At 37.7% G+C, this 119802-nt stretch overlaps 6 protein-coding genes and 3 non-coding genes across 12 annotated transcripts; 5 read left to right on the forward strand and 4 right to left on the reverse strand.

Moving 5' to 3' along the window:
• Positions 1-7123: 7123 nt before the first annotated feature.
• Positions 7124-21297, forward strand: LOC100888129 (ADP-ribosylation factor). The gene is made up of 4 exons (XM_003730257.3): positions 7124-7663; positions 10466-10642; positions 16643-16779; positions 20134-21297. Exons 1-3 carry the CDS (start codon positions 7573-7575, stop codon positions 16774-16776), a joined length of 402 nt encoding a protein of 133 aa, XP_003730305.2. The 5' UTR covers positions 7124-7572; the 3' UTR covers positions 16777-16779; positions 20134-21297.
• A 3952-nt stretch (positions 21298-25249) lies between these two features.
• LOC577633 (ADP-ribosylation factor 1-like 2) lies at positions 25250-55624 on the forward strand. Its single transcript, XM_777849.5, has 4 exons — positions 25250-26391; positions 44509-44685; positions 51445-51582; positions 54586-55624. Exons 1-4 carry the CDS (start codon positions 26283-26285, stop codon positions 54801-54803), a joined length of 642 nt encoding a protein of 213 aa, XP_782942.1. The 5' UTR covers positions 25250-26282; the 3' UTR covers positions 54804-55624.
• Positions 43315-43386, reverse strand: TRNAD-GUC. The gene has a single exon. It is a non-coding gene; the product is annotated as a tRNA-Asp (tRNA).
• TRNAD-GUC lies at positions 44089-44160 on the forward strand. The gene has a single exon. It is a non-coding gene; the product is annotated as a tRNA-Asp (tRNA).
• Positions 55625-61147: 5523 nt separating the features above from the next.
• On the reverse strand, positions 61148-74788 carry LOC577190 (ribosomal oxygenase 1). Of its 2 annotated transcripts, none has more exons than XM_030998415.1 (14): positions 74640-74788; positions 72405-72669; positions 71693-71823; positions 70801-70943; positions 69995-70094; positions 69691-69804; positions 69073-69179; positions 68376-68518; positions 67841-67935; positions 67163-67351; positions 66277-66418; positions 65125-65342; positions 64522-64623; positions 61148-61273 (listed from the first exon to the last, which is right to left on the reverse strand). In XM_030998415.1, exons 1-14 carry the CDS (start codon positions 74682-74684, stop codon positions 61151-61153), a joined length of 1917 nt encoding a protein of 638 aa, XP_030854275.1. In that variant the 5' UTR covers positions 74685-74788; the 3' UTR covers positions 61148-61150. The 2 variants fall into 2 exon arrangements, with proteins under 2 accessions (XP_030854275.1, XP_030854274.1); XM_030998414.1 differs by having other exon boundaries at positions 71693-71826.
• Positions 74789-75102: 314 nt separating this feature from the next.
• Positions 75103-94031, forward strand: LOC764164 (quinone oxidoreductase-like). 3 transcript variants are annotated; one of them, XM_030998412.1, is made up of 9 exons: positions 75103-75233; positions 85522-85690; positions 86924-87076; positions 87333-87505; positions 88628-88679; positions 89842-89991; positions 90570-90671; positions 91249-91344; positions 92085-94031. In XM_030998412.1, exons 2-9 carry the CDS (start codon positions 85571-85573, stop codon positions 92244-92246), a joined length of 1008 nt encoding a protein of 335 aa, XP_030854272.1. In that variant the 5' UTR covers positions 75103-75233; positions 85522-85570; the 3' UTR covers positions 92247-94031. The 3 variants fall into 3 exon arrangements, with proteins under 3 accessions (XP_030854272.1, XP_030854273.1, XP_011681651.2); XM_030998413.1 differs by lacking the exon at positions 75103-75233 and adding an exon at positions 76285-76306; XM_011683349.2 differs by lacking the exon at positions 75103-75233 and adding an exon at positions 83557-84649.
• LOC105446447 (cell wall protein DAN4-like) lies at positions 93364-97839 on the reverse strand. Its single transcript, XM_011683331.2, has 4 exons — positions 97686-97839; positions 96315-96455; positions 95426-95602; positions 93364-95075 (listed from the first exon to the last, which is right to left on the reverse strand). Exons 3-4 carry the CDS (start codon positions 95463-95465, stop codon positions 94429-94431), a joined length of 687 nt encoding a protein of 228 aa, XP_011681633.2. The 5' UTR covers positions 95466-95602; positions 96315-96455; positions 97686-97839; the 3' UTR covers positions 93364-94428.
• A 2934-nt stretch (positions 97840-100773) lies between these two features.
• On the reverse strand, positions 100774-100845 carry TRNAD-GUC. Its single transcript has one exon. It is a non-coding gene; the product is annotated as a tRNA-Asp (tRNA).
• Positions 100846-104724: 3879 nt separating this feature from the next.
• LOC105441473 lies at positions 104725-110364 on the forward strand. Its single transcript, XM_030999167.1, has 3 exons — positions 104725-107290; positions 107322-109313; positions 110318-110364. The coding sequence occupies exons 1-3, from the start codon at positions 104725-104727 to the stop codon at positions 110362-110364; spliced, it is 4605 nt and encodes a 1534-aa protein (XP_030855027.1).
• Positions 110365-119802: the final 9438 nt, after the last annotated feature.

Here is a 119802-nt window from a genome sequence, read left to right on the forward strand (position 1 = left end):
TTTCAAGACCAACCCCCCCCCCCCCCCCCGCTTATTCAGCGGCTGGCTGAGTCGTTGCGATTTTTTAGGGACTCCGAAAAGAACAAAAAAGTGTCCGCTTACCCCTTCTACGGCTGATGTGGCCCGCCCAATTCCATTTCCTTCTTTTCATCCACACCATACTTTAATTTTGCGAGATATATTTCCTTAGTGACCAATTAAAAAAAAAACGTTGTTTTTCAGACTGGGGAAAGACTAAACAATTACAATTTTACTTGATCGTATAATTATGTTTCGTAGTTTCCCCCAATCTTCTATCAATTAACGTTATGTCTACATAACATATATTCAATAATTAATTTTGTTTATGGTGTCTATTTCGAGGTAATTTAGGGGTGATCTTTGTTGTTAACAGTCAAGACAAAGACTGGTTTTCTGAGACAAGAAGAGAGCTACTAGGTGCACTTCGAGCTCCAGAGATGTCAAGGAAAATCCCTGTCATCATTCTCGCCAACAAGCAAGATTTACCAGGTATATATCCCATATGTTACAATTTAGTTTTTCAATACACCAAAACCACATAAGAATTTCTCAAGAATCAGCGTAATGGTTTGAACAGTTGAAGTTATAGCTTTGAAAGATGTAGATTGTGTTCATTAATCACATAATTAAAAAAAATCTTTCACATTCTAATCTTGTCATGCTTGAATTCTACCGTTGAAAGAGGGTTCTAGGACAATTACCCCCTGGGCATTCACCCCCGGCCAATTACCAATTGTCCCAGGAGGCGCGATAGCTCAGTTGGTAGAGCAGTGGTCTCGTATCCGGCGATCCGGGTTTGACACCAAGGCGGTGCACTAGTGCCCTTTGGTAAGGCATTAATCCTCATTACCAGGTCTTTCGGAGAGGACCTAAAGCCACCGGTCCCCTGGTTGCTTACTAACAAGAATTTATTTCCTTAGCAGTCAGGTAAAATAACCACCACTTCTACTTGGTTGTTCTTGGGGGGGGGGGGGGTCGTCCTATAGGAGGTTATTTTTAAGGGTGGTCGTAATTGTCCAAGGGGGGGGGGGGTTGTCCTTGGTTGTTCGGGGGGGGGGGGGGTAAATGTCCACGGGGTGTAATTGTCCTCGGAGGGTAATTGTCCTATGGGTGATTTTCTGGGGGGGGGGGGTGATTGTCCTTGAAGTGATTGTCCTGGGGGGGGGGGGGGAATTCCGGGGGAAATTTTCCGGGGGGGTTAAAGTCCATGGGGATAGTTTTCTGGGGGTAATTTTCCGGGGGTGATTGTCCAGGGGGTAATTGTCCTGATATCTTGAAAAAGATACATTACATGTATATAGAGTATTTTTTTTTTTATAGAATTACCTTGAGAGTTTATTAAACTAACTACATTTCAATTTCAAATGTTAATACTTTGTTACCACTGATGGATAAGGGGTAGTCCAGCCTCTCGCGAGATGAGTGAAGACACCGCGCTGTATGTGATATCGATACGTGTAAAAACTGAATAAAAATTAAAAAAACGGACAGAAGCTGGACTAATTTATGGGCGCACAAGCACCCCTTACCTCATGTTAAACCTCATTGGCTTGATTCATTAAAGGTATTACAAAGTTTTGGTATGGGCTCATGAATTTGATTCAAATGAATATATTGCAAAGATATGGGATCTTACAATATTCAGTGATCAGCGGTAAAAATCGTGTCTCGTGTGAGTAAACTCTTTATGTTGTATAGCTCCCTCTCAAGGTCAAGATCTTAATTTTGTTCTAAAATTATGTTCTTGACTAAAGAATCAATATCCATCCAATTTTCAAAATTTCCCAAAACTTTGTATTACCTTTAAGAACGCAGTCATAAACTTAAAGGTGATGCAAAGTTTGGGGAATTTTTGAAAATTAATGGATAGTAATTCTTTAAAATGTTGATATATTTGGATGCCCCTGTGGGTGTATTATAAGCACTGGGGAATTTAGCCCCTAAAACACTTTTGCTTTCGAGCAAATAGAATAATCAAAATGTACCGGTGCTCCCTGGTAAATTTCAAATATTTCAAATAGCGCCTAAGGCCATTTCATGGTAGCTGCAACCATGAAAGTTCTAATTTCCGAACGGGAATAGCAAATCGGTCGATTGTATAGTCGACAAAACATCGTTTTAGAGCTAAAGTAATACCAGTCTTGAGAGGGAGCTATACAACACAAAGATTTTATTATTTACAAATTCATCACTTTAGACTCGATTTCAACCGCGACAACGATCATTGAATATTGTAAAAATCGCATTTGCTTCCAATATGTTCATTTGAACCAAATGTATGACCCCATACCAAAACTTCGTATTACACTCTAAAAACTGAAATGTTAAATGTCAATTTTAAAAGGGCCGAGGAGAGACCACTCTTTTAAAATGTCAGATTGTTTCTTTTAACCTGCTAGATTCAACCTTTATAGTGTTGGATCCTGCATGTTCGAAGTGTTAATCTACCATTTTGAAAGAGTGGTCACTCCTCGGCCCTTTTAAAAGGTGATTTAACATTTCAGTTTTTAGAGTGTACCTTTAACCTTTTCCAAATTTAGACCAAAGGAACTCGGAAGTGTGATAGCCTTTCCCCTTCTCTCTTGTTCCTCTTCTTTCTTTGTCTTTCTTTCTTTTCTCTCTCTCTCTTTCTTTCTTTCTCTCTTTCAAGTTTCCCCCCTTTTCTGCTTGTCATGAATGTTGTCAGAGTTGTGCCCTCTTTTGTATATTCCTAGTTCATCCAGTGACTTCAATTCACATGAGAACTATAATTTTTTAACGCTTTATATTCATACCATCGATATTCCTTCTCATTATTCTTATTTTCATGATTAGGTGCTCTCAGCGTCTCTGAATTAACCGACAAGCTACAACTCGAAAGTCTAATCCTGAACCCTTGGCATATCCAAGGCACATGTGCTACCACCGGAGAGGGTTTGTCCGAGGGTTTTTGGCATCTTGCGAGGATGATTCGAGAATTCAGAATTGGGAATGGAGATGAGCTATAATTATGTTGACTATACTGGCACGTGTAACAGATCCTATTATTTTAAAGAAGCAATATTAAAGGTAATACAAAGTTTTGGGAAATTTTGAAAATTGGGTGGATACTGAATCTTTACAATTTTAATATATTTGGATGCCCCTGTGGATGTATTATAAGCACTAAAAAAATTAACCCCTAAAACACTTCTGTTTTAGAGAAAAATTGAATATACAAATTACCGGTGCTCCCGGTAAATTTTGATAAATTTCAAATAGCGCCTACGGCCGTAAAATAGTAGCTGCAAACATGAAAATCTCAGAATATGTCGTTGTGATATATAATTTCCAAACGGGAATAGCTAATCGGGCGATTTTAGTCAAGAAACATGTTTTATAGCTAAAGTGATATTTTGACCTTGAGAGGGAGCTATACATCCTAAAGAGTTTATTATTTATAATTTCATAACTTTAGACTCGATTTCAACCGGTACAACGATCAATGAATATTGTAGGAACGCATGTGCTTCCAATATGTTAATTTGAACCAAATTCATGACCCCATACCAAAACTTTGTAATACCTTTAATTACTACAAAAGGAGAATAGACCCTTCATTGGAAGTTGAATTGAGTGGAAGTAGCCAAAACTGATTGAAAATCAATGATGAAAAGTGTTTTTTTACATCACATAGCTATAATATACCATAACACTAGCGGTTCTGGAGGAGTGGGTACCTTGGGGACCCAACCCAATCTTCAAGAACCGCGCCTGTCGAGATCGAAGGGCTGTTCACATCCAAAAGATATGCTGTCAAATCAACGCGTGTTAACTGGCTATCCAAAGAGGTAGAATTCTAACTTCTTGGTTTATCTAGAACTAGACCAAGCCATGTTTATGACGTCACGGTGGAGGAAGTGACATGTCTAAAGGTGAAATCTCGTGACTGTAGTATTGTAATATACAGTATAAACAAGTGGTGAAGAAAGCGGATACAAAAGTAACGTAAATTTCCACTTTAATAGGATCCAATGCTGAGGTAATCTCAAACCTTGAGGGTCATTGACACGGGTGAATTTGTAATTTCTTTTTTTTATAAAGAAAAAATATTGGCGAAAGTGTATAGGTCTCAACATGCTTATGAAAGACATCACCATCAGCACATAACGGCATTGCTTTGGCACTGTTATGCTCTCTGAATTCTATAGGTCGTCAGGGCAGACTGTTATCACTGGTGTGAACGTTGATTATGAGATGTGCAAGTTTAGGAAGTTTCGAGAATAAATTGAAAGGAAAACAAATGAAATTGAATGAAATAAACGTTAAAATGGATGAGAAAACATACAGTTTAAATTGAAATTCAAAATATGACTGCCAAGATCGATATGGTAGGCCTACAAGTGCATTCTCTAAGTTTAGCTTTTTTGTTGTTGAGTTATGATGCTGGAGTTCGATAAGCAGGTATCATTTCTTCTCATACATTTTTCTTCAATATTTGACCAAGAAATATGTGGAGAAAAGTATTATAGACTTACACGTAGAAAAATGTAGAAATTTCTGAAAGTAAGCATCTTTTATTCTGATAAAAAATAAACGCGAATTAGTTGTGGCCACCAATGGAGATGGCGCTATTGCTCGTTTTTCAACAACCCCCGCCAACGCCCCCTCCCAACTTGATACATAAAAAGGACAAGCAAAATAATATCTAAGTGTAGCTCTAACCTATTAAGAGATTAATACCACGTTTTTGGTTGAATTTTATAGGACGTTCCAACTTAGTTGTTATTCTGATTGTTTTCATATGTCAAGTTCGGTTTTGCCCGGCGGGGGGGGGGGGGGGGGGGGGTGCGTGCGACCGTGTCCCGTGCCTCAGATCCTCCAATGTGTATTGCACGACTCACAGTCACACCAATATGCATTACATCTATATAATTAATTATATATGACATGAAATATTTTTTTAGGTCGGACAGAGATTGTCTCGTATCGATGCCCGTGACATGTTGACAGATAAGAGTATCTTTCGAATGTGATTTGTCAGATTTCAAAACCAAGTTGACGGATCAGTGGGTGAAAATGAGACCATTGTGGTCGACACGAGTTTACATGATGATACTGCAAGATACTTGTCATTACATTCATTTTGTGTGTGGTATGAATACATCTAAATTAATCAACTTGTAGAAGGATATGTCTGTACAAATCTCAACCACACACTTTCTATTTAACAAAAAACACAAGAAGCAACCCTTGTTATGTTTACTGTGTAAATTATATCGTGTATAAGTATTTTTTATAAAAATGTAAGGTGAATTAAATGTTACTTTGAATAAAACTGAAGTGAATTTGTTTCAACGTATCATAATTGAAAGGTTATTATCAACCCTAAACTCCTGTTGACAAGGTTGAACCAAAGGCTAGTCTTCTATCCTTCTTTTGTATTATTTGCTCTGTGTTCACATTAACTCAATGAAACATTTTAGATGCAATTTATAATTACCAAAAAATAGGGATTGGGAGAGGTGATTGCGTTCATAAGAAAGAAATATCTAATTAGAGACGTGAACTTACTGTGCTTTAGAAAGAGTCAAAGAGTGGAAATGGTAAGAGCTAGAGGAAAAAAAGGGAAGAGATGGGCATGAACGGGGGGTGGGGAGTGATAACTACTCCAGCGCAAGCACGTAGCCACGGGGGGGGGGGGGGGGGGGCAAGAGGGGGGGGGGGGGGGGGGGGGGGGCAAAATTTCCAAGATCGGTTGAACTTTTTTAGACCCTCCCCAGGACGTCGATCAATTGCATGTATGTGCCCCCCCCCCCCCCCAAAAAAAAAAAAAAAACATCAAACTCTGGCTACGGCCCTGCTCCAGCGGACAAACTACTCTCCAGTTTGGACAATTCACGCCGAACGAAGTTTGATTTGATTTATTTATTCTCCGAATTCACAATAAAAAACATGATATATAATATACAGAAAATTTACAATGTAATATAAATAAACATTTAACCAAACATAATATACAATGTAAAAAAAGAAAAGAAGAAGGCAATAATGAAATCGGAAGGACCAGGCCCGTTGCCAAATGTTGGGGGGGGGCACATACATGTAATTGATCGACCTCCCCGGGGAAGGGTCTAAAAAAGTTCAACTGATCTTGGATTTTTTTTTTGTTCCCCCCCCCCCCCCCGTGGCTACGTGCCTGGGAAGGACACCCAGTTCAGTCAAGCCATAGCGACAAGACTGTTCTTCCATGGGGTCCAAGATGATTTATATATATATATTATGTAGTGAGGAACATGTGACTAAAAAAGGAAGAAAAACAAAATATCCTAAATCCAATTAACAGCTTACATGAGATCAATTTGCCTTTTTGAAAATACTTTAAGAGTACATGGGAGTTTTAGATTTACGGGGAGATTCTATGTGATTAAAACAGTTAAATTAATTTAGTAGAGTAATTAACACCTACTTTATCAAATAGGATACGGGGTTCGAATCCCAGTCGCAGCACTAACGTCCTTTGCCACACTCGACTAGGGTGGAGTCAACTAAAGCCGGGTGATGATATTGTGGAGCGCCAGCCGTCAGGAGTGTCATGTCAGACAGGACTGAAAGTTACCCCTTGGACAATAACCCCCCGAAAAAAAATTAAAACATATTATCGGGGTGAACTTCCTGTCTTAAAGGGTGGTTGTCCTGGTTGTCTGGGAAGAGGGGGTAATTGTTCTAGTGGGTATTTTCCGGGGGTAGATGTCTTTGGGGTGGTTTTCCAGGGTAATCTCCGGGGGTGACTGTCCGGGTGGTAGGTCGGTGACGGTCAGACAGGCATGAGGGCTATACAAGTAACACCTTAATATGCTTACTATTAATATTAATCGTTTTCATTACATGAAAGAGATATTTTAAAACTCCAAAAGTATATATACCCTCGTGTTCAGTTTGCTCAACGCGAATATGTATTAGGGAAAGACAAACTAAACTTCCCATGACGTATGGCACTTATCGAGGTTATAAACCAATCAGTAACTGCAATGCACAAATAACGCGGAAACGAACTGAAGGCGACACGCGTGGACAAATATGATAACCATTATACTCGCGCAGAGTTGTGATATATTTGGAACTTCAGTGCGAGTATAAAGAGAGAGAGAGAGAGAGAGAGAGAGAGAGAGAGAGAGAGAGAGAGAGAGAGAGAGAGAGAGAGAGGCAGAGAGAGGGAGCGGAAGAAGATTGGAGAAAATTCTGTAATGCTGTAGTCAAATGGGTATTGGGTATTTGATCTAGTAAACGTATTGCCGAGCTCGGAACAACAACTCAAACCAATGGTAGAGGTATAGACATAACTGTTGTTGATTAGCAGAATGGTGCCACCGAATAGAACTTGATAGATTGAAGCTGTAATGTGAACCAAGCGTTACTGGGATCATAAACAAAGTTGCCCACCAGCTTCAGGACGTTGTCTGCTGCTACGCCGAGGGTACCGAGAAACACCGTATGAATCGCCAAGCTTTCCCGACGATATATAATATACTAGTTGGTGCTGAGGGAGACAGTTCCTAGACCAGTGAGGGAGGGACCAGAACAGGACCAAAGATGGGTGGCGTGGTGACCAAGTTTACAAGTGCCTTTGGCGATTGGTCTAAGAACCCTACACGTGTGCTCATGCTTGGTCTGGATGCAGCAGGTAAGTTCTTTTTCTGTATATACCATCACGCATGAACACCACCACACAGAAAAGAAGGGTCACGGGTCCTACATGCACATCCATCATTTCGTAATTCCTATGTTTTTATCAAATTCAATATGCCTAGAGTACATAATTTATTCAACTATTTTGATAAACACTAGTCACACACGACAGGCCTATATCATGTACATATTATAGTTCCAGTATATTTTGCCGAAGCGGTGTTAATTTTGCACGAAGCGCTATTTTAGGAGAACGTAGAGAAAACATCTGAAAGCTCTGAAAACTAACCAAAAATAAAAGAAAGCTGAGGTAAAATAAAATACCTTTAAAATCAGTACCAGGAAAAGTCACTTGGACATACATTATAAACAAATGAATGAATAACGTAGTGTCACTTAACATCAAAAAAACGCTGCCATACAAACAGAAGCTGCTTATAAGTATCGGCTTGCATGGTGATGTAGATATACAAAGGAAAATGACAATGAAAAGGACTTTTGGTAATCTTTCTTGAGCTTATAGAACTAGAACTATGAGCTCAAGAAAGATTACCAACAGTCCTTTTCAGGACTAACCACACTCTCAAGAAAGAAAGATTTAATACCGACAGTCCTTTTCAGGACTCGCCAATCCCCCCTCTTTCACATGGTGCAACCGTAAGCCTACTGTATAATATATACAATGCATAAATTATTAAATGACTCATAGGGCATTTTCATACCGAACTTACAAAATATGAAAGTGGGTAAACATTGCATGCTTGAAAAGCTTTTCATTTAGGAGTTGCTTGCTCATATTTTACTACAAAATAACATGAGGATTGTTCATAATTTTAGTATAGTCTACATATGGAAAATTGAATACATGAGAAAGATTGAGACACTATCATAAATTTGTGATTATAATACATTACCATTTAAATGTTATATTATAAATTCTAGAATGAAATAAAAATGTGAAGAAAAAAAAATCCCTTACAAAAGCCAAATTCCGACTGGATTGTATTATGCACGCACCAAACAATATAAGGTCCTTACATTACAATATCAATTATCTCTTCCGCGTTTCACGTTTCAATTGAGAGATCATGCAATACATTACAGCGAACCAAGGGTGAAGGACCCTTTTTTTTTAGAATAATAAAAAAAAGAATAACTACAGGTGACAAAACTGACGAAATGAAGCCACACAATGAAACATATTCTGCGAGCAAAAATAAAGACGTGGGGAAAAACTGCTACCCCCCCCCCCCCCTCCGTCTTCTGATAGTTTGGATCCACCCCTGTGATTGATATCGTATACAGTTCAAAGTCTTTCAATTAAAATAGTACTATACTGTGTCGCTTAATACAAATTTGGTCTGTACTGGGACGGAATGTTATGACGGAAAGAGAAGTTTTTCAACACATTTTGCACAAACCTCATCAAATATACTTTAATTAATTAGGAAGCCATTTCAATTAAACATTGTGAGGCACCTCCACATAAAGCCTGTAATTATTTGAATATACCCCTCCCCCTCTCTATATTATAAGCTTATATTCTGTTTCAATGTCGCATTTTAGAGTCGTGTGATCATACAAGTAAAAGATTAATAATTATGTTGGAAGACAAAAATAACGATTATTGAATTGAGAACCGAAACTATAGGCTATAGCCTTGGATTAGACACGTGATCACTGAGTCTTGTATCATGGTCTGATTATTCAGGCAAAGTTAAAACAGCTCCAACAGATTTAATTACGGATTACTAATGTTTATGTATTTCACCAAGGATCGGATATGAATGATTAAACCTTTTCCAATAACAGGCCTGATGATTCAGTGGTGGACCAGTGGTCTCCTTAACCAGGAGGTCCCGGGTTTGAAAACAAAATCGATGCTCGATTACCGAATTCCTTGAAAAGAATGAAAACTGTAGGCACATCTGGTTTCTTGTAGCCATCACCAGTCGCTATAAAAAAATATTGTTCCTGAATTTTTGTTGAGATCTTTAACAATTTATACCAGGAAACATACTTGATGGCAAATGCACTTATATATAAGAAATTGGAATATGATTAGTTAAATTACATTTAAAGAAACACATCACACAATTGACATCAAATTGTGTTTTCAATCTTTAAGTTCATTTTCATTATGTTTTCTTTAGGACAAAAAGATTCAATTGCGGGGTCGTGAACTACAGAAGCCATTTCCGATATCCTACTATATCATTATAGTACTCCCAAATGCTTCCTCTATAATCCTATAGGTCATGAATTTTGATGGTGTTAAAAATGATGATGATGATGATGATGAACATAATCACGATGTTGAGGTCGGTGTTAGCGTTCATATCGAAGATGATTGCAACAGGATCGAGATGAGAGGATGTAGCACCCATCACCTTATAACTGTGTTCCTGTCCGTTTCGGTAGATCCCTTTTTTTCTCGAAAAATGACTTCTTTACCCCTGTCAGTAAATTTCTCAAAAATGCGGGCTGCTTATCGGGAACTTGCGCCGAAACCTGAGGACAACCTTTAACCCCATTTTAATTATCTGATGGCGACGCCCCTTGATGACAATGATAATTATAACGACGTTGTTAATTTGATGTTGATAATGATGGTGATGTTGTTGATGATAAAATGATGATGGCGACGAATACGACGATGATGATGACGATGATACAATGATGATTATGATGACGATCACAATGATGATGATGATGATGATGACAATGATTAATATACCGATAAGGATGACGATGAGGATGGTGATAATTACAATCTTTACTCAATCTCTTCTACCAGGTAAAACCACGATCCTATACAAGCTGAAATGCAGCGAGACGGTTCAGACCATCCCCACTATCGGGTTCAACGTGGAGACCATCACACCTGTCCCTGGTCTCACTCTAACAGTATGGGACGTAGGTGGCCAGGAGAGACTAAGGGCACTCTGGAGGCATTACTATGTAGGCACGGAAGGTAATTATACTATCTTTCATTAACCTCGGGGGCGTATCCAAATGTTTTATAAGCAGGAGAGGGGCAAATATTTGCCCCTGATATATTCATACTTACCCCCATTAATCTAAGGCACCAACAGATAACATTACATTAAGTTATATCTATTTATTTTCCTCGTCATGCAACTGGCACCATTTTATATCACTTGATTGATTGGTTTTGTTCGTCAGGCAAGAGGGGGAAGGGGGTGGAGGGAGGGGGGGGGGGTCGTTAACCCAATGCATCCTATGCTTTATACGCCACGGGTCCTGTCCATCTATGAGGAGGATTTTAGCAAAATACATTGAAACAACAATGCGAGCTCTTTATGGTTTTTTTCTCAAAATGTTGTAAATAAATCTATAATGCAGATCGTAACGAGTGCTAAATATTCAAAGAATATGGTCACATGTTTGTTTTCATAATGAAAGTACATCATTTCTACGTTTTCGAACTAAAATTATTATCGCTTTGCTTTGTAATTTTTAACTTTCTCTTATAAAAGAAAGTTAAAATATCTTTAAACCGTAAAACGGTAGTAAAATATTTAGAAGTTTAGTCATGCATATAGTCCCCTTGGACGTGCATCAGTGTTTCTTATAAGGTCGCTTTTTGTGTTTACGATCCTGACACTTTGACAGTATGCTAACATTGTTTGAAGATGGTTAACATTTATCTTGGAACATTATTTTAGAAACCAATCACACAGCATTGGGCTTCCTACCACATATCAGATAACCCACTTCCTTTTCCATAGATAAACAATCGCCCCCATGAACAATGAACAGATCACTACATTATACTTTCGAGGAGTAATACATTACAAGTTACATATTACATACACACAGTCATGATGCCAAAGTGAGAAATTGCATTACTGTGGTATTCAATGGAGACGTTTGATTTCGATGTTGTGTGGTAGTTAATAATTAATACTCTCACTTCTATTACAGAAATGAGAGTTTTATTTTCCTGAGTTTCTTGGTTTCGAGTATTGGGGATTTATTATCTTTATGTTATGTGCATGATGAAAGTATCCATTGCTCATTTATCATGTTCTCTATTGATACAATCCCTTTTATACATGATCATTATCATTCGTAGTGATATATATATATATATATATATATATATATATATATATATATATAACAGTGCTTCTGAAGAATTAAAGCATGCAACTGCACTTTCAATTATTCCTCATTTCCATATTCATTCATTTATAAGACATGTGTGACAATTACCTTAAAACTGAAAAAGATCTTGATCTAAATCCAGTTTTGTTCATTTATCATATCCCTATACCTGCGAAATCTTTCTCTAAACAGATAAAAAATGGAGAATAGAAAATAATCATGATGCTATATAAGTCTTATATATAGACAAAATAATAGTTTCAGTCAAATATACCATGTACATACTCGCCAACTTTGATTAAAGTTTATTCTCATTCATGTTGTCTTCGTAAAGAAGGGACAATTTTAGGCCCCATTATAAAAGTTACTGTTTTTATTTTAATATAAATTAATTACTCAGTTGTTGTCCTCTTTTAGTGAAATTAATATAAAAACAAAATACATTAATCTATCCCTCTATCTCCATAGCATCATGGTTATTGAGACTATGCAACATAAACAGATGTGTTTTGACCGACATTATCATCTGCACGTACACCAAATAATAATTTTCAGCGCTCAATGTAGATGTATCTCAAATAAATAAGTATAATCTGACATTCAATTTCTTGCAACATCTGTCGGAATTTGTATCTACTTTGCATACTCCTTAAAGCTTATCTGCCGTAGTTTACAGGAGGGATTAGACTGCCCTGCAAGGTCACTGGACAGGTGGTTATCTCATCAACTCAGCTCTCAGTTAACATAAGAAAAAGAGGATCATGGGGGACCACTGGTCACCGATTAGGCATTGTTTGTTATATAGAGGGCGCAAGTAGCTACAAGTAGTGCAGTGGGCCTTTAAAGCAGGAGTGGAGATCAATTCACCATAAAACAGCAATAACACAGTCATGATCAATAACCCAACTCATTCTGTTCATAAGTGATGAAACAATGTTTTCTATTCAGGTTTGCACAAACTAATCATGACATGAAAACATACAATTTATAATTCTTTTGTTTCTAGCTACACGTACTTCAAAATTGTTTCTTCCAATTAAAAATAATTATTAAAAAAAAGGCTTTTCCTTCTGGTATGCCAGTTTTCTTCCTTTCTGATTAATTTGAGAAAACGTGATAGAAACAAAATAGATGAATTATAATACCAGGATATTGAATACCTGATCAACGTTTGCATCCTCATCGTTCTTCATAACTTTCCTTTACATTGCTATAATTAAGATATTACTTCACATTTCAAAAATAAATCACGTGGGTATATTATGGATGTAGATTGTTTCGCTTGTAGTTGGTTAATTGATATTTGGAAATAATAAGTACTTCACTTAATTGTTTCCTTTCTTACTAAGGCCATATAGTCTATATCGCTCGAAATTGAAACCGCAATAATTGCATGTGACAATCGACAAAAACAATCAACTCTATTCGAGTGTGTATAGTGTTGATACACAAAAATGTACCATTGTGTTACTGCACAATTAGATCTCCACTGCTTTTTCCGTGTAATAATTGACTTTGCAGGGCGGACCGGGAGTGTCAGAGGGGGGGGGGGGGGGGGGGGGGGGGGGGGGAGGGGAGGGGTAGGCTAGATTTTCCTAGGAACATGATTTCGGGAATCTCGCCAATCCTCTCCAAAATTTCCCAGTGGGTGAGTGTTCGAAGAGGACCGTACAGTTTATCCGAAAGAAGAAAAAAAATCCTTATATTTTTTTGTTCTTGAAGGAATTCCGCTGACCCAAGGATTGTAAGGGGGGATCCACCCCTAAAAAAGCTAGTGTTCAATCGTCAGTTGGTTTTTTTTTCATTGAGGGAGAGGCAGCAGTTTCGCCCCTGGATCCCCCTCAAGTATGCCTCTAACGAACGTGGGGATTGTATCTGATATAAGGTATACGCTTGAATGGGTTATAGAAGGAAAAAAAAGGAAAATAAACATCGAAAGGTCTCAATAAACTATACATTCCTTCCACACATATTCGGCCTATACAGTTCTCTGTGTCTTCAGCAACACTATTTAGTATTTACACTGTGCATGACTTGATGTAACATTGGCAAGGGCATTCAAACAGATGCCCCATGCATGCCTTGTCTATCAAGCAGTAGGTGGTTTCCTAAACCTATTTACAGTGAAACTTGGACCACTCGGAAAAAGGAAGTTCCTGGACCTATTGGGGAGGAAGTGATAAATTCCTGCCGACCCACAGATAGGAAGGACTACCTGAGAACCTATACTCATGGGTCACCATTGTCATTGTTACACTAACCAGGGTTATATAGACTCCGATTTCAATTCAATATTGGTATTACGATTTTGTAGTAGAACACTAATATAGATTATCTATAGAGCTTACGCAAATTATGATAAACATCATGAGTTATGTTTTTTTGAATTGGTAAGTAAATAATGATGAAGATACAAATAACTCCAGGTCTGCGATGTTGTCATAATGTAAAACTCGTTTAATAGCACGAAGGCAACAACTAGTATACAAATTAGACATAATATATAATATGATAATAAATCTGGATTTATAATGCGCTTAATATACGGGCCGATATACCGTCTTTATCCTATTTAGAATATTCACACCACCTTTACGTGCGGCACATGCAGCGCTTTATGAAGAAAACAAAAAACCGCAAATTAATTTTATGACTATATTACATGTACCTCAGTCTGACAATTTGTTTATATTGCTAACTTTCGTAGTAATTTTGTCGTTGAAACCAAACTTGTCTATGGAGATAAAGGTTTTGAAAACAATAACATACGATGTCATTTCCGTGGCAACCGATTCATTTATAATCCTCGCGTGTGAAGGCATACCACAGATTTCTAGCCTTGACTTGAAATGATCAAATTACGAAAGAAATAATATCAAAATTGAATACGATTTGACAAATTCAACCAGAACATATCAATTTTAGAGAGAAAGTCGGATACAGGTTCAATAGTAAATCGCAAACACCAGGATCGGTCATTCTAACTTTGCATGATATAACAACATCTTGACATATATATAGAGAGTCACAATAAATCCTAAGGACCCAGTATTAGCAAATCATTAAACATATTCTTACCAATCATAACTGAAACCACGTTTCCAAATGGCTAATGAGTATGAAATTTGCCATTGATCATGGATGCAGTACAGATGGCGTAGCGAGGGACAAGACGGGAAGAAGGATGGGGCGCCACGAATACCTTGGGATAAACGCGCGGGGGGGGGGGGGGGGGACTGATTTGGTAGGCTAGTCATACTGCCTTCTCACCACCCCTTCAATTTTGAATTTTAAATGGGAAAAGGTGCCCCAGCCCCAAACCTCTATAGTTGCAATTTTTGCGACTGAACTATATAAACTCCATAACCGTGGAGGGTGACAGCACGTACGTGCGATGAACCTATAATTCAGATATCTTATATGCTGTAATAACAATCTCTATTGTAATATATTTCTCGAGTAGTACAGACAGAGACTGTCCCTGGTACATATCGCAGTGAATGAAAATAGACGTACTGTAATCTGCCCCCATAGCCAGAACTATGTAAGATATACAGCATATACAGAATTTGTGTACCAAGAATATATGCCGAGTACCAGAACATGCGATGTATCGTTGGTACAAAGGCGAGACAAAGACGAGAAAATATAAGAATAGGTCTTTTCTTGGCATTGTCAAAATCATTTAACTCAGCTGAAATGTTCCCTTTATATATAGAAACATTACATTTGAAACATTTTTTTTCTCCAACTTTATAATACTGTTAAAACGACTGCATTGTATATTTTGTGTTTTTATGCAGATATTATATTAAAAACATAGAGTTTTATTATCCCATGATAATGCCCTGTGTAATTAAAACCTTTGCCCGTGCAGTATACTTTTGTACTACTCTAATCTTTTACTCTAGGTGTTGATATCAGTTAGAGAAAATGACATGTTATAAAGCAGTTCCTATTATGAATGCTTTCACTTTCTATATGGTTGCACTTTCAAAAATCTGAGTCAACTATACTTGGAAAAAAATGAAGCAATCTGTAATTTTTTGTTTAATGGCCTTTGAGTTGTATTGTTTGTCTGCTTGTTTGTTTGTTGATTTACCATTAAATCGTCGTCTTTATTTACAAATTTCTAATTTCCCGTACTCTGGGTTCTGGATCCGCAAACATTGCTTGCTTCCCTTCAAAGATCTGTACTCTTTTTAAACAGAATTGGTTTATAACGATTATTGACATAATAATCCCCTTTAAACTATGATGTAATAACATGACACTTCAAAGTAATATTTTTCAGTGCTCTTTGGTTATAAGTGAGTGATAAACAGAAATGTCATCAATTATTTATTCTACATCAATTGAGGAAAAATAAATCAGGTCAGTTTTTAGTTGATTAGCAGTAAAGGGGAAATATTAGATATATTTTACAAAGTGAAGGATTGAATACTTTTTATCGAGATTTGATGGATGGTGGGTTGTCATAGTAGGTACATGATACAAGTCACAATGTTACGAATCAATTTTCGCTTACATGCACCTATGATAGAACAGGTGGAGGAGGGGGGGGGGGGGGGCTGAGCAGAGGCGTTACATTATCTCCAACCCAAAATCCGGCATAACTTAAGTACACATTAAACACATAAGAAGAATATGTCTCTAATAGTCACAAACAGCAATTTAAGTTTCCACAATTAATTTGTATAAATGGCAATCATGTTTTATTTTACTTTGCAGAGAACCTTAACCTAAATCCGCCACCGGAGTATTTGAACTTTCCTTTCTCATTATCATTTTGAAATATCTCATTAATTTTGTTTTGGTTGTACTTTGTGATGTTTGTTAACAGGTATCATCTTCGTGATAGACAGCGCAGATCAGATGCGATTCTTGGACGCACGGGAAGAGTTATTTAACATGCTTAATTCAGATGATATCGTGGATGGGACCCCTCTTCTCATCCTCTGCAACAAACAGATATGAGTGGTAAGATCGTACTCTAATGGTTGATTTAGTCAGTAATATGAAGGGGTATCTAAAAGGCCGGACAAGGGCAAACATGGAAGCATTTTTGACCCCCCCCCCCCCACACACACACACCACCGTTGATGATTATGGAAGGGAATCGGTTGTCAGGTTAACAATGCACACAACATATCCCCGTAAAGTAGAAACAAATGAAAGTAGTTGGTTGCAATTTGGCTGTCCGTTAATGTCACCACCTCAACCACTTGAAAATTCATGACTACGCCATGCCTGGGGGAAGGGAACCGAGTGAAAGTTGTCCAAGGGGTAATCTTCTGGAGGGATTTGATCTAGCCCCCTTTATAACAACAAGATAAATACAAGTAGCAGGAAGTAGAGTACTATTTTTCTCACTAGGAAATCTGATAAACGTTGACATTGCCTGAAATATTGAGAAGGCAAAATACAATGCAGTCTATAATAAGGCATTTATGTTTAGCATCACATGCCAACAGTATACACAATTGTTAATCGTGTCAAACAGTCGTTACGTAAATGATTAAATTTGCCGTCATATCATCTGTGCAGGTAATTTTTCTCATGAAGTACACCTTGCGAAGTTTATTTTCACTTTCCTTTTGATCTCTTTCTCTTTCTGTTCTCCCCCGTCTTAACTTTCTTTCTTGTCGCGCTACTCTTTCAGATTTTCTTTCATATTATCGTTTTACCACTTTTCTTATAAACATGTATTTAACACCCTTTCTTGCCTTTCCTTCTGTTTCTCTGTCTGAAACTCTGGGTAATATAAATTATGGAGACACCCTCTCTGCTCTACTCTATAACTCAATCACATTAAGTCTAACACTTTGTATATTACTAGTTATATTTCTTTACAAGACTGCATGGAGAAGCGTGAAGTAGATATTAATGAAGTTTTTACAACATCGCTTTCATGAGCTACTTTTGAATCAACAGACTAATAAAATATAAAACATCCAGATTCAAGTATAGCTTTAGAAGTAATTATTCACTCTCATCAATACATAACGAGCTTTCACGTCATCGAGGGATTAATTATCCTGCATGGATAATTATAATGTTCATGAGTAATTCCCTATATTTACAATGGACACATACGACGTGATACTTTTAGGGAATTTAATCACCTAAATAAAAGAAATAGAAATAGATTTCTTTCCTACCTTGTCTCGTAGAAACACCTGTTGAGTACAGATACTTGGAACATATATTATATCACAAGTAGTAGTTCAAATATTGCACAGCACCCGTAGAAAGAATATGTAAGACCATGTACAAAGTAATGACGCTTCTTCGCGAATTAAGTAAAGAAGAAGAAACTTATAATCTCTATAAAGTAATAAGGCCTCAGAACCGAGTAGAGAAACAAGCGAAGAAATAGGACAAGAATTAAGATGAAGCTGAATTAGCTTTGCTGTTGATCGATCGACTCTCTAGAATAGGTGTGCTCTATATGAACAGCTCAGGAGAAGTGATGAAAATAGGTGTGGCAAATAAAGCAAGCAAGTGTAATGTCCCTGTACAGTATAAGCTATACCAGTACATTAGGTGGTTGCACATCCCAACCCATAGGGTATGGAATGTGCTTGCCAGAGTAAGTATTTGTGGCACTCTAGTAATGCAACAGGTGTCACTAAAGAAATGAGTGACAATGGAATAAAAGGCTAGACTTCAAGCCACACAATAAAGACAAGACAATAATATTTACAAATGCAAAGTTCTCCAAAGGTCAAGTCACTACATACTTAAACCATAATGTAAGTGATAAACAGGTAAAACATTTACATTTTTTAGAAGTGAGAGATTTCATGTACAAGGAAGTCAAATCATTCTATTTGCAACATTATTTCTCGGTAAATCCCCTCGTGTGCTTGCTTGACAAGCAATTCCTATCTTAGTAAAGTTGCTATACCATCGATACTCCGTATTTAACTGCATATTTCTTTTGCAAACTAATATACATGTACTTTAAAACAATCGTGTACATTTACGAATGTATTTACTTAACTGTCGTTTCCTCGATAAAATAACCACTCAACCATTTTCATTATTGACTCACCTAGTCAAATTTAATTTATTTTGTCAGTATTCTGTTATAGCCAGAAGGTAAAATGAGAAGTAACAGCATAGTTAGAGTAGCGAGGGTCTGAGCGATTGAGGAGGCGCTGGGGAAAAGGGGAGGGGGGCCGGGGGCATACGGTTTTCAAACAGTGGATTAAACGTGAAAGAACAAGCTTATGGTAAAGGGGAAGATATTGGGGTGGTATCATCTTCTTTTCATTCTATCTCTATCTCTCTTATATTTTCCTTTCCCTCTTTTTTCGTGATTCGATATGGGGGGGGGGGGACGTGTCTCCGTACCGCTTTTTCCCCTGCGTATGTCTATTTCTAGACATCTGCGTCTGTACTCAGCTATAACTACTTGGCAGGGATATTATTTACATCAAACGACTCAACAGCACTTGAAAGTAATGTGTAGGGAGTGAATATTCACTCCCTACACATTACTTGTAAGTGCTTTTCAGTCGTTTGATGTAAATTATATGTGTAGGGAGTGAATATATTTATATTCACTCCCTACACATTACTTTTAAGTGCTGTTGAGTCGTTTGATGTAAATTATATCCCTGCCAAGTAGCGAGGGTTGTTATAACAATATGTTTTTCTGAGTTGACATGAGGAATAGTCTAAGCATGTAATGATATAGATACATGGTGTAGTAATAACTATGTTCCATTTGCATTTCCTCCTTGAGCCTACCGTCGACATACAAAGGATCCTTTCCTTTAGGATGATGCCATCAACATTTTCTGACAATCTTATCGATTTCCTCCTGTAGATAGTCATTGGCGATGACGACTCTGCACGAGTTTTCCCTTTATCAGACAGCGCTACGAATTTGGTTTCGTTATTCCAAAGGTTAAGTACTACATTACCTCTGGAATACTTTGCCCCCGGATTCACGGAGTGGCGTATCCAGAATTCGAAAAAAAATGAAGGCGGACTCCCCTGTGGACGAACGGACGGAATGTATTTGGTCTGTCAAAGGCAACCCTCCTTAATGTCAAACCTCACTGCAAGCATTATTTTGTTCTATGTCATCATGGAAACGGAGTCGGGGGGGGGGGGGGTTGGGCTACATGCAGCGCCTACAAGTGCTGGATAACGCCACTTCCTGGTAATGCACTTTTGGATTAACGAGCCCTCGGCATGTTCGGACGAACAAACCATTGTTTATTCGACTATAAGCGTATTTTACTTTCGATTCTTAAACAATATCTTTATTTAATATCATAATTATCACGATTTTTCTGCCCTTTTTTTCATGTCATTCAGAAGCAGAGCCGGTCTCGAAGATCAGTGATACCCTAGACCTGAGGAGGGTTACCAGGAACCCTTGGCACATCCAGGCCATTTCAGCCATATCCGGAGAGGGACTCCTAGAAGGAATGACCAAGATAGCCAAGATGGTCAAGAATTTTAAGAAAGAGAACATGAAGAAAGAAGCATCGTCTTCGTGATTGTGACGAGTGAAGGAAAAAGACACTGTGAATTTACTGCTCATAAATCATCACGAATACAGTACTTATCGATGGGATATGACAACAGATGGTGCAAAATTAAACGGACGTCTGACAAAATTACAGGAAATAGAAGATCTAGCATTCGACATGTTCTAACTGAAAAACTACTGACAACTCTTTGTGTGACACTAAACATCTGGAGAGTCTATCTTCCAGACATGTTTGACGAGGTGCTGACACTGTGTCAGGAATTCAGGAATATTCATGGGGAAAAAGATGATGTTACTATTTTGTTAAGTTTTGTATAAGCTTGTTTAAAAAAAAAATGATGCACTTCATTCACTGTCAGTCTTCGATGAGCTGTACATCATTTATGCTATCCCGTACGAACCAACAAGAAAACAAAATGAACAATAATTAAGATTTTTACCCAAACATCATTTTTCTGAGCTTGGTTATAAGCAGGATGAGATACAGTTTCCATTTCCTTATACGATCTTTAAACAAGGAAGAAAAACACACGTCTCAAATAATATCATCAAGAGGACTTACATCGAATGCTGAGTATCTGGCGTACGGTATATGAATGTATATTAAGAAGAAAGTTCCTCCTGGGTATAATTATATATCTCTCATCGAAATTATCATCTTGCATATTTGTTTAGACTATATGAACTGCGCAATGGACAATGTACATACCCAGGCACTTCCGCCATGCTATTCACATGATTAGTTGATGTATAGTTATTTGTAAATAGTAATAGAGTGAAAATAGAACCAAACTATATATAGGTCTGTGTAGAAGCACAATTTGAATTCTTCTTCGTCACAATTCGGCTGGCCGTGTAGATGGCAGAAGGATCTTGAGCAACGTCTTTTGGGAATTTTCTTTAAAGATCAGATGAAAAGGCGTCATAACAGGGGTGTCAACCCTGGGGTCCACTTGAGACAGTTACCCTCTGCCCCCCCCCCCCAATCCTGAATAGAACAGACCAGGCACGTAGCCACGGTGGGGGGGGGGGGGGGGGGCACGTGCCCCCTAAATTTCCAAGATCGGTTGAACTTTTTTAGACCCCTTTTTTTTTTTACCTCGATCGATTACATGTATGTGCCCCCCCCCCCCCAAACATCAAATTCTGGCTACGTGTGTCTGGAACAGACGCCCGTGAATGTTAATCGCGCAACAATCACTGTCACATGACTGTTGGATTAGCGATGATGTAAGATAATCGATGAACAATATTTCAACATATTGATATGTATTTATATAAGACTGAAATTAGACTCTAGTTCACTTATTGCACTGGCTTACCTTTCTATTTCTATTCTTATTCTGTAAAAAAGAAATGCATGAATTCAGGCATGTACATTATGAACGGGTGATATGAACCAAGGCGTGACAGGAATGTGATGCAGGATGATTTTTGCTCATTTATTCAATTCAAAAGAATCAAGGCACCTGTACGACATAAACAAAAGTTGATACTTAGCGTTTCATACGTTTATAGACTTATGACTATTTCCACTGATCAGTCCAGTGAGAAACTGGACTAAATTTAGTATGTTTTATAACGGACAGGACTGTCAGAGGCAGAGTCAAAACTGCACAGTATTAAAGTCACATTGAAAAGGGTCTTTATCGTTGTACAGGGGGTGTTTCGCGAAACTTGTCATCAGTGACAAATGACAGTTGTTGTTATAAGCTACCGAACTCCTTGCTTGTGATTAGTTATCAGCAGATTTGTCACTGATATTTGTCATTTGTCATTGTAAAAAGGCTTTGTGAAACGGATCCCAGGTATCTCGTTTATTATCATGTAAATAGTTCATTGTTTTGCTGGGTGCATTTTACAATTCAATCTTCCATTACGGCACGTAATTTACCATACTTTTGATTCCTGATCACTTTATTACGGAAACCTCACCCCAAGAAATAACTTCACTTATATTCTTGCCCATCAATTTACACAATTCCCAACCATGAGTATGTGAGAGGCATAAAGCAAGAATAATGTATACATTTTTTTTCAGCACGACATGGGCATCGCCATTTTCTATAACATGACGCACTATGTGAAGTCGTTTATCAAATTTATGGATGCTTTCTTCCCAGGTGTGTGTGGTGATGAAGCATTTTCATTCACCTGCTATTATCCTTTGTACTTCAATTGCCAGAACGCAAATTGCGTTAATAAGTTGATGCTCTTCTGGGGTGCAGGTTTCTCATTGCATAAATGAATTCGTTACAATTATTCCCCTGTTATATATTTTTCACGAGATATAATTTCTATCTTCTCAGCTATGAATTTAATCATTGAAAGTAAAGCTTTTGGTATTGATATAAAAAATTTCAACTAAAGCTTGGTGCATGATATACATGTAAAATTTCAACATCTTTGTCACATTTTCAAGAAAATGGCTGCGCCCATGCGGTGATAAAAGGCATCATAATATCATGCCATGAATATCTTCATTTACATATCTCTTGTACATTTTCGTAAGGAATATTGTACATCAAAGGGCAGGAATACATCTCATTTTCAGAATACCTACACTTGTTCTTTGGGGTGAGATTTCCTTTTAAACGCCTGTATGGCAATTATGATTTCCTTGATCTCTTACAAACGAGCTAAGCATTGCCTTTATGAGACTGAAACTCTCAAGTGAATGTCATTCTTATATATGAAATAGGCCACTTGTCATTTCATAATTCCGGTGAAAACAAAGCTCTTTTGAAGTGCATAGAGAACTTAATAGATATGTGACATGCGCTATACAAAAACTGAAGATATATTACCATTATTACACTTTAGATGTGCCGTGGTCTAGTGGACATTTCAGATAGTCCGCGGTTCGTGTCCCGTCGCGGCACTAATGCCGTTTGGCAAGACATTAATCTACATTTGCCACTCTCGATCTAGGTGTAGGAAATGGGTACTTGGTAGAAATTTATTTTTTGAATGCTTTTAAAGCATAAAGGCAGCTTGGTAATACCAATGTAATACTAGTATTTTTAAGGCTCCTTGAGCATCCCCTTGGATGGATACGTGCGGATATGAATGTAGCTTTTATCATTACTATTCCTGTCAACACTTAAAGAAGTGAAACTTTTAGTTGATACATAATCATTAAGACAGTTCGATTTGACGATGTTGATAGCACAATCTCAAGGAGCAAACGTACTTCCTTGTCTTCTCTGCGATCGTTGGGTTTCCTTAAGTTTGATTTAAGTGCATGAACACGTGGATATAAACTTTCATTAGTATTAGTTATAATTATGGAAGAAATATAAATATTAACGATGGCTTTTCTCGTATTTCACCACTTACTTCGGCTGATTGAGAATTCCAAAGAATGTAGAATGTGGAGTATTATGACTGCATTTCATTTCAACAGCCAGTTCACCCATAGTTTAAAAATTCAGCTTTTTAAAAATGATTTCATGTGATTTATATTAAAATAATACAGGGAGCATGGTATTAAGAAGTGATCGTCTATACTGTTTTCCCCGTGGTCTTTGCTTTTTTTTTTTTTTTACTGTGTATTTGTTTGGTGCAGATTACAAGGTGCCTTAATATATATATATTTTTAAAATATGTTATATGAAACTATTGAATAAATAAGCCGACGTAATACTCCATGACGTTTTCAGCCACTCTTTGTTGATACAAAAACTAGTCTCGAAGAGAGAGAGAGAGAGAGAGAGAGAGAGGGAGAGAGAGAGAGAGAGAGAGAGAGAGGGAGAGAGAGAGAGAGAGATTAAAGCATTAGAAAGAGAAGACTGAGACAAAGTTACGAGGAAGAGATATAGGGTGAGGTAGATATGCAGAGAGAGGGGGTATATAACGGGAGGGTAGAAGAAGAAAGATGGATAGAAAGGAGAAAGAAAAAGGAGTAAATAGAGAGAGAGAGAGAGAGAGAGAGAGAGAGAGGTACGAGGAAGAAATGATGGGGGGGGGGGAGATCCATGAGACAGGGAAGCATACTAATTATGGAATATTAATAATATAGCTCTAGATTCTCTTTAACCTTCTTTAGAATCTATACGACTGTTACCCCCCCCCTTTGACTCTCTTCTCTCCTACCTCCCTCCCTCCCCCTCCCCTCTCTCTCTCTCTCTCTCTCTCTCTCTCTCTCTCTCTCGCAAAGTCACTGTTATTATTGATAAGGGTTGTTTTATCCAGTAATGCATTTGCAGAGCAGACGGGAATAGCTCAATGTGGGTGGAATGTTAGATAGTTGTTTAGCGCCAACTGCGTTTATACTAGTCTCTAAAATATGCAGCACTGAGGCGTTTGTGTACAGCGAAAGAAAAAAAATAACCCAAAACTATATCGGACCAAACAAAACAAAAACAAAACAAAAACAAAAACAAATAAAATGGACTAACGACTAATCAATAGACTAGCCTGTTAGCATTAGTAGAAGCAGTGTAGCAGTATTGACGGTGGTGATAGTAGCAGTATTAGTAGTGGTAGTAGTAGTAGTAGTAGTAGTAGTAGTAGTAGTAGTAGTAGTAGTAGTAGTAGTAGTAGTGGTGGTGGTAGTAGTAGTAGTAGTAGTAGTAGTAGTAGTAGTAGTAGTAGTAGTAGTAGTAGTAGTAGTAGTAGTAGTAGTAGTAGTAGTAGTAGTAGTAGTAGTAGCTTAGCAGTACTCAGCAGTAGCGTAACAGTGTCTTGCTGCATGAGGGCAGATGGGCTTCAAGAACCCATGTTCATGGAGAAATTAAAGTCCATCCAGACAATGCTTGATCCGCCACTAATATTAGAAATATTAGAAATATTAGAATTATAAGTACACCTAGAATATGTACTTGAACATAAATCGTCGCTGTGATTGGCCAACTAACTTTCATGCGTGTTGCACACTCTCCAAAACTTTCAACCGTAGGCCTACTCTAGACTTCACAATCAGGGACAATTACAAAGTAGAGTGTGCATGCATGGACTCGCGGTGCACTGTGACGTAGATTGTTGACTGTCTCTTTTTTGTATAGAGATCGCTTCACCTAATTGCACTTCCCGATCTTCGAAGTAATGTATATACACATACTTCAATATTCCAGCCACACTGCGATATCGTTTGCAATATATCATGTTTAAAGGCCTTTTTAGATCTGTGAATCTGTAGCGGATAGAAATAGCCGATGATATTATCGTCTGCAGAGGAAAAGCTAGAGCGGGATTACTCATACCCTATTAACCCAAGCGTTAGCCAAAAACGCGACCGACCGTGATACGGGATATTACTCGTGAAGGGATTATATTATATTCCCTGTTTTCTGTGCGTCTCTCTTGAAAAGTTTGTGGCAACTGGCAAAGTGGTCACTGCAGGCAGCATCGCATAACGTGTTGTGGATTCAGAAGCCATACAGACGTCAGTTTTTTGCTCTCTTCTTTTTGGAAATTGTTATGATCTTTTTGGAAGTAAGCTAGACTCTCCTTTAAACAGAATACAGGCCTACATCTTGCTGCTGTTTCTTGACTAAGTTTATGTCCTTCATCATAGAATTATCATATTCTATTGTCTTTGATAGACGTTAAGGTAGGACATTCACTGGAAGGATTAAGCGGCATGACCCAACCGAGAGTTTGAAAATTCTCGATTCACCTTAGAGAAGAAGGGGTACGTCGGTGGAAAGATACAACCCTGGCAATAATGAACCTGTTCCGTTAGGCCCTTAACTCCAACCTGCCAACTTTTGAATCCCAGGAAAGAGGGGTAAAGCTGCACCATTAACGTTGATGTGTGGAAGGAAATAGAAAGCGAAGGGATACCACTGCCCCCCCCCCTCACATCTTGCAAGATCAAGGGGTTTCCAGCTACACCATTGGTCGATGCAGGGGTAGCGAGGTAACTAAATAAGAACATAAAACCCTCCATCGGAGTGGGTAGCTCGTCGTCGTCATCGTCTGAAACTTTCTCAAGTTCTTTTCGAAATCGACGAAGACAGCGTTCATCATGGGTCACGTGATGGGAAAATTATCGGATATTTTGAGTGTTGACTGTAGATTCCCGATGAATGGGGACAGGGAATCGAGGATATTGATGTTAGGACTAGATGCAGCAGGTAAGCATTGTCTTTCTTAGTTTAGCTAGTCAATACGATTGCAAAGACTTTCGAAAAACGAATAACAATCGCCTTACCGCACGTTGTAGAAATCCTGTTTGGGCTGTGTGATATTATATCGTTATGAGCCGCGCAAACATTCATTTTGTCGCAGCGGTTTAATTAGCTAGTCCCTACTGAAATATAATTTCCATTCATAACAATGACTATTGCCATGTAACACAAAATTTATTTCCACTCTGGGCAATTTCACAATGAGAAGTAATGGAATTACATGTATTTTTTCTATAGTTCGCAGGTATTTCAGGGCCAGGCGATATACCTGCTAGGCCGGGCCTGCTAACATATTGAAATTTAAAAAATGATAGGACATTACTTACACACAAAAATGGCGCAGACTTTAAACAAAGTAATGCCACTAACGGATTATTTATACGGAATTCGGACATTTTGTGTTTCAACTGCAAAAGATACATTGTTCCACTTCTGTAATACTACCGATGATTTTATTGACAAAGTATGATTACTCTGAAATGGAGACATTTCTAGCAGAATGTAAAGTGAGTCATATTACGGATACATGATCTTTTAAAACAGCTTTGTGTGTTCTTCAACCTGTAGAATTGCCCGCTTGTCATCATTTTACATCTCGTTAAATGAGACGATTAGAACTAAAACTTAAAACCTCTTGCCAAGCTTGAACATATTTTGTACCACAACAGGTTTTAGAACATGTTTTATAGGATGCAGGACACTTTCGTCGTGCCATAATCTAAATTTATGGCAGAAAATGAAAATCAGTGTCCTTAAAAGCCTGAAGCTAAGCTGCCATAACTACCTCAAGAAGGAGTTATCCAAATCTCTTCTTTTCCATCGCTCTATCTACTCTTGTGAAGTAACCGGTTACTTATCCTTAAGATTAGTCTGTGAAAAGAGATGTAATGGTGTTTTAATAAGCCGCTTTCGTGAAGTCCTTCAAATGCTTGTAAAAAATTGAGGTAACTTTTGTGAAGCATTCGATGAGTGGAAGCCTGATGTTTGTTGTGTTATAACGTAGGCTATTCATCATCACTTCTGATGCATGTCTAAGAATAATGGACTTACATTGTACACAGTGTGTATCCAAGGATGTACATTGACCAATGATGCTAACTGAGATTTATATGATACATATACGTAGTTACAAAGGGGCACATTGTTAATATCATTTTACTTCTAGGGATTTTTGTCTGCATATCTAATGATGGGGGGGGGGGGGGTGTTACATAATCATAACCTTGTCTGTGTGGTTTTCATTGCAGCATTATGAATAATCCTGTGTAATAAGCGGTTAATAGGATTTTGTAGGATTTCTGTTCCACCCTCTCCACTTACAACACACACACAAACCCCACACGTAGTTTGAATGAATACAGGAAATAAATTCCAAAATAAAATTATGATTTTCCAAGAAATTTGCCATTGAACATTTATGTATAAAGTAGAAATATTTGGGCACGTATTATTATTATCAACATGTTGAACATCGTCATAAAATTATGATTTAATTTACTCAAACTTCGAATAGAAAAAAAAAGGTGAGCCGAAAAGGAGGGTCTAAAAAGGTGGTCTAGCAGGTGTATACACCTGCTAGACCACTTTAGCAGGGGTACTTGTGGGTTAAATTACTTATATCTGTTTCGATTTAATATCATCCATTGCGCTGGAAATATATAATCCCGGTTATATTATTATGATGATGTTATATCATATAATATCAACCAGTTCATTTCTATAATTCCTCTCTATCGGGTGTTAAACTCTCACCTGAAGCACCCATCATGTGCTGTGGAACAGAAAACTTAATAGATCAATTATTGCAAAGGAAAATCAGAGCACACATTCAAGCTCTGCTAAATGATAGTCCTAGAAGTATACGACATTGGCATGAAGTGAGAAACTAAAAGCTTAACCAAACTTCATGTCATAAGTCTGTGTTGATAGATGTCCTAATTTACTATGGGGATGACTTATTAATGACTCATTTGCGTGTGCGTGTACAAACTCTTCAGAATAAGACCTGTCCAATAGTGATTACGTAATCAATGGATAAGGGAGGGTGTGGAGAGTAGGCCTACTGTTATAAACTTTTCAATGTACGAGGACTATACCAATACCATGTAGTAGATCCATGTCTATACCCTTGTAACCTAGTTTAGATCCTGATCACAACACCTTTATTCCTGAACACAACACCTTTATTTCCTCAATTCTTAATACATTTAATGTAATAGTTATATATTTGGCATTTTAGACCACAGGTTTGGACCAAGACGTAGAAGTGCCCTACTTAAAAAAAAAAATCAAAAAATTCAAATAACAACTTGGAAAATAGCCTGTTATCACAAAGAAAATAGACCGAACTGTATAACGAATAATCAGCGGATGATTGAAATGTTAACTGAATTAAAACGGCTGTGTTATTCTTTTTTTGCATTTATGTACTGTTTATGTTACACATTCAATTATGATTTGCAAAATCAACTACACACTTCTAAGATACTTAATGTACTTGTCCTCATAATGGTCTGCCATTTCGATCAATCACATCGCAATTGTTCACGAATTATAATCAGTATAGATGTGCGGTTTTGAAAGGAACCCAAGTACGATGAAAAGAAACATGACTTTGGTCAACTTCAATGTTTTCGCATGTTTCGTTAATTTCCTACTAAACCTACACAATACAGGAAATATGATTTCTATATATCCTAATTTCTGATACGTCATTCAGCTTCAGGATGTTGGGATTCATAAATTATTGAAAAACAATATTTTTGCCCATTTCCTACTTTCATGTGAAATAAACATCCTCATGCGTGCAAGCTAACTATTAGGGGCATATTCAGAATTGTGTAAGGGGGAGGGGCGCCAGTGCCACGATTCTGAAAGACTGATTAAAATATATACTTAAACAGGGTTGGCATACAATTTATTCCCTCATATTTCACCTCAATTCTACCGTGTGTACCTAAAGTATATCATATAATATTAAAGCTCTGAATTGTTAAAATCATTGTTTGTTGTCATCTAATTTCGATGATCATGTCCCTTCAATTATTTGTTTACGTGTACTATACGTGGGTTGAGCCCACCCCCTTCCCTCAAAAATCTACTAGTGCCCTGTACTTATTTGTAGGCCTATGTGATTTCGTATTTCCAAGGATGAATTACAATATCCGTCAAATATGCCGAGGTCATAATTTAGACCAAAAAAGTTCAACGGGGTTCATTAATGTTGTTAGATAATTATGACGGAAGTCCGATTATCACAGACTAGAACCTAGGTATCATGATCGTGAAATCGGATGAGTATGCATGGAAAGATGTTGAAAACAGCTGGTCTTGGCAAATTACGATAATTCATTCATATATGACCTAAATATGATTTATGAAAACTGTAATGCCATAGCTTTCTACTCGTATGTTGTTATTGTTGTTGTTGCTGGTTTTTTTTTTTGGGGGGGGGGGAGGCGGGAATGGATGGATTGTCAATGACCTCTGAAATTAAGCCGTTTTTCAACAAAAAAATTGGCGAAAAAAAAAATGAAATGAAAAAACAACACCGAAAAATATAATATACAACACATTATTTAATTATAATTGATCTGTTTATTTTGCCATGATCATACTAAAGAGCATAGGGCTACAGAAGCATTGTTCCGTCTGTTATCAAACATAAATGCATTTTGTATATAAATTATTCAACAAATATTTTGTTGATAGTTTAAACATATTTGTGGCTTACACCCAGTAAAAATCGATCTGTAATAGAAAAAACAAGTCAGAAAAAATCTTGGAACCAGCGGGATTTGAACCTGCCATCTACTGCTTGCCGGGCAGCGACTCTACCACCAGGCCATCACTGGTCCAAATTAGGCATCCAACTAACAAGTTACACCTGGCCTGAACTATACTCTGAACTATCTTTATTTTTTTTTTCTTAAAAACTAATGCTAATCTAAATGCCACATGGCTTTTGATATTCATAAGGCAAAGTAAAAAAGTAAATACTTCAAAGTTCAAACCCAGAGTAATCCAGAAATGGTAATTCAACGTGCATCTTGCCTGCACTCAGCGTGCTGTGGCGGCTCATTACAAGGTTTAGAAACGGAATCGCTTGAATCAAAACCTCATGCATCCACCGATGTACTTTTTAGCTGGAAGAAAGAGAACGACTTCATTTCCATCATGTTGATGTTAAAGATTAATACAATATACTTTACAAACATCTGGTGGCCATATTTACAACCTATGAAAACCTGCCCCACATAGACACGTTTCCTGCAATGTTCGCACGCACCGCTCCGGACTCCACCTTGCCCACAAGCCTATACCGATGATTCTCTTTGCAAGAACATTTCATTTTGTCCTTTCATCAAGGAATACAGCACCCTTTTTTACTTTTCAGTTTAGCCATGGTTAATGTAGTTCGCCATTTGAAAACATGAAGATTGGAAATGTTAAAGGGAAATATGAATAAATATGTGTATATGTCTTGTTCTTTCTTTTTACTGAAAACAATTGAGGCCATCCTAGTACATCGATAGCCTACGAAACAGCCAAACATTTTGGCTTGTGGGCTGCTGGTGTATAGTGAACCCTTTAAAAAAGTGAGTAGCCAAAAATTTAGTATAGATTTTCATATTAAATGTCGGTAGCATTATGATTTTTCTATTCTTAGTCCATTGTGCTACAAACTTTTGGGTGAAAACTGGTTTTGGAACTTCCGAATTGTGGACGTTCGAACTACCACTGTTATCTGATAGGTCAAATCTTTTTGCATGGTCAGTCCTTTGATGACGTTGACCCGAGTTGAATTGTGACAGGTCATTCGCATTTTAATTCAAGGGAACGTTGTTGTGAATGAATAGGGACACACAGTAAAGCTGCATTTTGAAATATTTAGCTCCAAAGAGAGAGAGAGAGAGAGAGAGAGAGAGAAAGAGAGAGAGAGAGAGAGAGACAGAGAGAGACAGAGAGAAGGGGGAGAGCGATGTCAAAATGGATAGTTATTGATAATGACAATTCAGGGCTATCAAAATAATTTGTTTTTTTGTCAAAGTGACCTATGATATTGTGCTGACCATCTGAACTTGACCGTTTTCATCTCAGAACAACGCCAGTATCCTATTTTCAAAAGGAATTTACTACCTATACAAGAAAAGAACAATGACACGGACATGACGGTTGGGTCTCTAACGGTGTAATAAAATATACTTTAAGTAATATGAAAATGTGAGAGTTTGTCGAGATTTTAGTTTCAGTCCCATAGATTGATTTTTACAAGCAGTATGATATGATTGATAACAGAAGCATGTGTACATGTCCAGCAATATCTGGAGAAGGGTATAATGTGTGAGGAAGGAAGGGATAGAGGGAAGGGGAGGAAGGGGTGGGGGAGATGGGCGGGGGGGGGGGTGTACATACATATTCGACTGAGACTTGACTGTGATAGAGATAGGAAATAACAACTTAATTTTTAAAATATAAATCCCGTCTTTCGTAGAAGTTAGGTGGCGGTTAAGAGAATAATCAGCTTTAAAGGATATTACTCGTGTGTGCAAAGGCTGGTAAACACATTCATGATATCATGGGCACTTCAATTCTGAATACAAATTAAAGTACCCCCCCCCCCTCTCTCTCTCTCTCTCTTCTAATTCGTACCTCATACACATATCCTCCTCTATTATTTTGTTGGTTCATTGTGCTGAATTTTATGTTATGAACAAGAAGACGATTTGCATGATTTTTGTGTGGTTACATTATTTTGGTTAATACTTTAAACGAATAAGAATAAGCCTATTGTCTTTTTCAATATCATCAAACCACTAAGGATAAACGTTTATGACAACGAAATTATTACGGAATATGGTATTCTTCCCATAAAGCATCCAAGCTTCCGGAACTATTTTATGAAAAGTTTGAAAACAAAAAACATCTGTTTTATCAATAGACTGATGGATGAGGTCATGACCTTTATGAAAATAGTTTTTCCTTGGTTCTATTTATTACCCTCAGGCTCATTCTAGCCTAGAATCCTCTTTTGCTAAGGCTAAACTGTTGACTTTTCTTTATTCTTTTCTCTCTATGTATACGATTTATCGTGACCTCTGGCCTCGTTAACAATACACAATATGATACGTCAAAATGATGTGGGTGGGACTATCATTAATCAAATGACTGACCACAGCGTGTGGGCTATTTATTTCATATTTTATGAGAGCATTACTCGTCTTGCAAACGTGTTGAAACAAAACCTGATTTTGTTATTACTCAATTACAATTTGTGGTTTTGAAGTTCACTGAAGCTTTGAAATAGACAATAAATTAAACTCTGGCGCAATAGAATCGCTTGGATGTAAATATAATACTGGAAAATGAGGTCACAAAAATCAGTTCATACAATTGGTAATATTCAATTGCGAAATTATGTATTTCATAACGGCAGGTTCGCACGAATTGACACACTAAACACACAATGAAGTCATATAAATCAGTTTTGACTCCTGGCAACACTCAATTTCGAAATTATATATTTCATAAAAGTAGTCATACGAAATGACACAATAAGGATCGTCATTATTTCACTTTATCACAATTCGAACAATTATACAGGTCAGGATCGAAGGACATTCATTATTTCCAAGAATATATAAACGTTTTAAGAAAGGAACAAATCACTAAACTAAAGGGAGAGCTGAAGAAAAAAATATTATTTGAAGGAAAATATTATCTCTGTATTACCTAATTCTTCGGAAAAACTCCGGACGTTGCTCCAAAATATCAATGTGTGTGGTAAAATGTTTCTACTGAACAAGCGTGGTTGAAGGAACATACCGTTTATTCTAAATTCTTAATAATGATTCAAAACACAACAATGACGTGACTCTATCAGAAAGAGACTTTTTGTCTTAAATCCAAGATCCTTTATCAGCGTAATTATTAGCTACCGGTATTTTCTTCTCAAAGGGTATAAATTGTATTTGAAAACGAATGGAATGACATTCTATGATGATTATGTGTGAGAAATATTGAATTACAACATATCAAACCACGTTGCCACATAATTCAATAAAATTTATAGCACCCACTGTGAAAAAAATATTAGTACTGACATTGCTAATATATGAATTAGGCGATTAGGCTACGGATTTCTCCTGTGTAACATTTGATGGTTTTGATACAGCTATTCCCTTATCCAAAACTTACGTCTCATTAAGCAGCAACAAAAAACCTTTACAAAAAATGAAAGAGATACACCCACAGACAATTTGCGTATATCATCATGGAACGTCATGTAAAATGAGCCCATGTAAGTCAACATCTAACTGGGATCTGATGTGGCTGTTGAGGTTTTGGAACAGGGAATGGAAGGGGGGGGGGGCATTTTTCTTCTTCTAGATTTAGCAGCAGCGGCGGCAGATTTCATAATATTTCTGCACGTTTGAATCCCCGAGGATTAAGGATGATGGTGTCATATCAGGTTTGTGGTGAGGGAGGAGACGAATGGAGGGACATTTAAGGGGGTGCATGGGCCATGGAGGGGGACACTAGGAGAAGGGCGCGTGTTTTGTCCCACAGATACACAACATCCAAAATGAGCGAGAAAATGGGAAAGGTCGTATCAACTTATCATTTTTCTAAATTTTGATCTTTTTTTTTCTTCGCTGGGAATATTCAAAATTGTCATTAAAAGATATACTAAACGAGATATAATTTATAAGTCCACTTCGTAGCTAAAAAATTAACTAATGGTTACCTGTATATTGGTAATTCAAATGGGGGACCGGGTGGGCTGCGTGCCGCGCCCCAGCCTCGCTATGGGCATGATGGCACTTTAATTGTGTCTCGTTTGGGGCCATTTCACATGAGAACTCGACGACATGTAGTACATGTACATACTTATGATATTTAAAGGTACGATTAAACTTGATACGTACTGAGCACTTGAATAGTGTATAATATTAACTCAAACTGCTTGGGGAAAGAATTTGAATGTTTTAGGCGAGTTGATAAAAAAATTAACCATTTATTGTTTTCAAAAAGAAATTTGCCACTTACACACTTTGTTGTTTTCGATGCATTTCATAAACGCGCTATTCGTTCCGGATTTCCTAATGGGTTTTGTTTTGTTTTATTTTTTGCTTTTATTAGTTATTTGTTATTGTTATGTCGATGTCCCATACACTCTATATTCATGTAGCCCCTCAAACTATGATGTGTACATCAACTGTTTGAAATCATGAACAAAATGTTCAATTTTGGAAGGGGCCGTTCCAAATACTTCGACAAGTATTTCCTTACAAAGTCTATAGAAACAGCTTTGCCAAAGGCTCAGTACACTGATTTGACATTGGATTGACGTAACCAGATTCGTGCTAGACGAGCTTTCCTAATTTACTTCCGGAGTGAATCAGTATTGACAGGTCACCACTTGGATGGTTACTGAGTGTTGTATTGATACCCCTTTAGAAGTCTAGCGAATCACAGCTCCATAAATACACCAACTGACTGTTCGGATAATCATGTCTTGAATAATCCCCCCCCCCCTTTTTTTCCATGGAAACAGACGTTATTAACCCAATGGACACCCTTTAAACCTTTCACCATGCAATGAACCTAGCTTATTCATTAATCAATCAACGCGCAAAAGTGAAATAATCATAAATCAAAATTAACGTTATTTTTATCGTCAATTCGACAAGCTCGTGTACTATCAGTTTCAAAATATAACACGTATCGCACATCCTAAAAAGTAATGAGGAATTAGGAAGTAGGAAAATACGAGAGGAAAGCATGTATTATAATTATGACAATCAGCAAATACCTGCTGTTGTAACTGTTAATACATAACTGATTACATTAGTCTCATGACACTCGTTGCTTTATAAAAGTGTTTCCAAAACGTTGAATTATATATATACAAGAAAATTTGCCCGGAAATAATACTAGTAGTGGCGAATCCAGATCTTTGACCACAATGAAGTATGTGTACAAATAACTTTTCTATTTATTGATGTGGGGGGGGGGGATGGGTTATGGTGGGTGCAGACGTGGGTATTTGGTATAGCAAATTTGATCCGGTGTTTTTAGATTACAGTACACAAAATACAATGTATACACAATATGCCTACAGATTCCAATTGCCATGGCGAGGGCAAGAATATAATATCACCAATGACGGCAGCATTGTTTTTTTTTTGGCCCTAACACATTTTCTATTTGTATGTTCTCTGGTTAGAATAAAGATCTTAGATATTATAATTAAATAGACTATTTAATTATATTATTATACATTGTAATATGCAGATATATACAACAACGTTTAATTCGATTTCGATTTCGATATAAATAATCTAAATAATAATAATAATAATGGGTGCTTGTACAGCGCTCATGTCAGTCAGATTTGACCCGCCTGGCGCTCCCATTGATAAATAGTCAAAAATATATTCAAAATAAACAGTTACAATATGCGACGTCCCATATAAATACTGTGTAGGCGACAGTAGGCCTATATCTTGGGAGAAAACGAAAGGTAAAAAATGGATCGCTGATCAACAACAAATTGCCAATTTCAGCAGCTTGCATGGTAACCAATCCCTGGAACCTCATATGTTTTGATTCGGATATATCTCTGAACAGAACCCTCGACATAGTTCATCATCACACCGTTCCTGTTTGTTGTCGCCTCTGAGTGCAATTTCAGCAGTCATTTCAGTTTCCAATGAAAGCAATATTGGCTGTAAGCCTACCAGGCATCATATTGCTTTTCCTTTATTTTCCTTCTCAGTTCCCTATTTATTTTTCCCTAGTCAAGATCAACAATGTCTCCATGGATAGGGGTAGTAAAAGAATAATGATATGAACTGCATGGTTTGTATTTATTGGATATGTGTTTTTCATTGCTTATGAACAGGAGCTGTTACGTTCGAAATTCGTGATCTATCTTGTAGCTGAAATGTAGTTGGATGGAAATTAGGTCACGTTGAAATAATCACTTTAAGCTTATATACAAAAACATCAAAGATGTCTAGTTTCTTTAAATTTTGTAGCTATAGAAATGAGGTTGATCTGGCCTAAAATTTCACGAGCTAAACATTAAAAAGGTTATCAAAACTTGGTAGTCATATATTATGTCAAAGTCTTTAAAAAAATAGAGTGTTCGATGTTTAGATGTGAGAGTTCATGTAGATGTGACAAGAAACGCAGGGTGATATCTGACTTGCACTGACCGTGTGGACAGCCAAATGACTTTTGTCGACATTTCACTGTCCATGCGGTGTCACATTTCACACCACGCTCCTAAACACACGAAAAATATATCAGACTAAAACTAGATAACAAACCTCATTCGGGCCAATCTAAATTTAAAAAAACTCATGATGACATTTATGTTGAAAAAATATAGGTTTGACTTCCGTTGGCTATTGTTTCACGTCATGGTTAAACTGCAGGCATGAAATGTATTGACATGCAGCCAATTAAATATCATTATTCAATACCATATGGCCTACAGCTATATAAAGAAGCGGGAAACTATCCAGATAACCGTCAATAAATTCTTTAAAACCACTTCCCACTTCTATCGAGCTAGACTGCAAGGGAATATGCCAACCATAATCCTTCCGTTAATGCCTAAGAATATATCTCATTAACAAAGATTAAGAATTGGAAGATAATTTGATCTTGCGGTGTAAAACTGAAACAGTCATGATGAGTGACATCTGGATATTAATAATATTGACTTATATTGGGGAGAGTATCTTTCTATATACCCTTACCACATACACTATCTTTCATTGTAGGAGTGGGTCCATACAGATTCCACCTTCAAGTTCATTCAACTTTTCAATGTCAAACGTTAACAATAACTCTGCATTCCAGTGCACCCATTCTACATAAACATAATTCTATATACGCTTATGACTTTGGTGTCAAACAAACACTGCCAGTTTTTACCTTTGTGTGATTTTGGTAAAATGTGGTGTTTTTTTCTTCATGGAAACAGAAAGGGAATATTTTCTATGATGACGTATTGATGATTGGTATCAAAACTATTACTTTGCGAAGGTGCATGAATAATTAGGCATGCATGATAATCACATATAACAGAAATTTCCACACTGGTGAACTCTTAATATCTCGCTTGACTCGTCGGTACCACACACAACATTTTTAAAGAAAAAGATTGATGTTTATAAATCTAAAAGAGGAAACAAATATTGACACATCGCCGAGTTTAAAGTGTTTGTTTGCACCAATCACCAGGAAAGTTCGCCCTTAAGGCCCGGTCACACAGCCCTCCACGGGCGTATCGCGGCCGAATCACGGCCAAAAATTTCTGCCCCGTGAAGCAGACGCTGTTGGACGCTTTGAGGTCGCGATAAAGACGCGATACAGCCGTACTTTACCCGTCATTACACGCGGTAAGAAATTCACACGCGGTTGGCCGCGCGAAAAAGTTTTGGGCTGCCCAAAAATTTAGACCGCGGGTAATCGCGGGCGGTACACGTGGTACACGTGGTACACACGCGGTAAAGACGCGGTACAGACGCGGAACGAACGTGCTAGGACGTGCTACGGCCGCGGTTAAGACGTGGTTACACGCGGAATTGGACGCGAAATTTTAGCGGGTAATCGCGGGTGGAGCACGGTCATAGCACGTTTGTTCCGCGTCTGTACCGCGTTGTTATCACGTGCATTGGCGTGTGTACCGCGTGTAAGCGTGGTAGGCCGCGGTACCGCCGCGCTTCACCCGCGATAAGGACGCGGAACAGTCGCCGGCGTCTGTTCCGCGGGCATACCACGGGTAAACCGCGGGTAAGCCAATTTTGCACATTTTCCACCACGGGCAACCGCGGGCAAAACAAAATCGCGAAATTTAACCCGCGATACAGACGCGAAAGGCTGTGTGACCGGGCCTTTACGCAACTCCAAAGGACCCAGACACTGCAGCAATCTTAGTGTGTGCTATAAAACCGTGTTTGACCTCTTCAAGACTGCTAGGCATTTTCGCCCTCACCATTGCAAGCGTTTAACTTTCTATATTTCACATAATATGGATGAGTGTAACGATATTCATCCCTCTCCTAAAGATGTGTTTCGTGCATATTCATATAGTATATAGAGAGAGGACAAATTGATTTTAGGAGTTATATTTTGCAACCGGCAAGCAAACTTTAGCAAAGGATTACTGTCTGATTGAGTAATCATTTTATTCCCACTATCATTTCTATACGTACAGACAAGTATTTATAATCTGTATCATTTTGATTAGTATATTTACTCAAGTAAACATATAGTACTGTATCAATTTACTTTTTGTAGGATATTTTTTATTCAGACTTGTTTTAATCCACCATGAATAACTTTACCTACTTCTTAATTTAGTCACTTTTAGAACCATTGATTTACGTGCCCATGCAGGCAATGAATTTCATGTATCTTTTGTATCATATTGAATATATTGAAGAAAAAGAATTTACGAATGATTTAGTTTGATTGCTTTGTGTGTTTATGAACTAGTTTTCTTGCTCCTCCTTACCTGTCCTCCATGACGAAGCGATTTTTTGCAATTCACTTTTTTGGGCGGGGGAATCGTGTTTAAAAGCATACGCGTGGCGGAATTCCGGAAAAATTATCGAGAAGGTCGCGAGTGTGTTTTTCAATTTCCTCTCTCACAAAATATGCTAGTATACGGTAAATAGGGTGTTTGAAAACGATTTTATATATTTACCAGAAATGTTGGACTGGCCTTTAGAGTCCAGTATGGTGAAAGCAACTTTTCATATTATACAGTTTAGGGTCTCAATTTTAGGAACATAAAACTAATTTTCTTTAAGCCGAGATGTAGAATACTCGTAAACGTGTATAATTGCGACGTATTCGAAGTTTCAAAGTATAGGTAGAAAAAAGATAAACGGTAGATAACTGCCGACAGTTACTTCTACATTAATACAACAGAGATAATTATAGACTTTGTCCATAAAGTAGGAATAAATCTTATGTTCAATTTTCATGAAATGATTGTGACAATATGGTTTATTGTTGATAGCTAAAGTTTATATGTGTTCAGAATCGGTCAATCTATGCAGCCTTTAGAAATTATACTTTTAGATATTATAATCTATATCTATCAAATATTTATTGTCATAATCATTTCCTGAAAAGAGGTTATAAAAATGATTCCTACCTTAAGGGCAACAGTGTATTTATATTAAATTTTTATCATAACTTCTAGCATATCTTGATACGATAAAGATAAAGAAATCTTCTGGATAACTAGCAACATTCAATCCAATCTAATCACTCCTACAAATGAGGTTTCTAAAATAGCGCGGGATGTAAAATGCATTCAGCACTAAGTCGGAGTTAGTCGACAAAAAGCATATCGCGTCAAGTTCATCTTGTGGATATAGATGGCATCCGCCGTCTAACATGATCATTGGTAATGAGATGATGTAAGAGCGAATGACTATGTAATGACCTTAACATACTCGACCAAGGCCAGACATGGTCAATTACTTCCTTTCCGACATCATTATGTTTATTGACACAGATATGTAATCACATGGAAACATCATTACTCTCTATTACCAAGGCATCCACCCCCTCTTTCGCTCTGTCTGTCTGTCTGCCCATCCTTGTTTCTCTCTCTATTTTTCCCTTATATAATTCCAAGTTCAATTCTACTTCCTTCGCCCTCTTCCTACTTTGTCATCTTTACTCAATTCCTTTCTAGTGTTGGCTCAGTCAGTAGAGCGTCCGCCACACAACCGGGAGGTCGTGGGTTCGAACCCCGGCCGCGTCATACCAAAAGACGTTAAAAGATGGGAGTTGTTGCTACCTTGTTTGGCGTTCAACAATAAGGGATAGAGCAACGTCGATCTGGCGCTGCTCAGTGGCTGCCGGGCTCACGATCAATTGGGCAAAAAGAATTTCCGTTTCGGTTTAATAAAATTTGGAGTGGACTATTAGGCTATTATTATTATTATTATTATTATTATTCTCTCTCTCCATCTCTTCCTCTGTCTCCCTTTGTCTGTCTCTCTGTCTCTCTGTCTCTCTGTCTCTCCATCTCTCTCTCTCTCTCTCCCTCAGATCAATAATAACACATCTCTAGTGACTGTCTGACTCTCTCTGTGTTTCTATGTCTGTCACGACATGTCGTTGCTCCCCTCTCTATCTCTCTCTCTCTCTTACACTCGTTTGGATCTACTATGGCACACCCCTCTATCACTCTAGATTTTGTATCTTCATTTTGACCTTTATTTGACTTCATACAAAATGTAATGTCCAATGATATTCTGTGTAGTATCGTATACGCCGCACTTTTAGTAAATCCACTTTACTTCATACTAAATTGCCATAGCGTCGAAACACAGTAATGTAATAATTTATATACGAATATTATAATACAAACTGACACAACAGTAATACAATTTTCTTCTATCGACGCCACAGTTGAATAATGTTACTGACATGCAGTAATTTGTTGTTGTTGATGATGAAACATTTTAAACTTAGAGATGAATCCCTGCAAAGATATACTACTTAATGTACATGACTTGTGTTTTGCTTTGAATTGTAAGTCGCAATAACGATTTAGAATAGAAGATATACAACCGAACTAACTAAAAGTTGATCATCAACTTTTAGAGTTCACATTGGACAAAATGACTGACATCCCAGATGTTGAATATCACTGCCTAAATTCTGCCGCATACATTATTTTAGGAAGTTACATTAGTGGTAAGCGACTGTTTAAGGTATCCGACCTTTGAACTTGTCATCAGAAGCTGCCGTCTGTTTTCAAAGTCACGCTCGAGGTGTCTGTAAAGGCCATTTAGGCGCGAAAAAAGTGCTTTAATGTAAGGAGCAGACGACCGTGTTGCATGAAATGGTATCACGTCTGATGCAATAACAAGAGAACAAAATGTTGAATCACTGCATGCCTTTCATTATCGAAATCGCAGACAACTAAGAAGTGTACGTTATTAACTACAATTTTATGTAAATTCCATTTAGTATTTTCTTTAAAGGTACTATGTCCCTTTTGCAGCCAACCTCAAATGCTGTATAACTTTGCAGGAATTATGAATATGTCATGTATGTCCTATCTGTGAAATTTAAACGTTAGCAGTGTCCTCATATTCAAATTATGCAAGGAAACCCGTTTACTTGCTAGACTTCACTGTCAGACAGTATTGAGTGACTGACTGGCTTTTTTTCTTCTTTGGTAATAACATACATGAAAAGAGTTGTAAAGGGTACATGAGCATTTGTCTACATCAATAACCCACTTCTTGTGATGGCCAAAATTAAACTGATTGAATCTTTGCGCAGCATAAAACGTATGACCATTCAGTACAATTGTCTGAAAATCAAGACTATTACTTTTGGGCTCTATAGCCCTAAAGTCGATTTGACAACTAATAGTCATTATTTTCCCACTTGAAGACATTTTCAAGCCCCACCTTTTTTAGGGAAGTTCTAAATTAGTATTATCTTTCAAATGCAGTTGAAATTTAACATTTTCATTTTTTTGGCATGCATAAATTATGGGACATAGTACCTTTAAACGTCTATTGTGTGTATAGTAACGTGTCAAATTTCGCATCCTTGGAGCAATATCTCTGCATTATAACAAAGAAACCCTGTAAAACATTTCGGTAGTTTTCTCATTTGATATATTTTTAGTTTGAAACAATGACAGAGTTGTTCTATTTTCTAAAAAGCCAATCCTTACAACGAAAAGAAGGAGAATATTAAGAACAAGAACACAATTACAACGCATTACGTATAATATAGCGCGGGCTTTCCCTTTAAATCGTATGCTTCCTCATCTCCGGTTTAATCATTAATAAACAAAAAAATATGAAGTAAAAAAATATTCCTTTGTCAATAGAGTTATTAATTTATTATCCAGAGCTGTTTAGCTCCAAGATAGATATAGCAAGTAATAAAGAGATATAAAGATAAAAGAAAACAGAAGAGGAAGAAAAGGGAGGGAAAGAGAGAGGAGAGAATGAGAGAGATATATATATATATATATATATATAGATAGAGAGAGAGATATATATATAGATAGAGAGAGAGAGAGAGAGAGAAAGAGAGAGAAGTTGGAACAGAGAAGGGATGGAAAAGATGATGTAGAAGAAAGAGAGGCAGTGAGGAAATAATCCCTCTAAAGCGATATATATATAAGAAAACTAGAAGTATCATTACAACAATTTTATAACTTAAAATGTGATGTACAATTTTCTTGATTGGGTAGCAGGTTGCAAATTCTCATGTAACCAATGCTTAATGGTTATGAATGATGGTATTGACATAGCCTACTTCCTTAATTTACGCAATGAATTACACTTTATTGAAGCTAATTAACAACCGAGAGCATTTCTGTTCTATAGCGAGGAAGAAACGAAAACGAAACAGAAACACAACATAAATGTTTATTATGAGGTATAGAACTACTATGATTAATGTCACATAAAAGGGCATAAAGTTAAAGTAACCTTTTATTTATAACCAATTACTTTGGAGTCAACGGGAACATTTCTTTTTTCTCACCGGGGAATGCCGTAATAAGCATGTTTGCAAAAGGGTATTTTGTACACTATGATTAACCAAAGCCACACAACTTAAATGAAATAATATACTACAACTGGATATATTTTGTCGAAATTTTGTTAATGGCTGCTCACTGCTTGTGTGTACTATGTACTGTTATTTCATCGGTAGCTATTTAGATTGATTAACAAATGTTTGTAACACCGAGAAGAAATAAAAAACATTTACAACATAACAGAGCTATAATGGTCACTTTTTGTCATAAGTCTATTATAATAAATATATTTTTGTCGAAAAATTTAAAGACTCCTTGGCGGGGAATCGAACCCCGGTCTTCCGCGTGACGGCCGGAGATACTCACCACTATACTACCAAGGAATAGACATAAATATAAGTGGAAAGTCGATATTTTATTTCAATAATTTGTGTAAAATGCGCAGCTGCACTTGTTTTGTGCAGTCTTTGGTATTATGTATAAGTCCAGGACGGATGAATACATTGCTTGACATAATTGTTTCTTAATTAAGAATGTGAAAATCCTTCTTTTTACAATTATGCAGGATTTTTAGGATACATTTATTTTCATAATCAACAACAATGTAAAAAAAATATCAACATGAATTATTTATCCTCAAAATTTAATGTGAAAGTAAAACCGAGCTGAAAAACAATTTGAAACTCATTAATTTTGGTGACTATTTTATTAAACAATTCTGATAATATAAAGCCTTCGTATTTTACCTAATTTAGCAACAATTTTAGTTTACGGCTATTTCATTTCTTTGGTCCCGTTGAATGCATCATTTTCCATTAAAAAGGAACGAACCTGTATAAGTTCCTATTTTGAAGATAAAGCCATTTTTATCAATGCATTTCATCATACAACCGATATCAGTTCTAACAGGCCTGCTATGTATTTACACTAGGAGAGTTAGACTGGTATAAATGATCCTATCGGATGTGGATTCATGGATTGTATCCTAATTCAAAGCAATGAGATAAAAGATGTGTATTATTATCATACCGGAACACAGTTGTTAGATTTAGTCAACCGCAATTATTGCCATATTGTCAGCCGATTCCTTGGTAGTATAGTGGTGAGTATCTCCGCCTGTCACGCGGAAGACCGGGGTTCGATTCCCCGCCAAGGAGGCTATACTTTTTTTTTGCCGAAGGCGGAGTTTCATCGTTTTTGCCAGTGATAAAATTATTGTTTTATTATTGTCATTGTTATAACAGCTTTCTTTTTATATAATTTGTGGAAAACGGCTCATTTGCTGTCATGTATTCCATTCCTTGACAGAAAATGAGATCTATTGAGTGAATATGCTTTTATTTTGATAAATCAAAACAATCTGAGAATGACACACACAATAGTCAAGAAATAAGACGTAATACAAAATAGAGGACATACTATAGCATTTGAACATTATCAATAACTTCTTGTAAAGTGATATTGTTAATATTGTTGATTTTATTTTCATTTTTGTTCTTTGACAGGTAAAACAACAATATTATACCGGGTGAAGTTTAACGAGGCTGTCACAACTATTCCTACGATAGGTTTCAACGTAGAGACAGTGACACCAGTCCCTAACGTTACATTGTGCGTTTGGGATGTCGGTGGGCAACAGAAAGTACGAGCTCTATGGCAACACTACTTCTGCGAAACACACGGTAAGGATATTTTTGTTTACTTTTTTTCTTCTTCAAATGTTCATATTTTGTACTGTTCTCTCCTTTTCGCTCTTTGTTTCAAATAACTAAGGTCAACTACAATGATCTGGTCTCTAGCATAACTATTCAAAGCTAAATTCCAACCTCTCGGTTACTATGTTCTTGCCACGCCGAAGTGACAAATTATCAAAGGCAAAGCCATTAAAGTATAGTCTAGCGATTGGAGTTCAGTTAAAAGGGTAAATGTGTACAATAATGGTCCCAACTGTTGTACTTTGTACGAGTCTCTCGGACAACATTCTTATCGGTTTCAGCAAATGACCAATTATTTGAATTGACTTCATCCCCAAAACATTCTTAGACAGATGACAAATAGGTAAAGGAGGTTATCTTTACTGATATAACAATGGATACGTTTGCCAATGCGACATAACGAGAATTAGTGACAAAGGAACATAATAGTCTTTATTTTAAAAACATAGAACCGAGTTGCCATATCATAGCAGCCCATCATGAACAGACAATTTCGACAAGGTAGTAAAACCACACAAAAATACAACTTTAACCAAGTTCAATGCCATGTTCACTCAATGCCACAGTTTCAACCTATTATTTAGATATTGTTTGTCTGTGGTAACTAAAATATTCACAGTGTTCATTTATCTGGTAGACCAAGGGATGACAGTCATAATAAACATATTATTCTTTGAGAAGAATACATTATTGTGCTATAAAATTAATGTTAAGTGTTGGCTTTCATGCCCCCTGCGGTACTGATCTTTATGTCAGCCCGTTATTTTTAGCGTTGTGTTGAACAAGTTCATGTTCGTGTATTTTCTCAAGTATCCCGCTTAAATACATCATGGGAGAGAAACGGTTTGTACTTATTTCATCCGTTTGCAAACAGAATCTATTCGTAAAAGATCAAACAGATAAGACGCGGCAATCGAAAGTGGAGAATCTTTTCCAAACACAGGGAAGAGATCTTTACTCTTTCCATTTTCCCGCCATTTTCCCACCCTGTCTTTTTTCCTGGTTGTATATTTCCATCTTTCCCCTTTCTTTTCTCTTTCATTTAATTCTTATCTTTCATTTAATTCTCATCTTTTTATGCCACCAGTCTCTGTTCATTTCTATCATTCATATCATATTTCCCTCGCTCAGGAAGGGGGCGCTGTAGGGGAGGGTGTGCGGTTTCAACCTTGTCGGAAATATGAAATTGGAGTTTGGAATTTGAAATTTGGAATTTGGAATTTGAATTTTAGAGGACCCCCTTTGTCATTCTTTGGATTTTGGAGGGCTATCTTCTTAACAAATTTGATTCAACCCCAACCCTCACCCACTTTAAAATAGTATAGCAACACATTTGTCCTCTCCGCACCCCTCCGCACCCCGGTCCAAACCAGACACCCTCTCCACATCTTGACTCTTCCTCTTTAAAGGAGGTCGTGGGAACTATGCAGCGTAGTCAGGTAGTGAAATACGAGTCAAGTTTATGTTATCATTTGGAGGAACGTTTTCCCAGTGTTGACCAACTGTAGACAAATAATTAACTATCAGGTGACTATCAAGTCTCTGTCATTTCTCCTTTTAAAGGGGTTATTGGGCCAGCTTAACTAGTAATAATTATAACCACTTGCTTCACCGACCCTCAACATTATTCTATAACGTTAAAGGCAATACAAGTTTCTTAAACATAATATGGTCGCTTTTCAATAACATTAGCCTTCAATACATGCCTTACCTTTGAGTCATCTTTATAATGTTTCGTTATTATTATTTGTCATTGAATGTTCTATTCAGCCACTTACAGCGATATTCATTTAACCCTGCTTGACAATATTGGTTAAAATAACGTTATTCGATCTGCAAACTCAATTTTGATTTCTTGAATTCATCAGCTATATATTTGTAACAAGAGAATCGGTAAATTTACGGCGGACTTTTTGCAACAGCCTTGACATAAACCGGTCTACCTCTTTAATGTTATGATTTATTTGGAAATATTTGCTGTCTGAGATCATAGCGGGCTGTTTGCATCCTCGAGAATTTTGATTTGGTCGTCGTCATATCAAGTTCGTGCACTGCTATTTGGATGGCTCCCAAGGTTCTCATAACATCCCAAAATAAAAACCAATTTGAATGATAACAAAGGGGTGCAAGAATGAATTAAATTTGAACAGTGAACGTATTTGACTGTTTTCTCAGCTCTCGGGAATATGCATGTATAGGACATTTGTCAAACTGTCAATGATTTTGAAACTTATTTTGAAAACAAATATAAGCGATGATTGCACAGTCACAGGTTTTACGATTCATTTACCGTGATTTATGTAAAGTCATGACGAAGGTTATCTGCCCGCTTTTAAGATATTGTTGATTACTGTCGATTGCTCTTCTTATATCAGTATATCATCACTTACTTTCCTCTACAGTTCACGTCATATCGTCCAAATACAGATCATGTACAGCAAATGCATTTAGAATGTATGCAATGTTTAGATGCATGTAAAAGTATTTCTTTTCAGACACTAGCTGTAAATTTTTGTACAAATTATAAACTAAATCACCTTGGTGTTATGTATCCCTATACACCGACAAATTCCCCCTTTTTCCAAAGGTGTTACGTGTTATTTGTCAAACTTTAGTTTAAACAGCAAATCAAATTATGATTTTATTTCTTTCTTGTTACTCGCAGTCTTTACAAAGGTCAGTCACTCAAAATGGTGTATCTTTTGTCTCGAAGTCTGTTTATTATGGGTGTGATAAATATCGAGTCATGGTGATTGTTAGACTGAATAAAAAGTGCCTGCATGAGTCGACACTGCTTAATTAGTTTCATACTCAGCTCAGTCAGCTGTCAAATTTACATTAGACGCTGTGGTGTAATTGTTCAGGACGAAGTGGCGTGAGGGATGGGGAGGGGCTCAACGTTACATGTGAGGCCTAATTTATGTTATCCTTGATTACGCAATATGGGACTAGACGATACGATTGCATGATGCACCGTTGTAGGGGCGTCGGTCCATTTTTAGAAGGGTGATGCAATTTATTGGGGCAGCAAGGGAAACGAGACATATAGTAACTCAAGACGGGGATAGGGTTCAGCTGCCCCCATGCTCCCCTCCCGATCTTTGCCCCTCAGCCTGTAAAGTGAATAAGGCGACGTTCTTCTGTCTTCACAATGCTGATTTTAGATTTTAGGATTGGCCTTCATAATCCCTACATTTCGAGACCTCATGTCTACTTTTTACTTTCACATTTCTCAGAGGGTTATTGCCCTCAATTTTCATCTGATAAAGACATTCTTGAATGAATTTCATTTAATGGGAAGTGAAAGTTTCTGGCAGATTATGAGGCATCCTGCTGGATATGAATTCATAGGTCAAAGGTCAAGTCGAATATCAGCATCTGTAATCCCACGAAGAGAATCCAGATCATAATGCATCAAGGGTCACTAAAGATCACTTCCAGTAGCAACTTGACATCCTTACCTCTCTGCAGATTTGATTTTTTTTTTCTGGGAAAATTCCGTCTGTGCATTGTCATCGTGATCATCCATTTCATCATCCGCGTGACCTTTGACCTGAAGAATCAGCATGACAAATTTCTATCTCTCGGGGTCTTCCGAAATCGAGATCAGAGAGCACATGGGGTCATTGAAGACTGCCTCAAGAATTATTGATACAAAAAACACTCCCTTGAGAAAATATAAGTCTTTTCTAGGAAGGAGAAAATTGTAAAATTTATGCATTGTCATCTAATTTGTCCTCCTAGGGGCTTCCATCATCTGTCCCATTGTGTTTGATTACCACCATGCAAACATTCTTTGGAAAACGAAGAGAATATAAGATTTTGTAAAATAATAGCTGCATACCTAAAAGGTCTTGACCCTATATCAGTAGGCGATAATTTATTCATATCTTTCTTCCCATACTTTTCAATTCTTTTTAATCAATAATATTTATTGATCGTTTTTTGTACCGATACAATGGGAATTCGATATTTTTGTCTGCTCCTATACTCTTTTATGAAGAATGGGGCAAGTGTCTCTAAAGCCTATCTAATAACCCCACTTGCAGCTGATATTCTATTTTGAAGAAAAAAATATTTCAGATCCTTTAAACAAACAAAAAATGGATTGTATTCCAAATCATCATCACTATCATCAATGAATGATTATAGTCATGCTCGTGTTTGAAACTAGAGGCTCGCCTGGGTCCAGACGTCAAGTTTAGGCATTTTAGTTGCCCCTTTGTGGGGTTCATTTTGGGTGTAACATTTCTGAACATTTTGCTGAGTCAGTCAGTACTTTTTATTCCTATAATTGCGGTATGATTCATCCATCAAAATCGAACTTTCACTGACTTTTCCCCACGGCGGAATATTATTTTCGGCAAAAAATCTTTTGACACACACTCAATTTCACCTACTGTACATGACATTCATTTATTGTTATTTTTCTATGGTATTTATTGTCCTAGTTGCAACCGTTGTCTTCAGAAGTGTGATTAGTTTTCCCTCTCTTTCTCTCTGCTTATATCCAACCTTAACCCTTCTTGTACATTGCTATGATCTCTAAAGAATAGATTATAATACATTCAGGTTCAATTGGGGTACAAGGAAAAAAGAAAAAAATTGTACAAATGGATGAAATTGTAATAAACAAGTATTAATGTGATAAATATTACAAAGAATAAGAAAGATTTATCAGTCAATATTATGTTAAAATATGATAAGCCTATAAAGTTAAAGTGATGAAAATAAAATAATGATATCATTAGTTAGTAAATACGCATGAAAGAAATTATTGATCATTATAAAAACAAACAAAAATGAACATGACGTTAATTGTTTATTCAGTATTTTTAAAACAGAGTAGCCCCATCAGTATTTTATATATTATGAATGAAATACTGCTAAACTTGTGGGCTCTATAAAACATGAAACAATTATAATGTTTACAAAAAGAGAGATTGATGGGGAGGGGGCTGCACCGATAACGACCCTCATCTGACCTTACTAAGGGCTAATTCCGCCTGCTGTGATGGGCCTTCATGATCAATCTATAGTGATGGAAACGAACATTTCCGACCCACTGGGGGCCAACATACCCTGGGATATTTATCCTCTGCGTTTGTGGTATTTGCAATCATTCTCGATTACCCCCTCATGTTGTCAAATTTAGGAGAATGGATATTATAGTCACATTGATTTATATTTACTCAGAAGTAGACTACATCGCTAGTTGTATTAAATAGTAGAAGGCCCCAATGGTAAACTAGGGACCTTGAATTACCAATACCAATAATTATGATGGTATATTAAGCATAATAATAGTTGTGGTACTCCTTCTGCTGCTGCTGCTACTATACTACCACTACTACTAATAATAATAATAATACTACTAATACTACTATTACTACTACTGCTAATACTACTACTACTACTAATACTACTACTACTACTGCTTCTATATACTGATAATAATAATAATAAGAAGAAGAATATAGACGTATGTACCCAGTGTAGCCTCATCAGTAACTATTGGTCTTTCTCCAGGCCCTGTAATCATTGTTACCCAAGTATTGTCAGATAGCCATTTAGTGCACCTCGGTCGAAAGGGATTAACTGAGGCAAAACATAATTACAGGCAAAGGATATCATTATTATGCACAGAGCGAGGATCGAACCCTGAACCAAAAATTCAGACTCCGAATAATCAGTAATCATAATTGTAAAAGTGAAGTTTGCCATTCTTTAACAAAAAATCAAAGGATTATCAAAATAGAATGCCGCTCCACAACTCCGGATGTGGTTTTTATAGATTCATTTACAAAATAAAATGAAAATAATATGCTGCAGCTCTTTTCATCCTTGATCACTTGTTATTTCGAGAGGTAATGAACAGGAACTCATCAAGTTTGTAAATTACAGCTACCTGTGTTGAGGGTATTCGAAAATAACCTTTGAAAACCGTGTACCTGAACAAAATATCAAGCCGTCGTTCACACATTGTCTACATGTATCACTGCACAAAGTTCGTATTCGGTCAAATTTCCTTTTGATTTGATGAAAAGACAAATTGCGGTTGATTGGTATCAGTAGTATAGCCCTATATATCCAAAACTCCAGTCTTTCATCAAGTTCCACGGATTTTATTTCCCCCCACATCTGGCAAATAATGGAGGTTTAGATTTCCATTCGTGTATAATCTCACAATTCGAAACGAAACAATTAAATATAATTGTGATTTTGTTTGATATTATCACGATAATTTGGACCACCATGCACTAGACAAAATTACGATAGTGATCATAATCGCTGCAGCTCCCATAACTAGATAAGTCATATTGAAGAGCTCAAAGACATACACCTCCGTTTATTACTGTTTTTTTAATGTATGCAGCCCTATTCATAAATGTTTGTTTAATGATATACAGTAAGATTTGAAATAATAAACGACAAGAGAATCGAAATTTAATAATATATCTGCACTATTTTCGGCATCATATCGTCATATGTTTTTCCCGAATTATAATGAACATGTTAAATGCAAAGTTCAAACAAAAGTGTCTTAGCTCCTCATTATTTACCAATGCCTAAGTAATAGTTTTCTGTCTGGTAATACAGAACTACCCATTGCAAGGGCATTGAAGTAGAAAACCATCAAAACAAAATTTTGATTGGTAAATAAGTCGAATATAATTGTCTAAATTTTGTGTTGTAAATTATAATCTATTTTCTCCGTATTCATAGGTCTGATCTTCGTAGTTGACAGTGCAGACAAAGCCAGACTATGGGAGGCAAGAGATGAACTGTTGAGGGCGCTAACTAACCCATACATGACACCAGGCATCCCAGTGCTTGTTCTGGCAAATAAACAAGATCTTCCAGGTAAGAATCGGACAGATACCTCAACCAGAATCCCCCCATCCATTATATTAGTATTGTTTATAGCAACTACACAAGATCTTCCAGTTAAAACAGGTTGCCATTAAAGGAAAAGTTGAGTTCTGTTTTCAGACCGCAAATGCCTTCAAAGTGCATGGTTATTGCTCTTATTCTTATCTATGACATTTCTAGTGCCCTTTTAGAACCTAACATTGCTATGAAGGTAATTTTAGACCCCAAACTGTGTAAAATTTAGCCAATACGATCATACCAATTCGGCTCCACTTTCAAAAAAACATGGTGACCGTTAATTAATGATTTAATTAAAATTAACAATACATGGGCAGGCTGGTTGTGCGTAATATTAGCTACACAAAAATGCCAACAAAAAAGCCAACATCGGCATTGGCTAAAATACGACGTAAAAGGCGTTATTTCGTTTTTTCAACGGTTTTTTCAAATTTTTCAAAATACTTAATATTTGTGGTGGTACACAAGTATTAGAAATCGTTATATTTCAGCCGTCTCTGAACCGATTTTGATCAATCAAAGATGATTTTGTCATTTAAATATTATGTTCTTTCAAATTTGGCACTCAGTTTTTCATTATCTCACCAAAAAAATAATTTTGTGTAGGGCCCTCTGCAACAGAACTCAAGGCTATCCCTTTAAAGGCCAGAACCAGATTGAGACCTCCGAGCTCCACCAGACCCCCCTTATATCACATTGGTGGTCTTTAATAGCAAGTAAACAAGATCTTTCGTGAAAGAAAATATATGGATACTTCGATCAGTCCCAATCCCATCCTTAATCTCACTCAGTATTGGTCCTATAAAATAAACAAGATTGTCCAGGTAAGAACGGGATGGATGCCTCATTATCGGTTTCTGTATGTATCTGTAAGTATACCAGCGATATTCCTATAAATTAGAGCGAAATCTTCAAGGTATATTCCCGATATATGCCACCTTCATTGCTCCCATCCCGCCCCTTCACCCTCCTATCCCGGTTAGCAGTGGCGTAATGAGCAAAAACGTTTGGGGGGGCTGACAAAAAAAATCCGCAGCACCCCCACTCTAACATGCAGGCCCCGCTGAACGTTTCGCAAAGTGGGGTCTAGGGGGCAAAGCCCCTGCGGGGGTCAAGGGGAGGAGCCACCGAAGCTCAAGGGGTAGGGGCATCAGTGGCGGATCCAGGAATTTCTTACCGGGGGGGGGGGGGGGGCACAAAAATGGCATTGGGTTAAATATATGTAAAACAATGAAGCGACAGAACGAGGCTTTAGCGGCGAGGGAGCCGAGCGACCACGCGGGGGTGGGTCTGGGAGGGGGTTGTGGCCCCTTCCCAGAGTAAGAAGCATTTGCAAATTTAGAACCAAATTAGACGCATTTTCAGACACTTCCTCGAGTAATATGACGTAAAATTGCTTTCTCCGACCCCTTCCAAGAGTAGGGATCTTTTGCAATTTGAGAACCACATTTGGCGCATTAATGTCCACCGGCACTTCCTAGAAAAAAACGAAGACTTCTGATTTGTTAGAAGTTGGAGAAAAGTGATTTTCACGTCTTGCGACGTTGTATATATGCTTTGATGCCGCACAATGCACAAAGACGATGGTCCGGTATTTCACCAGTAATACTTGCACAAATTATCTCGAGTGTATAAACTGTGTCGTTATCAGGTGCGTCGCTAGATCTTTGTCAGTGGGGGAGTGGGGAGGGTGTAGAGGCCACCGATTACCGACAAAACTAGCAACCAATTACCGACAAATATATTAATGCCAATGTCCAAATGTTTACAAATTTAACCCTATAAACCAGGGGCCAGAGCTAAGTTATTTTTCAGTCTCCCCCCTCCCGCGCAAAGCGCGGAAACTTTAACACTTCATTAAATTATTAGAGAAGGAAGACGATCCGTAATTGTACCGTTCTTCACTCTTAATTCTTGTTTGGATCCAATTCCCCCCCCCCCCCTCCCGCGCGAAACGCGGCAGTTTTGACGTTTCAATAAATTATTACTCTTAATCTTTGTCTGAATTCATATTCGCCCAGCCCGCGCGAAGCGCGGAAGCTTTCACGTTTCATTAAACTATTACTCTTAATCCTTGTCTGAATTCATTTTCGCCAATCTCGCGCGAAGCGCGGAAGCTTTGACGTTTCAATAAATTATTACCCTTAATCCATGTCTGAATTCAGTTTTCCCCCTCCCACGCGAAGCGCGGAAGCTTTGACACTTCATTAAATTACTAGAGAAAAAAGACGATTAATTGTACCGGTTCCGACTCTTAATCCTTGTCTGAATTCACTTTCGCCCATCTCGCGCGGAAACTCTGACATTTCATTAAACTATTGCTCTTAATCCTTGTTTAAATTCATATTCGCCCAGCCCGCGCAAAGCGCGGAAGCTTTCACGTTTCATTAAATTGTCAGAGAAAGAAGACGATTCGTTATATCGTGTTTTTGTCTGAATTCATTTGCATATGCTTCTGGAAAGGATTTTTTTTTTACTAGTGTTACTGTTAGTGACTATAAAAAACATTATGCTCTTTCTGGCCATTTGGGAATGTGTCAGTTTGCAACAGAAATCGAGAAACGCGCCTTTTGTTGAAAATCATGTGATATCACGAACATTTATACATCACTTGTATATGGAATTGAAAATAAGTCATGGTTCAATTCAATTTTATTTGGGGGGGCTGGCGCACCCCCAAGCTCCCCCACCAGTACGCCAGTGCCGGTTAGTAAACAATCGAGATCAAGGTATCAAAATTGTATGTCTTTAAGTTATTTTTTTAGAACTTCCAGACAACTCTTAAAGATCGAGCTCAAAGTCATGATTGAGGAATAGAGAAATGTTGTTAACTTGAATTTTTTAATTGTTTTAATCTCAATGCAGTTTAGATAATATTTTGATTAATGTTCTGTTCCCCCTCTCTCTCTTTCCTTTGTCTCACTGTTTCCTTCTTCCCACATTTCTCCTCTCTGTCTTTTTTTATTTCTGTATCAGGATCAATGACTGCGTCAGAGATCAGCGATATCATGGACTTAAAACGACTATCACCTAACCACCCCTGGTATGTACAACCTACACAAGGAAACACCGGTGTAGGACTACACGATGCTTTTAAGGTACTTGCCAGAATGGTCAAGCAATTCCATAAGGACTTGTCAAAGGCAGAATTGATAAATCGACACGAGAGTGGACCTGATGCGACAGAAGTTTAGGAGAAGTTTACCAGAAATGTAGGTTGGACTGCAGATCTGTGAAAGACTTTCGTCGCATGAACGGATGGACGCGGAATGGAACTGGAACAGAACAACAATCTGCATTGATTAAGGATTTCATTGAGTCTTGTTTGAGGTTGTTCTAAATGATATATGAATAAAGTATACAGGTCCGTTTCCAAAGCCGAAGACTTTTCGCTTTTGACGCAAACTCTGGAGCGATGAAATGGTTCTGTGACGATTGTTCTGCTGGTGATATGCATCAGTGTTCAGTATTTACGATAGTCGCGAGTGAGTGAAGGATAGAAAAGAAATCCGAATGTAGCAATGAAGTTAACCACAGTCATCCCAGAAGCGCATTAAGTAAACAGATGCATATCGAAACAAGTTGGACACTATTATGCATTAATGTTTTTATGGCGATATTCCCTATTTAGTTGGTTGAACTTGTCCTCGAAATAGATGAACGAATGTCGGCCATCTAGATGGAGCCTGTCTGGAAAAGGGAGGAGTTACATTTATATGTTTTAATACTCACTGAGATAATAGTGAACAAAGAAATATCTGTTGAGATGCTAGTCACTGATAGTTTTAGTTTTCGCAATTTAGCAGGTATACAAAGAGTTGTAAAGTGTGAGAATGTGATTGATATTCAGAAATCACTTTCACTTTGTGTAAGAAATGAACATTGCTCAGCGATGTTTTATGAATTATTGTATTCTCTGTTTAAAAAAACAGTGAAATGTATAAAGATAGTGGGAGAAGAAAATAATAAGAATACATGCGTCTTACTAGACGTGAACATTGTAAAGGATCATATATTTTGAGAACAAAAATAATGAAGAGGATTTTAGGATTTTGACGAACGGTGGCGAGATTTGGTTGATGGCTCAAGGATGCGAAAAGCGAGAATAGTTATTTTAGAATCATTTATTTTACGGAGGCCTGATGTAGAGTCCATGGAGATGCCAGACACGCACTTGATTTTACTTCAAAGTGCAAATGCACAGTGAGCATGTTTGCCGCATTGATTCGAAGAATATGAGTTTATCATTTCGACAACAAAATTGGTCGTCCGAATCAAAGGTAATAGAGAATATGGACTGCCTTATGGAATTGGTACAGACTTTAAGCACTAATAACTCTTTATTCTGCTCATAGGAATAGCAACAAATGTTAAAAGATGGTGGGAAATGTTTATGTTAGAATAGCTATTTCAGATTGAATTAACATTTAATGGACTTCGGTGAAATTTCAATATATAATGCTGATCACGGTGACAAAAAAAACGTTTGTCCATAATTATCATGATCTCGTATTTAAGAGGAATATTAGTTCTTGTTCAATCATATTAGCGAAGTGCATTCCCATTCCTCTCGATAATTTGTTTGTTTGTAAGTTTGCCTGTTTGCCTGTGTGTTTGTTTAAATTTGTTGATCTAAAGTCCACGCCTTTCGGACAGTATAAAGGCATGTATATAATTACGTACGCCATGGATTCGACTATCTTTGAGATGTAAATAATATTGTATGCAAGAATTTAAATGTAAGTGTAAGTAAAAATGAAATTAAATGAATAGAAATAGAACAGAGAAATTAAAAATGCAGCAATACAAAACATGGGCGTTGACGCCGCTTCGCCGTTGAGGGTGACCCCTTGCACGAATAAGCCTATCAAGACTATCAAATTTGATATAGGGGGTCATTATGTTAATAATCCGGATGTTTAGTTCGTTTCATTACTTTTTTGTATAAAGTTTGATATTGCAAAGTGATCCATATTAATGCTATATTAATTATAAATGTGCCGAATAAAGATCACATTTGCTGCACAGATATTTACAAACAGTAATATCAGTGCTGTCAGTTTCATTTTTAGACAGTTTCATCCGAGATTGAAAAAGATGGGAGAGAAGGAGAAAAGGAGAGGAAGAAAGCAGTGAGAGGGATAAGAGAGAGAGAGAGAGAGAGAGAGAGAGAGAGAGAGAGAGAGATAGATAGAGAAAGAGATAAATAGAGAAGGGGAGAAGGAGAGAGAGAGAGAGAGAGAGAGAGAGAGAGAGAGAGAGAGAGAGAGAAATTCATATATATATATATATATATATATATATATATATATAATAGAGAAAGGGCACAGAATTCGATAGAAGAGAAGAAAGAGAGAGAGAAGAGGAGATAGAGAGAGAAGGGGAGAATTGAAGAATGGGAGAAGGGAAGAGAGAGAGAGAGAGAGAGAGAGAGAGAGAGAGAGAGAGAGAGAGAGAATTTGAGAGAAGGGGCAAAGTACAGTATCTAACAGTATTATCAGGAAATATCGACATTGTATTAAACGTATGTATTCATTACGTAGATTCATGACCCCGGTTCATGACCGGACATGATTTGCATCAATGGGGGCGTTTTTGACACTCGGATTACATCAGCAGTGGACTTCTCCACATGTCCAAGTCTTAACGAAGAATTAATGTGAATTGATATGAGGGAGCTGTGGTAAAGAATCGAATCCCGACCTGTTAATCCATGCATACATTCACTAGGTCACACCTCAGCAGAGTACAATCCTCATTATGTTCATTCGATGAGCACGAGCACCATAACAAATAAGCGACACATTTGGACACTAATGACTAATTCAACCTCTCTCCATTTCCCCTTTCATTTTATTTCTTCATCTCTTCCCTCTTTTCTCTCTTCCTTTTACACTTATCGTATGACTTCCTTTTTACTCTTTTCACTACTCATTTCTTCCTTCACCTATTGTTTACGATCCATTCTATATTCTCTTAATGTTTTACACATAACTGGTATGATGAATGGTATGTTTACATCAGACTGCAATAGGTAATCTATGATGGGCAACAAAATTCAGAATTTCCAACAAGTGATTACATATAAAACATAGCAAATTTTCATATACTTCATACAAAGATTTATTTTTCAGTGCAATCGTTATTATACAAAACCATTTGTATAGACATGGAGTACGAAACAGTACATGTAAGATTGGAAAATATGTTAAAAACTAAAGCTTGTTAATGATTAGGCAAACTTTAACATGATACAATGTTTGATTTTTTTCTTCATACAAATTTTCACTTGATTTGAAGGATAACAACACGTAATCAAGTCATCTAAATAACTTCACGATATAGACGATTCATAATGGTTGGGTCTTTCAACCAACCCATACAGTGGCAATTATATAAACATATAACCATTGCTGTATATCAAGTAGATCACTGTACAGTGATGTAAATATATACTCTAGCTGCCTTTCGGTAGGAGGAAAATACATGACAAAATTATAGCATTATTCGTCAAAATGACATAATGAAAATTAATACTAAATTACATTTAATTAATATTGTTGCATACAATACAGGAAGACTGATGACGCCTTGCACAAAGGATTTTAAAATCTAATATTGACCATTCTTTACAGCCAAGACATAAATTAATTAAAGTATTATAGAAAACAAGGTAACATAGGGGAAAATTATCTACCGTAAGCAAACATTTCTTGAAAATAGGAAGATATTTCTAGGTAATTAGAGCCATTTTGTCTTTGTTTGCCAAAATGATTTAGACAAGATAGCAAAACGTAAGAAGAACAATGAATTTGTCTAATCATGCATTGTTGTGTAAGATGTAAATGTTATTGATGAGGTTCTCATCATCAACCCAGCCTGTACTTGAAGATCAACTGACTCAAGAAAGATGTCAACAAAGTACCAGTGGAAATGAGGGGTACTCTAGTTCAACCACTAAGCACACTACATTTAATCCAGACTTCATTTTCTTCTTAGAAAGGATAACAATTAACAAAAGTACGATGCTTGACACAAGCCCTATTCTTGACTTCCTTTCCCATTCAAATATTGTCCTATCACACCATGTTGACATGGATTGTCCCTGTCTTTCTTAAAATAAGGAATAGCCTAGTAGCAAGAAGACGAATGAAGAGTAGCATCCAGACTTGGTTCTCACAGTATGAAGATATATTGTACAAAGAACCGTGTTGTAAAGCCCTTATTAGCCACTACAAGTAAATTGGATTCTTCATTCTCTATCTATTTAGAATCAACATTGGAAATGATCACTATATTATATTTAAACATATATTGTGATAGTCAATTAAAGATATTTTGCTACCGAGACACAAACAAAAACATGTAAGGAAGCAAAATAAGTTAGCAAAATGTTAACTGCATTGATCCGAAGAACTGAGAAATATGCAAAACCGAAGGGGAAAAAAGGGATTGAAGTTTTGGCAAGAAATGAATGAATGAATGAAAGTTGCTACACTCTACTCCTCTCATTAGAACTCATACACACACACAGCTTGTGTCATGCATTTTTTTAAAATTGTTTAGTTTGCTTTTGGGATATCCAATCCACATTATGTTCTGGGAGACTAAATTATCAATATTCTACCATTTCAATAATAACTAGATGGAATTCGACTGCGCGCAGTCGAAAATGATGCCTCCGTCATAGAGCAATTTTACAAACCAAAACAGAAGAAATTTTTCGGATTCAAGTTCAATTGTAATCCATTGACAGGTTCTCAGAATATCGTGATTACAAGCAATTTCTCATATACATATATATGACCCTTTGATCTTTGACCTCATGACCCTAAAATCTACTCACTTCATTGGCTCTGCAAGATGTCCTGAGTTAAATAGTAATCCATCTGTCAGTTCTAATGAGAATGCGTTCACAAGCTATTTTTGCATACATAATGAGCCCATGATCTTTGACCTTTGACCTTATGAACCAAGAATCTACTCAGTTCATTGGCTCTGCAAGTAACATACTTGACCTAATTTTGGCAGGAATCCATCAATCGGTTCTTGAGATAACGCGATCACAAGCTGTTATTGCATACATAATGTGTGCTGTGGCCTTTGACCTTTGACCTCATGACCACTAAATCTAATCAGTTCATCGGCTCTGGAAGTAACATACATGACCTAAGTTTGGCAGCAATCCATCAATCGGTTCTTGAGATAACGCGATCACAAGCTCTTTATGCATACATAATGAGCCCTGTGACCTTTGACCTTTAACCTCATGACCCCAAAATCTAATCAGTTCATTGGCTCTGCAAGATACATACATGACCAAAGTTTGGCAGGAATCCATCAATCGGTTCTTTAGATAACGCGATCACGAGCTGTTTTTGCATACCTAATGAGCCCTGTGACCTTTGACCTTTGACCTCGTGACCCCAAAATCTAATCAGTTCATCGGCTCTGCAAGATACATACATGACCAAAGTTTGGCAGCAATCCATCAATCGGTTCTTGAGATAACGCGATCACAAGCTGTTTATGCATACATAATGAGCCCTGTGACCTTTGACCTTTAACCTCATGACCCTAAAATCTAATCAGTTCATTGGCTCTGCAAGATACATACATGACCAAAGTTTGGCAGGAATCCATCAATCGGTTCTTCAGATAACGCGATCACGAGCTGTTTTTGCATACCTAATGAGCCCTGTGACCTTTGACCTTTGACCTCGTGACCCCAAAATCTAATCAGTTCATTGGCTCTGCAAGATACATACATGACCAAAGTTTGGCAGCAATCCATCAATCGGTTCTTGAGATAACGCGATCACAAGCTGTTTATGCATACATAATGAGCCCTGTGACCTTTGACCTTTAACCTCATGACCCCAAAATCTAATCAGTTCATTGGCTCTGCAAGATACATACATGACCAAAGTTTGGCAGGAATCCATCAATCGGTTCTTCAGATAACGCGATCACGAGCTGTTTTTGCATACCTAATGAGCCCTGTGACCTTTGACCTTTGACCTCGTGACCCCCAAAATCTAATCAGTTCATCGGCTCTGCAAGATACATATATGACCAAAGTTTGGCAGGAATCCATCGATCGGTTCTTCAGATAACGCGATCACAAAAACGGGACGTACGTACGTACAAACGTACGTACAGACGTACGTACGTACGGACGGACGGACAACCCGAAAACATAATGCCTCCGGCTACTTCGTAACGGAGGCATAAAAACACAAATTAGATTATGTATGTACATATTTACAGAAATTAAATCCTCCCTCATTACTAAAAATCTATGGCAATCAGTTATCACTTTTCAATCACACTAAATTTAATTTATTCCTTAAAACAAATTTCTGATGCTTTTTATCAACGTGATTATACTGTAATCTTTGAATCTGGATTATACGGAAGATTTCAGCTAGCGATCATTTCTACTGAATGGAAAGTTGATTTACAATTGTTTTCATTCAAAGCCTATAGATGCTCTGATGCAATTATTTTTTATACAGATAATCATATCTCATGCTTGCAACTATCTGGACTGGTGAATAGTCACTTCTCTGTGACCATCTGAGCTTGATGACACTGAAGGTTCCAACTTGAATTTGGTCATCAGTAAACCCTTTTCATACAGGGTCTGTGCAAGGTCCTCTGGCTGCAACAGAAAAAGAGTATTTTAAAAAAAGTAGAAGAAGAAAAAGAAGGAAAAAAAAGTTATTACAAAGTCACATAATAATATTAACAAAAATATATACAACAATGTTTTCTTCATAGTTTGTTTTAACTTCAAAATACGCACCGCAAACTGTTAACTCAACACCATACAACATGTTAAAGTGAGTCACTCGTCAGTTTCCATGTGCAGAAGGCCATAATTCCAGACACCAGACTTGGTGGATAATAAAGATCATTAACGTGTTTACATGTATTAGGCCTGCACACAGCGAACCCATTGGGCAATCAAGAAATACCCCCTTGTCTATCGAAAGTCTTCGGGTGTCGGAAAAGTGAGATAATGACTTTACCATGTGGGGGAATGGGTGGAAAACGCAGTACGTTACATATGGCCTGGTGGTCATAAAACTCAAGGCTAATTCTGGTGATTGACACTTGACAGCACCTCTTATTGGTAAATACCCGAACGGTGTTGAATTCCCCATGAGAGCTAACTACTGAGTGTCTTTAAAGTAGATATTCATTGATTTTAAATCTAGCTTTATTTTCATTATTGCAAAGTTGAAACTTTGATTCGACAAGGTTATCAAAATTCAATGCTTGGAAACATTCGAAGTAATGATTATTATAAATTACAAAACGCTTAAATACAGCCCCGGCATAGCACCTGAATAGCTCTCCGAACGCTGCTGAGATCAGTGGCGGATCCAGGGGGGGGGGGGGGGGCCCGGGGGGGGTGCAAATTGAAAATTTTTTGAGGATCAAAAAAAAAAAAAAATGTGCTCACTACCCCCCCCCCCCCCCCCCCCCCCCACTGAGCGAATTTTTGGCCGGCGCGTTTTCAAATTTTCGGGAGCAAAAGAAAAAAAAAAAAAAAAAATTGTGCTCTGTACCCCCCCCCCCCCCCCCCCCCCCCCACTGAGCGACTTTTCGGCCGGCGCGATTTTCAAATTTTCGGGAGCAAAAAAAAAAAAAAAAGTTGGGCCCCCTCCCCTAAGAAATCCTGGATCCGCGCCTGGCTGAGATGTGTGAGATCACAGCAGGGACATGATTTGCACAAGCAGACGATGTACCATGACATCTCACACATTTTCAGTGCCTGTATTTTCATCTTCTCTTGAGTTCTTTCTCTTACTTCACTACCGCCAGGCTAAATGTATAATCTATTGCCTCACTCTAAACCCCGCGCATGGTTTTATTTTGATGACAAATGCAGCGATACAAAAATAAAGGAATCTGTCGCTTGTAAACAAAATAAGACGCCATTGTATATTCAGCTGCAGACACCGCGGTATGTTCGGCGTTTTAAGAGGGAACAAATGCCGTCCTTAATATCAATCCGGGGGCTTTTCAATTTGAAAGGCTGGTTTCTTTGATTGTTAATTAACCCCTATCCTGTGTATTAACAAGCATAAGATTTTAGTTATCAGAATCGGGTCATGTCCCCTTTTGATCGGTTTGACGTGCCAGTGCATTTATATACACTAAACTCATTATAATTTGACAAATAATAGCTTTGCAATTATGTTCATTCTTTATGGGATGTCGTCTGCTTGGGCAGTATTGGTCCCTGTTGTGACGTCATTAAAACATCGTTATTTTTCTGGCGAATCTCTCGTATATCCCAGCTGCTATGGAGGTGGTTGTATTTTTATTTTTATAAATCACCCGATATGTAGCTGACCTCAAACTTGTACGAAGGCCATCTGTTAGCTTACCAGTTTCTAGTGATACATTAGTTGACATATTTGTGATTTTCTTTGAATTTCACCTTTAAGAGAGGTAAGAACAGGATCCCAGCTTTAAACAAGGGAAACGCTCTCGGCGGTCTCGCCTGCATAACGCAATTCAATATGATAAACCAGAACGTCAATGACGTAGTGCTCATCCGCATCTCGCAACAACAAATATCGTAAATTTTATGTGGTACACTTTTGAACTGGACAAAAAATAAAAATTTGATGCCCTGGAAGGAACATAATTTCATTTCATTTGCATAAAGTACCATAAATAATCAATGGAGCAAAATCTCACAATTCTGTGTAGAAGTTTAGTGTTCCAAATTTAGCTCTACCAGATAAGGCAAACCAAATCAAAATCGGTCAAGAAATGAGGGAAAAGAAGCAATTTTTATTATTTTTGGAATAAATTTGCATAAATAACCATAATTAATTAATGGACAACAATTTCAAAATTCTGTGTAGAAGTTTAGTGTACCAAAGCTAGCTCTACGATATAAAGCAGACCAAATCAAAATCGGTCGAGAAATGAAGGAGAAGAAGCCTTTTTTGTGATTTCGAATAAATTTGCATAAATTAGCATAGATAATGAATTTCACGATTCTGTGTAGAAATTTTAAATCCCCCTCCTAGCCCTATCATATGAAACAATCAGAATCAAAATCGGTTGAAAAATAACGAAGAAGAAGCATTTTGAAAATCTTGATGTTGATGCCACAACAAAGTCTAAGTTTGTTGACCTTAAATGACCTTTGACCTTAACTTAGTGACCTGAAATTCTACTCACATGATTGGGGAGACTTGATAACCCTATAGTCCAAGTTTCATTGACTAAGAACTTATACTTTCAAAATTATATCAAAAATTCAAAAACTTAACCTTAGGTTAAGTTTTCGATGATGATGCTACAACATAGTCCAAGTCTGTTGACCTGAAATGACCTTTGACCTTGACTTTGTGATCTTGAAATTCTACTCACATGATTGGGGATACTTGATTACCCTATAGTCAAAGTTTCATTGACTAGAACTTATACTTTAAAAATGATATCAAAAATTCAAAAACTTAACCTTAGGTTAAGTTTTTGATGTTGACGCCGTCGCCGCCGTCGCCGTCACCGGAAAAGCGGCGTCTATGTCTCGCTTTTTGTTACGCAGGCGAGACAAAAATATGCCCGAAGCTTCTAGATATCTAATTTAAGTGCAGAATCAGTCTTGAAAACTCTTGAAAATTCTTGAAAACAGCCCACAGGTTTTCAAAGATTGTAATAGGAAACAATCATTTTCATCCAAAGGCCATATCTTCAGAGACACAATCCTCCAGGCTATTCATTTACCATCATATACTTTCTTTACCAACATACCATAGTCAACAAGAAAAGGATTATAAATAAAACACACATGAAAACTTGAAGAATTCAAAGACCATTATCAAATGGATCTAATAGTCAAGGTGTACGATTACATAACGGGTATGACTATGTACTCACATCAGCTATCTCGTCATTTACAGGTTGTAACTGATCAGCCAGGTTGCTCACAGGTACATAGTCAGGATAGCTGTGGAGGAGATGTTCTACAGCTGGTGCAAGCTGAATAGAGAAAGCCAATGAACATGTTGTTACATTTTAGGTAAAATAAACAACTCGAAATGTGATCTACAGCACTGGCTTAGGTCATGGAATCAGGATTTCATGTACTCATTTTCAATTTAATTATATAAATTTAACTAATGTAAACACAAGTAAACTGTATATAAATGGCTTTATGTCTACTTTCCAGTGCGCTTGTTCCTTTAGCTTCTGCTTATATTGTCCGATTTGGACAATAATTAATGGTATACCTATAAGAATCCCAAGATTTTTCAGTCCTTCTACATCGTCTTGGGCCACATAGGTATTAAAAAAAATCCAAAGTTTGTTGAATTCTTACTTCCTATAAATTTATTGCTGTCAAATGGGATAATCACAATATATTAGAGTATTTAATAGAAAACATAAAACGCAAGAAGTTGTTTAAAAAAGCATTTCAAGCTATTTAAAAATTCAATTGACATGGTGATCTGTGACAACACACTAAATGACATAACTCACCTCTGGAGGTATCTCAAAATACTGAAGCTCCTTTTCTTTGAACACCCTGGAGTTTTCTAATGAATGATAGACCAGGACCTTGTCTTCTTCAGGGACTAGTCTAAGGATGTTCCTCCTCAGTAGCCTTATCTGGTCGTCTTCACCAAGCTGGACGATGCCTGATACTTTGCCATTCCTGCAGGATGCGCTCTCACCAAAAACACTGCAGGATTCCTCAGCTGCCAAAGAGAATGACAAATATGTACACATGCTGTCAGACATCATAAAATTTTACACAAAAGAGTCAGACAATCATCACTTAAAGATAAAGTCGAGTTCTGGTCATGTGATTGCATTGTGAAAGAAACGGTGTGGAATCTATCAGAAAAGGTTGATCATCTATTCGTGTGTATTGCAAGGTTCTGGAATCATCAAAATGATAAGAAATTTGGCCAAATCTTGGCAAAGTTACAAGCACTGTACACAAAATTATGTATATGGGACTACACGAGCACATGGCGAAAAAACCTACCCCCCGATTTTTACGATGCTTTAAGTCATATTTAGAATATGAAGGCATTTAAAGAGCCATGCTTTTCAGGGAACATGTTTAATCTGATGTTCTTCCACCCTTGCATAATAACAATGATAACGCTCACAAATTATTTTTTACTTCTTCCCAGAACTCAACCTTCTCTTTAATACTCGGAAATCTAAACAAAATCTAGGTATATTTAATGACATTATTAGTTTTGAGCCACTCCCTGCACTGTTATTTCGACATAACCACATGTACACACATCACATGCTAATAAGTACAAGTAATATTCCTTTGTTATATTATTTACAAAATGGTAATCAAGTATTAGCATGTTAGTCCACACTTTTGGTTCTCTTGGCCAATCAAATCCTGGGGAGAGAGAGGCAAATGCCAGACAGTGCCTTGGTAAAGGACACCAGTGAAGTATTTGGGTTTGACACACTAGACATCATTGGATATATTTCAAGCACAGTTACATCGTGTACATCATGTTGGCTCTCTCTACTCTCTACTTATGATATTACCAACAGGCATATTCCCTAAAAAAAAACAAGGTTTCTGCATGTATCAGGATGAAATGAGAACTAACTCATTGCTCAATGACAAAAATCTGTTGATGAATGAAAATATACCTTCTTCAAGTACAGGGGGAAGACTGGTGTGGAAGAATTCTAAAGACATCTGATCCGCTGCAGCATCTATAGGAGCAGATTTTAGTAGCTTTGAGAACAGGTCACCAATCTTTTTCATGAATGGTTGTCTCCTCTCATCATCCTATACAAAAACATAAAATACCAGATAGTTTCTAATTATATGATTACATATTCAATGCTAATATCTTACCAAAACAGTACATTTTGTAAGTTTAGTCCAACAGTGTCTGAATCAGTGAAAGCTCAGAGTGTATGAAGTAAAATTATCACACAACATCGAGTTTTTAGAACTTTATACATCTTGCATTACCTTAGCAGCAGAAAGTACAGCTCAGAACATAAGTAAAAGTTCCTTGTATGAATTTATTCTATTCACTAGTTGGATGAGGTTGAGGTTGAGGTTGAGAATACCTAGCACAAATATAATGTCATATAATAATCAACTAGTCATATAATAATCAACTAGACTTACACAGAATTTCAATTCTATAATCGATGGAACCTACTCTAAATCATAATCTTATACAATTGTTAACGATTTAGAGAGTAACCAAAGGCAATTTTGGTAAAATTATCACTGGCAAAAGGTATCTATCAGGCATCATCAATCTAAATTTTCCTACTTGAATCAATTCATAAAGTTCCTTCGATAGGACATTAAATAGAGGCCCCATCCGTGTACAGGAGAGTCACCACCTTGCACGTTAAGAACACATTGCACTATTCATATAAAAGTAGGGGGAAATTCCGGTGTAGTGGTCCAACTGCGAACCCCAATCAGGCCAAGTATATCAGCATCTGCAAGAATCTTCAGTATTAAAGGAGGCAGATTATCTTGAAGAAGAAGAAGAAGAAGATTCCTTACCAGATCCTCATGAGCCACACCCATATAGTTGAGGTAATCGGTAGGTAGAGACTTCCTGAAATCAATGTTCTCCTCTCTAACGACATGGAGTGCTCTGGTTAGGACATGCTCCATCAAGTCACCCCATGTGTTCTTCTGACATGCTGATATCGTGATATGAAGAGAGTGGGTCTCGGAGGGAGTGCTTGCCTGCATAGAAAATGAACAGTGGTTTCATTGAGAATTTAAGTGAACTTCAAAGGAGCCCCTACAGAAGACCCACTTCTATGCAGAGTTGTTTTCTTTGCTCACAATATTTGTTGAATGATTAATGTAAAGATATAGAAAGAGAGTGGGATCTCTGATGGGGTCATGCCTTAGAAGAGCACAACTGAATACAGGATCATTAACACGAAATGTAAACAAATTTAAATATATAAACATATAAATGAATCCAGTTAAAGAATAAATGTACAGTTTGTACACATAGTATATATTTTCTTTTCTCACATGATATCTCAATTCACTGATGTTAAAATGAAGAGAGACACGGAAAAGGTACAAACATATTCAATAGTGATTTATTTATTCCCCCTAGTCAAACGCACACCGCCAGGGGCGTTGGCTATGACTAATATTCAAATCTTCAGAGTGAGGGAAAGATAGCCAAGAAGCAAAAATGAAAGAAAATGCACCTACTTGATGGACGACTCCTCTTGGGAAGTAGAGAAGATCTCCTGGCTCTAGGGTTGTGTCTAAGATTGGCTGACCAATATCAGCATCAGTGAAGTTTGCTAGAAGATGATGAAAAAAAACCAAAGGAATCAATGGACTACACTTTCAAAACATGAGATTTCCAGTGTACTTATAGGTTATTTTAATCCAAGGCTGAATTTGAAGTGCATTGAGGTAATGATTACACAAACAATGAATGTATAAAACCATTATCATAGTTAATTGTCTGTAGAAATCAATAATTGGAACAAAGTGTTGCCTCTAGAATCTCTGCAGATATAGCTGATTGAGATTTAACAGACATTGTTTTGACAAGTTGTTGTGTTCTTGAAAATAAACACTGGATTACCGGTACTGACAATACACATTTAACATGCATTGCCAGCTCAGTAAGTTTGAGATCCTACAATTTGTGAAATTTGTTACCCCCCCCCCCCCCCCCCCCCCCAAATGATGGCTCCTACTGTATTTGTTGTCTCGTTCTGATCTATTAACTCACAGCTAGAGAACCTAGGAAGTACTTCAGCTGGTGACCTCTGGTTATACAGCTTCCAATGTTTCTTGCCTTCTAGTTGAAGCACAAAGGCCTCTATGTCATCATAGTGAGGTGCAAACCCTTGTGTGCCTGGAGGAGTTAGGTAACTGATCAAACGAAAATAAGAACAAGCCAAATTAATAAACTTCTATCACCTGTTCATTAAAGGATAATCGTTCTACACATTATCATGTTTAAATTCATGTTGACCTAATATTCGGTTAAAATACGAGTGCTTAAAGGCTGTCTGTACTAGTTTGGCCAGAAGGGATTAGACCACACAGCATGGTCACTGACAGATGGCTATCTCATCAACTCAGCTCTCAATTAACATAAGAAAAAGAGGATCATGGGGGACCAACAGGCACCAATTGGGGAAGTTTTCTATATAGAGGGAGCAAGTGGCTACAAGTAGTACATTGCGCTTTAAAGTGCCACTGTTTCTCTAGTCAATTTAGTATATATACGTATTCAAAAGTACTTCACTTTGCAACTACCAAACAGTTACTTTAAGTCTAATGGTAGCACTCAGAAAATTATTTGAACAGAAGTTGGGCATTTGAGAACGTAAACATTTCTCCAGGGGATATTCACTTGATAAGAGCAAGACCAATTTTTCTTTTTAATTCTAGAATTTGGGGCTATATTTGTATTCACTTACATGTTCGCTCCTACAAAACAACCAAAGAACTCCTGAAGCGCTGCTAAGAGTTGCCATACTCTGGTAGAATATGATTGAGGATTTAGGACTCTCACTGAACAACCATTCTGTACAAAAGAAACAAATTATTTGATAATTATATCAAATATACACAAAGAAAGCTTTCTCTCATCTTCATGGGGAAACAATCGATAAACTAAGCTTTATTCTTTTTTCAAATTCAAATTCATTTATTTCACATCACTTAAAAAATAAAATATATGCAGAGATACGCAATTTAAGAACAACATTTTCCTTATAAGACAAAAAGATACAAATGAGAACAAATGCGTACACTGTGATGAAGTGAATGTGTGGGAGTAGTCAAGGCCTGTATCAACATCCATCACTATCACAAATCAAGTTACAATATACATGAAAATATTCTGATCATTATTTAACATTCAAATTGATATGAAGTAAACAAATAATAATTTAAGGCTGAAATCATTTGGGGCTAATTTCTTTGAACCCCCCCCCCCCAACAGAACAAATGAATCTTTTTCTCTGTTTCCACACAAGGTTTACCATTTTAGCGGTCCCAAACCAGACTTTACTAAAGACTTCAAGTAGACCTACGTTATAGTAGTCCCACACTACTTGAGGTTGCGCCCTGCCTGTTGGGTTGTGTGTCTCTCTCTTTCCATCTGTGTATGTGGTGACATCAATATTCCGAGTGAACTGCACATCATTCTGAAGTGATGGATGTAAAAAGTTTATAACTCAAATGATTGCAAAAATACAGCATAAGTTCAATCTCCTTAAACTTACATACATAGAAATGTAGCAAGCACTATGTGTAATATGAGTAATCAATTTTCTGTCATCACCATACATAATAGTGTAAGAATATGCTAAAAAGGATTAAATGAAGAATACTTACCTCTTTAAGAATATTACTGAGTTCTTTTGAGCTGAAAATGTCTGTAAAATAGCCGGGTTTATGTCTCTTCAAGAACAGGGGTTTCCTTTCAAATATATTTCTGAAATGAAAAAACAATTTTGAGTTTTTGACATTCAAAACTGAATGGGAAACTTTCCATCTCTCACCACTAAATTCATCAAGACTAGATTATCATTTGTTAACAATAAATAATTGGAGAAAAGTTTAAAATTTTTTTTTTTTTTAAAGTAATACCACTCTGTTTACTGCATTATTTATGCTAATTCAACATTATCGCGAATATACATAAAATTACATAACTTTAAAAAAAAGACAAGACTCTTCTTTTATTTGTATCCATTAGATAGAGACTTTTTTCTACACATACAAATAGACTGAAAGTGAAATAATTAATGGGGGTAATCTATTGTAAGCATTCATTTGAATGCTCTTTTGTAAAATGTAAACTTATTAAAATGGGATTGACTTCCTTATAACAAGTACATACAGTGTAAGAATATTCATAGTATAAAATATCTTCATTATGCATCACAGAAGTAGACAATGTAAACCAAAGTCCAAAATCTACCAACATGCAGATGACTCTTTCATTATAACAAGTACAAACAGTGGAAGGAAATTGTTCTACATAATGCCTTCACTATGCATCTCAGATGAAAACAATGTCGACCCAAATCTACCGACATGTAAATAGATGACAATCTCATGCAGGATCATATATTTCAACATGAATGTATACAGACAAATTGAATTGACTTAACCTGCACGAGTCATTGAAAACTTACTTGAAATAGTCTTCAACCTTGAAAGGTGATATGAGCCACGAGAAGACATCTTTTCCATGTTGATGACTGTCTCTCTTCAGCGAGTTATCTGATACACTGGATGATGGGCCAGCTATGGTGCTCTCGTTCCCACTCTCCTGGTACTGAGAACATTAGAGAGTCATATATTTTGAAAATTATCTTCTTAAAAACAGGGGTGATAGTGAGCCCTAAAAAAAAATCCCTCAACCCCCCCCCCCCCCCCCCTTGAGTAAAAAAAGGCATCGAACAACATTCCCTCCTTTCTGAGTAAGAAGATTGGGAAAAAATTGGGAAATATAGGAAAAATAAGTGAAAATAAGGGAAAATCAGGGTAAAATCTGGGATTACAAAAATTTGGGAAAACCGATTTAAATCGGGTAATTATCAGGCCTGTTAAAAACAGATTGTGGCAATAGGCTGTAGAGAGAGATACTAAGGCATGCACAGAAGTTTAAGAACAAGGAAACAAATTAGGATAATCATAATTTACTCATAAATCAACACATCTACATTCAAGCACTTGTGACTTTGCAACTACAATAGGTTTCCTTCATACTAGGCATTCAACTAGGTAGGAGAGAAAATAGTAGATGCCTGGTCATTTATAACTGGTCATGATCAAGGACCAATGTTTGATGAAAACTACTACCGGTATTCTAAATTGATCAAGAAAGACTACATGAAGAGGAGACTTGTCGTAAGAAAGTGTTAAATAATCTCTCATTCAACAGGGAAAATTGGAGGGATTTTTTTTTTATATAATAAAGGTCAAATACAGGTAAGACAATAATAACAGTGAGAATCTGAAGCTCATTTCAATTTAGCATCTCAAGTACTTCTTTTCAGTTTGGACTCTACAAGAGTAACACACCTTGAGACGTTTTGCAATTGGTTCTGTTGGTTGCAAGGTGGGTGTGACCTTTTTTCTTCCTCCCTTGTCTGGGGTTGTAGTATAAGGTGATTTACGCTTTTTCTGACTACTTCCTCTGGGCTTGGAATCCGCTGCTGATTACAAACAAATGATGACAATTTAATGTTTCACTAAGTTCATTACAGATATTATTTTTTATTACACAGGATGATTTCCTCCCTTGTATTAGTAAAAATATATTTCAAAGTATGATAAAGGATTAATCTTCAGCATTATTTGGCACTCAACATAAGTTACATAACAGAGATCTGGCATAAATTCTTTTACTCTCACTTGACCAGGTTAAACATGTATAGATACTCCAGAATCTAGTATTACTCTTTGAATATTTAGGTAGGGTCTACAACAAAGTGCTTTATTTTCAGTCCATTACACAGGCAATAATACAGATTTTGTATACATATGTATGACAGCACTGTCACTTCTAGAATGAAAAATCAGTCTATTTCATCAAGGATATGTTCTGCTGAGACTACGTACGTCTGGCTTCATCAAATCCTCTTGTCAAAAGACAAAATGTGTTAAAAAACTACTCCAGGCAGACAGATTTTTCTGTCTATGTCATCTCAACCAATACAGTATAGACTTGATACTAAAAATCATTCCCATACTCTTGCACCAATACACTTTCAGAATCAAGTACCACTAGTACCCTCAGTTCGTGTAGGCCTTGTTCGACTTGATAACCTAGAAGAAGGTCTGTCATCATCATTGACGTCCATATTATCTGCTTGCAACCTTCCAACTGTGCCCTCTGACCTCTTGACAGCTTTCTTGGTCTTCTTGGAGCGAGCAGATTCTCTAAGCTTCTTCAGCTTACCCTGGCCCTGTCTGATGAGACCAGCGATGGGGGTGGACGCCTCAGGCTTCTGAACCTTGCCTCGGACTTCTTTCTTTGGTGTAGCATTCTGCTTTGCCTAGGGAGATAATGTGGGAGATTGACAGTTTACTTTATAGGTATGAGTCTAATACAAAACATGCATATCTAGATCTATCCTTCAAAAACAGTAATTTGCATGTAAAATACAACTGAAGAAATCACCTTCCCAAGCTACTTGACATAATGAAATGGAAATGGAATATTATCGTGAGTTTCCTTTAAAAAAAAAACAATAAAAAAAAACAGCAACTGCAATGATAACTTCAAGTTCAACAACACTAACAGTACCAACAAAGCATTACATTAGGCCCTTCAGTCTTCAGACTCTGTTCAAGTAACTTCGGTTTTCATTATTAGAGGCGTATAATCGTATCTTAATTTTAAAAATGGACCAAAATCATCTTGGCCTAAATGAGTACATCTACTTCTAGATACTTGACAGGATCCATCAGTCAGGATATAACACCAGGGTTACTGGGGCGCGAAGAACTTAAATTATACATCCAGCACATCCGCATTACGTTCATACCGTCTTAGCCTCATTTTCTCAAATTGGCGACTACATGGACCCTTCTGATTGCTATCGCTGGCTGCCATTAGCTCAACTGTATAAGATATTAGTGCGAGGAGAAAGCTTGCGATTTTCTGTTTGATCTGATACCCAAATCATGATATTTCAGTCAAATCTTCTACCAAAGTACCAGTACTTTGTAATTGTACAATTTTTTTCTGCATCCTTAAAAAGTTAAGTAATTCACTTTAAGTTTAAGTTTTACTTAAAGACAAGGTATCGAGGTCGAGTTCTGGGAAGAGCCAGAGGTGACAAATAGATTACGAGTGTTATCTCGGCGCTTGTTCAGAAGCCTATCCAAAATTTGACCCGTAACTCCGGCATGGAGAGATCTACCGTAATGAGGATCTGAGACATTACGGTAGATAACAGGCGCGCGCCCACCCTTAACCCACCATCGGTATGCACTTGTATTGTGCAGCGGTTTGCCGTGAAACCTGTGAAAAAGTGTATACCGTAACTAATTATATCAACGTTTATCCGAAAAATACTCCAAAAATAACAATAAAATTGACACGATACAGGTAATAAACGTAACAACTTTTAACTCATGATCATTATTTGGACATTTAATGAATATTTACTTCATTTTGGGTATGTTTTAGTATAGTCTACTTTAGGGTATCTCCATGCCGGAATTACGGGTTAAATTTTGGAAAGACTGGTTTCTGAACAAGCGCCATTATTACTATTAGATCTTGCCTCTTGGTCTAGATCTAGACTCCATGCAAGTGTGGAAGAACATCACATAAAAATTAAAATTTAAAATGTTCCCTGAAAAGAATGGCTCTTCAAGCGCCTTAAAGAGAAGGTCGAGTTCTGGGAAGAGGTGAAAAATAATTTGTGAGCATTAACATTCTTATTATACAAGTGGGGAAGAACATCAGATAAGACATGTTCCCTGAAAAGCATGGCTCTTCAAAGGCCTTCATATTCTAAATATCTCATGTACATCGTAAAACTCGGGGGGTAGGTTTTTTACGCCACGTGTTCGTGTAATCCCATATACATCTTTCTGTGTACAGTGTTTGTAACTTTACCAAGACTTGGCCAATTTCTTATAATTTTGATGATTCCAGAACCTTGCAATACACACAAATTCTTATAGGGTCTAGGGCCTAGACCTATGCTAGATGATCAACCTTTTCTGGTCGATTCCACACCGTTTCTTTCACAATGCAATCGCATGACCAGAACTCAACTTCATCTTTAATATTCTAAATATGGCATGTAAAAAATCATAAAAATTGGGACCGATTTTTATGCCACATGTTCGTGTAGTCCCATACACATCTTTCTGTGTACAGTGCTCGTAACTGTCTGTAGCTGTACCAAGACTGGGCCAAATTCCTTTTCATTGATGATTCCAATACGCCAGATGATCAACCTTTTCTGATCGATTTCTACAATAACAACTGAATATGTTATTCCATTACCTTAAAAACGGCGTAAGCTGATATTCTCTTCCCACTGGATTGCATTTCTTTAGCTGCCTGATTTATTATTGTTAATTGACCCCCACACTGCACAGAGAGACTGCCTGCACTGCACTGGTGCCAAGTACAAGTAGTGTGAATAGTCTACATACGTTATGTACAGCACACTACACGTGGGGTACGTACGACGGTGCTTACCAAGGCTAGGCTACATGCAAGTCTGCTTCCTTGCATTGTCTTTGATTGAGGAAATAATATTTATGAAACTATTTGATATTTCTGAATAAATCGCCTAATGTTGTATTGTCTCTATAAACGGAAGGTATTTTTAAAGTATATGATTAATTATGCAAGGAAATAACAAAAAGTATATATATTTTTTCTAAATATGATATAACAGTTCCTGGATTGAGAATAATAAACAAAATAATAATATAAATAGTCGACACGTACGACGGATGTGACCAGTGCTGTGCCTACATAGCATGCAATACACAGTTGCCACTTCTCTCAATTCAACCAACAGCAACATATACGCCGGGCAGCCAAGAGAATTAAAACCAACCTCTATATCTCTAGCTCTTCACAAACAAAGTGAGTGGAAAACAACTCAAATGCTACGAATGTTGTTATTATGTGTTTTGACAAATAAATACAGCCAGCTGAACTGCGTAGCCCACAAGCTTCTAAGGCCAAGGGGTTCTACTATGATGTAGTAGACTATATGTTGATTATTATTACCAATGATGATTACGAGTCTCTTTGTTTATGTAAAAGATTAGTGAGAGTCTATATCATTTTTTTTGTGTTTTTGAATAAAAATGAACTTGAAGTTGAATGTGTCAGAAGTTGAAGCTGGACTGGAGTCAGTATGGCCATCATGATCATGGGAGTAACTAATTTTTGTATCTTAAACTAAAGGTAAACCAGTTTTGGAAACGCCCCCCCCCCTCAAAAAATGAAATGGAAGCTCTATTACCAATTATGTGAAAGAATATGTTTTGACTAATACATGATGATAACAATTTTGCTGGGAAACCGTCTACTAATTGATATATTTGGTAAATTAGTTTATCTATTTGGAAGTGATTTGTTTATATAACGCACGTGTCAAGCACGTGTGCGTATCGTCCCATATACATCTTTCTGTGTACAGTGCTTGTAACTTTACGAAGACTGGGCCAAATTTCATATCATTTTGATGACTCCAGAACCTTGTACACACCAATACTTTAATATGCTAGATGATCAACCTTTTCTGATCGATTCCATGTTTCTTTCACAATGCAATCGCATGACCATAACTGGTCTTTATCTTTTAAAAAACTTTGTTCAAATTATTATCTATGTAATCATAATGTAGGGGTATATACCAATGTCTAACAAATTGTATATTTTTCCTTTGAGATTGCCCTTTGTGGGTGACTTTTTTTCCAGAAAGTGCCCTTTTTTGTTTGTCCCATCCGCCCCCCCCCCCTTTTGAGGTCGCTCCAAGGCCCCTGCTTAGAGCATCAATAATCTCAGATCAGCAATTGAATTTCCCATGGTCGTCCGAAGGGGTTTTATACCATCGGGAGGTCACGTGATGCCTTTGTGTCCTTGTTCGAACGCATCTACTCTCAATACGACGTCCTGTAGCTATCGTGTGGCCTTCGTGTGGCCTGCAGGTAAACTACTTGATACAAATTCACATCTTCGTAGGTGGGGGTCTCAGGCATGTAGAAATACTGTAAGCATGCGCAACCACAGGTTTTCCAGACATCCCCTAAATGAGGATTTCTTCTAAAGCCAAATTGCAACCTAAGTGTGAGTGTCATTTGTTTTTTCCCAAATAAGCCCCAAGCCCCCAACTCCAAAGTTACAAATCGCGTCTTCATCAGCTCGAGATATTTTGCTCAGCGTTTGCGCATAATGTGAATCTTTGGGTTGGTAAAGACGCACCGTACAGAATAGAGAAGCAATAACATCAACCTGTACACTTCCAAATGGGTTTAATTAATGTATACCTATCATTAGTCCTTTCTTCAATTTTTTTTGGATCTATTCTATATAAAGTACATGTAGTGTTTACACAAAGCAGGCAATGTACAGTGAACAGTTACTATTCTACTATACAAAACAAAATATGAAGGACCAGCTATAGGCGTGGGACTTGGTAGGTCTTGGTCAGTACTGTGGGCATCCATCTTGATCTACTGAAGATGTTAAGATCATTTCAAACTGATTTGCGTTAGATAGGCTACCTCTTGCGGTCGTCGTCTACTGTATGAGCCAGGGGCAGCGATCCCAGGGGGACGGGGGGATCTCCCCCCCCCCCCCCCGAAAATGTAAAAAGGTGCAAAAAAATTATGTATAGCAAATAATGACTAAAGACTGCAACACACTTTTAGGCTGTGGAGGGCCCAAGAGTGCAGCGTTTAGACAAATAAATATGCAAAAAATCTTCTTGCTCGATAGCAACGCTTTATCGCATAATATTCTTTAAGATGTAGAAGTCAATATTGTAGAAAAGTTAAGTGTTAACAAATTATATTGCTTGTTTTTATACTATAGTTTTGCTAAGTAATTTAATTTTTTATTACAAAAACTTCAAAAACCTGTGAGGGGTAGTCACTTCCGTCATCTTCACCCCTCCTTTTCACGATGCTCCCTCACACTGGCGTACTGATGGGGGTGGGCTTTGGGGGCAGTTGCCTCCCCAATAAATTTCAAACATAGTTTATTTGTAATCAGATACCAGTGATTCAACAAATGTTGTGAAATGGTATGTTTTTTCCTGAGCTTCTGGGGGCTCTGCGCACTGGATCCTACCAATGACCCTAATGCAGCCCCTGGATGCTCATCTGATCATAATAAGGGCCTAAGACCCCTGAGCTTCTGGGGGCTTTGCCCCCTGGACCCCACTCCAATTAGTGACCTGCATGCCAGTGTCACAAATAAGGTTTAAATAAATTATGTTCATCTGACCCCACGTCTATTTCCCCCAAAAGTTTTTGCCCATTTCCCCACTGCTCCCCCCCCCCCCTCCCGGTTATGAAAAGAAATTGGCGCCCCTGCTATAAGCAAATACGACGGAAGCAAACATTATTATCCCCCCCCCCCCACCCCCGGTCTGGCCATGAGAGCTAGAAAAATGCCCCTAAATGCCTATACCTGCGCGTACAGCAAGATTTTGCATCAATTTGAAGAAGTACCCTTTTTTTAAATGGCCCAAAATGGATGTTATGAAAAGGTCCCACTTGGCACATTTTCAGCGATGGAGGTGCTACATAAATAGCCTAAATTTGCTTCCCCTTTTCAAAGAATACTTCCACCTGAGTATTATGGAGTGGACTGCTTGTGCATATAAATGAATAATGATTACGTAACTTTCATGAGCACGTATCCAGTATTTTGTCTCTGTGTATTTCACAATTTGGTCTGCAATGACCTTTATCTCACTATGAACATGACGGACAAAGAAAGAGGACAAAATATATAGTCCTCATTCTACCCTCACCAATTGCTGCAGTAGACAAAGGAACATCCCTTCACTGCTATTATGTGAAAATGTGTAGAACAGGTGTCACATGCATATTCACCTGTTCTACACATTTTTACATAATATCAGTGAAGGGATGTTCCTTTGTCTACTGCAGCAATTGTTGAGGGGAGAATGGGGACTATATATTTTGTCCTCTTTCTTTGTCTGTCATGTTCATAGTGTCTGCTCATGCTTGAATGCAACTATGAACTGGCTTATCGTTACGGTGCTTTAATTCTCAGCGCCTTCGTGAACATCCTGGTTTAACAAAATCTCTGTGACAAACAATAAGGCCTAAAAAAAAAAAAAGTTATATTGCCCGTTCCCAAAATCTTGAAATCTACGGTCGGCTTTTTAAAAAAGGTATTTTTAGAAACCATTATAAAGTTTTGGTATAGGGTCATGAATTAGTTCAAATGAACATATTGGAAGCATATGCGAGATAACAATATTCAATAATCGTTGTCGCGGTTGAAATCGAGTCTAAAGTGATGAAATTGTGAATAATATACTCTTTGGCCCGAATTCACAAAGGAGGTTAGTCGACAAACCGAGGTTTAAGTTCGTCATATTTGACGCGTTTTTTTTACAAACCTGGTTTGTAAAAAACAAAAGGAGGTTTGTCGAAATAAATGGAGGTTTGTCGACAAATTACCTCCTTTGTGAATTCGGGCCATTATGTTTTAAAGCGCATTCTCGAGACTGAAAACACTTTAGCCTTAGAATAATGTTTCTTGACTACAATCGACCGATTTGCTATTCCTGTTTGGAAATTATATATCACAACTGCATATTCTGAGATTTTCATCTTGGTAGCTGCTACCATGGAATGGCCTTAGGCGCTATTTGAAATTTACCGGGAGCACCGGTTTTGATTATTCAATTTCTCGAAAGCAGAAGTGTTTTAGAGGCTGAATTTTCTAGTGCTTTTAATACATCCACATAGGCAACCACATATTTAAAAAAAAAAAATTACTTTCCATCCATTTTTCAAAATTTTCCAAAAACTTGGCATTACCTTTAGAGCATTGAAAACTGAAAAATATCAGCCCAAAGAGGGAGACCAACAAAAAAAGTATAACAAAAAAGAAAAAAGAACTCCGACCGACCGACCCATGTTTTGGCACCTAAAGTGCAATACAACATCTTTTTTTTTGTAAGCCTAAGGATGCATTTGAAAGAAAAACAGCTAAATACGCTTGCACAGATTAAAGTATAAGCGACATCTTACCAGTAAACAGCATAGATTACACGAGTAAAAGTGCTTTTGAAAACGTGAACAGGTGTACATGTTGGTCATGCATGATCGTTGTATACAATTCTTTCTTTTTTAAAGTAGATATTCATTGATTTAAAAAACTAACTTTATTTTCATTATTGCAAAGTTGAAACTTTGATTCGACAAGGCTTTCAAAATTCAAATTGGAAACATTCGAAGTAATGATTATTATAAATTACAAAACGCTTAAAATACAGCCCCGGCATAGCACCTGAAGAGCTCTCCGAACGCTGCTGAGATGTGTGAGATCACAGTATGGCATGGGCGTCAATCCTTACGTAATACCTAGTGTTCAGGAGGATTAATGAATAAATCATCCTCCCCTGAACAATAGGACTGTATCAATTACAGATCTACGCCCATGCAGTATGGACATGACTTGCACAAGCAGACCAGGGAGGTGGAATTTTCCACCTCCCTGAGCAGACGATGCCCCATGACATCTCACACATTTCTAGTGCCTGTGTTTTCATCTTCTCTTGAGTTCTTTCTCTTACTTCACTACCGTCAGGCTAAATGTATAATCTGTCAACCCCGCACATGGTTTTATTTTAATGACAAATGCAGTGATACAAAAATAAAGGAATCTGTCGCTTGTATAAACAAAATAAGACGCAATTGTATAATCAGCTGCACACACCGGGGTATGTTCGGCGTTTCAACAGGGAACAATTGCCGTCCTTAATATCATGCCGGGGGTTTTCAATTTGAAAGTCTGGTTTCTTTGATTGTTTATTAACCCCTATCCTGTGTATTTACAAGCAAAAGATTTTAGTTATCAGAATCGGGTCATATCCCCTTTTGAATGGTTTGACACGCCATTACATTTATATACACTAAACTTATTATAATTTGAGAAATAATAGCTTTGCAATTATGTTCATTCTCTATGGGATGTCGTCTGCTTGGGCAGTGTTGGACCGTATAGTGACGTCATTAAAACATCGTTATTTTTCCGGCGAATCTCCCGTATATCCCGACTGCTATGGAGATGGTTGTATTTGTATTTTTATAAATCACCCGCTATGTAGTTGACCTAAAGCTTGTACGATGGCCATTTGTTAGCTTACCAGTTTCTAGTGATACATTAGTTGATACATTAGTTGACATAATGTGATTTTCTTTGAATTTCACCTTTAATCACGCACTTTTATTCTCAGTGATTATGCAAATTTGTGTATTTTTTCACCCACTGGGCCCAAGGGCGGATCTGGGGGGGGGGGGAGGGAGTTTAAAACGCTCCCCCTTGGGCGGCCAAGTGAAGAAGAAAAAAAAAAAAAAAAGGGGGGGGGGGTAGAAGGAGAAAAAAAAGTAAAACAGTAAACGGCGCGATTTCTGGAAAATCCTGGATCCGCCACTGGGTCACCCCCCCCCCCCCCCCCCCCCCCTGGCAAAAAGCTAGATCCGCTCCTGAGGACTATCATGAAAATGCTCCTTCTTTTTATACGGACCCGTTTTCAAGCTGTATGTGTTAGCTTATCGGGTTAGATGAGCATTCAAAGCAATCTGCATGACATTTTGCAATTCTCATCATTGAAGTGCTACTTTACGCACACATTTTAGTCAAATTAATAAACATCCTTTTAACTTGTTTAACCTCATTTTTTACTCCTTTTTTTTAATACAACAAGGCTATCAGGTTTTCGATTTTAGTGTGTCGTAATAATGTTCAGTGGGAGTAAACGTCAAATAGTCACCTTTAAAAGGTGTTGGTCATCATTCAGTTGAGATGTCATATAAGCCTTCAAAGTTAAAAACGCTTTTGGAGGATTATTGTATGTAAAAGCGCGGATTTAGTTATTTATTTATTTATTTCTGATAATTAGACGGGTGACTCATATTATCACCAATAATGATGGTCTTCCATGAGGCCCTGTTAAACATAATGAGGTACATTAGTTTAACAAATATATTAATAATAATATAATGATAATAACAAAATCTTGAACATAAATTCATAACAGCAATAAAGAATGAGTAAGCACAATAAACACAAGGTATTTGGTATCCTCGTAATAAAAGAATGGTTTGTTTGTTTTGTTTTGCTTTGATTTTTCGTTCAAGAAAACGTTGTTGCATAATTAAAATATATTGATTTAACATTAATAGCATAGACGGTAATTAGTTTTTAAATCCGATGAAAAGTAACTATTAGCATATTTCGGTATGTATTAGATCTTGAAAAAAGGCAGTATATACTTTTGAGAGCTCAATTGTTATATTTACACCCGAAAAAATATTAACCCCGTATAATAATATGCTAGTTTGAGGCTGAGCCGTGAATTCAATCTGAAATAGAAAGACCCAGACGAATTGCTTCGGCATGTGACATAATTTGTATATGAGAATAAAGAGTAAGATCTCACCTTTCAAAGGGCGTCAGTTTTTATTTATTTTAAACGCGATACGATAATTTTAAAAGCCTTCAAAATATACAACGCATTATGTCCAATACTCGTAATGCCCCAATAAACCCAGTATGCCAGTTTAAGCCCTAAATTCAATCTGAAACAGTATAGACCCAGACAAATCGCTTCGGCATGTGACATAATGAGAGCCAAGGGCCATTTTAAAGCTATAAAAAACAGTGTCAGTCATTATTTAGTTAAAATATCATACGATAAAACGCATTTTGTCCATTTATACTCGCGATAAACGGATAAACCCCGTATATATGCCAGTTTGAGCCGTGAATTCAATCTATAACAGTAAGGCACAGACAAATTACTTCGGCATGTGACATAATAATGGAGTAAAGAGTAAGCTCTAACCTTTAAAAGGGTGTCGGTCATTATTTAGTTCAAATGTCAAACGATAATTTTAAAAGCCTTCAAAGCATACTACGCATTATGTCCAATATATACCACGTAATAATTAGCCACGTATGCCAGTTCGAGCCCTAAATTCAATCTGAAACAGGGAGACCCAGGCAAAATTGCTTCGGCATGTCACATAATAAAACGAGAGTTTGTTTGTTTTGATTTTATTTCTACATTTTCAAAATAGAACATAATCATATACGTTAAGTAAAAATTATTTCTTAATATTTATTCTATATAAATAATTATGAACTTTTAAGTACATTAAATACGATGCATACAAACACAAATATTTTTTCAATAAAAAAAAGATAAATTACAGAAAACGCAGGAGACCGCCATCATAAGCGGTAAGCTTGACATCGATGGCGGCCTCGAGAGAATGAAGAGTAAGCTCCCACCTTTAAAAGGGTGTCGGCTATTATCAAGTTAAAATGGCATACGATAGTTTCAAAAGCCTTGTATAAAAGGGATTTTGTCCAATTATTTTCTGTATATAGTGTGGATAAACCCATATTCCGGTCTGGGTCATATAGATTCAAACTAAAACAGTAAGGCCCAGACAAAATTACTTTGGCATGTGAGTACAAGGGCGGCGATCCCGGCTAGACGGGAGGGGGGGGGGGGGACACGCCCCCCCTTATTTTTTTAAGGGGGGGGGGGTCGTCCCCCCTGATTGAAAAGGTGAGAAAAAAATACAAAAAACGCAGGAGACCGCCATCATGAGCGGTAAGCTTGACATCGATGGCGGCCTCGAGAGCATGAAGAGTAAGCTCCCACATTTAAAAGGGTGTCAGCTATTATCAAGTTAAAATGGCATACAATAGTTTTAAAAACCTTCTATAAGTATAAAATGGAGTTTTTTCAATTATTTTCAGTATCGGATAAACCCATATGCCAGTCTTGGCCATATAGATTCAATCTAAAACAGTAAGGCCCAGACAAATTACTTCGGCATATCACAGGGGCGGCGATCCCGGGGGACGGGGGGGGGGGGACACGTCCCCCTCATTTTTTTAGAGGGTCGTCCCCCCCCCCCCCCCCCCCCTCTGAAATTGAAAAGGTGAGGAAAAAAATAAGTGTATAGCAAATACTGATCTAAAGACTGCAACAAACTTTTAGGAGGGCCCGAGAGTGCAGCGTTTAGACAAATAAAAATGCAATTGGAGATTTCAACTGCGGGTTTCAATTATTGGATTTTGGTCCTGCGAACGCATTGACCCTGTTGTGCGTAATTTAAATGCAGTGTCCGCTCGGTTTCTTCAGATGGTGCGCACGTGAACTCCGCAAGCGGCTTGTTGCACAGATAGTACCAATCTAAAGAAGCCTCGCGTGTACTGCATTCATCGCTATCGCACGCTGGGCCGTGCGTTATAGCATGCGTGCATTGCATTGCATCCATAATGCTTGAAAACGAAGTGCAACTGCCAAGCGCAGCTGAAATCTCGAAAATGGCGAATAAGTCGTTTCATGTCCCCACGGACGAAGAACTCGCTGACCTGGTGGGCCAGATGGATAGTATTACTAATAACGCCACCAAGAAGTCCTTAAAATTCGCAAGAGACAAATTACTAGGATTTGCAAAGTATTCGAACACAAATTTAGAGAGCGGGCTTGACGATCCGTCTGATCTTGATTCGTTTCTGAGCAAGTTTTACGCCGGGATTCGAAAAGAGGATGGGACCAGTTACAAAAAAAGAACTATGCAGACTCTTAAATACGGAGTTCAACGACATTATTGGACCGAGCACCGCTTGGATATTTTAGACAAGGGGAAATTCCCTCAATCGAATCGCACGTTTAAGGCCATATTGGTGAGTTTGAAGAAACAGGGAAAAGATTGTGTTCGGCACAAACCGCGGATCACCCCAATGGACATGCAAAAGATCCATAACTCTGAGGAACTGGACATGACAACACCGAAAGGGTTGCAAAATAGAGTTTTTGTCGATATCATGACCTATTTCCGCTACTGTGGTAGGGAGAACGTTCGTGGGATGAAGCCGGGTGATTTTACGATTGAGGTAGACGTCAACAGCGGCCTTTCTTACCTGAACTTGAAGGAGAAAGACTATCCTCCAACACAGAATAGTAGAGAAGGTCAAGATGAAGTGTCAAAGAGTGCCAGTAGCCGGATGTATGAAATTCCGAACAGTACTTCATGTCCCATAAGAGCATTCAAGACTTACGTCAGTAAACTAAGTGTAAACCCAATTTGCCCCTGGCTCTGGCAAAGACCCAAACCAGAAGCTCCTAAGGATGGAACTTCTTGGTATTTCAACAGCCCACTTGGAATTAACACCATCGGAAACAAGCTCAAGTCAATATCTCGTAATGCTGGGTGTAGCCAAGCTTACAGTAATCAACAGTTTCGTGCAACAATTAGCAGGTGAATGAAATGCTTCATCACCACACACACACCTAGGATTTAGGAAGCATCCATATTAAATTTGAGTACATTAATTTTCTTGATAATCGACTAGTTTAAGTACATCACATAATCGGCAATGCCAATGCCGCGCTGAGAAACTGTATATTCTTGCTTTATGCCTCTCATATATATTTTGGTGGGGAATCTTGTAAGTTGTAGATTAAAGAGACTGTTGAGTTCTGGGAAGAGGTGAACAATAATTTGTGAGCGTTATTATTGTTATTATAAAAGTGTGGAAGAACTTCAGATAAAAAATGTTCCCTGAAAAGCATGGCTCTTCAAATGCTTTCAGCCATTCTAAATATGGCATGTAACAACATAAAAATCGGGACAGATCTTTTTGCTACATGTCCGTGTAGCCCAATATACATCTTTCTGTGTACAGTGCTTGTAACTTTACCAAGACTGAGCCAAATGTCTTATCAATTTGATGATTCTTGAACCTTGCAGTATACACTCCTATATGCTAGATGATCAAACTGTTCTGATCGATTCCTCACTGTTTCTTTCACAATGCAATTGCATGACCAGAACTGTATCTTTTAATGTATGGGCATGAATATAATAAATCTCTCAGAATAAGTTAATTATTTCTTGAGGTGAGGTATCCTTTAAAATTGTAAGTGCTATTTGATGCATTATTTTTGGTGAACTCAAAGCCAAGCAAAAGTGCTTGACAGCTTTATTTTTGTTTAGCATCTGGACACACAAACCTAGGCCTAGTCCTCTACATCATTAATAAATATGAAATTCAGGAAAAAAAATTGTTTTTAATTAATTTTGATAACCTTTTTTCATTCATTTTCTTTTCATTATTTTATTCTATATAGTCCTGTGACCCAGAATCCTGAGAAACTATTTCTTAATTTCTGTAACGTTATGAGTGGAGGGAGAGCAGCAGCCAGTGTCATGAGGGCCATACGAGTTGCCAAGTTCGGAGCGTCGGACGTCATGAAGGTGGAATCTGGTTTAGCGATTCCTGAGCCGTCATCCAGTCAGGTGGGAATCATGGCAATTTATGATAAATGAAAGTTTGAGAAATTGAGATGAGAATCGTTATGAAAATATACCTTAAGGCCTAGATCTAGGCCTGGCTAAATTAGTATTCATTTGTTTTTATTATGCCCCCGCCATGTACATGTACTAGTAGCCGGAGGCATAAATGTTTTCAGGTTGTTCGTCTCATTATGTAACTCAAGAACCGATTAATGGATTCCCGCCAAATTTGGGTATGTATCTTGCAGACTTTATGCGGAGCCAATGAACTGATTAGATTTGGGTGTCAGGAGGTCAAAGGTCATTGGGCTCATTATGTGTACAAAAATAGCTTGTGAATGCATCATTAGAACAGACGGATGGATTACTATCAAACACAGGACATATACCGGTATCTTGTAGAGCCAATGGCAATGAACTGATAAGATTAAAGGGTCATGAGGTTAAAGATCAAAGGGTCATACATGTATTTGAAAAATAGCTTGTAATCACGATATTCTGAGAACCTAGTAATGGATTACAATCAAACTTGAATTTTAGAAATTGCTTCTGTTTTGGTTTATAAATAAAATCCCGCTATGGCGGAGGCATCATTTTCGACTGCACGCAGTCTAAGATCCGTCTAGTTTGAATTAGTACTAGTTAGTTTATTCAATTCATCATCACCATCCTCCTCCTCTTCCTCCTCATCATCACTACCACTACATTATCTACCACTACCCATTTTTTAATGTGTTTTTTTTCAATCATCTTCATCATGAACTTAATTGTTAAATTAGAGAGAGAATTATTTTTGTATCCAGTTTAACATACTGTAAAACTTGAATTCGTCATTGCCATTGAATGACCAGTGCAAATAAAATAATATTGTTACACAGGAATGCCTCATCAGCAATGTTGTTCTTCCTGCAATTATTATTAACCTGATAATTCTCAGCCTCTCAGCCTTTAAAACCTAGTTGGAGAATACTCGGGAGCAAGATTAGATCACCAAAGGATTAGTGTCAGACTGAGATTTAAACCATAAACCCTAGGATTGAGACTTGACGGTCAAGTGAATGAACTATTATACCATGACACCTCCACATGCTATAAAAATATCCAATGTTATTATTATTGTTTTTGTTTTCATTATTATACCATGACACCTCCACTTAATATTATAAGTGAATAGGGCATATTCACAAAGATCTATTTTAACAGAAAATAACAGATTTGTGTACCTTTTTCGTGCAGGTATTGGTAAAGGTTGGAGCAGCAGGTGTTAACCCGGTGGATACCTACATTAGATCTGGTAACAGAGCATCCCTTCCCTCACTCCCATACACCCCCGGAGCAGATGCTGCTGGAACTGTGGAAGGGATAGGACCCAATGTCAAAAAATACAAAGTAAGTATGATAACATTTAATAAATTCAACTACAGACACTCTTTAGGCTTTTGTCTAACTTAAGTGATTTTTTTCAAGCTTTGTATTGTCCAGTATATCCTAATACTTATAGACTTACAAGTGCTATGGTTGTAAATGTCAGTAGCTTTTTCACTGCTTCAGTTGTGACAGATTAACAGAAAACGATGAATGGTAGGCCATACAGATCAATGGTGGATACTGACATTATGTTTTTGTTCATCTTGTAACTTTTCAGCCTGGTGACAGGGTGTATGTATGTAAATCTGGGCCAGGACTTCCAGGAACCTATGCAGAATACACCCTGGTAGAAGAAAAGGATGTCTTTCATCTTCCCGCAAATGTAGACTTCAAGCAAGGAGCCGCACTGGGAGTGCCTTACTTCACTGCTTATCGAGCTTTATTCCAAAAGTAAGTTTTGTTTTGATTGCAAGTTTTCTATAATATTAACTTTAATTGACCATAGATTTTAATTATGAGGACAATCATAGAGCAGTTCTTTTTAACCCTTACTGTACTGGGCTATTTTGAGCACCCACTGACTGGGGGGGGGGGGGGGGGGGGGGGGGCCTGGGAGGCCCCCCCCCCCCCTATGATCTCGGCCGCCGATTGTCTGATGAACACAAAAATTTGCTCATTTGTAGATATTTACGTAAGGAACAAGATGGTATAATTAGTTTTTTCCGAATATGCAAATTTTTGTCGTTAGCCTAATTAATTATGCAAAAATGCTAATTTTATGCATTTTACAGAAAACGTGTCAAACTCCACTTTTTGAATGTTGAAACTCATTATTCATATGAAACTTCTTTTTTAACTCAAAAAAGTTAATTTAATGTAATTAATAATGATAATTTATGCAAATTTTGATGCAATTTTTTTTTTTTTTTTTTTTTGATGACATGCGCATACTAATTGTTATGTAACGCCTTACAGGTATATCCGATTTCGACGAAAATGGTATCAAAATGTGCGTGAGACTTGAGGGAAAAAAGTCATGAAACGACAATTCAAAATTCCAAGCGGTTGCGGCGCAAACTCCGAAAATGTCGAGGGGGGCCTCCCAGGCCCCCCCCCCCCCCCCAGTACAGTAAGGGTTAATATAAAACTGTACAGGTACTATTTAGCTTTTAAACATAATTGTGGAAAAGAAGTTTAAAAAAGGTGAAGGAGGTTATATTTTCATGACCAAACATTGATATGATAAGATTTAAAACTGTCTTATATTTAAAGCCATTTTCTTTAGATATGAACAATTCAACAACTTTCATGACTATTACAAATTCTCATCGTTATACAACTGTTTTAATTGCTTAGAAATGTTAAGATGCTAATGTTAATTAGCCATATGTATCCCTTTATCTGTTTAGAAAGAAGCCTTTATGTATTGGCAGGTTATGCTGACTGCTATCGAAATAGGCAGGGGATATTTGCCTTATCCAACATGAGATCAATTGAAGTAGGCTAGAAATGACTAGACATATATTATGTCAATATTAACATTGTACACACACATTAATATTGTACACACAGATGCCATACACAGCCCAGACATACTGTGCTGATCCATGGAGCAAGTGGTTCAGTAAGTATTCATTTGAAAAGTTAATGTGTAATCCTCTAAGTTATAAGTACCTACATGTCTCTCTTCATTTTTTTTAATAATCTCTCTCCCCTTGCTCATCATTTCTGCCTGTCCCTTCCTGCCTGTCTCTCTTTCTTTCTCTTTCTTTCTCTTTCTCTTTCTCTCACACATCCCCTCTCCCCTTCGTCTCCCTCTCATTATCCATCTTTTTCTCTCCCCCCCCCCCCCCCCCAGCGCCAACATGCCTGCCTCATTCTCTCATTACGGCTTTACTTCCTATATTTCTGTACGTCTCCTAGCTCTTATAGTTTTTTCTTTCTCATTTGGATGCTCAAAATACTTTTTGCATAGTCATTCATCACACCAAAGTACAAACATCTTTCTACTTCATCAAGTCCAAAGTTTGGTATACTGTTGATATTTGAGTCAGTAGAAGCCTGTACTTTGAACCACTATAAAATGCCTCCCACTTGTCATTTGATGCAGGGTGAAATTGGGCTCAAAAAGCAAGCATTTTTTTATCAGTTTCCAGTTTTATATTTTTTAAATGGTCATAAGGAAAGAATTAAAAAATCAGCCAAGGGGCTAATGGGCTGCAAAATGACTAGTAAAGCAAATTGCAAATGAATTGTAGAATCTTGTTTCAGTCGTACACTAACTTTAAATCGGCATTTCTATTTTCAATGATTAGCTTAACTTCTCTGAATTCATGTTGCAAGTGTTTCACCATAATGAAAAAGAAAATGGATTTGACTTGTGCTTATTGAAGTCATTGTGCAAGTGTATTCTCTAACAAGTATAGTTGTAAGGTATACACTATCTCAATCAAATACAGTTTTTACCTTTGTGTCACAAATTTCTCCAGTGGCAATTCCTTTGAAGTCAATTTTCTATGCTAACTGAATTCTTAATTTCAACCCTGGACCCACCTATACACCAAATCCTTCTTTTTCCAGTCTGGTGAAGTCTGCTGCTAGCATATTTTTGTACCCTTAACCAAACCTAAATGCAATTGTAAGGCCCAGAGTAAAGATATCTCAGATACGGATCACCTTTCCCCAGGTTAAGGATGGGTATAAGAGATTGTGTAGTCTCATACATTCTGTTTCTGTCCATTACTCTCTCCCCCTCTCTCTCTCTCTCTCTCTCTCTCTTTGGATAGGTGGGGATAGCTGCTTTACAGTTTTGTCGTCAGTATGGTGTGAAGGTACTCGGCACAGCTGGCTCGGCACAGGGCCTTGAACTAATCAAGACAGAAGGAGCTCATCAAGTCTTTAATCATAGAGAGGAAGACTATATCAAGGAAATCATGGTAATTAGATTAGATTCTTTCTATTTTCAATAGGTGGTATAACATACAGTATATTGCAAACTTTTTTGTCTATAATACACCTATTTTTCACTGTACATCCTAACCAATTTTGTTTTCTTCACGTTTCTGGAAGTTATTTCGCTACATACTGGATGTTATAGTACTAATACCTTTCAAAGGTGTGAGCAAATGAGTTTCTTGAAACAATATATTTGTAAGTCAATGTTAAATCAATATTCATAAAAGTGTTTATTAATATTAGTGTACTCATGACACCAAGGTTTTTAATGAATCAGTTAATAAGTTGGCAGTTTGTCTTCAGCAGTCAGTTGCATTTATATCATTAAGATAATTCACTTTCCATTGTTTATACTTTTACTAAAATGAACTTGTTTTTGGCTTCAATTTGACCTTTAAACATTTCAAAATCCAATTTGAGCAAGATTACATTGGTGATGAACATGGCGATCACCATACTTTGGTAGTCAATAAACACACAACCTTATACCCTAATTCAGAGATGGTATATAATTGGTAAAATGAGATGGCATGATTTTTCTTGTTTTTTTTCTTACCAGGCTGCCACTGATGGCAAAGGAGTAGACGTGATTGTGGAGATGCTTGCGAACGTGAATCTTCAGAAAGACTTGGAGATGTTGGCCCAAGGAGGCACTGTTGCAGTGAGTCTTCTCTCTCTCTTTCTCTCTCTATCAATATGTAAAGTCATTAAGTTTTATATTGCTTACCTTTCTCTTTGAGACCTATTGTTTTCTTTCAATAATAAAAACTTTGTTGCTATCGGTTTGTTGTATAGTGCCTTAAGCTGCCTCTCAGTCAAAGGTGCAAATACTATTTTAAGATGAAAGAATGCAAAATAAATTCATATCTATAAATCATATTCAAATACTCTGCTTCTTATTGTTATTATTATTTTTACTGTCATCCTTCTCATTCTCCTTTTCCTCTTTCTACCTCTTGTATTATTATCCTCCTCCCTCTTCTAATAATAATCCTTCTTCTTCTTCTTCTGATTTCTCTTTATGATTATCTTTTTATTGTATATTATTAATTTTTTTTTTCTTCAATGGATTTAAAAGAAAACTTAAGACTGTTGGTAGTCGAGGAACCATTGACGTCTCCCTCGTGAAGCGATGAGTAAGGAGACTTCTATATGTTGTGTCATGCTATTCCTTAATTCACATGTAAGTTATTAGGACATGATATTAAATATTTTTTGTCGGTTTGTGTATTGTACAGATTGTTGGTTGCCGTGGAAACATAGAGATTTCTCCCCGCTTTGTGATGGCCAAAGAGAGCTCTGTAGTAGGAGTAATGTTAATGTCATCAACGCAAGTAAGTGATGATATTATATAGATATAATGACTGCTATGAGAGGCACAGTTGGTTTTATAGGTTCAAGGGGATATTACATCCTGCTATCACCCCGAGGTGTGCCGAGGGGTGATGTTACGTCCCTGAGAGCTTATAAAAACAGCATGCCTCAAATTTTAAAGCAATCATTATATCTTTTATATACTGTAAAAAGAGTCGAAGAATACATTTGCGACTTACCAATCATGGGGTCCTCACATTTAAAAATCATCATCAAACTTCTGAATTTTGGCAGTTTGTTTACCCTAACGAGGTCTGTGTTGATAACTTACAGTCCTTTTCAGGACTCCTCAATCCTTTCTCTCTCTCACATGGTGCACCTGCAAGCCTACTGTATAAACTTACAGGTAGTCTTTGAATATTTTTATGGAGAATTGCACAGAATTCATTTCAAATCATTGGTAACATTAATAAAGATAAAGTTAAGTGTACTTACTATACAGTGTATGTTGTATGTAAATAAAATTCAGCAACACTTATGAGCAAAATAATTTTGACTACAGCATATTGACCTCTATTTGAAAAATCAATGATTTAATAAGCCTACTATATTTGAAAATGAATAATTAGTTTTTTCAAAAATTGTCAAAAGGTGTATGACATTGTTATGAAAATATTTCTTTAGTCATTTGGGAGATTGCCATCTGAATAATATGTGGAATGTAATAATGCGTACCTTTGAATGATGATCGTTGTTTCAGGAGGAGAGAGAGAACCAAGCAGCTGCCGTTCATGCTGGTATTAAAGGAGGATGGATCAAACCAGTGGTATACAAGAACTATCCCCTGGAAGAGGCTCCAGCTGCACATCGTGAAGTCATCGAAACCAAGTCAGCCCAAGGCAGGATTGTACTGGTGCCATAATCATCATTGGCTCCATCATAATCATCATTATATTTTTGTAATCATCCTTGATAATCGTGATTATCATGTTTATGCATGATTGACTTCAAGTGCCATGAATAAGATGAAATAAATGAGGCCCTTGATTTGTTTCCATGATCGGATATCTTGCCCTCTCTGGATATGTTGCAAAGAATGTTGTGAATGGGTAGAGGGGGTAGCCCCTCTAAAAATAAAAATCTTGAGGAAAATGAAAACCCTTTACAAGGGGTAGACTAGACATTTGAAGAAATATTATGGTAGGGGCATTTTAATGCTCTTTCCCTTCCGGATTCAATTTATTGAAAAACTTAAGTGAAAAAAGCAGTTTACTTTGATGAATAAATTTGAAATTTGATCATTATTTTCAGCTATAGAGCATGATTAGTAGATGGCGTTTGGTCCCAAGTATGAGTCAAGAGATTTGACTTTTCTCTTGATAAATTGGAAATGATGCACATAATATCCCTTTTATGATATATTATGATATGTTATGATCCAGAATGTTTAAGATAATGACAATTATTTTGAAAATGGTATACTTGACATAAATTATACTGCAACATTCATGACTTATGAGTATTTCCAGTGGAATATATCCATACTATTAAGTTTTAAAGTAATGAAACAAAATGGTGTCTTTTTAATATAAGTATGCACATAACAGAATTTTTAAATGCCATGCCCATCTCATACGCTACAGTCAGAGAGATATAGCTTGGTACAGTGGAGTGCAGTATATTCTTAACAAAGCATAAGTGAATAATTCCACCAAAAAGTAAGACCCATTGAACTATGTAGAACGCAAACAATGTGTGTTTATAAAGAAATGATCATCATGCAAATAAGCAGCTTTGACTTATGTGCATGCCAAAGATTTTGTATTATAGATTATATAGTGAGAAATGTATGTACTCGCGCTAATGGCTACATAACTACATAAATGTACTTCAATTGTATGTTGATTTTAATGTTTTAAAAAGCAGATTATCATTGCCTGTAGTTGTGTGTATATATGTTATGTGAGGAATAATGTAATACAGGCAAACCTCGTTTTTAAAGAACAGTGTTAAAACACACTCACATTATAACAAGTTAATTTTGCAGGTCCCACTGTTTAAATTTATATTTTATTGTATTTTTTGCTCTGATAAAACAAGGTACGATATAACAAGGTAATATCTTCAACTCTAAAGAGTCAGTTATAATGAGGTTCCACTGTACATAGAATCTATCTTATATACAGGATAAAGCTAAACAAGTTGAACTGCTTTTAATAAGGGAGGGGTTCATCTTGCGTGAATGTGTGATGACACAACTATGTTATGCACGGGTCTTTAAGATAGATCCATTGGAGTAGTACCTCGGTTATACCACACCAGACTGCCCACAACAAGAAATGACATTTCACCAAGTAACTCTGTTATTGGACAGTTTGGAGTTAGTTTGTTGTCAGTTTGGTAGTGTGATCGAGGTATAACATGGTCTAGAAGCTCAGATTAATGTTATGAATAGTGTGAAGGTGTTAACATACACAGACTGGTCTAACATGAATGTGTCAGTGTCGACACAGTAGCTAGCTTGATAAGGCCAATGACTTAAATGTATGGGAAAGGATTATCCCTCGAGATCAGGATTTATCTTGTGGCTGGGTCTCTAATAACAGTAATCCAACATGTAAACATTGTCTGCTGTATGCTCTCAGATAATTGCACTGAAATCAAATGCGAAATTTTTAAAAATAAAGTTAATTGTTCTTATATCTAATCATTTGCATTTGCTGATTTTTTTTCTCAGTCTCTTCTGTTTAATTGATAAGGTTTGTAACAGGCCTCATTGGTTTGGCTTGTAGGTAAATTTGACCTATACAAGTGATGAAAGTACTAATATTACAATGCTTGCATCAAAGTAATACATGTAGCATTCTTATTCACTGACGTCTAAACAGTTAACTTCTCTACGTACATTTTCCTATAACGTTAATTCACTATGTATTTTTGAAATATAGTTGTATCATGTGCTTCCTCTTGAACTACATAAAGCAGGCCAGACTGGATTGAAGAAACTTTCTCCTGTACCATGCTTACCGGTATGTAAATTTTCTGATAACCTTCTTTCACTATATATTTCCTATGAATAGTTATACTCCTTTCTTCCTGTTGAATTACATGTACTTAAAGAAATCACACTCAGAATGGGCATGGCCAGAGCCAGTATTGAGCACACACTCTAGTCCTCCATCACTGTTGCGATTCACATCATACCCCTGGCATGGATGCTCAGTGGCTCCTAAGCAAGCAGCAGCACACCGAAGAACAGACCGGACCGGAAAGCCATCACCCGTACCACATGAACCTTGCTTCTGTGAGACGTTCTTCTTGAAGATGGTGGACACCAAGTTTGGAGGTCGAACTCTCGATGATGTGGTGGTTGATGAGGGGGGACTTTCTGATCCTTGAGGGGCAGTTGACGACTCTTTTTCTGCAGTTGTTGAACTGATAGAGGTTCCTCTCAGGACAGTGGGGGATCCCTGTGAAGGAACAGGATCATCTCCATCCTCTGTGCTTTCTGCAGAGGTAAGTCCGGAGATCGATGGAGTTGTTGCTGACCGTGTTGATCCAGGTGACGTGTTCACAGTTGAAGATACTCCTGAAGCAACTGCTTCTGTTGACTCTTGAAGTGTAGATGAAAGGAAGTCTCTTGTTGGGCTAATGTTTGTTGCTTGGGGTCCAATCACGCTGGTAGCATCCGGAAGGTCTGGAGGATCTGATGTCTGCTTTTGTGATGTTACGTGATCTGTTGTCATAGTCGCTGTACGGAGTAGGGGAAGAATTATACAATGGTGTTTAGTTAAAAACTATTACCAACTCCCAAGCTTTTAAAAGATATAAAATATCATTGTAATATCATATAAGAAGAACTTGATGATAAAAGATTATTTGAGACAGGAACTAAGCAGGGGGCAGTAACATGATTGTGTAAAGAGTGAACAAGAGTCTACTTCCACAAAAAAATCTCACAAGCAAGCAGGCTAAGAAATAAAACAAGTTAAATAATAATAATATTAAAATCATCAGATTTGGAAGACGTTTTATTGACTGACACCCTGTGACCGCCCCCTCGGACCTGCCCCTGCATGCTGAGGCACTCTATTTTCTTACTTTGATCATCTGTAGAGCTTGGATTGGTTAGACCAGACATCAAGGATGGAGAGGACTGTGTGTTGATAGTTTTGAGTGATGATGAGACCGTAGTTACTGCTTCTGACGATTCCTGGAACGTGAATGAAGTGGTGTCTTGAGGAATATCAGTGGCCTGGGATCCACTGCTAGACTCATCTGTCGTGTTGTTTTGTGGTACGTACATGATTGATGTGAAATAGGAAATAAGATAGATGGTCAATTGAGGTTGCATTTTGAATTACTTGGGCGTCTATTTACTTTATATAAAGATGAACAATGATAAATTTACAATCTATATACTTATTATTTCATATGTCACATATTTCTGATAGGCCTTTGGCTAGAGGTAGGTTCAACAAAGTGAACAGAGAGTAATGGAAGATGTTAAATTGCCCCTATTGTTCCTGATTACTAGATTTTATTATTATTTTCTTTATTCTTGAGAGAGACCGTCATTACTACTGGGCCAGAAGGGATTAGACCACACAGCGAGGTCACTGACAGGTGGCTATCTCATTAACTCGGCTCTCAACTAACATAAGAAAAAGAGGATCATGGGGGACCAACAGGCACCGATTGGGGAAGTTTTCTATAGAGAGGGAGAAAGTAGCTACACGTAGGACAGTGGGGCTTTAAAGGGTTGTAGAACACGTCACATGCTCTGGTGAGAACTTCGGTCAATCTCCTACACTTAATACCAAATTCTCCAGAACCTTAACCCTGCATATAGGGAACAAACACTATATCTAACACTAAACCTACAATGAAACCCAAACTGTAACCCTATATATCTCTCACGAACTAAATTCTGAAGCTATTGTCGCTGGAGCAAAATGATGTCGAGCACCTCATTTAACCATTTACATACCAGATATACATTGGACGATGCCTTCATCAGAGCAGTCTTTCAGTGTAAATCTTCTATTGCCCTCAGCCAACTCAGCAAGCTCAGCTCTATTGTAGGCCAGACATGAATTGTTGTTCTGGACATTTCCAAGACCTTCATCAGCTTCCACACATAGAAAGATGATTTGAAACATAAAATATAATTCAAATACACGGCATCATCGAAATATCTGCTCCATGTCGTAGAAAGGAATGAGTATGTTCATTATAATTATGATCTACATGTGTATATAAATGTGTGAGAAAGTATACCAGTACTCAAAATCAAAGGCAGATTTTGATCATTGCCATGACTACTTCCAATAGCAATAAAAACGATTTTTGTCATTTCTTTAAAAATTTCAATGACATTTTATTTTCTTCGATCGAGGAGGGAAACAATATTTTTGTTTTGTCAGAAAGAGTAATATTGGGTATAACCTTGCAATAATATAATATACAAATCCAATTGGCCTTACAGTACAACTCGATGAATGCCACGATCCATTTCTCTTCGTCGCAGTAAATTAGCTTTTTAAATCAAATATGGTACACCGGTTTAGGCTTATTTATAATTACATGATCGATTACCGTTTTGGGCATGTAGATTATATAGGATTTGATCAACGGCGGAAATGAAATATTTGCAGAAGAAGAAAGTGTGATTTGGTGACATGTATAATCAACTGTCAAATCATGCAACAAAAGACTTATGATCTGCCGAACCTGGGTAATTGACGATGCAGTATTAGACGCCTTTCAGAGCAAACAAGATTTGAAGGCAATAGTCGCTGTTTTATACCAATAATATGAAAGGTTCGAATAAAGAACGACGGTAATATCACACGTCATGCAATTCATCATAGACGGCTCGCACTTCTTGGTACTGACGCCTACGATATATATTATCGAAGATCAGTTTTGTATAGAATGACAGCATCCTAATTTGATAGCTTAATATGAGACGCCTGAAGGAAACGAGTGTGAGGAAATATTGAACCAGGAAGATTATACAGAGATATGGATCTTAATTGAGATTGATTTGATGGAACATAATTTATATAGGTCTACTTCGAGTTCGATGTGAGTGAACATTGTTTGTTGTACACCACGTGCTCGATTTTCGGAGGATCAAGGGGGTAGAAGTGGAAAAGGGAAAGTCCAATTAGCAATAACGAAAATAGCCTCAGTAGTAGTAGTAGAAGGAGATTTAAAAATGAATTAAAGAAGTAGGAGAAGGAAAACATGAAGATGATGATAGTTGTGGGAATGTTGATCGGTCATCTACGAAATTGCAGATAAATCTATATTGAGTAACAAATATAAAGAAAGATGATAATTTCAAATAACTTACCAAATACTGTACTCTCCTCATAGACCACCGAACCTGATCCTTTTGTACACTTAATGTATTCTGTGTTTAAAGAGGAATTCTGTAACAGATGGCAATTGAACCAGATGAATCCAGATTGATCACCCGAACTGTACCTGAGAACGAAATATATATTTTTAAAGCTCTATGTTGTAACGGAAAAGCATAACATGTTCAGACAAGCAAGCGAATATAATTTTTTAGTTAACAACATAGACGTTTTCATTAATATATGATTTCGATATTTTAAATATAATTTAGATGGTTCTCGGGTAGCTTGACTTCATCTTTTTAGACTCCTATATATTAGTATTAATTTATACGTTATGAAACACGAAAAGTTTCACGTCTCACTGATACCAAATTCTTCAAAGAGGTTTTTTTCCTATCTCTCGCACACATAAACGTTAAGGCGCATTTTCGCGTGAGAGCCGTGAGGACTTCTTGTCCGAAAATATACTTTCCGGAACCCAAAATATTGCGAGCGAGCAAAAAAAAAAGACACTTTTATTATGGCAAAAATATTATTTAGTAATCAATATACAGTAGATTAAAATCTATATATTTGCTCATCTCGTTGCCAGGAATCATCCTGATTTTAACAATTTTGCGAGAAGTGAAGCAGACGAGGGGAAAAGAAGCCACTTTGTTGTGGTACAAAATTTCCAAGTATGTAAAGGTACAATAAATAATATTAGCTAAAAAAAGATGCACAAGTGAGGGGTCACCTGAACAAACGATTATATAGGAAGGGAATCTTTATTTTTTATATATTTAAACAGCCTAAAGAAAATCTATAAATTATTCATATAGGTTTACCATTTTTAAATTCACTATTATTTATTACTATTTTTGTAATATGTTTGACCAAAAATTGGTAAGTCGTGCACGCTGCAGGTACTTATTATCCCTTTTTTATTTTTTATTTTTTTTTGTTAATAGACACATTATTTTATGACATCGTTCTGTGTTAATGATTAAATCGATAATCATGTACATATATAAACGTTTTGAGAAATAAATTCAATGAATACAATAAAAAAGAAATACGTACATTGACATGGAAATAAATCAAATCAAACCCTAGACTTTTGCTGGATGCAGGCGGATACGCAGGATTTTTTCAAGGGGGGGGGGGGGTTAACATTTATAAATCGGCCCTAAATTTTCGCAACAACTCAGCCAGCCGCTGAATAAGTGGGGGGGGGGGGGGGGGGGGGGGTAAGAGGACACTTTTTTTTTTTTTGGTCTCAAAATTTGAAAATTCGACATTTTTCTCCGTTGTGGGGGGGGGGGGGGGGGGAGTAAGGTCAGCTTTTTTAGGTCAGCCATGGGAAAAAAATCAAAAGGGGGGGTTAGGGGGGTTAAGGGGGTTTACACACAGAAAAATACCAAAGGGGGGGGGGTTTAACCCCCCCCCCCTGTGCACGCGCCTGAGTGGATGTAGACTTACAGGACTGATGTGATGTAAGCTCTTTGAGTGCCAGTATAATCAGGGATCCCAATGAGTTGGTAAGACCCATTCAATTGCTTGCAGTAAGCCACAGCATCCGTCCAAGTCCTTTTCGTTATATCAAAACTGTTGAATAACCTTCCTTCTGCTGAAGACATTCGAACCTCTGTATGTAATAATTATTCCCCCAAATAATCAGCAGAATAAAACGCAAACTATATGGAAATCAACTAAATATCGTACAGACATAATTATTAAACTTATTCGTTACCATAATTATTATCATCACAACATTTTGCATATTAATGACGTGGAACGATACAATTACAATATGTTTAGGTTGGCAGCGAAACAATAGTTATCAGTGTATTGTGTGTGATATGGTAGTAGGATTCCTATCAGGTTCTTCCTAGAACGCTCCTACTATGACAACGGCGAGATATTTCCAAAATATGAAACAGTTGATGACTCGATATAATTTAAGCAATATTACAATTAAAAAGGATGTATTGCCTTTTCTAAAAGAGAAAAGAGAAATTATACCCGAACAATGATCAAATTAAAATGCAATAACAGTACAAAATGATGCGTAAATAATGTACCTGCCAAGGAAATCAGGATGAACAATAGCTTGAAGACACTGAAGGTGTACATCGTGTTGGGAAAATTGAATTGGCAATTTGATAATCCACCAAACACATTAAAATAAAATCAATCTTCTGATGACTTTGTACGTTGAAGGTGTCGATGATTATCTGCTGGTTTGGTCACTGCTGCTGAGGATGATGATCCAGTCGCTGATAGTGATTGCTTCTTCTATAAGATCGTTGAACAACCCTGCTTGTTGATGATGTCGCGCGTCATGCATGGCATGGGCGTGGAATCTGCCTGCCTCCCTCTCTCTCTCTCTCTCCTCTCTCTCTCTCTCTCTCTCTCTCTCTCTCTCCCCTCTCTCTCTCTTCTTTCTATATACCTATGTTCCCTCCTTGTTTATCCATCTTCCTCACTTTCCGTCTCTCTTACCCAGGGGCGGCGATTTCTTTTCATTTCTTCACCCGAACCCCGTACCGTCTCCCCCTCTCTTCCTCCTCCTCTCTCTCTCTCTCTCTCTCTCTCTCTTTGATTCTCTTCCATTTTACCTTTCCCTCTATTTTTGTTGTTGTTCTCTCTCTCTCTCTCTCTCTCTCACTTCTCAATCTCTCCCTCTGTCTACAACTCCCTCATTGCTCTCTAGCTCTTCTTTCTCCCTTTCCCGTTGTTTGACCCACCCCTTTCCTTCCCCTCTCTCTCTCTTTCTTTTTCCGGCTATCTCTGTCTTCTATTCTACACCTCCATTCTCCCTCCTCTCCTCGCTTTCCGTCGGAAATCTAAAATATTAGTAAGATAATTATCTGGGATTAAAGGGAAAAAAAAATCAAATAAACGACAGCATAACATTATGCCTTCATCTTCCAAACGGCAAAGATACCAGTGTTAATAATTATGAAAGGGGCATACAAAAATCTAAACAGCCATATAAATTTGCTTATAATAATTATGTCATCAATATAATTATGCGGACATGAAAATAGACGATAACTATATTAAAAAACAAATTTATAACAGCAAAATGTAGTTCTCCTTGGCGGGGAATCGAACCCCGGTCTTCCGCGTGACAGGCGGAGATACTCACCACTATACTACCAAGGATTTATGAGACAATTACAACTTCTAAAGATTGGATAATGTAGGCTACTTTGTTTGTATAGAGTACTCTGGCGTTTAGCCGGCTGAATGACTCCGTTTACTAACCGATGAATAAGATTAAGAATGACGTCATAATACGTATTTTATAGGATCCCTACATAAAATTCTTATTTACTAGTGCAAACTGTAGAGTAAATCGCTTTGATAATAAATTTGGTATGCACTGCAGTAAATAATAAGGTATAGTCTATAGGGAAAACAAGCCGAGAGAAACAGATTCTATCAGATTTCGATTACAGATTGCAATGATTTATAAGTTAGTAAATCCTTCAGAAAATAATTTATATATGTTTTGTTTATAAATCTAGGAGCTTTTATCAGTGTGTTTTGATTATTCCTCTTAATGTACTATACAGGTCAGCAAATAGAATAATACAGATACTTTTAATGCAAAGTTTTTAAAGTCTGAAATCCAGGACTGAAATTCTCATTAAAATTACATCAATAGGAAATATAAGCCATACAGAGGGGTAAAAGGCAAAACAACAACAAAACAATGCATATACAAATACAACAAAACAAAACAAACCAAACAAATTTTTGGCAAGGAACCCCAACCGCAAACATTAATGCTTTTAATTACTTTTCAGTGATTTCTAGGAAATGCGTCCATTCTCTGCTACAGAATCCTGGAACCGCCCAGCTCCACATAATAATACGAGAGGCTGTTATAACTAGAATGTGGCTGAACTTTTTTGAATTGAATTAAAGAAAACAAAAAGAAATTTGGCTCCTTTGAAATATAGCCTTACCCCCCCCCCCCGGCCTAACCCCCTTCTAACCCGATCCCGAAGAAGAAACTAATTCCTAAATTATGCAAATAACATGAAGTATAATTAGAATTCTATTAATAATAATGAAGTACAAGTCGAGGAGGGTTAGCATATTTCCAGGTGCTAGGCAGTGAGATCACACAAAGGAAATTCAAAGAAAAGAATTTCAAATGAGGAAAGGAACCTTATAAATAGGGTTCGTGGGCGCACGTAGCCATCTTTTCAAAGAAGGAAGAGGTGTCAACAAACGAAAAACTCTCCCCAAAACAGAGTAAATATTTGTCCAAAAACCGAAATATCATATTATTGATCATAACAAAAGCTACAATAGATCAAATCCATTCAATCAATCATAATCAATCAAACAAAAACTACAATCGATCATATCCAATCAATCAAAACATAACTCCTGTCAAACAACAGCTAAAGTCCAAACAGACATGAAGCCAGGATATATACACTCCCAATTAAAAAAGAGAGAAGATTCTGTGATTTGAACAATAACAAAAATCCAGAAGGGAGGGAATCTTCAGCAAAAGATCTTGAAGGGAGGGACCCTCCTCGACTTGTACTTCATTATTATTAATAGAATTCTAATTATACTTCATGTTATTTGCATAATTTAGGAATTCTATAACATAACATTCGTACAAGTCTTCAGAGGGTTAGCATATTCAAAGAGCAGATCACAGAATCTGAAAAAAGACGAACTTACATGAATAAACAACCAACACTTGAATTGCAGGTGTATCAAATTTTTAATCATAACACGAACCTCAAAAATAATGAAGCATAAAAGGATTACTCAGATCTCCTTGACTAAATCAGTCTTGCTTAAAAGTAAACTACGATCACGTGAATCATGTAAATACATCTCTAGTAACCTAGGATTTTCCTTTAATGGAACTGTACCAAAAATTGATTACCAAAGAGAAGCGAACCTTCTTCTCATTTAACATAGAGCCCTCTTTCGTGATAATGTCATGATATAGAACATAAATTTCAAGAAGCTTGAGCTAAAACCGAAAAAGCGAAAGTTCCATCTTCAACGACGGGTTTGTGGTAAAAGGCTTTGAATGTTCGGGCATTTGACCAGTCAGCTTTCTTCATTATTTCTTTCAAGGTGACCCCATGAGCGAAAGCAGAAGAAGTAGCGGCACTCCTGAAACTGTGCGCCGAAAATACTGATGTGTCAATGCCTGAAGCAAACAAAGAGAATTTTAACCATCTTGCCAAAGTACTGGAGGTTACCGATTTGTGAGGTTTTCTAGTTGAAATAAAGAGCTTCGTTTCCCCATGACATTCACGAAGAGGTTCGGTACGATTAAGATATTCCTTAAGAGTTAACAAAACACACAACTTCTTATTCGAAGGAAAAGAAGGAAGCTCAACTATTTGCTTAGCAATACCCTTTTTTGGAGTAGTCGTTTTTAAGACATCCATGACCTGAAAAACTGCACGATCATCTGAAATGTGCATGAAAGAGATATCTAAATGATTGAGAGTCTGTGTACGTTGCGCTGTAACAAGTGCGACTAACGACACAAGTTTTTGACTCAAATGAAACAAAGAAAGTTGATAATTTTCTGCCATTGAACACAAATAATCCAAAACCCTGGAGACTTCCCACGTGCTTTGGTACCTTGGTTTAGGAGGGTTTGCATTAAATATCCCCTTCAATAATCTTATTACCATGGGATGCTTGCCAACTGGAAAGCCTTCCATTGGTGGTAGTACAGAAGAAAGGCCAGAACGATAAGAATTAATAGTAGAGTAGGATTTTCCTAAACCCTGTTGAGCACTAAGAAAATTAATCACGTTTACAATACACGAGTCAAAGGGATCAAGCGATTGTGAATCACACCAGCGAAGCCACTGTTGCCAAGCCGATTCATATTGTTTGTTGGTTCCATCTCGCCAAGAGAGGGCGATGAGGCTGGAAGCGTGTTCCGAAAGGCCCGCTGAGCGCCAACCTTTGTTGAGATAATCCAGGCGGTTAGCTTGAGGTTTGGGAATGGGTTTGAATGTCCCACGAGAGAGTTCGGAGGTAGTAGAAGGGGTGGGGCGACAAGTAACTGAAGGATCATGGGATACAATGGCTGGGCTCGCCACAAAGGAGCGATTAGAAGGGCAATGATGGACTAGTCCAACTGATTTAGTGCAGTACATTTATGTGTTATAGACATGTATATTGAGGATGCTTTATTTTATTCTACTTTCAGGTTGAAAAAAATAGCTCAACTGGCATATCGTTGAGTTCATATCGTCGGCCTTATGCCAAAAGGGCCTTAACTGCTTTTGGCCATTCCGAGATAATCGCGTTTAAAGGTTTTGGCCTCTCTAATAATCAAAAGTTTGTGGTCGTTTTTTTGCTTTTGAAGCCAATTTCGATAAATGTATTAAGTTATTAAGTTTTACATGAAATGTGTTAAATTTGTTATAAAATATTCAGAATTGTACATGCTATGTGCATAAAACATGTTAGGGCCTTTTTGGCATGAGGCTTGAATGTAGCGTATGTTAGCGTATGTTATGCCAGAAGGGCCGTAACCTACTCGGCATTATGCCAAAAGGGGCGTAACCTACGCGGCGTTATGCCAAAAGTGCCTTAACCTGCCGTTATCGTACGCGTAACTATGCGCGTAACTATGCGCGCATAGTTAGCGCCCTTTTGGCATAAGGAAATTTTCTTGTTTCGCAACACCTTTGGTTTGCCATAAAGGCCCTCCTAACGCAAATGGATCATCCGTGGAGGTTAAGGCCCTTTTGGCGTAAGGAAAAAGATGAGATACGCGTTAAGGCCCTTTTGAAATTCATAATTATCTTCATAAATAAATCGAATTTCAACAAGTGAAGCACATCATTTTAAAGAGAATGATGAAATCTACAAGGTGATATTAATAACTCAATAACCCCCAAAATCGGGTTAAGGCCCTTTTGGCATAAGGCCGACGATATACAACCAAGCGGAAACCTAGTCCCGTCTTCATTTTTTGAGCGTACCACCAATTCAACTTGTTCCAGAGCCGGTACATCGAGAACTGAAGCAATGCCGACTGATGACATGACAAGCCTAAGGTTGAAGAGGAGAGGGACCAAAGCCAAGTTCACCAGGTTGGAGAATGTGTTGGATTTCCTGATAGAGGAAAAGCGGCCGGTGGAAGAGGTGAAGGAAGCTTTCAAACAAGCCAACCAGGCTTACGTAGACCTCCAATCCAAACACGAGGCCTATACAGAGAAGATTGAGAACGATGAAGAATTCAACAAGGAGGAGCTATGGCTTGATGAGTGCCAGAATTATTTCTGCAAGCTCCAGATCCGAGAGAAGGATTATATCTCTCAGATGTCTTCGTCGCAAGAGCCTCAACAACCAACAGAGAGAGATGAGGAGAGCTCACAGAGAACTGTTGTTCAAGCAGAGTCGAATCGGCCTCAAGCTCCTCGCTTCAATATGGAGAGGCCCAAGTTACCAACGTTCCAAGGAGACATAAGAGAATACAATGTATTCAAGGCTGATTTTCAGCATGTTATACATCCACACTACGATGAGAGGGATGCTTTGATGATCCTGAGGTCTTGTTTGAAGGGGAAGCCACTTCAACACATTAGAGGAATAGGGCGAGATTATGAAGCTGCATGGGGTCAGCTAGATCTGCTCTACGGAGACTCAAGGATGGTAGCTGATGCTATTATGGAAGACGTATCCCGATTTCGTCCTCTGAAAGATGGAGAAGATGAGAGATTCTGTGACTTTGTGAATCTCATACGCAGAAGTTTCAATACCTTGAAGGAGGTAGATAGAGCTGAGGATATGAACAATAGTCACATGCTAGCCATCATTGAGAAGAAGCTCTATGTCACAGATCGACAGATGTGGTTCCGAAAGCAAGGAGAAGGAACAACGGCGACATTAGAGGCACTGTTGAAGTGGATGGAGATTGAGTTGAGAGCAAGGATAAGATCATCTGCTCCAGTAAGGAATGATGCAGCCTCTAAGTCCAGATCCGCTGTTAGTCAAGTTACAGCATTTGAGGAAAGACAGCAAGACTATCGTTGCTGGATCTGCAAGAATAAGGATGGGCACTGGACTGACCAATGCAAGACTTTCCTCGATAAGTCTACAGCGGAGAGGTTGGAGATGGTGAAGAGTAACCGAGCTTGTTATAGCTGTTTGAAGCAAGCCGGCAGAGAGCATCGAATGGCTACTTGCAAGAAAAGAAGACGGTGTCCAGAGACATACAAGGGGCAACCATGCAAATTCTTTCATCATCCTTTGTTACATCCCAGCATGGACAACAATGCGGTGGGAGTAGCCCTTGTAAGAGGTACTGAAGCCATGCTACCCGTCATCAGGGCAAGGTTTTCAGGTTCAGAGCTGAAGATCCAAGGAAACGTGCTGTTAGATTCAGGAGCCCAGATCAGCATCATCAGACAAGGGCTCGCTGAAGACTTGGGACTGACAGGAAAGAGCATCAGTATCACAATAACCAAGGTGGGCTGTGTAGAGGAATCTGTGACAACATCCTTGTATAGAGTGCCGGTCAGTTCAGTAGATGGGAAGACAATCCATAAGATATTAGCTGTTGGATTACCGTGCATCAATGATGACATTGAGGAGGTGAACACTGATAATCTTGCCCGACAAGTAGGCCTCAACCCCAGAGAGTTACGTAGAGGTAGTGGGTCTATAGATCTTCTGATAGGAATTGACCACGCTATGATGCACGCAGGTGAAACGAGACAACGAGGCAACTTCATCTTTAGGAAGTCACCACTTGGATGGGTGGTGTTTGGAGCATCTAAGCTGAACCATCAGTATCAGAATAGAGTGCTCAACGTGAAACTGAGTCCAGCAACTGACTTATCAGCGTTTTGGACTACAGAGTCGATGGGAGTTGATGTGGGTTGTCATTGTGAAGCCGAAAGGATGACTAAAGTAGAGAAAGATGAACATGATCTTATCTGGAACTCTGCCAAGAAAGTGGGTAAGCAGTGGCTTGTTCCTTACCCATGGAAGGATAACCCAGAGAAGCTGCCCGACAACAGAGTGCAAGCAGAGAGAATGCTTCAGGCGACGGAGAAAAGGCTTGCAAAGAACCCAGAGCATGCTGAAGTTTACAAACAGCAGATGCAAGAGATGGTCGAGATGGGGTTTTCGAGAAAGCTGACCGATGAAGAGAAGAAGAGGCATGATGGGCCTGTCCATTACATTGGTCATCATGCGGTTGTCAGGCCGGAAAAAAAGAGCACACCAGTGAGAATTGTGTTCAACTCATCAGCAGTTTTCAAGGGACAGTGTCTGAACGACTACTGGTTCAAAGGGCCAGACTTATTACAGAGTCTGTTCGGAGTACTCCTTCGCTTCAGAGAACACAGAGTTGCGATATGCGCCGACATATCCAAGATGTACCACCGAGTACTGATTCCAGAATCCGATCAGCACGTCCATCGATACTTGTGGAGAGGATTAGATTCAGAGAGAGAACCGGATGTGTACGTGAAAACTGTAGTCACGTTTGGAGATAAGCCTGCTGCAGCAATGGCCCAGATAGCTCTGAGGAGGACAGCAGTAGAGGGAGAGTCTCAACATCCTAAGGCAGCAGAAGTACTGAAACGTGACACGTACATGGACGACATGTACCTCAGTAAGAACGTCAGAGGAGGCGAAAGATCTTGTCAAGGACATAGATGAGGTGCTAGCTGACGGAGGCTTCAAGGTGAAGGGTTGGCAATCCAACGAACAGCTGAAAGATGAGACTTCTCAGATGAAAACCAACGTTCTTGAGAATCTGAGTGAGGAGAAGGTTCTGGGGATGGTATGGAACCAAAACACAGATGAGTTTTCATACAGAGTGAAAAGAAGTATGATCCCAGATCTTCCAGACGAACAGAAAGACACCACCAGCAAATGGACAAAGAGACGGATACTAAGCCAGATTGCAAAGATCTTTGATCCCATAGGATTTGCTTCAGCATTACTGGTGAAGGCAAAGATAGGAATGCAACGCCTGTGGCAGCTTGGTTTAGATTGGGATGAAGAGCTACCCTCCAGAGAAAAGGCAGAATGGGTAAAACTCTTCAGAGAGATGGAGAACTTAGATGGAGTGTCCTTCCAGAGATGTTTGACACCACCCGGTGCAATGAGACTACCTACATTATGTGTCTTTTGTGATGCATCTGAAGAGGCGTTTGGAGCTTGTGTTTACATTCGTTGGGAGTTAGAGGATGGCAGCTATGATGTTAGATTTGTGACGGCGAAATCTAGAGTAGCACCACTAAAGAAGTTGACACTGCCGAGATTGGAGCTACAAGCTGCAGTGGTTGCTGTTAGACTTGATGCAACCATCAGAGATGAGACCACACTAGAGTTAAGAGAGACAGTGTTCATGACAGATAGCATGATAGTGCTTGGATGGGTTCGAAGTCAGGCAAGAAGTTTTAAGCCCTTTGTGTCAGCTCGAGTAGGAGAAATCCAAAGCAAGTCGAATCCCCAACAGTGGAGACATGTGAGTGGAGCAGAAAATCCAGCTGACGACATTTCGAGAGGTGTTACAGTAGAGAAGTTAGAGAGGTGTAGATGTGGTCCTCAATTTCTAAGATCGCCTGAGGAGGAGTGGCCACAGAGTGAGACGAAATCTGAGATTTCGTCAATGGACAGTGAAAGGCGTAAAGTTCAACAGGTGTCGAATGTAGTATTGGCATCAGACAGCATCGACTGTGAAAGAGTTTCCAGCTGGAGAAAACTGGTGAGAGTCACTGCATATGTACGGAGATTTACCCACAACATGAAGGCGAGGGTAAGATCAGGAGATGAGAGAGGGAAAGTGACGGCAGGACCACTTACAGCAGCTGAGCTAGGTGATGCAGAGACGTACTGGGTCAGAGAGGCTCAGAAACCGCTTCATGACAGACTGAAGAAGGGGGAGTTCAAGACTCTAACACCCTACATAGAGAATGGAATCATCAGAGTTGGAGGTAGAGTTGGAGAAGGCGTGATTTCGTATGACAGCAGGCATCCTGTGTTATTACCTCATCAGCATCGCATCTCTACGCTCATCACTAAGCATGTCCATGAATTGGGGCATGATGGAGTTGCGACAACGGCAGCGAAAGTGAGAAGCAACTACTGGGTGATTGGCATACATAGGCTTGCCAAGACTATCAAGCACAGGTGCGTGATGTGTCGTAAGATGCAGCACAAGGTCGAGTCGCAGTTTATGGCTGAGCTACCAGAGATACGTATGACACCGTTTTCACCTCCATTCCTGTATACTTCGTGCGACTACTTTGGGCCGTACAGCGTGAAGGTGGGGCGGAATAAGGTTGCTAAGCACTATGGAGTGATCTTCACGTGTCTTAACACAAGAGCGGTACACCTTGACCTAGCGGTAGATGTTTCTACAATGGAGTTTCTTCAGGTTCTACGTAGGTTTTTCGCGTTTAGAGGTCAACCGAAGGTCATCCTGAGCGATAATGGTACACAATTTGTGGGAGCGGTACGTGAGCTACGTGAGATGGTAAAGGGATGGGATAGCGATCTACTACGCGAGTTTTGTGCGGAGAAAGGTGTAGAGTGGAGGTTTACAACCCCTTCAGCTCCTCATCAGAATGGATGTGCTGAAGCACTTGTGAAGAGTAGTAAGTCCGCATTAAAGAAAGCTATAGGTGATCAGGTCCTCACTCCTTTTGAGTTATATACCTGTTTGGTAGAAGTAGCAAACCTCATCAATCAGCGTCCAATAGGGAGGGTACCGAATGACCCCGACGATGGTAGTTATCTCTGTCCCAATGATGTTTTGTTAGGGAGAGCATCTAGTAGGGTACCCCAGGGTCCGTTCAGAGAAACGAAGAATCCGCGGCATAGAGTCGAATTTGTGCAACGAATCATCGACTCTTTCTGGAAGGCATGGAATCGCGATGTATTTCCACTCTTAGTACCGCGAAAGAAGTGGAATGTTGACAAACGTAATCTCCGTGTAGATGACATAGTTATATTGTCAGATCAGAACGCTCTTCGAGGAAAATGGACATTAGGGAGAATTGTTGAAGTTTTTCCTGGAGCTGATAATAAGATCAGAAACGTGACAGTAAAGACGGCTAATTCAGAGTATAGAAGGCCAATAAACAAAGTGGTCGTATTATATCCAGCAGAAGGATACGAAGAGTAGATTGAACAGAAATATGTCTGTCTATAGTATTCACAGAATAACAAATTTATTCACTTTCTATGTTCTTGTTCAAAATCAACTTTTTTCAGCTTTAAGAAGATAGATAGTCCAATGAATAATCATTCTCACAGAAAGCTCCCCATCCCGTGCTACTTGCATCTGTACGTAATGTGATGCTGATAGGAGGCATTTTAGCGGGCGTAGTGAATGCATCCGATGGGATCGAGAGCCACCATTGAATTTCGCATAATGCGTCGGTATTGAGAGACACAAAAGAATCGAAATTCCCACCTGAAGATTCAAGCGCTTTAGTTTTGAAAGATTCCAATTGGCGGTAATGAATCCTCCCTTTTGGAAAGGCCTCAAAGGAAGAAACAATAATGCCAATGAACTTCGCAAGGTCCCGAACAATGACCCGATTCGAAGCTAGAATAGAGCTTCCTACTGATTTCAATTTCTCCACCTTCTCACCAGGTAAACTTATCGACATACTAGCCGAATCAATGCAGAAACCCAGATAAGTTGTGTCAGTTTTAGGGGATAAACAAGACTTCTCGAAATTTATTTCGAATCCCAAAGATGATAATAAATTACACACAAAACTAGTGTGCTCGAGACTTGCTTGCCTCGAATTAGCGAAAATAATTATATCATCCAAATAAATCATAGAACGAATGCCCCTGCATCTTATAGCGGCCATCACCGGTTTCAAAACTTTTGTAAATACTCTAGGTGCTGAGCTTAGTCCAAATGGTAAACATTGAAAACAATAATAGGCCTTCTCCCACGAAAAACCTAAGAAACGGTGATGATCTTCATGAATCGGGATTGAAAAATAAGCGTCCCTCAAATCAATTGAGGTCATGAAATCAGATTGCATCATCAGATCTTGAACATTTTTAAACGTTTCCATTTTAAAATGATCATACTTGACAAAAGTGTTCAGGTTTTTCAAATTAATGACTGGTCTGCGTTCTCCCGATTTCTTCGGAATCGTGAAAATAGAAGACAAGAAAACAAGGTCCTGTCTAGATGTTTTTCTAATTGCATTTTTCTCGAGAAGGGAAACAATCTCCCTACTAATTGCTTCCTTCTCTATAAGAGAGGCAACGTAATTGCTCGGTGAGCAACGTTGAAAAGGAAGAGAGCAAAAATCAATTTTATAACTACCGATTGCGTCTAAAACCCAAGAATCAGACGTCAGACGCGACCACTCATCTTTGAAAAACCTGAGTCTCCCTGACTGGGAAAGGTCACTTACTAGTTTTTTGGGAAACCGGGCTTGTTAAACTTGCCCCGATCTGCGTTGTACTTGGACTGTGGAGCCTTGGAAACTGTCGCTGGGGCGCGAAACTCCTTAAATCCAGATGGGCCGCTGTTGCGATCCCTCGAAAAACGAGAATAATCCCGCTTGTCCTGCCGATATGGGGCTGGTCGCTGATAGATGCGCTTGGCACGCCCCCTGAAGTTCTGAGGCGAAATTTTCTGACTGACCAGAAACGAGTCTCCGACCCCTTTAAGGGTCGCTTGAAATTCACTTCCAAAGAGGCCCTCAGATACCGATACTGAACGGCTGCAAATACCCTTGTACTTGGGGTTAAAAGAGGGCTTCAATTCTTCCCTACGCCTCATGCTCACTTCGTAGGAGGCAAAACCGCTTAGTGTGATACCGTCGAGGGCGAGACGCTTAATGCGGTTGGTATCCACATCGCGCTTCTCCGAAGCCGCGCTCTGTAACTCTGAAAGAATCTCCGCATAGGGAAGCAAACCTTTCACAATATGAGTCTGCAACTTCTGTGCACGACTATCGGCAGCACGATAATTCGGTGGAATTGAGCCCCACAGTTCCTGGGGAATCCTCGGCGTGCAAACCGCTGGAGCATTCTCCGGTGTAAGATATTGAGTAGCAATCTTCTCAATGCTTTCCTTCTTCGGAGGAAGCGTTACTGCTTTGGTCATGCGAGCGGCCGCCAGGCTATCAGACACAGGCGATCTGAAATCCAATGTGCCCTTATACAGGTCACAATCGGGTGGAAAGAAACTCGAAACTACATTCGATTCCACCACACCCGGTGTCTCCAATAGATCCAACTCAGGGTCGTAACTATCCGCCCTGCTTGGCGACGAACAAATAGATACACTGTTATCAGCGAAAATGCTGAGCAAGTCATCATCAGGTAAATCGCCCCCATGCTTCGCACGTGGGACTGTCTCATTTTGATTTGTGGACATAACATCCATAAACCGAGACATCTTGGAAGAAAGCTTCCTAAGTTCTGCGGACTGGGCGGCGACTTTGCCCACCAGGGATTCCGCCGGATCAGTCCCCGTCGACTCATCGGCTCCCTGCTCGAAAATCTCCGTCTGCATGTCGAAGTCCGTCTGCATGTACTGTCGAAAGAAAATAGGTGTTCTTACTGCCACACACAAAAGAAAAGATGGCTACGTGCGCCCACGAACCCTATTTATAAGGTTCCTTTCCTCATTTGAAATTCTTTTCTTTGAATTTCCTTTGTGTGATCTCACTGCCTAGCACCTGGAAATATGCTAACCCTCTGAAGACTTGTACGAATGTTATGTAATAGAATTTATTAATGAATTTGTCATGCACTCTATTTTTTTTTTTTTTTTTTTAAATGATATTTTATTTCCTTCCTCACAATTTCACATAACAAGAAATTCACATAACAAGAAATTATCAAGATAAGCAATATAAAACAAGATCTTTGATACAAGACATTTCATAAGTTACATCAATCAATGAACATAGAGAAAAAAAAGGGAAAAAAAAGTCTTGCATGTAACAGTGAATAATCAAAATAACAGTAGAGGAAGGTTTAAAATTACATATTACCATCCTATCACAACACTCTCACACTCCCCCCCCCCCTCCCCTCTAGCCCACCCACACCACCTTTCACACACATAAACACACATACAAACACAAACACACACTGCATGCAACCTGTTCCCTCAACTCACACCACACAAACTCTTAACCCCCCCCCCCCCCCTAGCCCACCCATCTCATCATACCCCCTTCACGCCGACACACACACTGCATGCAACCTGTTCCGGTTTGTCCACCTGTACACGAGAGAGAATTAATAATACTAATAATAATAATAATACCCACATCCATTAAAGTAAAAATGCATCGATTTGTTCCCATTTCTGTAAGTGCATCCCCAGTTTCCCCTTTTTGAAGGCTATTTTGTATTCCTCGTCTCTGTAATTTTTAAGCATATGTACTGTTTTCTGTACAGATGGCAAAGTTCCTTCTTTTCTAGAAATAAAAATGATATACTTTACTAAAAATATGATACAATTTATTACAAATATTCTCGCAGTATTGCCGGATATTCCCATAAAAATGGGTTTCCAATCATCAATGTCAATTTCGATTAAATGTAACTTTTGAATTACCTCCTGCCATAATCTTTTAACTTTAAGACAATCTAAAAATAAATGTTGGTATGTCTCTACTTCTAGTCTACAAAAGGAACAAAAATGGTCTGACTCAAAACCAAATTTAAAGAGCTCTCTTTTCGTATATACAGCCCCTTGTAATTGTTTGTATTGAAACTCTCTATGTTTATTACAAAGCATTGCACATTTCATCCTTGTGAATGTTTCTTTCAACTCCGTCATTCCAAGATCAAATTGACAGTTGCCATCTGTAACATGTAATGTATACTCTTTTTGAAGGTCTTCAATGAAGTAATCATATAACCGCCTGGATTTTATATCACATAGTTTCTGTAAACGTCCAAATATCATCAATTCTATTTCAAAATTTTCAGTGTCCACTTCCATAAAATCACTTTGTATCCAATCGTTTCTAATTGCTGAAAAGATCTTTTGAATTCTAAGCAAGCTTTTAGTTTCAAAACCCAAATTTAAAAAAATGTAAGATCGGTTTTAAATGACCTCTGACAATTATATCTGATGCTTGAAGTATACCTTTCTGAAATAGTTCGACATCAAAAAATGTTTTATTGCTGAGACAAATACACTTGTTGCTAAATATAATCGGATTATTCTTATTTTCTCCAAAGTGTCTGCATTTATCTAATTCTTGCCATGCCTTCAACATGTCTTTATAAAAAGATGGTATACCCTTCAAGTCCATTTTATTTATATCATAATTACAAAGAAATATAATTCGACCCCCCAGTGATCTGAAAAAGTGGTCAAAGGTTACTTTCCAACCTGAATACTTTTCTCCATAGAGCAACCGTTTGATCCACATTATTCTCTGAGTCTTGATAAATATCTTAAAATTCGTTACTCTGAGTCCCCCAGCGCAATAATCTTGATATAATATTTTCCGTTTTATTCTGTCTCTCCCTCCCCAAATAAAATTAAAAGAAATCTTTTCGATTTCTTCAAAAATGTTTTGTGGGACTGTCATAAGAGACGAAACATAATTTAGTTTTGAAAATACATATATCTTCAACAATTTAATTTTGCCAAACATCGTTAAATCTCGTTGCTTCCACCAACCGATTAGTCTTTTGATTTTGCTCAAAATTTCCTTATAGTTCAAATCATCTTTTATTTTGGAATGACGTGCGAAATATACCCCTAGGATCTTTATATGTTGTACCCTATGTCCAAAAAAAGGTAAACCCGGCCTATCACTTTCCTCTCCTAACCACATAAAATTTGTCTTATCCATATTTATCTTCAACCCACTTAATTTTTCAAAGTTTTTGAAAACTTTCTTCACTTTATTAATTGAATCCATATCTTTTAAAAACAATGTAATATCATCGGCATACAAAACTTGCTTTATTTCTTTATTCCCGAATCCTACCCCTTTAATGCTCTCATCTTTCCTAATATAACGAGCTAGTAATTCGATAACTATTACAAATAAATATGGAGATAGGGGGTCACCTTGTCTTACCCCTCTATTAATTCCAAAATATCCTGTTGAGTGTCCCCCGTTCATCACGCAACTGCTAACATTAGTGTAGAGGGTTTTAACCCAAGAACACAAAACTTTACCAAACCCGAACTGTTCCAAAGCTTTAAATAAAAGTTTATGGGAAATGCAATCGAAAGCCTTTTCAAAATCTACGGCAATTAAAAAGCCTACAGGCTGATACAAGGACTGAAAGAATGTATCATCAATTAACCGAACCGCTTCCCCAATATTCCGATCTTTAACATAGCCCACCTGATCGTAATGAATAATATCCTCCAATACCTCCTTTACCCTTGTAGCTAATACTTTCGACAATATTTTATAATCTACATTTAAGAGAGTAATTGGCCTATAGTTTTTCATGTACAAAGGGTCTTTGCCTTCTTTCTCAATTAGTGTAATTACCCCCTGTCTCTGTGAGTTTGATAACATTTTTGTTTCAAAACTTTCATTAAAAGCCTCCACTATTGTTTTCCCTAAAGTGGGCCAGAACGTGAAATAAAACTCTGTCGAGAAGCCGTCATTGCCTGGTGATTTGTTCCATTTCATTTCCTTTACTGCCTGATAGCATTCTGCCAATGTTATCTTGCCTTCACAATACTCTTTATTTTCTTTACTTAATTTGGGTAATTCATTTAAGAACATATTTTCAATATCCTCTGTAATTTCACCATTTTTACATGCATATAAATTCTCGTAAAACTCCCTGATAATCTTCAAAATCCCTTTGCCATCCCTCACAGTTTCCTTATTTTCATTATATATCTCCTTAATCACACTTTTCCTTTTATTTGACTTTAGTAATTGTTCAAAAAACGTTGAATTTTTTTCTCCTTCTTCAGACCATTCTGTCCTTGAACGGACTTTTAACCCTTGACGTGAATAGTCGAAAAGCTTCTCTAATTCCATTTTTTTCATGTCAATTTCATCCTGAATACTTTTATGACAATCAATATTGATCGTCAATCGATATTCCAGGTCTTTAATTTCTTTTTCCAATTTTGCAATGTGGACTCTTCTGAGTTTTGCTCTTTCACGGGAGAATTTCATTATATATTCTCTTAATTTCATTTTCATAAAATCCCAAAATTTAATTTTGCTCGTTATTTGATTCCGCCAAGTTTCCTCTATTTCAGAAATCTTCTTTTTTACCCCATCTACAAAATCTTTTTCATTACATAGACTACTATTAAACTTCCAATAGGATTTCCCATAAACAAAACTATCGACTAAATTGTTAAATTCTATTCTAACTCCAGCATGGTCAGGTGTAATAGAAGGCAAAATTTCAGACTTTCTTATCAACTTGTCTACTTTCGAAGAAATGAAGATATAATCCAATCTACTCTGAACTAATGGCTGCTTCTGTCTGAAAGTGAATTCTTTCTGATTAGGATGACGCTTACGCCACACATCAATTAAATCAAGCTTATCAAGAAAGTCTAATAATGAGTCCCTATATTTGCTTTTCGAAATATTACTTGCACCCATGTAATCCAAATTATGATTCATAATAACATTGAAGTCTCCTCCAATTATCAAGGAATATTCTTGACTAAATACAGAACAAATTATTTTATTTAGATCAGACAGAAAATCACATTGGGCGTTTTCTTTATTCCTTGTGGGAAAGTACACGCTTCCTAATATTAGCTTTTCACCTTGACATTTGCCTTTAATGATGACGTATCTTCCCCCTTCGTCAATTAAGGTTTTTTCCACCACAAAAGTAATACCTGGTTTAAACATTACAATAACCCCCCTACTGTGGTTACTCCCGTGGCTAAAAAACATTGAGCCTTCCCAATCACCCTTCCAACTGTATTCAATGTCTTCTGTGCTAAAGGTTTCCTGCAAGAATATCATATTTGCCGACATTTTGCACCACTGAAAAATCTTCTTTCTTTTAACTCTATCTCTCAGTCCTCTGACATTAATTGAGAGTAATTTTAAATTAACCGACATCAAGAACTATGAATCTATATCTGTAACAAAAAACCTTTAGAAATGTACATAGTGGTGACAGTTTCACAGTAGATGGGAAGCTTGATGCATTTCCAACTCTAGGAAAAACAAACGCTTTCAAGTTAGATTGCAAATTAAACAAGTACAGGCAGACATCGGAACCGGAAAACATACCACACATACCATCACCCCACCCTTCAACACTATCAACCACATTCATACACATAAGCATAATATATGCTGGCATGTTCGAAACCCCTCCCATCACTTATTCTAAATCATGGCGTGGCAGCCTTTTACACAAAGTATTAATACAGTCTTCTTACTGTGACAAAAAAAAAAAAAAAAAAAAAAACCAACACCGAAAATAAAACAGTAACTCCAGACGATATAACTTGACCTCATAATTAACGGATTCAGATAATGTGTAACTAATGATACTTTAGCCCCAGGCTCAAACGGCTATATATAATATTTTAAAAGAAAAAAAACGTAATAAACGAACGTAATAGATAAACCCCGTGCATACTTTAAGCTTCAACAGCTTGTACCCCACCAAATGGCTTTTGGTACCATTATAAACTTTACAGTATATAAGGAGTTTCTTTTTTAAGAAAACGAATTAATTAACTTTTGAACTATTCCTCTTCTTTTTTTTTCTTTTCCTTTCACTGTTAACGACCGGCTTAAGGTAACCGTAAAAGGGCATTATTTATTTTCCCCTTTTAATTTCTCTCAAAACAGAGTCTAGATATAAAATTTATAGTTGATTTAAAGACCTCGCTGGTGTCTAAAACTGGCTGGGGACGAGACTTTTCTAAATAAAAGAACAACGTCCCGCCCACCTGCCGTCATAGACAGTGACCACAAGCAGCCGGTGACGAGATCTAATTATTGCTTCACAAGGCACTAACGTTAATCCTCCTGCTAAGATTGTAAGATTACATGGATATTTACTATTAAAGGGGGGAGCAGAAACAAATCGACAATTATGTTGTATATTTCAGATGCCATTTATCTCGATCAACTGAAATGTCTAGGACCAGCTGGAGACGAGACTTGTCTCAAAACACGTCCCGCCCTCCTGCTGCCGCAAAGACCATTCAGCCAATCAGCATGTCCGGCGTTGGTGACCACGAGAAGCCGGTGACGAAAAGAAACAAAAGAAACACTTTCGCCCTCCAGCTCTCGCGGACCAATCATAGCTGAGGAAGCCTCTCACGTGTTCATGGCTATTGATTAGTTGGATTACTTTGCTCACCGAATGGAAAAGGAAAGAGAAATGCGATGTACATGTATGTATTAAGTTACACACACAGACACACACACATGCACACCAAACCACTCCCCCTCTCCATTTGTAAATATCTTTAAAAGGAACCCGTTCTATAATTTGCGTTGTACAGTGTTCACATTCCTCTAATGACACATTTTAAAGATTAAGTAACAAGCTAGACATCTCGTGGAATGCAATAAGGCAAACCTATGCCTACATTAGTACAAATTGGCGGGTACTATTTTCTCTTTACATTCATGAGTTTTGACTGGTGCTTTAAATTGCATGGTACTTCCAACCAGATTATATCTCATGGAATGTCACAAGGCTTACATTCTTGAGTCTTAAAATCTATACCTCAAAGTACGATATGGCGGGGAATTTTTTTTTCTTCACTTTACATTCCTGAATTTTCGACGTTTGGAGAATTCGTTAATGCAAAAACAAAAGTTCTCACAACAATTCTTTTCCACAATACACATATCAAGGGATTGAACTTTAATATAATTACAGTTTTTGTAATGCATATTTCCAGCTGGAGTAAATACATCTCTAAACCCACCAAGGTTGCATAGATTTCCACTCAATGATAGAGACTAAGGGGGAGTAATAACATCTTCCTTCCGTTAACCCTGACTTTCATTCTCAGATCCATACCTCAATTGTTGATGAGGCATTCCTATTCACCCATAGCTTTAAAATGTATACGCAGTTCAAAAGAGAAATTTTCATCTTAAGTTCAGATCTTCTTTTCATTATCTGTTACATAATCCATTATAATTACCATTTTCTTTCAACGTTCAATGAACACACACTATCACTCGATGAATTGCCAATTTATACCGCCCTCTTCGGACCCGGGCATGCATGAAAATTATTGCAGTCGTCATGAGAAAAAAAAATATCAGCATAAATAAATGAAACTAAAGATCAAAAAATGTTAAAAGCAAACGAATATAGATATATGAAAATCAGGTCTACAAGTATATAGTTACCCCAAATAATACGAGAAGCAAACCGAACCAAAATAAAACATTGAACCAAAAATAAAGGACAAAAGACTCGGTGTAATTGTTTATCGAATGAATTATAATATATAAACTTATAAGCCTATCACCTTAGATACCACACATAGAAAATTTAGATTCTGTCCGTCTTGTTATCCCCCCTTTGAATCAGTAAACGACCAATTTAGGGGTCTGGTCGTGGGGGCACTGAGGGGGGGGGGAGGGAGGGGGAGAGCTAAATCTTAATTTTCGCTTTAAAAAACGAGGATTTTTTAAAACTAAAATGCTGTTTGTCCTGACAGACTTTCTCAACGGGAAGGGGGTCTAGCCCCATAATTCTCTTTTTAAAAGAAATTTAATTTGTTGACAAGTACATTGCCCAACTGGCACCCTCGAGATTCGAATTAACGTAATATAAGGGTTTTGGTGTTTGGTATGGTATTTATTGACTCATGCATCGCAGTTACATAATTATACTGAATTGCACATGGATATTGCATTTTAAAAACAAGTGTACAATTTAAAACAGTATCATTTACATGATTATAAGTAAACGTATATTATTATGTAACATGTTTATCCTTAATTTTGTTCCAAATTTAAAAAAAAGCAAAAATACGAACAATAAGGAAATGGGGAATATGGACCTAAACAGAAATTGAAAGAGAGAAGGGAAAGATGTAGAGAAAAGAATTTTAAAAGGGTGAGAGAGGGAGAGGGGAGGATAGAGGGAAGGGAGTGACAAAAAGAGAAAGAGAGGTAATAAGAGACCGAGAGA

This window comes from Strongylocentrotus purpuratus, unplaced genomic scaffold (assembly GCF_000002235.5).
Source record: "Strongylocentrotus purpuratus isolate Spur 01 unplaced genomic scaffold, Spur_5.0 spur5_scaffold_5, whole genome shotgun sequence".
In the NCBI taxonomy this organism is placed as follows: Eukaryota; Metazoa; Echinodermata; class Echinoidea; order Camarodonta; family Strongylocentrotidae; genus Strongylocentrotus; species Strongylocentrotus purpuratus.

Bases quoted from the DNA above. Each gene is read 5' to 3' on its own strand.
- LOC577190 (XM_030998414.1), bottom strand. From the start codon at position 74,684: ATGCAATCCAGTGGGAAGAGAATATCAGCTTACGCCGTTTTTAAG. The intron at 68,519-69,072 runs GTAAGTGAATAC...TCGTTTGATCAG, and splicing joins TGTTTTGTAGGAGCGAACAT to TTACCTAACTCCTCCAGGCA. The intron at 66,419-67,162 runs GTAAGGAATCTT...GTTTTTGTATAG, and splicing joins GTGTGGCTCATGAGGATCTG to GATGATGAGAGGAGACAACC.
- LOC105446447 (XM_011683331.2), bottom strand. From the start codon at position 95,465: ATGTCTGGTCTAACCAATCCAAGCTCTACAGATGATCAAA. The intron at 95,076-95,425 runs GTAAGAAAATAG...TACTCCGTACAG, and splicing joins AAGCTCTACAGATGATCAAA to CGACTATGACAACAGATCAC.
- LOC764164 (XM_011683349.2), top strand. From the start codon at position 83,664: ATGCTTGAAAACGAAGTGCAACTGCCAAGCGCAGCTGAAATCTCGAAA. The intron at 85,691-86,923 runs GTGGGAATCATG...TTTTTCGTGCAG, and splicing joins CTGAGCCGTCATCCAGTCAG to GTATTGGTAAAGGTTGGAGC. The intron at 87,077-87,332 runs GTAAGTATGATA...GTAACTTTTCAG, and splicing joins CCAATGTCAAAAAATACAAA to CCTGGTGACAGGGTGTATGT.
- LOC100888129 (XM_003730257.3), top strand. From the start codon at position 7,573: ATGGGTGGCGTGGTGACCAAGTTTACAAGTGCCTTTGGCGATTGGTCT. The intron at 7,664-10,465 runs GTAAGTTCTTTT...CTCTTCTACCAG, and splicing joins GCTTGGTCTGGATGCAGCAG to GTAAAACCACGATCCTATAC. The intron at 10,643-16,642 runs GTAATTATACTA...GTTTGTTAACAG, and splicing joins TTACTATGTAGGCACGGAAG to GTATCATCTTCGTGATAGAC.
- LOC577633 (XM_777849.5), top strand. From the start codon at position 26,283: ATGGGTCACGTGATGGGAAAATTATCGGATATTTTGAGTGTTGACTGT. The intron at 44,686-51,444 runs GTAAGGATATTT...CCGTATTCATAG, and splicing joins CTACTTCTGCGAAACACACG to GTCTGATCTTCGTAGTTGAC. The intron at 51,583-54,585 runs GTAAGAATCGGA...TTTCTGTATCAG, and splicing joins AAATAAACAAGATCTTCCAG to GATCAATGACTGCGTCAGAG.
- LOC105441473 (XM_030999167.1), top strand. From the start codon at position 104,725: ATGCCGACTGATGACATGACAAGCCTAAGGTTGAAGAGGAGAGGGACC. The intron at 107,291-107,321 runs GTGACACGTACA...CATGTACCTCAG, and splicing joins GGCAGCAGAAGTACTGAAAC to TAAGAACGTCAGAGGAGGCG. The intron at 109,314-110,317 runs GTAAGTCCGCAT...CCTTCTCACCAG, and splicing joins TGAAGCACTTGTGAAGAGTA to GTAAACTTATCGACATACTA.